This window comes from Eufriesea mexicana, unplaced genomic scaffold (assembly GCF_001483705.2).
Source record: "Eufriesea mexicana isolate 0111107269 unplaced genomic scaffold, ASM148370v2 scaffold2208, whole genome shotgun sequence".
In the NCBI taxonomy this organism is placed as follows: Eukaryota; Metazoa; Arthropoda; class Insecta; order Hymenoptera; family Apidae; genus Eufriesea; species Eufriesea mexicana.
This window is the reverse complement of record NW_016910292.1, coordinates 680,206-823,792: the sequence shown is the minus strand read 5'-3', so window position 1 is coordinate 823,792 and position 143,587 is coordinate 680,206. Positions and strand designations below refer to the sequence as shown.

Sequence of the window (143,587 nt, the reverse complement as noted above, 5' to 3'; positions counted from 1 at the left end):
CAACAGCCAAGGAATCTCCCAAAGGTCTACTCTTTGCTCCCTATCGACTGGTATTTTTCTTCTAGACCCACGCAGAATTACTCTAGCCCATTGAAAAGAAGTCATCGTTCAGTTTAATCACTTGCACTTCCGTTTTTCTATCCCAGTTCGATCGAAATTAGGACCAAAATTTGTTATCGGTTGAAACTTTCTTCATGAAGCAAGTCAAGTGCAAATTTCATGGCATAAACATCGTACATGTCCACAATTTGGGTTATATATGTAGGAGGTTACATCTTTTGTGTGGGTATAACTGTAGAGTGCACGTGGGCCGTTCTTCTAGACTTTCACTAAGTACCCTATTTGTGTCATCAAGGCTCCTGTTCTTATGCTTTTTGCGAAACTCGATGACGTGCCTTCTCCAATGATAAGATTCAGCCCATTAGCGATTTGCTCTTTGTGACGACGACCATTTTGTCAACCTACGTTTCACCTTCCTGTAGAGACCACGCAACTTAGCCTTGCTATCAAAAATAACTTTTCATATCGGTATCTTTTACCATTTGCTTCTAGGAAATGTGATGCTTTCCTGCATATATACAACTAATAAAAATCGAGAAAAAAGTCGAAAAATAACATTTCAAAAGCATCTGGATCAAAACTCGCGTCGTTTTCCCCTCGTTGGCCGAACGTTCTCGTGGAAAGTTTTCGTTGGCTCGCTTTAAATTTCATTCTTCTCGAATCTCGTTAAATCTCATAACCTGAGGAACGAAATTCCTCTGAAGTCCGAAAAGTAAATCTGCTACAATTCGTGCAAAAAGGTAGAACCTCGTTTTCATCGCGGAGAAACATTTCTCCACGTTATCCTTTTAGGTAGAATTTTCATCAGATACATTGAGGAGTTTAGATAATAGTAGGAAGATAAGTAAATAAATAGGAAGAGCTTCGTCTTGGCACGCATGAATAAGAGATAAATTATTCCCGATGACGCAACTCAGACATGGCGGAGGATGCCGAAGGTGAAAGTACGGTTTGTTTCGATCATTTTACCTCCATGGCAGGATAATCCTATTGAAAAGTTCGCGTGGTCGAGAAACTCTGAATATCCAGTAAACACCCGCCAACGCGAATCATCTTCCCTTTTTGTTCTCACATACGACGGTTCTAAATGCGCGGGAAACGTATTTGGATTTGGATAGGAAAGAATGACGTAAAACGAACGCGACTTCGTCCACCTACGGTATTTTATTATGATTACACGAATCCATTAATAACTATCGTAAATAATCCTCGGATATTTATCACGATTCAATACTTCGGTTTCCATTGTTGTCCGCCAGGCGGAGTCGTGGAAGCCGCCATTTTTCTTTGACTTTTAGAGAAAATATTCCCTAACCTAAACTTTGTTATCCTCGTTTGCTTCCTTATTCAGGCATGTCTTTATCTGGAACACGTATACCAACCATGGAGTTGCGTCATAATGTCTCATGGTGCAGTGAACCAAAGTACAAGAAATATTTTCCTCAAAACGCGTTTCCATAGAAGGTCCACGATGCATCGAGAATACGTAGACAATGCGTGGAAGAAACGCCGACAAAGTATCGGGAAAGTATCGGGAAAGCATCAAGAAAGCGACATTGTCTTGGAATCTATCGAAATCGCGAGGTGGAGGTTAGACTTCGTCAAAGCGGAAACGAGCAGGGAACGCGAAATGCAACGACACGTTACCATCGTTGAGAAACCTCGACACGTTTATCGATCCATCGTGGAAAACTGCGAACGAAGCTAGTTTCTATCGCTCCGCCGGGTAAAACCAGCGTACCATTCACGTTCCATGGTAATTTCTTCGTCGTTCTTTGGATTCCTCGCTGTTGATTCGCTGTCCGCCATGTTTTTATGCGAATGCTTCCAGCGAGTACGAAAGTACTTGAGGTCGACGTGTCTGCAGAGAAGTGCGAGGAGGCGATATCTCGGAGCTCGACGTGTCTGAATCGATTCGCATTCGTCGATACAAGGCTGATGAGTTCCTTTCATTATTTCCATTGCAGATTCCAAGATACGACGACTTCCGTCGATGCACTTCAAATGCGTAATAGGATTATTGATCGAAGAAGATACGTGTTTATTAAAAGTTCTATCCGAAATTTCTCGTTAAAGGTGTTGGTTTAATGATGATCACGAGTTACAAGCAGGCTGTGGATGCTTATGCAAATACATAATTTTAAGGGAAATAGGGGAATTTATGCGACTTAATTATAACTATAGAGCAACTTAATTTAACTATATAGCAAGAATTCTAGTTATATTTCTAGTTATATTTCTAGCTATATTTTTAGTTATAGTTATATCTCTAGTTATATTTCATTACTCTTCAGGTCATGCATAAAATTCAAGCTGCGTTGCAAAAAGATCGATTTTTATTTGTCCTCGTATTATTTAAAGGTATTGACATTTTGAAACATGCAAATGTCGAGTGATCACTAGAAATTCTGACATTTGCAGATAAAATTGTTACAGTATACTGTGGTTTAAATAGCAACAAATCAATTGTCCTGCATATATCTTGATATGGATATATTGTGAGAGGAATCTTTATTTAGATGGCGTCACCCTGTATGGAGATCCATCTTTCTTTCGAGGAACCATCCTCATTATCAATTATCGAAGCAGGGTTGAGTGACGCAATGGCTTGTCATAGAGCTTACAGAAACCTTGCTGAAGGGTTCGACGGGACACACTATTTGACAGTCCACCGTCTGCGTCATGCATCATAGAAGACTTCAAGCCTCCATTTATCTTATACCGCCAAGAAATATAAAATATAATCAGAATCAAAAGTCCCTTTTGATTTATCAATCAATATCTTGCATATCTCGGCATACACTCGCGTGAAAATTCGTCATCCGGTTAAGAGTTTCACAAAAGAGAGGAATTGTTCTCTAACGATTACGTAACTTTCATGATTACCATTGATATCGCGCAAACAGGGGCTTACTCAGCAGCGTTGAAACTTCCGGGTAGCGAGATGAACAGCGAAGCTATTTTCTTCTTTCGCGACAGATCTTAAACTGTAAAGGAGAAATCGTTACGATGGAAATATTCCCGCAATACTTTTCGCGAAAGCAAGACAAACTGCGAACACCGTGTAAATGGAAGTTAGGTCGAACTTGGCATGAAATTTCTGAGCTTTCGAGAACTTTGTGCCCAGGATATTACATACGGAATTTATCTACGCGAAGAAGACAACGTCCAGGATGACCAATGAAGCTACTTTCCTCGAACGAAAGACAAATCTTCCTAGTATTCCCATATTTCCATTTACGAGAGCAAGACAAATAGCGAACCTCGCGTAAATGGATCTTCATGAGAGCTCCCTAGAACACGTGAACTTCCTAGGCTTTTGAATATCGAATTTAGTCCCAAGGTGATACGTCTAAAATTTATTTACATCTATCGGGAAGAATTTATTCGCATCGATGATTAAAGTGATCGATAAAGGTACTTTCTTCAATCTTACTAGAGATCTAACGAGGAATCATTTTAGTAAAAATGTTTAGATAACAGTAGAGACAATGAGTATACTTCACGCGAGCTTCCTGGTATTTTGTGTATTAAATTTATTTCTAAAATGTGAGAAGACGACGTCGATGATTGAAGTAGCCAAAAAGGTTCTTTCTTCTTCAGCGACAGATCTCGGGCGAAGAGGAACTCGTTCTAATACTCTCGTAGTACTTCTTACGACAGCAGGACAAACAAAGAGCGTGTAAATGGAACTTCACGCGAACATCCTACCATTTTGAATACCGAATTCGAAGCTCATTCTCCTCGATGGTTCGGATTTCGAGGCATGGCAGACGAAGAACCATCTGTGAAAACACATCGGTCTGTTCAGGAGGTAACTGAATATCTGCAAATAGTACATTTTCCATTTCCTCCGAAAGCGGTATCAAATTTCCCGCGAAATATAAAATATATGATTCGAACTCGAGAGCGTACAGAGCCTATTTCATTCATTCAAGTATCAAATTAAATCGTGGATGTACCAAACTAGCTGCCCCTTTGATGTCTCGATTACTTTGTCCTTTGTCTTCGGACGATGTCTTCTTCGTGCTTTTCGACATAATTTTATTACATCGTAATTATGTACACGATACATATTGTTGCAAATCGTATTTAGAACTCCTCTTCTATGAGTTCGATCGCTGGATTGCTGAAAATTTCTAGATATTCACGACGAAGAATTAGGTTAACCCTATTGAACACGCTGTCAGCTCAACTCAGTGTCAACTCAACTAGTTAAACTTCGGTAGAAGGCACCTCTTTTTATAGTGAACAGCCTTTTTATAGTTCTTTGCCCGAACATTCTAGTAGGTCCTGGATAACTATTCCGAAAATAGGAAGTCCGAATATTCTAAAATATTCCAGAAGGTGCTGGATTATTCTTTTCCGGAAATTACGTTTCGCTCTTGTTACTAGGCCGATATGAGAAACTCGTAATAATATGTTTCCAAGAGAGATTTGGACGAGAATCCTCCATTTTGAATTTTCGATACGTCTTCGACGTCTTCTTCAATCTTTACGAAGGAAAGATAAATAAAATAGAATGAGATAAGATAATTTTATTTTATTTTATTTTATCTTATTTCATTTTATTTGATTTGACTTTATTTTATCTTATCGGAAGTGAAATCATGATTAAGTGAATCAGAAAATTGGTTACATGATGAGAACATGTAACAAAGAGAAAAATCGTAATGTTCCCAACTCCTTCAGTAATTAATATTGCACGTTAACTAAAGTGCAGCTATGATGGACATATCTATCCTTGGTAAAGGCTGATCGAAAGAATTCGTTGCATCGTGTTACGCCTACGAATGCTTTGCCAGCGTGGTATTTTGTTAAATAAAGATGGAATGAAGGCATTTGTTCTGCACGAGAATCCATTCTTGATGCTACTTCCGCTGTATTTCCGCCCATGAACCTTTCAACGAGATGAACAGGCCAGTCTGTCGCTTCAGTTCAGAAATCACGATTCCCTTCTGAATACCGGACAAAATAGAAATGGCAATTTGCTCGCTTATCATCGTTCGTAATATAGCGTGTATTATTAACTGAAATGCCATCGAGATAAATAAAACATTGTGTCCAGCATTGAAGGAATTTATTTGAAAGAAGAATATATAAAAATATACAAAGAAGGAATATTCGAGATCGAGTTGATGATACGAATCGATGGAAATAGCTATAATTTGTGTAATTTATGTAGGGACATGATTAATTAGCATACAAAGAATAATAGATGTTATTTTATTTTAAAATATATATATTTATTACGAAATGAGATTAAGAGTAATAAAGGGCAATAAATGAGACCAAGAGTAAAATACAGCTAGAAGATTAGGCTAACCGCTGTGCTATGATTACGAGACTGATCGACACTCTCACGTGTTTCCTTCGACTCTGCTAATAAAAATTGCCAAAAATCTCTGGAATCCTAAAAATATCCTAAATTTATCATAAGCATTTCCCGTTTGTCTTCTATTATTTTTCCCCGACGAATCGCGAAATTACATTGGCGTTTTATAGTAATCTATTTTATAAAAAGGTTGGCTGATGCACGTCGAAAAAATTTGATTTGACATTTCATTACCTGGCAACACAGAGATCAAACAGATGCTCGTAGATTACATTTTTATTCTGCAACGAAAAATACAGGGAAGTACCGTTATCGAGAATTTTTAAATATTCAAGTACACTCATTCAGAATATTCCTGTACTCGAAACTGTTTGAAGTTGTAACGTTCGATATAAACCAGACTGGAAGTACCTAGATGATCTACGATATTGTGTCCAATCTAATCGAATGATGTAGTTACAAATAACAGTCGACAAGATCGTATTGCAAATACACTTTTAACAAGTTGATAGCTTCTAATTACTTTTCCATAATGGTATACAGTTTGAATTAACCATCTACAGTCTACAATAATTTGCATCTAAATATACAAGCTGATCCACGTAACTTGCAGATCCTAGGAAAATTTTCAACGATTTTTAATTTCAAATCACACGAGTCAATTTTCAAAGAACGAAGTCAAAATTATTTATTAATTATTAGGTGTCGAGTCAAGAAAATTAGATACTCTTTTATGTGTGACACGAAAGAATAGGGTGTTTTGTTTAGAAAAATAAAATCGAATTAAGATCTTCGAAACACCTACACCTAAAAATAAATATATGCAATCCACCAAGAATGAAAATAACGTTACAACCATTGCTAAATAATTTCGGTTCTAATATAATTAAAAAAAAAATTAATACATGTAAATATTATTTATAAAATTGTATACACGTATTCTTCGTAGCTCTTACATATTTATTATAATAAATTCCTAAAAGTGCCTTGAGAAACTGATCCCATAACACTTTTCATCCGCTACTAAAGAAGAATCAATTTAGACGGTTATTAAAGCCTTAAACTTTCAGGCTCTTCTTCTAACCACCCCCCAACAATTTTAAGCGCTTCGATATAGATCGTTATCGATATATTTCATCGTTTCGAGATCCATAACATGGAAGAAAATATTTGTTGAAATTATCCTATTTCCTTGCCGATCAATCGTAATTTCCGGTTCACGAAAATAGTGAGAACACTTGAAGAAGATGAGATGAAGCAACATGGTGGAAAAAACAGGGTTCCCCACAGGCAGTGCGAAATTAAGCTCGCATCGTGGGTTGCCTTTAATGAATATCGATTGTCTTCGTTATTTCCGGTACCAAGGGTACCCAGAGATAGCCCTAATGGCTGAGATTTCATTCGGGAATTAAACCATCGTTTCGTAAAGACGATGCTATGGAAGAAAAAATTTTGTCACCAGGAAAATTAGGTTTCGTTGTGCAAACATCATCGCGATTCTCTTTGTCATTTTTTCACAGAGGAATTAGGTTTCCTTGACCAAGCATCATCGCGATTTGTCGTTGCAGACTGTGGAAAGGGATGCTGATGGATCGTCAATATTCTTTGTCAGATCATCATCGAAGATTATACGCACTCTATCGATTTCCATTTTCTTCGAGAAAACAGATTTAACGTACTCTGTCGCGTTGAAAGTTTGGTGGAACGTGATTCTCTGGAAACAGGAATCTCGAATGCGAGTTGTTCGTCTCATGAATTTTTTATGTCAGTTTGGTGCATACGAAGTGCCATTTCTTCGAGCAGACCTTGGATCACCGTGAATTATTTTGTATAAGTCCTGCGTTTATCCGAAATAATTTAGGTAAGCCGATGAAGTTGGGGCTTATGAAAGTTCTATTTTCGCGGGGTGCTTTTTATTTCGAATTTTAGCCGAAGTTTGGTATTAAAAAGTTGCGTCACCGTTCGAAATATTGGAAATCCGTGACAAGAGAGAAATAAAAAGGGTGCGAGGAAAATTCGTATTCTAATTTTTCCAGATTTCCTACTGTTATTTTCGCCGCAGTAGGTTCTGCATTGCCGTGCTGCTGGATTAATTTCCAGTTGTTTACCAACGTACATGGGTCGTCTCTTTATTAATTCTACATGCGTTTCATCCGTGTTTACGATGTCTCAGTTATGACTGTAATTCCAAGAAATGATAGTAAATTAGTTTTATAGATGAACGCCAAACTTATAATTACTTTATTTTTATCTTGTATCTCCTTGTAAATTTTTGAAATCATCTTTTCTCATAAGAATGGTATTAAAATGGTAATTTTGACTGGACATTTTACGAAATTTATACGTGTATTATAAGGAATGTGAAATCGTTTTTAGCGTTCGTTAAAAATAAACTCGTTTATTTACTCGAAGCAACAAGATGGTTACCTATATTCATCTGCGTGCATATCATTTAATTTACAGGAAACCCATTTGCACAGTTCTCTCACATTTCCCACATAAACCGAGTTACGACAAAATATCAACAGGAATAACGGTCGGTGACTTATTTTCATTTAAAACACCATTTCTCGTGTTATTACTCATTGATTATATTCAGCAATATCCCCCGAAGCATTATCGTATATGACAACTTACTCTGGAGCCATTTTCCAACGAAAAAGCAACAGTATCTAATTTCGTGTTCCAACATTTATATAATCTTCTCTAAATGCTACATTTTCATCTTGCCACCACCGTTGCGATACTATGTACAAGATTAAACCCACGCGAAAGATTCACTCGAATATTCTAATTACCCTAATTGTCCATTAACGAGGTTCTAATGCTTTTATTATTAATCTTGGCGTGATTGAACGCAAGCATATAGAACGATCGACGATACCAGGTAATTTGATTAACTCTATAGAAACGGCATTTCATAAGCGATAATTTAATAATCTCTCATCTCGAGTTCCGCGATGAAAACAGAACGAAATTAATAAAAGCCTCGAGCGCGTTGAAATTGAGGAACGATAATTCCTACTTACCGCGTATTTCTCCTCTTCGAAATGATGTTCGAATCACTTGAAACCCGATTAGTTAAATCGAGGCTCTACTTGCTGCTTCGTGTCACCTGTGTCGCCCACACGGTGTCAAACAGGAGGCGCGAAAATTCTCGCGGAAGATAGGGTGACTCGGAGTCACTCTGCCAAGTCTTGTTCTCGGAAGACTTCTCAGCACGCAACAGGTTACTCGAATGAAACTGAACTGGCGGAAAGGGCGAAAGTGAAACAAAGGGAGAATGAAATAATAAAGAGAAAGGGCCACTCTGCTGGGTCCAAGAAATTAATCGACGAATCAAGTCGCAACCGAGCACATCGTCTTCCACGTTCTTACACAAACTTTGCTTTTACCTGTTCTTATAACGCAAACTCAGTGAAGGATCTTTATCAGCGGATCTTCTTCAACAAACGAGTTTGAGGTAATGGAAAAAACAGGTGACTGTCGAAGTGTTCGCACTTGTTTAAATGAAAGTTAAATTGTTCCCATGGTGATTAGAGCTCGTTATAAGAGCCTGTCTAGAGTTAGTCCAACAAGTTAGTCCAATGTTCCCAGGTTAATGTCAGGGTTAAGCGACACTGGCAGAAATTGATGTCGAGTTGTTCCTCTATGGCAACAGGTTACCCGGTTAACGGAAACCACGAAGATGTGTCGGGTCGGGCAAATGGTACACGTTCGAAACGGTTTGGTGGTCACGGGGTTACTGGTGAAAACTCACGAGGACCCTTTGCACTCCCTCTCGATGCCTGTCTCGTTCCAAGAAGGAGTCTGCGCGATGCCATGGGGCTCCACAATGACACAGCATCCACGCTTTGCAATTAGAGACGAGGAGATCCTTTCACGGTGAGTCCTTTGTTTCGACAAGCCGAAATGCTGTTGATTGATGCATTTGCCTGGAAACATTTCGAGCTGTTAGTTCGATTGCAGGCGAAATGAGATGGAAAATAAAAGAGACGGGAAGAAGAGGGGATAGGAAAAAAGAACAGGCGATTTCAAATTGAAGGGAATTGAGCTCAGAGAAAGGAATAGCTTTCGAATGGGTTAGAGTTAAACAAATTTAAAAATTCGGAGCTTTCGACGGTGAACTAGGAGTTAAGAATTGTTTTCATATTTTTGAAATCGATATTGACGAGCACGTTGCAACATCCACGCACGACTTTCCTACGCATAAATGTCGGACTTGATATTTTCATTTTATTTTATACTTAATCTTGTTAAACATTATTGGAGGGAACAAAGGAATGGCTGGAAATAAATGGTAAATGGAGAAAAATTATGCGCGAAGTATGATGCAGACAGAAAGTAGAAATAAATATTAGAAAATATTCCGAAGCTGCACAAAAATTGAACAAAAAATATTTTGAGTGGAAAAAAGACAATAGGTAAGACATAACGGTGAAATAACTTTTAATATAACGGAAAGAGGATATATTGAGAAAATAAAAGAATATTTTTAAACGATTCTTCGTAGAGAAATTACAAATTAAGATAGGGGAAATCGTAAAAATAGTAATAATCCATGAAAGTCCCTAGTGGTGTGGTCGATAAGTCTCTGGCTCATAATTACAGAGATCCTAGGTTATAATTCTCCTCGAAGCCTATAATTTTATAAATTAATTAATTCACTGGAATTTAATAACTTTTCTTCGCCTTTTCTCCATCATTTCTCTTTCATAACTCCAGATAATTTCATTTATACTTTCGGATAATTTATCAACGCCTTAGGTGTCTTTAGTTACAAGCTTTCTTATATTTATCGAATTAGGGGTAATCCATTTTCATCGTAAAATTAAGTCGTAAATTATTCCTCGAATTTTCTAAAACTTCAGTATTTCTTTGGACTTCGTTAAAATCCCTAGGCTAGTTCCACATGGCAATTCATCACGATTTCGAATTGTCTCGATAATTCCTGGAGACCTGTTCGAACAAAACAGCAGTGAATATTTCCAGCTTACAGATATTCTAAGCTCATTCATATTTCAGTGGATTACCACCGAGTCCAGAGGATATATGTCTACATATCTCAAAGACGAATCATAACCTATATTTTTCGGTGTCTTGGAATTTTATGAAATTTATCCAAAGCAATCGACAATGTCCAAAGACGTTCAAGAATATTTATTAGAGTAGTCAAAAGTGTCTATCGATCTTATTATATTTAATTTAAAGTTAAAAATTCGCCAATGACCAATTTCTGGACGTCCATCATGGTTTCTCTAATGGCTGACTTGCAGCTACTAGAACTACTGGTCTCCTACATATTTAATTTTTCTACTGTTAAATACAATACCTTCTCTCTAAAATCGGAAACACGAAATTCCCTCTGCATTCACTAGTTCTTTTCTCCTCTCTTCTGCATACCTCAAAGACGAATCATAACCTATATTTTTCGGGGTCTTGGAACGTTACGAAATTTATCCAAAGCAATCGACAATGTCCAAAGACGTTCAAGAATATTTATTAGAGTAGTCAAAAGTGTCTATCGATCTTATTATATTTAATTTAAAGTTAAAAATTCGCCAATGACCAATTTCTGGACGTCCATCATGGTTTCTCTAATGGCTGACTTGCAGCTACTAGAACTACTGGTCTCCTACATATTTAATTTTTCTACTGTTAAATACAATACCTTCTCTCTAAAATCGGAAACGCGAAATTCCCTCTGCATTCACTAGTTCCTTTCTCCTCTCTTCTCTCCTTCCTTTCCTTGACATTTTCGTCTCGAATTCTTTTCGAGACGACGACGGAAATTCGTATCGGCACTCACAATGGTTTCGAATTTCCGCGCGAATTATTTCTACGATTTCTTGTCAATCGAGACTCGCTTTGTGCTCGCCGAGAAATCAGGAAGAATCTAAACGATCTTAAAGCTTGATAGCCTAACGCGCACACTCTGGAGGACGCGGTGATCTAATCAAAATTCAATCTTGAACGCGAAAGCGGGTCGATGGAAATGAACAATCTCCACAAAGAGACGTTATAACTCTAACTGTTATATCTTATAAATCGGCTGCTTTTAAAATTTCCTGGAGGAACGTGAAACAAAAAGTTCGGGTACTTTAGCAAACACGCGTTGTAATTGAACTTGTAAATTGAGCAACTCGACAAAGGGAACCGAAAATTGAATTATCTTTTCGCATTTGACGATCGAATTCCGATGGAGTTTTTCTACGAACTCAATAACGCAATAATAGGCATGCTCGAGTTAAACCGTGGCATTATACGATGTTGTTCGTTTATATTTTTCCGTGGCAGGTTCATCGGTTGTCTCTATATTGCGACCTATCCGCGTGATTAACCGAGTTCCTCGTGGTCGCGGAAAAACCTGCAACCACCGCGGTTTAACCTAACGATTTTGTTACATTCGTTAACGAACCATTATGGGCTGCCAATTATTCCACGTAAATTTCAATTTACCCCGAAAGGGGACGGAAATTTATAAAACCGTCGAGTTCGCAATTTTATTCGAAATTTCAGCTCGTTTACCAGCTTGAATGTTAATCACCAGCGTTGTTAACGAACGACTGCACGATCTGCGTCGTATACACCGATAGTTACTAATCCAAGGAATGTGATTGGCATTCTGCATCTAGGAGGAACGTTATTTCAGAGAATAAATACGAGGGATTTTATTTGCTGAAATTACGTTTATGACACTCGAAGTGGATTTCACGTGACGCGAATTAGCACCGACCGATGGCGAGGGTTTTGACAAAGGTACAAAGGATGGAGGGTAAACATTCTTTTTTGACACGGTGATATTTTGCGCGAAAGATGGCGGCGAGTCTCTTTTATTCTTGTTGTATGATTTATCGTGCGATATCGAGCGATGTATCGTGGGACACTATGTGTACAAAAACGAGGCTTTTCGCAGAGTCGATGGTGTGTCACGGCTTATTTGCGACGTAGGTGTAAGCTCACGTGTACGTCGAAAAATCTTATTTACAGAATTTTTCACTCGCGCTAATATCCAATATATTTTTGTCATTGTGGAGAGAAAGTAAATAGCAATTTTATTTCGTATGGAAATTGTTCTGCTAAAATAATTTGTTCTGCCACATAAATCTTTTCTCAACGTAGCAGTCTTTTTTCCCATGAAAAGATACAAGTGGTAGAGAAACGAAAAATATTTAGGAACTGCTGTTAGGTGGAAATCGAAACACGCACGTAACAAACACAAATACGCGATTGATATTGGCATATTTTTTACAGCCTTTCATTTGCGTTTTATTTTTTTTCAGTTGTTTATTGTTTTTTTCCTTTCCCTTCCTTTTTTCCGAAATATTCTCGATATAACAGGTGGGAAAAATAAACAAATAGCCTGGTAGAGGAATGGGCTCACGAAGGAACGAATCAAATGTCGCTGGAGTTAAATGAAAAAAGTTTTGTCCGTAGCTAAATGAAAGGGTTACTCTCTTTATTTCTTCGCCCTCGTTGAAGATAACTTTTGCAACAAAGTTCGACATGCTTCTCGTTCGTAAAGGGACATAACAGTAAGAGGGTCTACACGTTCGCCTAATTTTTCCCTTTATCCCGCTCGACCGAGCTTCTTCGAGTAAATGCTAAAATGTGCGAACGTAAATACCGCTTTTTGATAAACTTTTGATATCAAAGTACAAATGCTCCTTGCGAGGAAAAATTCAGTTTCTTCTGATGACGTTTCTTTCTGAATTCGAAAACATAGAAAAGATTTTTAGATTCGTAGTAGAGGAAGTCGTTGAGAAATAGACTTATATTAACAATTAAATAATTTTTTAACATTAGCCTCTGAAAATTTGGGTATAATAAGTATCATAGGATAATACGATTTTTAACTGAGAATTGATAGTAATAGGTAGTATACAGAGATACTGTAAGGATCCCCCCTCCTCATGGGGTACATATGATGATGAAAAGTCGTTGTTGTTTCGGTGGTTCCTACGGTGCTGCCTCTTGGTATTCCCTTGGTCGTTGTGCTATGATAGGGTTGTAAGTAGAAGGACGAAAGGGAAAGGGAAGGATGAGCATTTCGACAAGGATACTTAGGTAAGATAGGAACTTCTATTTAACACGTTAAGTGCCATGCCGGTCTTTAGGGACGACGCTAGACTTTCCGTTCGGGCCCGACCGATCCTCAGGGACTGGCCCAAACTAGGACCAAAAGGTGCTAATTTTTGGTATTAAATTCTTCGCCATCTTTGGACCCGACGTTTGGAAATTCCTGCTATAATAATTGGTACAGTATTTCCGAGCTTTATGAACACTTCGCCTGCCGTGGGCCCACTTCACAGCCAAGTTTGGGCCTGAACGGAACGGTAAGCAAAACGGACTGGACACTTAACGTGTTAAGTGAAGTGGAGGATCCATCGAGGACTTACGAGAAAGTCCTCGAACCTCCTTCAAGTAAAAATCCATCTATTAGCGAAGGTGAGAATGATGGTCGCTATAATACAATAAAAATTTATTATCGACAATTTTACTTTCCACTACAATCTTCTATTCGAAAATTTCCGTATTTCTATGAATTTCAAACTGAAAATGACTCTTGCCTATAAATTGCTAATAAATATATTTAACGAAGAATTTCTACGCGAAATCTTCACAAATAAATTTTCACGTCGCGAAAGGAAATTAATTATTTCCCATCGAAACAATCACCAGCTCTCGAAATTTTCAGTTAAACTCGGGCAAAAATTGTACCACTGTGTATTATTGCCCGCAAGCTAACGAATGAACTACTAACGAGATAGTACTAAATTAACTCATTGTTATTCCTTTCGCATGAAAGTTACGTTTCCCGTATAACTATCTCGCCGTCATCAAAATACGCAGAGATTCTAATCACGAACGTATTCGTGCCAGTTATGATCAGCGACCTTTCACCCTTAATATATTCCAAAGCAGACTCACGCAACAAATTTACACCCCTCTTCTAGAACCCTGTCGATTTCCATAGGATCGCGAATTAGCTTATCCTACGATTCCTTCTAAGGATACTCCTGTTGCATCCTCGAACTGACTTTCGTAAAGTTTAATGGACAATTTGTGTCTTGCAGGGCAACTTTAATTCTTTCATCGCGTTAAACTCGTGCTCGTGACACTGTCAGCTTCGACGAATCGTCAGCCAATTACAGACGAGCTTCCGGACTCGAGCACAAGACTCGTGTCTATCTTCCGGAAACGTGGCTAACTCGATTTTCCAACTTCGCCTTGTCGCGAAAGGAATCTCACGTGTCGCGTTTCCCAGGCTCAGGGTAGCTTGAGTTATGCCCAGGAAACGAAAGTGGCAGCTGGCGAACTCGTTAGGGCCGAAGATTAACGTCAGGGAACATTTGCACTTCCTCTGCGGAAGAGGGTGAAGGAAGAAGAACGTAAGGAGACTTTGATCGATGCTACCCAAGAGGGTTTAATCGTGATTAAATTTTGAGAAGGTACTCGAATGCTGCAGAGCCATCTGTAAACTGGCTGTAACGAGTGGTCTCATTACGTTAAGAGGTATTTGTATTCAGACATTAGAGGATGGTAACAGCTGCATCTTTTAGAACACCTTTCTATCGGTTTGTGGCGTCCATCGTTCTCAGTCTCGCCACTAGGTGGATCCCGACTTGAAGGAGGTCCGGGGACTTTCTCGCAAGTCCTCGGTAAACCTCCGCTTCGTATATATACAACTTCCCGACCTTCCAATAGTATCTGAGTGTCTAAAGCAGGGTCTGTTAGTCATCTAGAATTAAGATTTGCGAGCACTCGACTTCAGGAGTCATCGATTTCATTGTATACTGTCCGTGTCATTAAAATATCAATCGTTTATACTTTCGGTTTGTTGTTCCTATTGTATATATTGTTGCAATTGATTGGCGCATTAAACGTATATTAAAAAAAAAAAGAAAAAAAGGGGCTGTAGAAAGCTTTTACTGATGAGTCCACTAGAACCAGGCCCAGGACGAAAAAAACGCGCATCTCCTTCCATTTCTGTACGTCCCTTCTAGCATCGTCGCCACATCGAGGGGGGGACCACCCTGTAAAGTAGATTTTCCTGACACCCATTTCTCAGTCATTCCAAGGGCCCATTGAAGCATAGGAAAAAGCGCAAGATAAAATCAGTAATAAAGAAGATCATCTGCAAATGTGAGAGTAACAGTTTCGCAAGCTTGTAACTCGTTTTCGAACTTAGAGTGCTTTTAGAGTCCACTAGAAAACAGGCCCAGGACGGGAACGCATCCCTTCCTTTTCCGTACGTCCCTTCTAGCATCATCGCCACATCGAGGACCCCCTATAGATTTTCGTGACACCATTTCTCTCAGTCATTCCAGAGGCCCATCGAAGCATAGGAAAAAGCGCAAGATAAAATCAGTAATGAAAAGATCATCTGCAAATGAGAGTAGTAGTCTCGCAAGCTTGTAACTCGCTTTCGAGCTTAGAGAGAGCATTAGAGTCCACTAGAACAGGCCCAAGACGAAAAGCATCCCTTCCTTTTCCATACGTCCCTTCTAGCACCGCCTCTACAACGAGGATACCAGCTACCAGCCGACTGCAACAACCATGGGGGAGGATCCCCACCCCCTTATAGGTTATTTATCGCGATCATTAGGATACTTCGATGAAAATGCACTTTTCCTACAAGTTTCCTCCTGTAAAACTTTATCACGATTTGCAACGATGTTGTCGAAGACAATTATCGATCGAGATTCAAGGATGGATCATCCTGGTCGAGCTGCATCTCGAGATCAGGAGTCTCGTTTCAGTATGCAGTGTCTAACTCGATGAAGAGTGTTGCATCCTGTGGGATTCGAAGAGAAACTGGAGCCACTGAATCTGCTTTCATAAGGTACACACGGTAAACAGGAATATTGGAAATTTCAAAACGCGAAAATGAAAATTGAAAACAAATTTTTCATTTATAATTCATAAGATTCTATTAAAATAGCATGGTATCGTAATAAAAGTGATCATTTTTCGAGTAAGAAGAAATAGTTCGTGTCAAAGTTTCCCTCTCGATATGAAGAATTCTCTGTTATTTTCCGAATTCCTTCGCATTTTACCCCTTCGCAAGGGATGTGGGTTATTTACTTTTCAAACAAAAATTTATACCCCTGGGCTCCCAGTTTCTTCCCTACCACTAAAGATTCGAGTGAAAATTAACCTTGAACCTCTGTTTGGAGAGGATAACCGTGGTAACGGTTCGATTGCTTTATAGCTGGGGCAAAGAAATCGGCCTGTTTTCTCTTACCCATCACGATCGATCGATCTCGCTCTTCTTAGGCAGTACAAACACGAAAGTTGCCACCCGAGATATCGCGTTACCGCAAGTTTGCTTTTGCATGGCGTTCAACTAAAAGTTACACACAATCTAGGAAATTAATACACCGTCTGAACCCCTTTCTCTTTCCGGGCCCACGCTATTCTGCTTGCACAGGCGGTGACTCGTGTTCCAGCGGCAGTAGTATAGGGACATTATGATCAGCCGTGCGGTTGGCGCTAAACCGGCAAACCAATCGAAATGACTGGAACTGGATATTTTATTTTTGTGATTACTGAAATCGTGAAGCTACTCTCGGTGAGACTAATTTTTAATAATAATGTAATTAATTATACATTACAGTATACATTACAATATAGTATATATCGCACCAGTATTAGTATAGTATATCAAAATGCTAAGCGAGGTTCACTATCGTTTTGTAATTCAAGGTGTATCACCCAGTTGAATATTTTATATCCCAGGCAGACTGTAGGTGAGAGATAATGGTTGATTAATTACAGTGTTGATGAGTGTTAGCTAGTATACGGTGATTACTATAAATCAATTTTCGCAACTCAATATAAAAGTCGACAAAAGTGACTCTTTCTTTACGATTTTCAATTTCTCAACCAATTTCTTGAGTTAAAAAATTCTTTGCGGTCTTTATGAGATTCGTGGCTCGATTATGTTAATCCCACAGTGAGGTTTCTTCACGAGGAGTGAAATATCGCGAATCCAGCACTATTCTTTGCATCGTAAAAGGTTATCATACTTCACGACCTTCGTTTAACCTTTGAAGGCTACTATAAATATCACCCTAAGCTAACTTCTTCTTTTATGTTTATAACAAAGCACGCAGCAGCAAAGTACATTGATCTGTTCTGTGATAACGTTGACGAATACCCACTAGATTAGTATGTCCTCTGCTGGCATTTTTTAATAACACTCAGACAAAATGTCCATAAAATAAAATTTCGTTCCAAGATTAAAATTAAGATACATATACTACACGCAAAAGGAACATGTCTGAGAAACAAGTCAGAGTATAAAATTGCAGTTTTCAACAGAAAATTGTATCACTTGCCGAAAATAAATAGATATGAAAAATTCCGAAGAATATTCGTGTTTTTACAGGATTAATAATTTATTCCGTTGATGGATGTGTTTCATCTCAACCGTCTCGAACAAAACGATTCTTCATTCTCGTGTTTGCTTATATGATGTAAAGGTTCGCCCTAAATTACGCGATATCTACGATCGTGGTAATTGCGTCGAATTATACAGCTTTCTCCGACCGACGCGATACAGATATTTATCGCGAACCGCATGAAATAAATCTTGTAAATAGTATTTAAAATGTCTACAGCCTGCCACGAACGCAAACAGATCCCGACGATACCGACCCCCCTATAATATCCACTTATCAGATCATTTTCGACTCTAACGCGAGTCCCTGGAAGACTCGGTGAAAGTTTCAGTATCGCGAGGAAATTCGAAAGGCTTTCACCTATCCGTGACACTGCTACCTTTTCTCTATTTTCTCGCGGTTTTCTCTCGATTTTTTATAATCTTTTCCTTTCTTTCCATAATCATTTTCCCGAATTTCTCACGATTTTTTATAATCTTTTTTCCGATTTTTCCATAGTCTCTTTTCCGATTTTCTCTCAATTTTTTATAATCTTTTCCTTTCTTTCCATAATCATTTTCCCGAATTTCTCACGATTTTTTATAATCTTTTTTCCGATTTTTCCATAGTCTCTTTTCCGATTTTCTCTCAATTTTTTATAATCTTTTCCTTGATTTTTCCATAATCTTTTTCCCAATATTTCACGAACTTTTTCTCAATTTTTCATAATTTTTTTTCTGACTTGTCCTAATTTTTTCCGGAATTTTCATAATTTTTTCCCGATTTTTTTCTTTGTATATATTCCCACATTTATTTCTGGATTCGTCCCGCGTCCGGTCGACGAAACAGGGTTGAATAACAAGTGGTGTCTAAGGGCTCGTTTACAACGCGAGGGAAAACACGTGAGTTTCTCTTTCCTTTTTCTTTGTTTACCTATTTGTACCATCGTAAAAAAGCGACACGCGTCCTCTCGTGCAAACTGGTCGAGGATGGAGTGAAAGTGCTTGTATCTGATACAACAGCGCCGTCAATAAATGACAGTCAGTTCGTGCTTACCCGAGTTTTCCATCCCCGTTTCGTGCAACAGTTATCACGCGATCTGGTTCAAGGAAATTCGTGAAGTAATTACGGAACTTTATCCCTACTTTTCCCTACTTTCTCCATTGTTTTTTAAGACACAGTCGAGAGGAAGAGAAAGAATTTCAATTAACTTAGCAGCTTCGTTATCCCGTTGTAACAAATTTGAAACAGAGATCTCCGAGCAGCTCTGGGTCTCTCAATTTTCGGATATTATTCGATGCTACAGGCAACATTTCCCCTGACGCGATTAATCAAACAGTATATCACTTCCTACCACGGTATACCTTAAACTGACTTTCCTCGAGACTGAAAATTTCAATTTCGCCTTCGTTTATATCACACACATACATAAATCTCCATCTAAATCTCTATCATCCCTCTACGTACACGCTCGAGGACGATGCGTGTTCGTGGAATGGAGTAATTAATCATCGAAGTGAGACGTCAGCCCAACGACTTCGAATTATTTTGCAAAACTACACCGTGAGAAAATGACAGTGATGCTTTACGCTCTGGATAACCTCGGAAAATTTGATTAAATCCCGTGTCACCGTTAGCCCATTGAGAGAACGTTGCTTTGCATTCGAATCATCGCGGCCATTTTGTCTGAATTACCTGGTCCGTGGTTTCGCGGCGGAAACATCACCGATTCAGTGGCTTATGGTTTCTGTCCCGATGCGTACGAAGTTTAATCCAAATGTTATTGGAAACCGAAAACGCGTCTCTTGGCAGGAAATGGCCCCAGATTGGCTTGTATCCGGCGAACACGTCCGCCATTTTGTCGAGCGCGTTAAGTTTATGGAGACATCGTGTACAACGACGCGACAGAGGAAAAGAGTTTTCTTTCTCTGTTTCTCGGTGAGGGAATCTCTGGTATTCTACGTATAAATATCGCTGAAAGTCCACGCGGTGTTATTAATGGCTGCCGACGTCTCGCGATGCTAGCTGACGCGAACTCTTGGCTGCCATCTGTGTAGCCGTCCGTTGGAACTCTTTGAGGAATATGAAGTTTCCGTGTGCTAATTATCTCGTGTTAGGGGCAGATTATTCGTGGAGACTTTGATTAGGATCCTACAGGGATGTAAGCGGATGTAAGTTTGACGTTGGTTGACGAAGATATATACGCTGTAGGGTAAAAATTTAGGTTAGGTTCAATTTGACGATAGCGAGTCGTGACTGCGTCAGATCTCTAGGTAATACCAAAGTTAATTTTGAGTTACAGGTAGCAGTAATAATTCTCGTCGCTTCGCCTGAGTTTCGACCTAGTATTCTCTTGGGTAATAGAATCGTTTGATGATATTTTTAGACACTTTTAGACATTTTTAGACATTTTTTGGTTTTGCGGAACACCTGACGATTAGGAATTTTTGAAGGTGATAAATATGGAAATTTTAATAGGTATTTTGGACTTTGATGTACATACTTATGCAAGTATTTTTACTCGATGTATAGGTACATACTGTAGGAATGTTAGGTAGGCAACAGAATAAGCAGTAATGTAAATATAAAAATGATTTATTCTAAAGTAAAACTTATTCTAAGCGTTAATAACCCTAGGCTAACTCTCACTCGCTATCTCTCAAAAGCTCTAAAGATTCTAAAGCACATACTGATTTTTCCACGTCCTTACACTCTCTCTTCTTTCATATTCATGTTCTCTTTCTCAATCGGTGGATCACGTATCCTAAACACTCAGACGCATTCCTAGGTTTTCACTTTCCACTTGCATTCGGCTCTGTCATAAACATCCCTTACATTCGATCCACTTACACGTGGTCACTTTCGTTCTAACAAGGAGAGTGAAAGTCCGTCGGGTATGACCCATCTATGGATTTAATCGAAACTTTGCAGGTTTGTAGATTTAGTCATCCAATTCAAGGAAATGTAGCATTATAAGGGCAACTACTCGATAGTTTTTGAGACACTTATGATTAAAGCTTTATTATTCTTAATTAGAGATTTCTTCCGAATAGTTATCGATAGTTATCAAGTGGCATTGTAACCTAACGGCAACATCCGAAAACTCTTGACATTCTTTCAGGGCCGTACTTATTCCTTTCCTACAATACGGATCTATTCGCTTTAAATATTCGCTGCCCTGTGAAGACAGATATCCATACGAGTCTAAGCAAGGAATAATGATGGAGAGTGCTCAACACAATTAATTACGGAATGAAATTCAAATTATGAAAATACATTCTGCCGATGATCGTATCTATCGCGTTTAATTTGCCAATTTCGTTCGTCGACTAGGGAGATTGATAACGATTTCGGTATTGATTTAAACATAATTATATTTAAATTGATAGAATAACAATTAACGAAATGTCTTTGTTCATTTATAATCATTTATCCCGTTATTGTGTGTGTGCATTGATAATTATCAAGATTCCAACCTGAACTCGTATTCTATATAATATTCGAGCTATTTTGCTTTCCAATATCTCCTATCAAAATAATTCAAACGAAAATTCATCGTATTAATCTCGGATCGCGTTTGATCGATTATTCCACTGCAATCCCATTGAATCGTACAGGAAGTACCCGTTTCTTTGCTAAAAATTCTCATAAAGGGGAAGTCAGGAAAAATATCAAACAGCAACGTGAATTTTCCTTAATATATTTCTTTCTAGTCGCGGTAAAATGTCACGACGTGGTAGCCAGGTGTTTCATAAATTCTGATCTTAACAAAGTGCTGAAACGTGTCCCGTTTTGACTCGCCTGCAAGGAGAACCCGCCGTTCAGCGAGGATGATGAAGTTCTGTGACGAAGTCGGACGATGGTACCGTGGAAAAAGGAAGAGACCCGTAAAGAAGCATTTGAACAAATAATAAAGTTCAGACTTCCCTCATTTTCAAGATTTCATATTACCTTTCCTGCAGACTACCTCGCTTTAATGCACAACGTAATACCTTGACACTCACGTGAACTACAGTCTATGATGGATCACCTTTCATTTCTCCGTTGCTCAAAAGGATCAGGACCGAATTTGTATTTCTAAAGGCCCCAGACAAAATGTCATTAGCCTATTTTAGTATGTCAAATCCATATACATTTTATTTAAATTTATAACAAAATTTTGTAAATATTAGAATTATAATTAGGATATTTTTTATATCATTGTTTGCGAGAAATAAGCTTCCAAAATAAGGATTCCATTTGTTCCCGATGTTTCATGGAAAACACAGTTCCGAGAAGAATAAAATTGTACAGCAAGAAGCAGTAACTGTAAACCAGTTTTCTAACTGGAGTTTGCATTACAGAAGGACATCGACGGTCCCTTGTGGGTTATTCAGATTTACGAGGCCCATAAATATACGATTCACTGATCATTTTTGGGGAACCAATGGTCAGTTGTGCATCCGTATATAGGACTATTAAATGTCCCCAGTCTGTCTAGGCAGAAGCAAACAGTTTCGTCGCTTCAGGCTACCCCTTTTCGATGGCAAACAATACATACCACTGGACATCTCCCTAACTTTTATTATACCATTGCAATCCCCCCGTAACTCCGCTTCTGTATTCCCTTTTATGCTTCCCGTTTTACTATCCTCCCTGTTTTATCTCTAAAATTTAGTCAGTTATTTTCTTCTGCTACTACAAATTGCTCCTGTTTAACATTTTCTACGTCACGAGAGTAATACCATGAATATCGAGTGAGTGTTTCGCGGCCTAAGCGAAATAGGTCTCTCAAAGCGATCTAGGTTCATGGTGACACCACTTAACGTTAAAACTTTGCGAAGACCTGGAAGACATGTTCAAATATGTCGACCTCCCAAGCAATTTTAAGAACGAAATTACTATATCACTTAGGGCTTGCAAGCACCTCCGATACCTTATATAGCGGGGGTCCTCCACCGTCGTTGTATGTTAGCTGGTTACAGGTACATCCTCGATGTGACGGTGATACAAGAAGGATTCATTTTCGTCCCGAGCCTGCTTTAAAGTCTAAGTGGACTCATTGGTATCACTTCTAGCAGGTCCTGTCTTAGACTGGGATACTATTGAAAGATCGGGAAGTTATACATATAGGAAGCAGAGATTTTCAGAGTACTTGCGACAAAATCCTTCAAGTTGGACTCCATCTAGCAGCGAGAGTGAGAACGATGGTCGCTACACCTGAGCAATAAAGACTTATTTTCCCCTGTATAAGGACAGTTCAACGGATCAGTCGAATTTCTTGGTGGATCGAGAATTAGGATTTCGAGATTCGACGATTAGGATTGTAGCGACCATCACTCTCACCCTCGCTACTAGATGGATTCCAACTTCCTATCTATATAACTTCCCTCAGCTTTATTGATGAGACCACTAGCAGGCCCAAGATAAAATGCATCCCTTCTAACACCACTGTCACATCGAGGATACCTGCGACTAGCCCACATTCAACGAACGTGAGGAAGAACCCCCTCGCTCCCCTACTGGATCTTAAACCTGAAATAGAAGCGATTAGCGAGGCGTCACCTTAACAGCGCTATCTCAGATACTATACTACATCTGTCGTTAGTAGTACAAGCGAGAGGCAAATCCGTAGAACAAGATAATAGCAGTGGATCACCTCGCAAATAAGTTCTCCGTCCCAAGCTGATGTAATAGTATTTGCGATGGCGTCCTTCGCGCTTCTCGACGGATTTCGCAGCAATCCACGTTCACGTAAGTTCTCAACTAGCAACTAATATCTTCCGTAAGACCTTCGAAGTAATATCAAATACCTGGAAGACTCGAATCTCTTATCGATCACCTCTCTTATCCGTATCAAAGCAGCGATTAACAAACTTTTGCCCCTCGCTTCCGGTTACCATCTTGGTCTCTATCTTCGTTCTCCAATACGATGTAAAACCGATCCCTACTTCAACTACGAGTAATTACAACGGAAATCAAGAAGGTACTAAATCAGGTAATAAAAGAGATATGTCATCCTCGTAACAAAAATAGATATGTAGAAAATTTTATTTTATTGGCTCGTTTCTCCTATTAAATTAAATTAGCCCTATTTCTTGGCACATTGACCTGACGACTAGTCAGATCAACTATTCAATGACCAGCTTCCATTTTTCGTTCAATATTCCTGTTCCAGTGTTTCTACGTGTTTGCAAAATCCTTCCCAATCATTTGGTGTCGTTTCGTTTACTGCCTGGTGTAGCAGTGCTTCCAATTCATTGTAAGTTAAATCTGAGGTAATTTCTTTACGCTTATGTTAACGTATCGCGTTACCGAACTTGGAGGTAGTAGTTTTGAGAGTGTCATAGAAGAGTGGGTATTACTAGCGAGAGTGTAGGCGGAACAAGTGGAATACCCCTTTTACCCTGCAACCGAATGAGATGACTTCTTTTCAGCCACTTAGGATAGTAACTGCTCTGTAACTGGTTGTTTAATAATCTATTGAATATATCTGATCATTGGTTGTAGTACTGAATAGATGGCTGTATACATTACTTGTGTCTTGCAGAATGGGCCGTTTTAAAGCCCGTGCAGAAGACAAGCGCCTCTCCAAAGGAGGAGAAACTCCCTCTACCCCAAGATCAAGGGTGGAGGAGACTCCTCCCTCCAAGTTAGCCCCTTCGAAGGGTCATCCTCGCGAGGATCATTCCTGAGAGGTGACCGCGGCCACGTTACCCTTGATTTATACCTGGAAAAGCCGGGGTTGCGCGAGACCACCTCACGTGAGCTGACCCCGACTTCCTATGGTCCATCTAGCAGCCAGATACTAACGGATCCTCTAGATCTGAGTTCCAGGCGAGGACAGTCTAATAAACGAGATTTTTCGTTTACCATTCCTACAGATATTTCTATTAATATCAAAGATATTAAGAATATTCTTAATAGAAAAGATCTATTAAATCTCTTTATCTAGCCGTTATTCACAGCCTTTCAGAAATACGATTCACGACCTCTAATCCGCGGAAGTCTTTTTTAATCCCCATTCCTACTCGTTAATTCCCAACGAATTGGCTATTCGTCAGGGAGCAGGGAAAAATACCTGGCCTTCCCAAGGGAAGAACAGTGGCAATTATCTGCCCCACTAACGATGCGACCATTTCCGTTGTCGACGAGATAACAGCAAGAAGCTTCATCCTGAGCCTCGCTAGAGAGTTATCCTCCGAATTCGAAACGTCGGAGCAATTATAAACGTCGTGAATAATTGAACTCGTTAAATCGAGCGAATCGCGTCGCACTTCTGCGAAACACGGACAAAGATCTAGCTGGAATCGGTTCACTCGTCGGTTGTGTGTCGTCCAATCGAATTGATTCGCGTGTGTCGCGACCGATCGAACCGTGTGCTCTCGAAGAAATCGAGGGACGAAGAAGAGAGGAAATTTAAAGTCAAAGCGAGATGTTCGAAACTGTGCTCGTGTGCAGACTCGTCGGGCGATTTCGAGGGAAGAGATGCTTACCGGTGTCCGATGAAGTTGCGAACTCGACGCCAAGCTGATTTGCGATCCGCAGCCTCGTAGAAGTTTATTGGATCGGGAGAATTAACTGGCTCCCGGTTGAAGCGGTGTTCGCTGAATTTCGCACCGTTGGTCCTATTACACCCTGGTCTTCGATTCGATGCCTCAACGGGTCAACGGATTTTTTCACGCGGCCCTGTCGATCCCTTGTTACCTTGGGAATCAATCGAGCGTACAGGCTGATTCAATTTTCGTGCAGAAAAATTCCTGAGTTTGACAGGCTACTGGTCGGACAACACTGAAATAGATATTGGTGAAATATTGGGTTATATTGACGCTTATCTAGAAAAATTCCTAGTTATTTTAGATTATATTTAATAATAAAATGATAAAATTAGAACGTACTGTGGAGGGATTGGTTGATGGTATATGTTTATTTGATAATAAATTAACAATGATGAAGTATGTGAGTAACGATAAAGATACGAATTATTACTATTTATCGCAACGCTATCTACACTTCTTCAGCAACTCTCCTACTGCAACTCACAATTGTTAGCAAGTCACAATTATTAACAATAACTCTGGCAACTAACTTCGACAACTCTCAACTCGACAACAACGCTATTGACAACTCTGCTAATCGACAACTCTGCTCTCCTCGACAACTATCCTCTGACAGAACGTCCTTGACCTTTTATGTTCTTTTTTCCACCATGCACACTATGCACGCGTTTTCCAATGCCTCCCCAACATGACCAAATATGTTATCAGTCGTGCTAAGGGCCTGACGCATTGCCCTCGGTGACTTTCGTAAAGCTACGTCGTTTTGCTGCCATCCAACGATCCTACATATATATCAGAATAAACAACATCTTTCATCCTTGTATTTGCCAATCAAAAGTATGCCCACATTCATCGAAATAAGAAACTTGCTATTTCAAAATCAAGTCCAAAGACGCGATAAAGAGTTTTCAAACGTCAGAACTGAGTCGTGCAATATACGTGTAGAATCGGGGTGTGTGGATTGGCTAAAGTAACGTTGCTTTACTGCTTCTTAAAATACAATAAACTTATGCTTATATTATCGGCTACGAAACTAAAGACTCGCTACGGGTACGCTCGACTTTTACTTGTTAGACGCTATCTTGAAGACCGTGAAGGACTGTCCTCGCCCGCGCCCTTGCACCCTTATTTAAACCGTTCATCCTCCTCATTCATACCCTGACTTTCTTCTCCAGTCATGCTCCTTTCTCACGCAACCTCGGTGGGCCAGGCACTTCAACCACTCTGCACGCATCCTTAAACTTTCGCTCGACTCTACCATAAATAATCCTTGCAGTCGATCCTTGCGCACATGGTCACTTTCATTCTAAGTCCAGACACACTCGACATTTCCCAGAGCCACACTTATTCCGTTCCCACATACGTAAACAATAGTTGTAATGGAAGTATCGAAAGCTCTCTAGATTGAAGCTTGCCAGACGTGTTGCCACCGTAAAATTCTATTCTGTTCACAGATCGTAACGTGGAAATCACTTTCAAACCTGTGTCAAAGGATGACCAGGATATTCCTCTCTGTGCTACTCTCTTGGACCATCCTGTTCCGTGCCTCTGCTGAAATATTCGAGTCGAGTGTCGGCGACAGCTATTCCAGTGTATACCCGTTCCTGGAGAAATGGGCCAGGTCCAGTCACACGAAGATGCTGACCGTGGTGTTGGACGACTACGGGTACCAGCAAGCTTTCGATGTTCCTCATAGCATCGTTGTCAGCTTGAACGTCTCCATCAGGGTGGTCAGCCTGAAACACCTGATAGCCTTGAGGTACAAGAACATGAGACGCGACTATCAGACAATAGAAACCGGGAGCTGCGTATTGCTGCTGTTCACGAACGTGGACCACCTCAGAGACATACTCAGTTCGCCGCATTTAGTCTCGTTCTGGCACCCAGGGAACACGTACATTCTCCAAGAAAGGAGACGAAGCTTCACCGACTTGTTCGAATACGAGAAATTCTGCAAGTGGGCGTTCGAGAGACTCTGGAGGTTCAGAAGGGTTTACAGATTGCTGCTGTTTGTCCATGATAAGGTAATTCGTTACGACCCTTTCGATTATGCAGGTCGTCAGTCGAGGTATCGCGCTAACAGCAGCTGCGATTGGTACTGTACCAAGTCGAACGAAGATCATTTTTTGATGATCAACGAACCCAACTCCACGGACATCTCCGACTTCTTTGATAGGGATAGAAGGGACTTCAAACTTTATCCATTAAGAATATCCATCTTCGAGTCGAGCACTATGTCCTTTCAAGGTGGACAATTCTCTGGGCTAGACTATAAGTATCTCGAAGAGGTTTGTCGAGCGATGAACGTGACACAGGTCTTCGTGAAGTCCAAAGAAAAATACGGATGGGAAGAGAACGGAGTCTTCTATGGATCCATCGGGCACTTGGTCTACAAATTCGCCGATGTGTCGTTTAATCAGTTCTTCCTCAAGGACTATCTTACCAGACAGATAGATTTCACCACGTCAATTACCAATGACAAACTGTGCGTCCTTGTTCCCAAAGCTGCACCCATACCCGATTGCCTCGTGATCGTCAAGATCTTCACGGGTGAAGCTTGGATAGTAGTGTTAACCGCCCACTTCGTCATCTCGATGATCTACACGATTCTGAAGAACAAGAGGAATCGTCAGATCGTAGAAGCTGTCCGAATGAGCGGAAGAGCATTTTTCTGCTGCGAGTATGCGGTTGATACGTGTTGCATTAAAGATCAAAACGCGAGGAAGATGGTGCCGGAAACCGTCGAAGAGAAACAAAATGGCGGCATGTATAAGTAAGTAGGTTTTGATCCCTTCATTTATGTAAATTTTTCAACTCTTAGTCGAAAATATCAATACAATCAAAAATTTTAACCAAGAACCTATACCAATTGAAATAGCTATAGCAATTTAATAGGTTTTGATCCCTTCATTTATGTACATTTTTTAGGTCATCACGATATTAATCGAAAATGTCAATACAATTAAAAATTTTAATCAAAGACCTATAAAAATTAAAATGGACATAACAATTTAATAGGTTTTTATTCCTTCATTTATATAAAATTATTAGCTCACCACGATATTAGTCGAAAATGTCAATACAATTAAAAATTTTAATCAAAGACCTATAAAAATTAAAATGGACATAACAATTTAATAGGTTTTTATTCCTTCATTTATATAAAATTATTAGCTCACCACGATATTAGTCGAAAATGTCAATACAATTAAAAATTTTAATCAAAGACCTATAAAAATTAAAATGGACATAACAATTTAATAGGTTTTTATTCCTTCATTTATATAAAATTATTAGCTCACCACGATATTAGTCGAAAATGTCAATACAATTAAAAATTTTAATCAAAGACCTATAAAAATTAAAATGGACATAACAATTCAATTGGTATTGATTCCTTCATTTAAATAAAATTATTAGTTTACCACGATATTAGTCGAAAATGTCAATACAATTAAAAATTTTAATCAAAAACCATACAAATTGAAATGGCCATAATAATTCAATAGGTTTTGATTCCTTCATTTATATAAAATTATTAGCTCACCACGATATTAGTCGAAAATGTCAATACAATTAAAAATTTTAATCAAAAACCATACAAATTGAAATGGCCATAATAATTCAATAGGTTTTGATTCCTTCATTTATATAAAATTATTAGCTCACCACGATATTAGTCGAAAATGTCAATACAATTAAAAATTTTAATCAAAAACCATACAAATTGAAATGGCCATAATAATTCAATAGGTTTTGATTCCTTCATTTATATAAAATTATTAGCTCACCACGATATTAGTCGAAAATGTCAATACAATTAAAAATTTTAATCAAAAACCTATGCAAATTGAAATGGCCATAACAATTCAATAAGTTTTGATTCCTTCATTTATATAAAATTATTAGCTCACCACGATATTAATCGAAAATGTCGATACAATCGAATAATCCAATCAAAAACCTATAGAAAATTAAAATGGCGGTGTGTATAAGTAAATATAATCAATCGAATCTAAAATTACGTGTGTTTCGATTTCCAAAATAGTATTTAGAGAAAAGATGTTCAGATTTTTCTCTATTTAATGTCAATGTTAACTTGATACAATTCTAAGCAAACTTGCAAGGAACTATTAGATTTAGAATTATTAATAGCAATTCGTTGTTTTTGCATAAACCATTTTGTATAGGCTTCGATTCTCGAAAGATTTCGTGAAAACCCACTTTGGGTTTGAGCGATATTTTGCCTGCGCATCGACGAGCCATTGTTTGAATAAAATATGAGTTTATACGAAGTACGTGGGGAAGAGATATACGATGGAATTAATACGTATGAAATTGGATCGAGCTCTTATCATTGAAAGAACCATATAAAGTGGTCACAAAAATTTCGCGTTTGCATTGGGTTTTCTGCTTATGTAACTTATATTATGTCATAACAAATATCCAAAATTGACAAGTTCTTTGAACAGAAAATAATTTTCCAAAATTATGTCTCCCTATATCCAGAGTTACAAATTTTCTTAGAAAATAATAAATAAATCTATACAGTCGATATTGTACGATTTCCACCATTAACACAGATCAATGCTACAATAAAAAAATAAAAAGATAGCAAAAGCTTTGAGCTAGAGGTATAGCATATTGGTCATTAATATATTAACATATTAAGTATAGCATCTCTGAATTTAGCATAGATGACATCAGCAAAGCAGGTTCATTAAAATTCACTAGCTTCTGGGCTCGCGTTTAATAAAATCCCCTATGGCCAAGCAGGGAACGGTAGAAAGACGTGAAAGGTGGTTGATGAATGCGGAACCCTTCAACGTGGTCAGGCAAATTGAGGAGCAAATTAATCTTGCACGTGGTCTCGCTAATTAAACATAATCGCTGTTTGTTTTCGGGTTTCCACGAACCTCGTTACTTAGAACCCTGAGACACCAAATAGGAAAGAACGTGAGAAAACATGTTCTAAAATATCAAAACTCATGAAACAGCATCAAAGAGTATCAAAGAACATCATATAAGCCATTCACTGCACAAATCGATTAACTCCACTTTTTGAAAAATCTTAAATTTAAAGCGTCAAAGCACTCGGTATAATCATAACTTTTTATATTTATAATAACTTTCCCCGATAATTAAGATTAACACCGTTAAACGGCAAAAATTTGTTGGCCACTGAATAATAAATAATTTACTTCAGAGGTCGCTTTGATTAACTCCGTACTCTAATGCAAATCGTTGCAATAATGCAACTCAAATGCACTAGCAAGCCGTGAATGATAACGGTGAATTTTTTAGCGCCGTCTTCTCAGAATTTAAGTAAAATTTAGTGAAATTTAAATTTATTACTTTTTTCACTTGCCGAATCGATTAACTCTTCCAGTAACGTAAAAATGGTAACATTACTAACGATTCCCTTTGGCTATTTTTTCTTATAAATTTTATATAACGTTAGACGAAAGTTACATTTGTATTTATGCATTCTACGATATTTATTTCGATTTAAATTATAAAGGGAATTTTAAAAAACAATATACATTATTTCATTGCATTTCTCCACTTTTCGTTCTATGGAGTTAATCAATTTAAGCAGTGAACGGCTCATATGCGAGAACCATTCATCCGAGTTGGTGCATTTTCATTTTTCTGACAGAGTGTACCTGTTAGAAGAAACACAAGGCACTGAATCCACGACGAAATCGGAGATGGGCCATTCGAAGAGGATCTACCACGTCTTCTTGACCCATCTCGCGTCATTCGGGAAATACTTATCGAAGGTGGTATTCCAACTCATGCAACCTTTTCAGTTGAGCCAGCCCTGGTTCCCAGAGAGGTTGTTAATGATGTGCAGCTTGCTACTCAGTCTGATCCTCAATGGGATAATCACGTCTCAGCTTGCGTCCAGCTTCAGCAAGAGGATGCACTACGAGGATATCGACACTCTGGAGAAGTTGGAGGAAAGTGGTAATTTTTCGCTCTTGTACCATTTACTGCGCTTTATTTACGTGACTTTTGCAGTTGGATGTAGAGGGAGCTTCTTGAGTCTGCAGGTCTCGCGATTTTGACAGACGCAAGAGATGTCATAGACGATGCATTATCTGACACCACGAGTCCACTGATCAAACGTCTTGGGATGAGGCTGGAATTCGCGAACAGTTCAGAAATCGACAGAAGATTATTCGTAGCGAAGGATGCTGGCTACCTTCACCGATTCACGACTCTGCCATTGGAGTACAACGAGTATCAAAAAGAAAGACTGCACGTGGTCAAAGAATGCCCGAAGAATTATATCATAACTAACGTAATAACGAAAGGTTCGTATAGCAAGCTGTTCTAAATTATCGATTATTTCTCTTATCACGTGTTAACACTATCAGTCTTTGAAACATTGACAGAAGTTAGCTATTTCCACTACGGAGGTGTTGATAGACGCAAACGTTTGAAGACGCGCATATATCGTACATATAGCCAAAGGGTGAACTCATTAATCACCGAGTGCCTAATCAACTAATTCCTACTCTGTACTATTCCTTCATCTTTGCTCCCTCCACCGAACTTACTCGTAATCTTCTCCTAGCATCACTATCTCCTCTAACTCGCTTCACAGATCAAACCGTACGCCTCCAAATCGAAAACCAGGCTCCGTCTGTTATCTCAAGGTTTCTAACTGCAAACGCTGTTCCAGGATCCCCGTTTGGTGGCCGTATAAACAGCATCCTTCACAGGCTGAACAACGGTGGTTTCTACAAGAAATGGTACCAGAACACGTACCAGTCTCAGGAGCGCCGGATGCAGGCCCATCAGGAGTCCACGATGCACCGGAAGGTCACGATCCGCCATTTATTTATCCCCTTCGGGATACTGTACATAGGTCTGACGACCAGTGCAATTGTATTTATCCACGAGTACCGGCGAAAGAAGGTGCGGTAACTTGGTCGATTCCAAGTGTGGAAGCGAAATGATGGCAACCAACATGGAAATTGCTCCGTTTTTCTCTGGTCTCGTATCACTGTTTTTCTCGATGACCAGGATGAAACAAATGGGACAAATAGCAGGTGAAAAGTGCAGGGTGAAGAAGAACGGGTCGATTCGTTTCTTGTTCTTTTTGCTGAGCGAAATTGGTCTTGCTAGCTTCGTCTTTGGGCCCTTTTTGAACCCTTTGTTGATGACGAAATAAGAAAAATTTGGTGAATGTTGCATGTATTATACAGAAATTTTTGGATAATAAAATATACAGAGGTATACGAGTGTGTACATATATGTACATACACTAGGACTACCGAACTTGTCGAAATAATTTTTGTTTTTGAAGAACTATGTTGCATAGAATTGATTTTGATTTTTATTCGTGTGGTGGTCCCCTCCACGGGGTATTAAATGTTTTCATGTTGAGGACTCCGTTGTCTTCGGTCTAGTCTGTTGCGGTTCCTATGGTGCTAGCCTAGTGGTATCCCCGTGGTCGTCGTTGCTATTGATAGGGTAGCAGGTAGAAGGACGACAGAAGAAGGAAGGGATGTGTTCCGTCCTGGGCCTGCTAGTGGACTTATCAGTAAGGCTTTCTTCTGGCAGGACCTGGCTTATACCGGGGATACTTAGGTGGCATAAGAACCTCCCTCATCGAGGACTTGCGAGAAAGTCCTCGAACCTCCTTCAAATAGGAAGCCATCTATTGGCAAGGATGAGAACTTGGTCGCTACATTTGCATTAGAGCATTATATTATTATTGCCATTACTATTAACGCTTTAGCCTACAACCACGTGTGAGATTCGTGGTCAGATTTTCGAGCCAAAACTGATTATCACGAGCCTGGCTCGTGATACGTCGAAGGCTCGGTTTACGTTCTGTTTATGTTTTGGGACCACACTGTTGAATCTTAAATCGTAGGGTAAGGTTGTATTAAATGACACAGTATATATAATGCTACTTTAATACTTATATTATTTAATTTTTAATAATAAATATTTTATGTCATTTTTAAGAACACATTTAAGCTCGGTAGTTCCAGTGTTAATAATACTTGTTATTTATGTAATTATATTTATATTATAATTTTTGTATAACTATATCACTTATACTTGTATCGAAGAGGATCAAGGATTATTCCACGAATTACTTCAGAGCCTTTGAAGGCATAATCGATACTTCTTTTCCTTAACACCTGGGCTCAGCCAATCGTTGAAATTTCTATGAGAAGGAGTCTATCGTGGAATTTGTCAGACGCAGGAAATTCCCTCGTATTTATTCTTTATGAACAGGAGTCCTAACTGGGATTACATGGAGCATCGAACGGACTGTCTGACTCTAGTATTCCTATTCTACTTCGATCTCCACGATACAGACGTATCGAGGGACATTTACCCATCACTGAGGACCTCTTTTTTCTTTTTCAAATAAAATGAACCGACTCGTTCCATCTCTGATTCGATAAATTCCTTAATTTATCGAACCTTTTATCGAGATTTTTGTAATAAATCTGTTTAATATTTTCTTTCGTAGGAGCCACCTTTGCCCTGTAAACTTCGCCAGTAAATTAAACCCGAAGTATTATTCAGCCTCGATGTCAAACTAATTAATCTTGGAAGTAATTTGCAAGAAAGAAGAAAATTGCAGGTTTAATAATAAAGTTGAGTTTGAGATAAGGCGAGTCACGCGCCAAGTAATTACACAAAGGAATTCACGGAGCAATAAGTCTTTCGAGGGTCATTCTTAACATTTATTCGCGAGTGATATCTGCTCGAAGTTAATAATTATTTGATCTGAAAGCTAAACTGATGAGTCCTCGAAATCAATTTCACGCGGGGCAGGAACGAGAAAATTAAAGATAAGCTTGAGTGGAAGATAACGATAATTGGGCTTGGAGTAATTACACGAAGGGATTCATGGAAAAATAATCCCTCTGCGTGCTGGAGACACTCATCCACGTTAATCATTCCAAGAGTAACTTTGTCAGTCCTTGGTATTCAAATCAAGAGCCTGGTGGATTACACTTTTGATGCTCGAGCTCGCTGAAAGACACTTTGGTTATTCTGCACTTTGGATCCTCGCTTCTTAATATTCTCTCTGTGTACCTAGGATATTACTCGTGTATCTCTCGATCGCCAAAAGTGTACTAAATACCATCAATTATTTCCATCCGTGACCCGTTTTAGCCCTCGAGCAATTTCGGGAATGAAATTTCTCAGGTGTATATAGGAGTAACGCGGAAGACACGACCGGAATATCAAGCTGCTTGCCTGCAGAATATTTTCGACGTCGATGGAAATACACCTAAGTTTATCGGGTGTCAGATCTTGCTCCCCGTGTGTTATATATCGATTGATTCCAATGTACGATCCTCCCTTCTACATTCTGGAGAATCACTTGTTGGACGAGGTGGAAATTTGGATCTTTCAACCCTTTGCACTCGGCGATTTTTTCGTTACAGAAAAATAATAATTCGAAGACTTCGAACAATAAAAATCGCGACTTTGAGGAAAAGAATTGATTAACATTCATAGATTAACATTCGAGCTACCGTACAAATTTAACAGCTCTAGACCGCAAAATTTTTAGAGCACTCCACATGTTTCTAAGAAGGAAATAACTTCTACTCGCGACACGTGGTAGCAACGATATTTTTAAAACGGTAGATAAGAAATCGAATGCAAGTTAATACGTAGAATTATTTTATTTCGACATTCCACGCATCGTTGACTAATTTTAAATTTGATATGTTAATTAACACCGATTTTTGGAAAAAAAAAGAAAAGGAAAACTGACCATCGCAATAGTGCTTGCAATTCTTTGCGAAGAGAGCTGAGAGGAACACTTTAAGGCACTTGTCTTAACTTTTTACTCGATTTTTGTGGCCCATGGCTATAGTCATCCGTGGTGTGTAGTCACCCTCGTGGCCGATGACTATAGTCACCCAGAATATTATTGTAATCGTGATCAGCAGGAGATATGGGTTGTCCAAATTTGAAAGCTATATGACGCAGCAAAACATGTTGGATCTTTTCCACTGCATATTTCCATTTAGAGGCACGAGGTGACCAAATAACTGAAGCGTATTCGTTATGAGTAAAGGCAAACAAGCTGTCAAAGATTAGATAACAGTCGTAAATGATAGACCTAGAGATACGAATTAGTGACAATTGGAACACGAAGAACTACTTTGTAGCTCTATTATACTAAGGCTTCGCTGAAATTTTCGACTAATTAACAAAATTAAATTTTTCCTACTTATCGGAAACAGTGGAAACTCTGAAAGACAGAGAGGAAGATATTTATCGACTAAGAGCTTGTTATATACAGTAGTTAATCGCCGTCGAGCAATTAACACGCGGCAAGATTATAGAGTGGAGGTCCATTGTAAGTGAAGACGACCATAATTTCCGTCGCAGCACGAGACCATCATTGACATAATGCCTAAGTTTCTACGTGAAAGCTAATTCCAACAGCTGCTGTGTCCGATCGATCGCGATCATAAATCCCGCGAAACTGAAACGATTACGTGAAAATTCCCGGAACGTCGCAACAACGTGACGAACATTCGTTTGACATCGTTGTGAGCTTAATTTCCATTTCTCCATAGCAGATCCGTCTGTTTCGTTATTCCATTGAAACTGGTTGCACAAAAGTATCGCCCTCTGGGGTTCCTCGCTTTACAATCCCGGAATAATTAACGATTCTGATGAAATATTCAATTGAAATGCGTTTAAAGTGTGGCCTTGTATCGGTTTGACCAATTAGTGGCAGCTGTATAATGAAATTATCGGCTACTAAAATCATCGGTGATTGCGTGACATTAATTTATTCGTTTATCTGTGTTATTAGTCGAATATTACAAGATTGATAAATCTACGCAGGTCGAATGTAGGATGTTCGAGAACCAGACATGTAAAAATTCAGAATATATAGTTCAAAATATTTGAGACGGTTCAAAGATCAGAGTTACGTGTCAAAGTTCTCAGGAGACTCTTCGAAAGAGAGAAAAGCTTTATTTTCGAATATGTAGAGACAGATTGGTGTTGGTATATATATATATGTGCCCCCCCCCCCAAGAGGGGATTTTATATATAATTGAAAATCTTCTGGTCACAAGTATCTTTAACCACTCGCGCTACAAAGACGTGCCACGCACGTCGAGATACATTTGTTCCAAAGCCGCCAACGACGTGTATACCACGTCAATGTGACGCCCTACTGCATGTTATATTGTAGAACACGGAATGGCAACCAAAAATCGTTGCGCAAGTGGTTAAATGCGTTCCAATGGAGCTCTCGTTGCGAACTGACTTCTTTGCGAACTGTGTTGTCTTCTGTGATTCCCGATGATGGGATTGTGTCCTATGGTGCTGACCTATTGGTGTCCCCATGGTCGTCGTTGCTGTTGCTAGGGTAGCAGGTAGAAGGACGACAAGAAAAGGAAAAGATGCGTTTCCTCATGGGCCTGCTGGCGGACTCATCGGTAAAGCTACCCTAGCAGGCCCTGCCTTAGACCAGGGATACTTCTTAGGTGCTATAGGAAAGAGAAAGTCCTCGAACCTCCTTCAAGTAGGAATCCATCTATTGGCAAGGGTGAGAACTTGGTCGCCACATATATTTATTCAATAATAAATTAACAGTGGTAGAGTATGCGAGTAACGATAAAGATACGAATTATTGCAGCTTATCACAATGCACAATTCTCCTATTACACTTCGACAACAACAACTTTAATGACAACTCTCTTCCTCTCTTAGCAACTCTCTAATCGACAATAACTAAACTGTTTAACACCAAACTGTCTACAAAGAACTGCACCCCGACCACTCTTAACCTTCTTTATATATCTGTAGGAATAGTAGTTTAAGAGTCAATGCGAAGAAACACTTGGACCTGTCTAGTTGGCAACGGGCAATAGACAGTCCTGTTGGTGAGATTAGAGACGAAGTTTGAAAGAGAGTCGGTGCGAGTGTGAACAGCGTAATTAGTTTGTAACCTTTTTAGCTTGTAACTCACTCTTAGGTCTCTTAGCTCGTGAATGAAATATATATTGGAATTAATAACATCCTTTTTATTCAATATATCGCCAATCGGAAACATATCTCTATATATCTTTCCCAACGTGCACGCGTTTTTTAATACCTCCCCCAACATGAGCAAACATGGTCGTGCTAAGGGCCTAACGCATCGCCCGGGGTTTCCCCGAGCGCCCTGGCCTTCGAACCCTCGGTGACTTTCGTAAAGCTACGTGTACCTCGGGTGGAAAACCTGCGATACTACAAATATAAATAAATATTATCATTCCAGGCGGAATTACACGCGTTAAAAATCTATTTGTACTTCCACTTTCCAGCAGTGGCTATCGAAAAAGGTGGAAAGAATTTTGCACCGAAGTGCTTCGCAATGGTGTGCAGTTTCAACAGTTTATAGGTGTATTTTTACACGAGGTACACAAGCCAGAGTACTGGAAAGAGAGGAAAAACGCAAACTGTGTACAAAACAGGAAAACGTGGAAAATACACGGTGTACGAAACGAAACGAGATTTACGTATGTTCTACAGCGCCATTTGTAATTCAGTTGCGGTTTTCGCAAATTTATTTACAACGCTGTAAAGCACCGCTCTCATACACGTGACAACAAAACAGGGATTCCTACGAAGAGGCAGAAAAGGTGTAATTGTCTAGGGAATTTGATGGGAGAAATATTCCCCAAAGACAAGAGGGTTCCTCTCCGTGATCCAATTGCGCTGATTTATTCGACAAGATTCAAGTCCGACCGTTTCCAGGAACAATGAGAGGAAAAGTGACAGAGGAGTACTTTCGTAACACGGACAGGTACAGCTTAATCGCATTTAGCGGAGCATCTACCTCGAAGGAATGAAGTACGTGCAATGAATATATTAAATCCTCCGAGGCGAGACCATCGCTCGGTTGATCTCGAAAATCCGAAACGTACGAATTTATAATTATTCCGGGAAATTTCACGGTACCGAATTCGTTCCAGATCTATCCTCCATGTACGTACATACACTTTTAATTATCTCTCGTTAATAACGTGTCCGATGTACAGAGAATAATGGCTTCATTAACGATCAAGCGTCACGATGACACGTTAATAATTAATGATCCTGCTGATCAAGTCAGCCGATTAAAAATCAGCAAAGTGTAAATGGATTATAAAGTCATGACTATCGATACTGCGACTTTGACCATCGTTGATACAATAATTATGTACGAACTATAGCGACTTATGATTATTTATGTGTGCCTGTATTTACTTGCTTCCTTTTATTTATTTAATACTTATGACTTATTATTATTATTATTGTTATTCCATAGAATGAGTCGTAAATACATGTCCATATACTCTTGCAGGTGAATCAGTATACCAAAAGAAGTGAAAAATGTCATATAAATATATCTGACCTTTATATACCTTTATATACCATTATGTATTTCTTAGTTTTCGAATTATGAATAATCAATTTGGCCTGATCGTTTCTAAACTCTTCATTAAAAATTCTGCACTCAACATTGTCGCTTTGGTCACTGAGTTTCGAAATTTTTCTTTTAATACAAGTTATGATTACGATGCAACGATATATAGCGATCAAAATTATGAAATCGTTGATATTCGAATAAGGGTTTAATTCTTGATAATTTCTCTAATATGCGAAAGTCATTCTCGAAATTATCCGGTCGTTATTAAAATGACTGCTCGCCAAATTTATAATTAAGAAAAATATCGTCTATTTTTCCTATTCGAAATAGAATAAGCAAAAATATTTTACGACAACATCGAACGAACGAGGCGAGTTAAATAATAAATAAGGCCGCGCGTGTTTCACTGACAAGGAATAGGATTGGTTCAAGCGAAAATAACGAATCGTCGTCGATTCGACTGATAAACAGCTGTTCCGTTCTCAAATCCACCGATATCCTGACTAAAAACCAAAACTAACAGAGGACAACTAGAGGAAAACGTAGAAACGAATAAAACCAGTGTCGCGAATTGTCTGTCCAGCGAAAAAATTTCTTTCTCCGATCAATAAATTCGGGAAACCTCTAAATCGGGAACCTGGGGAATAAATCTGCACAGAAAAATTCTCCAACCAATTTTACCGCACTCGTAATCCCGAACAAAATTCTTTGTATTCTTTAATTGACCGATTTGAATTTCCCGCTAAAAAAGAAATTACAAAATAAACTACCCCTACTTGCGCTTTCGTTTCAACGCTTTCTCAAATTTCTTTTCGCCATGTACACCTCGCCAAAGAACATTAAAACGGATCCAAAGAGGCCAATGAACAGGAATAAAAATGTCAAGGTATAGTTATCCAGAGATAACTTGGTGTTTCTGCTATCTTCACTGTCCAACTTTTTCTTCATTTTGCCAACCCTGTTCAGGTATAACATACTCTCGAACCAGAAGTTTAATAACCCAGCTTCCCTCAGTCTCAATAAAATGAAATCCATTCTTTCGGCGTAAGGAGAATGCAGTCTGGACACATAGGACACCCTATAGTTCATTGGACACTCGTCAACCAAGTATAACAAAGGATTCCCCTCTTTGTCGTAATAGTCGAAGTCCTCCAGCTCCATCGTATAGTACCTAGTAATCGCGATCTTATCTTCATAAGCCACAATGTCCTTTGTAGATCGTCTAGTGCTGATCACGTGGATCCTCTGGATCAGTTTCATGTCTAACTGAGACTCGTCCAAGAAAACGTTCTTGAGATTCGCGTACTTGGTGATCACGAGCTTCCCGGACTCCACCACGTCCTCCAGGGTATGCAGTTGAGGATAATGAATAGGTTTGCTGAGGCTGGACACCAGGAAGCTTTGGTACAGCCCGTTAACTATCAGAGCGAAGAACAGGGTACCGAAAAGCAGAGACCTCTGAGCCGGAGTTTCGCTACTCTGAAAAGGATAGCAAAGGTACTCGACAAAGGTAAAGAATTTGCTGAGGTAGCGAGGAATTTCTGGTGGACCCTTGCGAATCCCTTGTTCGGAACAGCGCGGTTTTACAGTTGGAAGATAGTCTCTGGTTCTGCTACTGAGGAGATCCTTGGTCCGTGGTTCTCTCTTCGAAGGATTAATTTTTAATCGATGATCGATCGAGTCTGGACGACGAAAGGATTCGCTGGCATACTTCACGAGACACCATAGCAACGTGATTAGTACATTGTACACCATCAGCATAGCCCATAAGCTTTTTTGAAATGGTAGGAAAGGCATGTAAGCCTTGGGTACCAGGCCTGAGTCTGGAGTCACGAAGCATAGTCTGTCTTCGTACATGGCACAGGTGAACTGGAACTTCTGGAACCTGTTGTATACCTTGACAAAGAAACCGGTGATGACCATGTCCACTTCTCCGTTCTCGATCCTCTTCAGAGAGGAGGCAAATGGATCTTCCGTGAAGTCAACCTTCCTCATAGCTTTTATAAGAAACTTGGCTTTCATCGCCTTCTCCAGGGCAAACATCACATTGGCGTCAGGCTTGTCTAATCTCAGTCTGTCCTGATCGTCGTACGAAACGTTCATCAGCAGAGACTCGAACACGATCACGTTTAAGGGATAATGATTCAAATTCTGAAAGTTCTCGAACAATCTCAAACCTCTGTTTAATTGGAGTATTTTGGATACCTGGTACTTTGGATGCTCATCTACCGATTTCCAATTCTGAATAGAATTGTACTCGTTGGAAGGTTTAACATGATTATCCTCCATACACAATTTGTGCACAGTACCGTAGCTACTCTTAAATTTCTCAAAGGGCATGTAGCTCATCAGACAACGAAAATCATCGTCGATAGAGATGACGACGGCTCTGTACACGTTGTACTTGGTCCACAGGTTCGTGAAGATCTCTCTCCATAACACGGCCACTCCTTTGCCCGTGAAGACAATCAAATACTGATTGTTGGCCTTCCACAGGTTCCACTGCCAATAAATGAAAATATTCAAGGTAGACAAATCGTGAACGACGAAGATCCAAGTTAGTCGTAGCTGATCCATCCAAGTAGCCTTTAGGGACAGGTCTTTCGCTCTCACTTTATAAACCTCAATTGAATTCTCTGTAACGTGCCTCAGGAAAAGGTCGATGAAGCTTGATTGAAACTCTGGCAATATGACGGAGAACGTGAGCGGATGAAACTCGGGAGATTGACGGATGAAATTCAACACCAGCCGCAGGTTATCAGTTTCTTGCTTAGACAAGGACTTGGCCTCGATGGTCGAGTAGAGTTTCGTCGACGTGGAGAATTTTATTGGGAGGAGAACGCAGAGAGAGATCAGGTACGTCGAGAGCAACATTTCTGCTCATCTGTTCGGGAAACCTGTTGTTCCAATGTGATTACTTCGTTTTGTAACTACACGACTTACTGTCTTATCTGACAGAACATAGTTCGTATTTCCTACCTTCTTTAAAGATGAAAACTCGACTGTTTATTAGACTTAGTCAGCTACTTAGCTCTTCATCGTTAAGTGATATAGTTCTTCGGTATTCATCTTCAGTTCCTTTTCAAGTCCACTTCAAGTTCTATTCTCAGAAGTCTCCCAGCTGTTGGAGAAGCTGTCATTTGTCATCTATGGATTCATAGATCAGAAAGGTTGATAATGACAGACGGAGAGGGATCACTTTCATCAGTAACCGTGCACGCCAACGTTGAATACGTGAAGATGCTATCGACTCGCAAACGTGAGCTTTTGAAGGCAGAACGAAGCTGTTACGAGTTCGTGACAGGACACGCGAGTATTCGTGCACTAGTTCGATGAGGAACCTGTGGAAATGAGAGGCTAGTAAGATTAGGATCGAAAATATGGCACAGTTACGAGCGCGTGGTTAACAATCCAGTCTGGCGACTAATTGTTCAGGTCGATACACATCGGGAGGCAATTCTCTGACTAGCGAACTTGTCGTAAATCATCCCTGTCCCACTTGAAAGTAAATCGATAATGCTGCTAGTCTGGCAGACCAAATTACCGTGGTTTCCCATTTTTCCGCGAAGTCCACGAGTTGACAAACAAGATGTGATCTAGCCTTGATCTTCTCGATCACGCGAATTCTTGTACAAGAACATAGTCCTCGGAAGAATATAGTGTTTAGGCGAAAATTGACGAGGAAAATGACAAGAAAGTATGGTTTGTAGAAGAAATAAAATGGTCAGCAAAAAGCAAACTAGTGGAAGAACATAGTGCTTGGAAGAAATAATAGGTTAGAAAATGGAGAGAGGTACAAGTTCCTTGGGCTTCTTCGAAAATTGCTGAGAAAATTACTTTGAGTAGGTTAAGATGAATTAAGCTCGAAGACAATGAGTGATCGAAGCGATTATCAAACTTAAAGGTATATTCTTTGGGTGATTGAATAATATAGTATGGCGGCATTGTTCTCATCCTCGCCAATAGATGGACTCCTACTTGAAGGAGGCCCGAGGACTTTCTCGCAAGTACTCGCTAAACCCTCTGTTTCCTATATATACAATTTCCAAGCTTTCTAATAGTATCCTCGTCTAAGGCAGGGCCTAATAATTGGAATTGGATTGGCCCTGATAAGCATAGAATTAGATAATAGAATTACATAGAATTTAGAATAGTATCTAAGACAGGGTCTAATTAAATAGCCTTATATTCATAAGTCCACTAGGCCCGTGACAGAAACGCATCCTTTCCTTTACCCTTTCGTCCCTTCTAGCACCACCGCCATATTGAAAATACCTGCGACAAGCTGACATCAACAATAGTGGGAAAAAAGACCCCCAACAATAGTTAATAATAGCAGTATAAAATTGGACAATGTAGTATATAGTATCGTGAATTTTGCACCATGTTACACGTAGCTTTACAAAAGAGCCGCAAAAGCCCAGGGAAAATTGCATTAGGAAAGTGAAGCCAAAGTCTGAAAATGGGCGGATGCATCGGGCCCTTAACTAACATTGACAATTTGGCCTTCATATTAAGGGAAGCATTGGAAAATGTGTGCATGATGGAAAAAATATATAAAGAAGGTTTAAGAGTGTGATTAAAGAATAGTTTTGGTAGACAATTTGGAATGGACAGTATTATTTGTTACAAATTGAGTTATTATTGAACGTTGTATTAAGTTGAGGAAATCAATCTATCTTCTTGTAGAGAGATAATTTGTATGTTTAATCGTCACTCGTGCACAGTCATAATTTATTAATAAATTACCACCACCGTCAATCCCTACAGTAGTACAAAAATTGTTTCAAAACGCTATAATTGATCAATCTAAAATGTCTGACAATAACAGATAAATATAGAATGATTCTAAAAATGCAGATGTATAATTCCAAGTATAAAACAGGCGAGTACTCCAAGGATAATATTCCGATATTATCGCGAGTTCAATATTACGATTAAAAACAGAACGATAATTTTCATTCTTCTCTACCCTCTCGATTTATGAAGACCGTTAATTTCGCTGAAAGTGGAGAGAAACACGAGAATACATAATCGACGTCGTAAATACAAAGTGAAAAAATCATGGACAAAGAAGCCGCTCGATAACTCAAGCCTAGACACATACACAGATACACTGCCTCTGTATTCGCTTATTAAGCATCGAACGCGCATGAACAGCGCATTCATCTTGCCGTCAGATGAAAAAAATGACAGGGAATATGAGAAACGAAGCTACTGTACCCCAAGGAACTGACGAAGGAACAAAAGTATCGCGAGAAAATTTATCCAGAGTAACAAAAATTTTACCCGATGGAAGAAACTCGCTGAACTTCCTCGAGGATCTAACAAAAATGGTACATCATCCGGGCACGAGGAAAGTTTCTCGAAAAATTTGTATCGTTTCCCTCGCAGAACTTTCAACTTCTTTAACGTTCCGAACTGAAACTCCTAACGAACACGGACTCGTTACTGAATTTCAGTCAACAACCACGGGGAAAGGGATTTTATGCGATTTTCCGCCATCTTTCTCTTCCTTGCTGTGTTTACACCAGGCAAATCGAGTGAACGTCTCCATCACAATTGTGTCTCCCCCATGTCAAATGTCTGACAGGTCATTAAGCTGAACATTGCTTCAAATGTTTCCAACCAATCGGTTACGAACGATTCGCTCTATGTTCCTTCTTCATCCCCTAATTCCTCGTAGCATATTATCGTTGACTTACAAATTTGCGTAATCGCAAACTTGCTCGACGGTACATTTTCCCAATCGTTACAGGTTGTTCCCTGCCAATTTATTTCCTTATTATTTTCTACGTTGGCTTTCCAAGATAGTTATAGTTAATCGTGAAGAAACGTTCGTTCTTTTTCGAGGTCTCTATTAGTAAAAATTAATTAACGTTCCATCAAGGACCAGCACGCCCGATTTTTATAAAAATGTGAGAATGTAATTAAGTTTAACGAATCGCTACATGTCTAATACATTTTTCGATCACGTTTTAATGGAATTTAATATAGAAGAAATTATCGAATGGCTTGGCGCACTTTGCAATTAAATATCGTGTCAACGTGATTGCACAGGGGTCTAAAATGTTGGATCGCGTAAAAAGTAAATGTAGAAAATTATTGGATTAATCGACTGACTATAAATCATAATATGTTAAAAAAGAATTTTATTTGCAAATTGTCATAAAATACTTTTTAATTTGTAATTTTCTACTCGCACTTTTCTCGAAATTCCCTTATTTAATGCACGAAATTTCTTTCACCATACAGGCTATTGACCTTTTGCACTCGAAAGGCACCCTTCAGTCGCCATTTGATAAAATTTCGAAGATCGATATTCATTAATATATCAACTTTAAAGCAATGTAAGAGGTGTGAGAGGTATCGAAATCAAATAATTCTACGTGTCAATTATTATATAATTTCTTCTTCACTGCTCAAGAAAATATCGTCAGTTTTATAGCAGAAAATCTTTGATCTCCTATTTTTCTTTAACCAAAAAATCATCGAGTGCAAAGGGTTAACACTAGAATTACCAATCTACAATTTTTACCAAAAATAAATAGCCATATGTAATTACTTTTTGAATTTCTACTTCAATAAAAGTCAACACTTTATCAAGACTCAGTACTCGGTAACTAGGGAAACAAGAAGTCTGAAGCCAGTTACCCTAACTGATTGATCAGGTTAGTGTTAATAAATTAACCGCGTAATCCCTTTCCAGATAGATCCTGTATCCGGACTATAATAAAATTTTAAACTTCCCTATTCTAATTATGCTCTTCCAAGAAAACTGATCCTCAAGCTTCATTCTTTAATCCATAAATACTAAATACTAAATAATAAATACTAAATACTAAATACTAAATATTAAATAATAAATATTAAATACTATACACCAGTCTACAATATACTATTACCAACTGTGATATGTACTTAAATATAATATTCCTATAATTATAGTGGTATAACAAAAATCAATCGATAAGTATAATTACATTTCTACCTCGGTAAATGTTTAAAAATCGGTTTCACGAAAAACAGCTTATTTTCAATAACTGCAAAAATAAACAATCTAAAACCAATCACGTTGATTGGTCCGATAGCTCTGGCGTTAGTATATTAACCACCTGATCCCCTTTGCAGAAAATCCTGTGGTCATAGCCACCCTCGAAACACGTTTGCAATTTTCCAAACGAAGGATATAGTCCACCATCCACCCACGGTTGAGCGTGTTCCGGTCTAATCTGGACCATCACTGACCATGTCATCGTTAAATGGTTTCATCAAATTTTCACCGACCACTAAGCTTACCGATAGCCCTCGAGATAAGGGCGCGAGTTTCACCACCCGCTATGCTTTCCCAGCCCCTCAACGTGATTCGAATCGCGAGCTACGATCATGAGATAATCGCTCGAAACCAACAAGGGATGGTCGAGAACGAAGAATCGACAAGCCAGAGAAGAGGGTAATCAGCCAGAAAGTTTTGATCGAACACGACGAGGCTGAATTGTCCCCAAAGACACCGGATAAATAAGGATCCGGGTAAACAAAGCGTGATTGCCTATTTCCGTGACGTTGACGCTTTTTCCTCAAGCTTTCGGTTATTTACATTCCACGTGAAAACGCTCGAAGATATTTGGAGATTGACGTGCGACATCGCCGAAATGGACGTTAACAAGCTGTTGTCGGAAAAAAATTGGAAACGCGAATTTGCTTGCAAACCGACGAAGACTTAGACCTCCTATCAGCCATTTGGATCTGCAAAAATTATTGAAAGAGAACATTAGTACCACGAAAATCCCCATTTCTCTTTAAATTTTGTGGATCTGTTGGGGACCTAATTGAAGTGCCAATTATTTCTAGAATAATTGAGTTATGGAAAGTAATTTTTAAAAATTCTACAGAGGATCGAAGACTGTGATTTATGTCCGATCTTAGGGATGGTTATGACACAGTGACAGTGATGTAACTTAAGTGACAGAAATTTTCGAATTGTGATGTATCGAACAATTAGAATGAATTAATCTTATTGGTGAGATTCTATATAGAATTTCACACAGGATTTTGAATACAACTGTGATTCGCATTTTAAGCAATTGTAAGAATAATAATGTTGAGTGGTTCCTCTGCTACAAATACCAATATACAACTGTTAGGTACAGAACCGAGAAAAACAATTTTGTAAGGTAGTTGGGTACCAACCGAAAACTCTGCACTGTACAGGAAACGAAAACTTTCGTGTTTCACGAAATTTTCGTATAACGTACGAAAACTTTACGAGATTTATTCGACGTCCTCCTTGGCATGATTGCGGAATACTCCAGTGTGGTTGTTCCACTGAAGATATACACCGTGTCGAACTTTCACCAGGAATATGATACAAACACAATGAACTCAAATATGGGACAGGGTAATGTGGAGGAAAAAGAACACCCAAGGATGGAAGACTGTAATGCACGTAAGAGGAAAGAGACGAAGAGATTGGTATCCATGGTGAATCTATTTCACCATAAATGGAGCATAAGGAGATATTGGTGCAAGAAAGACGAGAATCGACGTATGGGTGGTGCACGTTATCTTCCTAGAAGGCAGTGACTCCTTCGAGGAGCTATTGAATTCTAACACACTGTTTCCGTGGAACAGTAGAGAGTATTTTATCGTATTAGCTGTATGGAACGATCGGTTGACGATGTCGGGCAACCGGAGACCACTGATCGATAGAACATAGGGGAAGCTGTGACTGGAGTATCGTATATGGAATGTGCTTTTCGAACAATCGCTTTTAAGTCACCAGGCTTTTAATTTATATTCGTAAAATCCTTTTTCATTGTGTAACTGAAGTATTCTAATATCAAACATTGCAATATCATTGTGAAAAACATTAATCTCCAAAAAAGTGAAACAAGAATACAAGCTATCAATGGTATTTACGCTCTGAAACTAAAAGATATGAAATCTAGATTTTTTAATGTATAAAATACGATATTCAATTTGAAACCGAGTTATAAAATAACATTATGCAAAAATGCATAGCGCGTATTTTTAATTCTTCATCGTTCGAGTGCGACATGCAGCACGATGCGTATATATTTTGCCACATAATCGTTTGGCATTTTAACGGTCACGTCGATTTTAGTATGGAACAATTGGACAACGTGGATGGGCGACGGAAGAGGCGCATACTACGTTAGCTATCAACGCTGACATATCGACGCTCCGTCAATTTCAACGAGCACCGATTCAATACTAGCATTTTCGATCAGCAGCAGAAGAGAGCGAGAATTCGGAAATCCAAGGTGATAAAAATTGGGAACAAAATAAATCCAAAATCGACCTATGTTTCCTCCAGGGGATACGAAGCCTCGAGCAAAATCCTCTTGGACAGGTTAGCGAGGAAGCTGAACTTCACGGTGAATATAATTGTGCCGAAGGTGAACGAGAAATGTAGCCATGAAACGACGAGAACAGCACCTTCAATTGGACTATTGGTAATAGTCGCAAATATTTTTATAATAACAATTATTTCGAGTAAATAATTGGAGAGATATAACATTTCGTGAAAAATTTCTTGAAAATAAATACCTCAAATATAAAATTCTTCCTTTTGAAATTAAAGCAGAGACTTCAAGTTTTCTTCATCTAAAAGAATAAATATTCAAAATTGTGTTAAGAAACGGTATTATTGCATTATGATTTTAAAGTATCCAATACTAATTGGAGGTTAAAAAAATTACCTTAATACATGGTTAACTAATTGGGTTCCGCAACGATCGATTATATTCATTATGAGGAATTTCTCCCGTATTTCATGGCGTTTAGGTGACGTGGCGTACCACAGGATGGTTGCCTCGTTTGTCGCGTTCTTCGTCAAGAAATAAGTAGACGACATAAGCAGCATAAAGTTTACCACGACAGCGGGTTTCGACCAGGTTTGCGTGATCGCCCCCAAAGCAACCAAGATACCAAAGGGTCTGAGAATATTCTACGACCTGAAGTTGCTGTGTAGCTAGGCACGATGCTGTCGTACATCCTGGTGTATCTGACGTGGCAATACGTGTAAATTTCACCGCGATGACGTTATGCTGTCCTAAATCCTACTTTCCTGAGATCTTCGAGTCGATGATAAAGCGTTTCTAAATACATTTCTATTCCTCCGCTTCATATTCTTCGATACGATCTTTCTGTCTATGAATTTGTTACGTTATCCCTTGGTATGAGAAAACTTGTCCTCAAGACTGCCATCTATTCTAAATATGATCTTACTAAACAACTTTGACAAATTACCTTGATAAATCTTTGTATCATCGGAATCTTAGAAGTGAAAAAAAAATATCGATTAAAAGTTTCGAGGACTTGTGAAGTTACTTTATGTAATTTATCAATGTTCTTGTCAAGTTTGTTAAGCTTCATATCTAAAGATGGATATGATATCTTGGGAAATATACTTTTACTTTTAAAAGGGTTGACGATTAAACGACACACATCGTGTACTTTACGTCGGTACAGGCAACTCAGTTGCTCTACTTTCTGCGATTGCCGAAAGATGTCTTCTATTGGGCGCGTTTTTCTGGTACGTCAACATTAATAGGGATATTCAACGATATCCAGTACAGCCTAGTGACGGATGTGTTACAGAATGTCATCGATAATTTGTCTGAATTAGATGCTTGTGAATTATCAATAAGCACCCTTCTTATTATACAATAGACTTATTCGGTTCCAAAGATGATGCTAATTTAAATAGAGTGTTAAAAAGGTTATGAAAGAAGATGATACACGTGCCAAACGTTATTGAAATAGTGGCGTTTGATTGCAACATCAACGGCCCCTTGAGAAATCAATATTTATCTTCGATAAGCGAATCGTTGGTAGATAAGACAGGAATCCATATGCTTTACAGTGTAACAAAATATACTTACAGGTAGCACTGTTTATGTATTCACTTTACATTCACTGTGGTATACTGAAAATGAATTTATGATTATATAAATTATTAAGAGATAAACTAATGTAATTCAATTTTAAACATATACATGTATCATTGTTTTTTTCATTTCGGTGATTCACGTTACAAAAAGATATTAAATCACTGTCAGCATTTGCAAAATTGTGTTACAGCCAAGTTTCATCTAGCTTGTATCCTATCAAGTAATTTGTTTCCTTGCAAATCAACATCATGATCAATGGATTGAATCACGCAGATATTTCATAACCTTCATTATGGAATATGAGTACTATATTAGAAAAATCTTGAAAATGAAAATGAACGTTTAAAAGAATGGGCAGAAAAAGCAAAGTTTTTGTGATATTACAATTAAACGATTCACAAAGGAATTTTCTCTAAATTGGAATATGATTATTATTATCCGCTATTATATTTCTTAACGAAAAAGTATGGTTAAGTTAGAATGGCACTTCAATTAAATAATTTTCCTATTGTTCGCGAAAGTAAAAAAATAAAAAAATTAAGAGAAGGTGACGTATCTTATTTAATGCTACAAATTGTACATTTTGCATTTTATTTCACTAGCAAATAACATTATTTCAAAATGTTTTACAGCTTATATAATCGAACAAAAGGAATAATAAGATAATGGAAATGCAGTATCGCCCAATAATTCATGTAATGTTAATTAAAATAGTAATTCACGTGAAAATTGCCAAGTATATTTCTGTTGAAAATTTTCCGCCAGTGAAACTCGTTTTTCCGTTACAAAGCTGAACGATCAATCTGGAAAATGTAAAACTGGCCATTACGAGGTATAGCACTTTTTGTACAAGTTAGAAGTTACGCTCAATTTAGCAAATATCATGCAACTGCGCTGAACAATAAATTTAAACAATTTTCTGTGTCACAGTCGCACTACTTATTATACGTATTCTATTTTCCGGCCAAGAGTTAAATTTCGTTCCTGCTTTGCAGATAATAAAGGAGATATCACAAAAAATTGACAAAGTATGAAGTTTTATGGCGAAAAGTAATAAAACGAAATAAAAGTGATAAAATGGTAAAAAATTTCAACGAAATTTTTACTGCACATTATACACTTTACCGTCCTTTTTATTCTCCATAGTGATTACAAAAAATTGGACGCTGCGATATATGAAACAAAATCCTAGTTCGTTTGACGAAAATTCCATCCAACTTGCTACCGAGATCCTCTGGTCCATGCTGCCACTGTTGCTCGAGACACGAACCGTGTAATATTAACCACGACAAAAAGAAATCGTCTTATATTTCTGCTCGACATCCTACTCCGCTCAAGAAAAACTAAAGTTCCAGAATCAACAAATTATCCGAGTTACGATACTCCTCGTCGTCGATGAAGCTCGAATGGCTTAAGGAGCGCGGAATCATCGAAAAAGTCGAGTCAAGAGGTTAATATTTCAACATTATCAAGAGATACGAATAGTAGTTTGCAGTCTTTCAAGCTTTCCAGCTCGTCTCTCTTTCTCTATACGCGAGAATTAGTCAGCTAGGCCTGAAGGAAATGGTGGTTTATTTTAGGGATCTCTGAAAATACACGCACACGTCCCGTCGTAGAAGCTCAGTTGCTTGTCGTTGCCCCGCGATAGGATCATGGCTCTTAAACAGTGTCTACTTTCATCAATAATGATAACGATTTCGATCGGTACGTACCTTCATCGTCCTTTTTCTTTTACCCTTTCTTGTTTTACATCTTTGTGATAAACAAGAATGAACGTGTAAGCTGCTGGCGTTATAACTAACGGAAATAGGATATTTAGAATAGAATGCAAGGGTTGAAATGAATACTCAGAATAATTTAACACCAAAAGAGAGATGAAAAATACTAGGTGATATCTATGGTGAATCTAACTATGGTTAGATGGTATCTAACTTGAATTGCTTCGTAACAATGATAGAAAATTGTGCATGAATAAAATTTTGCTAAAAAGAATCATTACGAAACAACGAAAGTACTGTTTGCATCCTTTAATTTTGCCAGTCTTCAGTGGGATTTTGCTTTAATAAATTAATATAAATCGATTAATGGGAACGAATTAGTTTATATAAAATCATTTGAACGATTTATCTAGCCAACAACGGTGGTTAAATTGACTAACTTGATCAATTTTTTTCGTGTTAAAAAATCATTTTAATCGTTTCGAAATTTCCCGAAATAATTGCTCTTTTCGCTCTTCCAGGTATATCGCCGATCTTTGCATGGAATCCCGATATTCATCGGTATGTAGATGAACTTATATTTCAACTTCCGAATTATTAAAAAAATCACTTATAATTAAAGAATAAATTTATTTTTCTTTTGAAACTTAAATATGAAAGAGAAAACATTTTCTAACGAATTAATCAATATGTTTTACTCCCCAAGTTACGAGAGCTACGACCTCGAAAAAGGGCCGGTCTTCTACGAGGCTTATTATCCCGACACCAACGAGGAACCTCGCAGCAACTATCAAGAAAAACGTTACTTCGATCAGGGGGCTGTGCTAGAAAAAACCTACCAAGTACCCTCTGAACATATCACGTATCCAGAAAGCAATATTCAGTTGGACAACTATCAGAATAGAGCGGATACCTTTCTGCAAAATGACGATCGTTTCTCCCTCGACACAAATACCCAACCATTGGATGTAAAGGAAATTTCGAAGCTAGCCAGACGGGCAATTTCTCGAGATTTGGAAAATTGGAACACTCTTGAAAGTTATTTAGATCGTGCCAAATACCAGGATCCCATATATCGTCGTCGAATCATCGTTCCTGAACCGGGATACAGGATCGAGCAACAAATTCGTGGAATTGAGCCGAATTTGCCGGAGTATTTGAAACAACGCGATTTAAGGAGAAATGTGTATGAAGAGGTTCGAGAAGAACCTTTGGCTTTGTCCAGTCGTATTCAACCGAATGGAGATCAAAGGGATTCGATCAGAAGATTGACTGCGCGTGATCTTGGTAACAAAGATTCTGTGGGATCGTTCAGGTCAATTCGATACGACAATCAACAGCCACAGGAACAGGGAGTGATACAAGCTGTAAGAACAAGTCAGATAAATATGCCATCGTTAAAAGATGCAAGTCCATCGGATTCGAGATCGATTATAGATCCTTATCCAACAGAAAATATTTTTGCACCACGACCTCAGGTGATTAATTACATTTTCTCGAGGAAACCGGAAGTGACCATGGAAAATAAAGTTCCGAGTTTACCCGAAACAAAGGAAACCAGTGAATTTATGCCTAGAAGTTATGGAGATAATTTGATTCAAGATGAAATAAAAAAAGAAGAAGAAGACAAGGATGTGAAAGTGACGTCCATTGAAGTTAGCGAAGTACCTAGACATAAAACACGACATCATCATGGGGACTGGCCGAAACGCGATTACTCTCATCGTCATCAATCTTGAAGTTTGTGGTTTTTACAGGGGGGAAAGTGAACATGCTTCAAAAGGAGATGTAATAGATTGATTATTGCTTTCGAGTGAAAATATAAAGAAGATGTAAAAGGTACAATAGTTGGTTTTCAATATCGTATAGTTGAAATATTTATTCAATAGCTTATGATACGACAATGATACAATTTTCTATAACAATGTGTACATATTTCGCTACTCCTTGTTCATTCAAATATCACTTTATCGACATATTTATGTAACCATATACGTACTAACATGTAATAACATGACGTATATAGGAAAATATGTAATTCTTTTTCCGCGATCGTGGAAGCAACAACATGCTGATAGTCGATAAATGAAATGATCGAGATAATGATACAACATAAAGGTAATATACAAATGTCATGTTTATAACAATTAAATTGATAATGATAGTAACAATTTTAAAAACATTGATTTTCGTGTAATATGAATTTATTTTAAATTTCGAATATAATTTTTTGAGGATATTTGCAAATATATAGAACGTGTGAAATATGTCTAATTGATGACAAATACTCTTAAAGGAATGTTTACGTAATGCCCTTTTCTGATAAAATGGCAATATGATACATTCAAATGTGCTTGAATTTATGAATGAATCTTGGATGATATAATAATTATACAATGTTTTACAAGGACAAAACCACAAGTACTTTATAAGTAATCTACACTATTGGAACACAACTTCGTCTGGTGAATAGTCTCAGTTTGCTACATCCAAAACATTATATTTAATTTTCCAATTGTTCTTTTAGATATCTAGCCCATGCTAAAGTTCTGTCTTCACACAAATTGACTATCCTTTGCATACATTCGACAAGATATCATTAATCTAAAATTATTTCACACGTTTCTATACATACTAGAGTACTAGAGTAACAAAAGTTCTGCACTGAACTGATGTAATATTATAACTTACTGTTATGTAAATATTGTACTACGCATTTACTATTCACATAAAACAAGTAAAAATATGTACAGATCTGCGAAGAATAACTTAATAACAAAAATAACTTCGTAAATTACTGTTACTTTCCATACAATATTCTTTTCTTTCTACTCTCTTTGAATATTGAATCAAAACAAAGTATATGAACATTCTGCATATCCTTGTTTCCTTATTTACAATTTTGCTCAATATAATCTTTGCTTTACATTTCTTTAAAACTAAATGACATTAATTTGAATTTTTATATTAGTACTATGCATGTAACAAACTTGAAGCATTCTGCATATATTTACTCTTTTAATATTAAAGTCAACTTACCGACTTTACTAACGTTTATTTTTTGATCTAGTAATATAAACTTTAGACATGAGTTTATAGTGCACTTCATCATGTAACAGTAACCTATTACTCTAATTTACATGATGATATATAAAAATAATTATAATTTGAAGAAGTATATATCCTTAGGAAGTATAGATTTAACACCCTGTAAGATATTAGAAACACACATAAATACTGCTAGTTAACACATATAACACAAAAATATTATTCATCATACCCTCTTCATTTTGTTTCACTTTTGACATAACAAATTTTCTTAACTTCTCATATGCCTCAAAAAAATTATCATTTTCAATCACTATATCAAAATTTCCAGGCTTTTCTCCTGAAATAAGTCTAGAGTATAGATATTTCATTGATAAATATAAAAATATACAAAAAATGTATTTAAATTTTTAAGAAAATAATAAGTTAATCAATAGTATTTACCATATTCCATCTCTGCTTTAGCAATAGATAATCTTTGTTGCAAAGCATCTTCTGTTTCTGTTTTTCTAGCTCTTAACCTCTTCTCTAATTCTTCAAGAGATGGTGGTTTAATAAATACGTATAGGGGATCGAAGGAACTTTGTTTTATTTGTTTTACACCTTGCATATCAATATCTAATATACAAACTTTTCCTGTATTTTGTACTTCTTCTATTGCATATTTGCTAAAGCAATTGAAAAAATGTATCTATAATATAATAGTTATAATTATTTTTATTCTTTAGTGGCATTAAATTCTTACCTAGTGCCATACATGTTTCCACTAAATGTAGCAGTTTCAAGAAATTCATTTTGTTCTATCTGCTTTTGCATTTTTTCTTTAGTTATAAAATAATAATGTTTTCCATCTTCTTCACCTGGTCTAGGGGCTCTGGTAGTATGTGATATAGAATAACCAAATGTATCTGGAAATTCTTCAAAAAGGTTTTTTATTAATGTACTCTTTCCACTTCCTGAAGGACCACACAAAACTAATGGACGTGGACCTTTATGAAGCATATTACAAGCACCTAAAAGAATAAATATAATTTTTTTACAAAACAAATTTATTTCCAAATACATAATAAAGCGCAAAACATAAATTTCAGATCGAATAAATTCAATCACTTCATACCTAATATCAGTGTTCTAAAACATGAAAGTGATGTCATACTGTCACATGCTGTTAATTCAATTATTAACTTTCACATAATTGAAAAATATGTGTAAGTGCATGTATGTATTCATGTATTCACATATTCACAACGAATTTAATAAAATTCGATGAAAAAATAGTACACCAAATTCATTGAAAACGTTATAATTGTAGCACAATTAGAACAAAAGTAAACGCGTAATAAAAAAAGTTACAAATCATTATATATATCTTGCTTTTATATCTTCGTTTCTACAATACATTGACATTTGTACAGAGCATTGAATGAAATTAAAATGTGGAATCTTCGGAATATTGATTTCTTGAAAGAAAATATGTCATAAATTGTACAGTTACTTAATAGGAAATGTGATCAGACATACTGACAAAAGTTCTATAATATTCAATTATTTTAATTCAAAAATAATTATAGAATATAATTTAATATAATCAATGTATGCAAATTTTTAATCTTAGCATAACACAGTAAAGGAGAAGTTAGATCAGTACGTAAAAACGACGACTTTGCTAACGGTATCACAGTTACTCTCTTATGTTCTTTACTTCGATAAACAAACAGAAAATTTGATGAATATTGAATATTATCTCACCTTTATAAGTAACTGAATTTAAAAAACTGAGAATATAATAATAAATACCACTAAAAGATGTGGTACAAGTTTTTTACAAAGCAAAGTACGCAGATCCGCGGTCGGAACAAACATCTACCACATTTTCCTTTAATAATAGGCGCATGCGCGTATGTTACCGCAATGAATTACGAACTTATATACATGACGCGATTGACATAAACTATATCAATTCTAAAAATAGATATGAATTTAAAATAAGGAATTTTCAATATTATTTTTATTCTTTAGTTCATATTTTTGCAATTGCTATTCAAAAATATATTTTAATCTTTTATGTCATCCGAATAATTTGTAATGTGATTTAATATACTTATAGTATTTTATTCCTATTTATCATCGAACAAGATACGCAATTAATATTACTAACAAAATAATATCAGTAATTCAAAAAACAGTTTACTAATAGTTTATTAAATATATTTTACTATCAAATAGCCTGCAATTTATTGTTTCTACAGACGTTTTTTACAAGAATTGAAGAATTTTTGAAAAATACTCATTATTTTGATAACAAATATAAATCATTTTTATATTTGTATATTTAATACTATATTAATACTATGTATAGGGTGTCCTAGATATTAATGTTCAAACTTTGTTGGTATATACTATGGAACTAAATAAGAAAAAAATGTTATATAAACATAGATCTAACGCTTTATTAAAAAGTTATAACAAAAGTACGGAATACAAGTGAAATAGTAACTGGCTCGAGGTTACTGCGATACAATACTCGAATAGATCAGTCATTCTTACTACTCCTATTTGTGAGGAAGTTTGAAAAAAAAATGCATCAAATTCGAATAAATTCGCGTAAGAATTAATACAAAAAATGAATAATGCAATCAATGAAGTAAAGCAAAAATAAAATTCATAGTTATAAATTCGATCTACGATCGCTGTCAATCATGTATTGTCAAAAATAGTGTACATTTTGAAATGGAGTATTAACTCTAGAAGTGACGACGTCAAATAATAAACGTAGCTTACATAAAGAAACTAAATATAAATATTGTTGATCACAGTCATCACAAGTCGGTTACTATTTTATTTGTACTCTGTATTTTTACTATAATTTTTTAGGTTTTTATTTTTTAAATTTAACAAAATTTGAACATCAAAATCTGGGACACTCTGTATATTATATTATATACTTATTCATATATTTACTACAGTTGTCAAAAATATGTCGTTTATTACACTCTTTAAATAAAAACAATTATATATAGATTATGTAATGTAATTTTAACTGCAATTAAGTAAAATTGTTTTATTATATACAATTAATAATTTATTTAACAAAGTATTGATCAAAAATCGAAGTAAATATACTTCATTTTTACATTTTATTAAATATATATTTATATATATTTATTTTTTTTCACAGATTTTATATTATTTTTTAATATTTAAATGGTAATCATGTACAATACAGATTATAAGATTTAAAATGTCTCTGATATTTCATATTTATATTAAAATTGAAAATATGAATTTAAATACACATTTCCTATTCTATACACATACACAAAATTTTAACCAGAATAGAGATGATTTTGGTGAATGAAGTTATATGGTATATCAATAACGGAACACTTTTATAAAATTAGTACATACTAGCTACATTTGAACATTGCACAAATAATACTAGATTTATATCGACAAAATATAGTCTTTTCAAGTACGTAATCACATACGTAATCTGTAATTGCATATCTTTTCCTTATTTCTTAACAACATGGAATAAAAGTAGATTTATTTTAAACTTCGGTAGGACCAGTAGGCTTAGCTTGTGTTCTTCGTCGTGCCAATTCAGACATGACAACGGGACCGATATGAGGTGATCTTGGACTGCTAGACATCGCTCTATATGTTGCTGCTACTGCTCTCTAAAAATATGTTCAATTTACATTATTAATCTCGACATAAATATATTTCAAATATATATTGAATCAATGCAGTATACCTTTAGGCTATGTGGGTCCCTAGTACTATCAGGTAACGCTTTTTGAGGAAGACGATGGCGATTGGCAATCCATGGATATTTTAATATGGCAGCTGCGGTAGGCCTTCGATTAGGATCAACGTGTAACATTCTTTTAACAAGCTCTTTAGCTTCATTCGAAATTTGACACCATATACCGCTTTCAACGTCAATATAACCAGGTCCAATACGATCTAATATATCTGTGGCACTATCACCAGGACTATTACGAAATGGAGTGTATCTAAAATATAAAAATATAATCACTAGCACTAAAGAACATTTTCAAATTTGAGTACTCAATAATCGTCCAATTACCCGGCTAACATAATGTATAACAAAACACCAAGTGACCATATATCACATGCCGCATCATATCCTTGCCGTTTTAACACTTCTGGTGCTACAAAATTTGCTGTATAACAAGGAGTCATTAATAAACCATTTTCCGCTCGTAACTGTTTTGCGAAACCAAGATCACATAAACAGAGTGTCGTTGGATCAGCTCCCATTTTTGAATACAATATATTGGATGGTTTTAAATCTCTATGAACAACCTATTATTTACATACTTCGGATTAGTCAATAAACACAACATAATATAATATAAAGTCTTAAGAAATAATGAACAGATAATTACTCCATTTTCATGAAGATAATTAACTACATTAGCTATTGTATACATCACTTCAGCTGCTTCTTTTTCTGTAAGATTACGTCTTTGTAGTAATCGATCAAGAAGTTCCCCACCACGTAATAATTCTAATACAAGATAAGCTCGTTTATCATCTTCATGAACAGCTCTCAAAGTTACAATGTGCGGATGTCTTCCATATCGTAGCAAAATTTCTATTTCTTCCGTTGGATCTCTTTTTGATTTCTCAATTACCTTCACAGCATACTCTGCCTTAGAAACTTTATGAACAGCTAAATAAACAGTACTGTAGCTTCCTTTACCAATTTCTTGTTTAAACTCATATTCATCAGTTACAGAAATGGGGCTCACGTATGTCGGAAAGGTTGCACTAAGACTATCACAGTTTTTATATTCAGGAGCTTTTACGTGATCCTCAAGAAGGCACGGTGCGACAAAGCTAAACCCTCGGAACAATTCGTGGGCATTAGCACTTGGTGGTACTCCAGGAGAATCTAAAATATATTTTATGTCTAATTTTGCTCATTTTTAGCATAAGTTATATTAAGTTAAATAATTTACACTACCTTTAGGCGTTTTACATGTAAATTCACTATCAAAATAAAATGCATCATCTTCTTGACTAACAGCTGGTTTAAAAGGTGGTTTTATTTCTTTTTTGTAAAGTGCGTCCCAATCAATCGTAGTAAAGAACACGTGATTTTTTATTTCTTGTATTCCACCTGAAACAATCCAAAACATTGAATAAACACAATATAACAACTAGTTTTGTGCCTTAAATATAAATGAGTACCAGAGCCCAATCTGTTTGCAGGATTTCTTTTAAATAATACTCTAAGAAGTGCTTGGGCTTCGGGTGAAATATTAAGCGGCATTCCGAGTTTTGCTTTTAATATCTGTGTCATTGTTTCTTTACGATTTGCTCCTTGGAATGGAAGAGCTCCCGTCAACATTTCAAACTGAAAATTGAGAATTTATTAAAAATTAATAGAAACTAAAGTTACCATACCATTTATATCGGCATAACTAACCATAAGAACACCAAAACTCCACCAATCTGCAGCAAATGAGTGGCCCTTCCTAGTTACAATTTCAGGTGCCATATACTCTACAGTACCACAAAATGAATATGCTGTACAATCATTTAAAGGTTGTTTACTTAAACCAAAATCGGTTAAAGAAATGTGACCTTCAGTATCAAGCAAAATACTGTTATAAACAAAATAAGTATCAAAATTTGTATAACTTTACAATAGTTCAATTATTGACAAATAATATAATACAAACTTCTCTGGTTTGAGATCTCTATAAATAATTCCAAGTTTATGTACATGACCCAATGCAAGAGCAAGTTCTGCTAAATAAAATTTTACATCATCCTCAGTAAACATTACCTAGAACAATCAATATAAAAGCAAATCCAATGTCATAAAAACATAATACTATGAATTGTATATTACATGAATTTAAATAGTAAAAAAATACCTCTTGAGCCAATCTTGAAAATAGATCACCACCTCTTAAAAAATCTAAAATTAAGTAGAGATTACCCTCTGTTTGGAATGCATAATGTAGTCGAACAATAAAAGGATGCTCAACATCCACTAATATATTCCTCTCCATTTTTGTCCTAACTCTGTCCCGAACTGAGATAATATTGCAATATTAAACCACTTCAAAAAAAAAAAAAAAGACACGTAATTTTTATAGTGAGAATTGCTCTGAAAATTCTTTCTATAAATTTGAGCAAAAAATTAAATATAATGAAGGATAATCTCTATATACTTAAACTTAAAATCAATGTTCCATTACAGTAGTCTTCATGTTTTAAAACCTTCAGAGCTATCCTCATACATTTAATTTATTATGCACCTTTCAAAGTTGCCTTTTTTAACACTTTCATAGCATAAAGTGTGCCGCTATCTTTTCCAATAACTTTCCTGACCAAGAAAACCTAAATAATATAAAAACTTTTACTTCTAGAATATATTACTCAATTATATCTTATTTACTATTAATTCATCATAATATTTAATACCTTGCCAAAGGATCCTTGACCTAGAACTTTAAGCAATTCAAATTGAGATGGATCTGCTTTTTCATGACCATCTCTTACTACTTCGCGTACTTCTATTTCATGTGATTCTGAACATCCATTTGAAGGTTCAACTACATTTTCTTGAGTTATCATTATTTCCTCTTGAGACTCTGATTGGAGGATGTCTACATCGTGCTGAAGAATTAATTTAATTGTAACAAATAAACTGTTAATTACAAAATTAAAATTAATATATCAACAGAATTAACAAATTATCGGAATACTTTCAATACTACTAGATTATTTTAATAAATACGAAAATTCTACCTTCTCAGTTATATGTTGCTCAGACCAAGGAACTGTCAAATTTGCCAACGGCATTATATTCGACGTCGTATTATTATCTGTGAAATTGTAGATATTTTCGTAAAATATTCTTGCGTGCGCGGTCGTCATAAATTAACATTTAGTTATGTTACAGAGGTGTAACGCAAATCACCTTCAAAATGCAAAATGTTACAAGAATTCGCGGTAAATTGATAGACGCATGTATGACATATACCCTAGTACGTATTGACCACAGATAACGCGTTAAACCGAAGGCATTCAAACCAGAACTTTGACGCGAACCGGAAGCACCTGCTTTGTAGCTTTAAATAAAGTTAAACAAAATGGCTACTTTTCATCAAACTTTATCATATATACATAAAAATATTTTAAAAGTATACGCAACAATATAATACATACAGTATTTTAAACGAAATATAAATAAACATTAAATTTGATCAAACTTACAATACCAAGTAACTAATTTAAAGCTGAGAACACAGGTATATAAGTGTAACGAATAGTATAATAAAAACTGTAAAAGAAATGACAATAATTTTTTTGGTCATGTTTATTTCAGTACAATATTACAGATTGACATTTTAACGGCTTTTTGTAGACCATCTTTTTTACATTTCTTTGTTGCTGACTTAATGAGTCACCTTCACAAGTATGTTATCGATTTATCATCAAACAAAACAAAATAAACTGAAAAATGTATTAACAAGTCACAGACAGATATATATTGTCGTAATAATAAATTAAAAGTAGTATAAAAAGAAATACAATAACTTTACAATTTTAATTGATCTTACTTGTCTACAGTTAACCAAATGTTTAAATTAAATCACTTAACATACAAAATATTTTCACAATTTTTTTGTACAAATTGTGTTTAATTTTTCAATAAAATATGTTACGACAAGCATTGTTTAAAAAAAGTGGAATATAACATATTTATTCTATTTATTACAAGACACGTTTACATGAAATATACCCTTGACATCCAACAAGTGGTACAACTTCACATAAAATAGTAATGTGTTTTTAGTTCTGCGCACAGATGTCGATTTGCAGATAAATTCATGTAGTATATATGTTCACAGTATTTGTGGATATTGAGATTCTTGTTTGTAACAAATAGTTCGATAGTACCAGTATAATAAGCAATTGAGTTCTTCTTTAATTAAAAGAATTGTATTTATTTTATGAAAAACATTTAAACAAGTGAAAAAGAAGAACGTTTTAAGCTTTGGTACTTATTCTAACCTGCTTCAAAATTTGTGTTGTTTGTGGAAAGTACTATCCCTCCTACTATAAATTTGTTTATATAGAAGTTTCTCATATTTTTTATTTTTCAAGCACTACAAAAATGCCATGCTGGTATTATGAGAAGAAAGAACTACGAAATACACCATCCATTCAAGATGGAATTGATTATGAAACAGAATGTAGATATAGAAAAGAAGGTGCAAGGTTTATTATTGATACAGGCACAAAAATGGACTTAGGATACAATACAATGGCAACTGGAGTAGTCTATTTTCATAGATTTTATATGTTTCATTCATTTAAAAATTTTCCAAGATATGTAAGTATTTATTGATAAATATTAAGTATCTTAATTTGAGAAATAAACATTTTATATTCTAAACTACATAGGTGACTGCATGCTGTTGTTTATTCCTGGCGGGTAAAGTAGAAGAAACTCCAAAAAAATGTAAAGATATAATTAAGACTGCAAAATCTTTGTTAACTGAGCAGAAATTTATGACATTTGGAGAAGATCCAAAGGTATATCTATAAAGACTTACATTATAAAACAACTATTGTTTATTTAAAACAATCTTTTTATAAATTTTTTAGGAAGAGGTTATGACATTAGAAAGAATTTTATTACAAACTATCAAATTCGATTTGCAAGTGGAACATCCATATAGTTACTTGCTAAAATATGCAAAATGCCTTAAAGGTATTGAAGTAAATTCTATGATTTTAATAAATAATAATATATTTACTAACACAATAAAAAGATCAATGATATATTACAGGTGATAAGAATAAATTACAAAAAATGGTTCAAATGGCTTGGACATTTGTTAATGACAGGTATGAATGTCTTATTATTTTTTAAAATTAATTTAAATGGTAAATTTAATCTTTATCCTATTTTCCTTAAAGTTTATGCACAACATTATCACTCCAGTGGGAACCAGAAATTATAGCTGTTGCACTCATGTACCTAGCAGGAAAACTTAGCAAATTTGAAGTAGTAGATTGGAATGGAAGGCTACCAAAACATTTACGTTGGTGGGATATGTTTGTTGAGGATGTTACTATGGATCTTTTAGAAGGTTTTATAAAAAAATTCATTTCTTTTAAATTCATCAATATAAGTATGTGTAATTTTTATATATACTTTTAATTTGTTTAGATATATGTCATCAAGTATTGGATTTATATTCACAAGCTAATAATACAAAACCACCAGATTCACCACCATTAACACCATCTAATGAGCCTTGTAGAGATAGAACTATAACAGCACCCCCTGCAGAAGCTACAGCATCTACTACACCAAATGGTATGATAAAAATAATTATATTTTATCACTATGGTAAATAAAAGATAAAAAAGTGTCTTATCAACGTCACATTATAGTTACACCAGGAAAAGCTACTAAAGTGGAGACAGCTGCGGTCTCTGCAAATGGATGTCTAACTACAGATACTACAGATTCAATTAAACCAATGGATGTGCCAACACACTTTCCGACATATCCAACCAATTTTGCACCTAGTAATATCAATTATCCACCAGCATTTCCTCCAGCAAATGTTTCTGTACCTCCCCCTCCTGTAAATACAATGAATCACATTGTTCCACCAATGCATCATATTGGTTCTTCTGGTACCATCAGACCTGCACCACCAGCTCCTACTACAACACCAGCACCATTTCAACCATATCCCTATCCTACAAACGCGTCATATTTCCCTCCAAATAATCCAGTGCCTCCAGCACCTACACCACGTACGTATTATCCACCTCAACCTTAACACATACAAATCTGTAATACCAAAAATGCAATGTTTGTTTGTGTAAATGTTATTATCATAACTAACGTTTATTAAATTATATATTACTTAAGTATTATTAAAAAATAATAATTAAATTCTTATAAATATTGTAAATATGTAAGGTTTACAATTGACAATAGCATTTAATTATAAAACTTTTATATTATCAATATTTACGTGCTTCAATTTTTAACTAGAATAAGGAAATGCAAATATAAAACTTCTAAGAAAGAAGTTACCCAAAATTTTACATGTATAGGTTGCCTTTATTAAAAAAATCTTTTCCAGAAAATGTAACATCATGTAATGTATAATTCATTGCTGCAAATAATTTTAAAAGAGGTTCTGCAGATAATGAATCCAGTACAAAACTGTCTGCATATAAAACATACAAAACTGAAGGTAGTTCCATAATTTGGGCATATGACAATACTGAAATATATATATATAAGTTTAGGAATAAATTTTTATCTTAAAATATGTTTTATATTATGTTTAAATATTAACCTCCTGCTGTTACTCCATATATAATATTTGGTTGCTCTAAAAGTGGTTCTTTCCATTTACAAATATTCTCTCCATTTTTTGTAGTTAACATTCTTAAGAAGGATGGTACTGCTGGTATATTCTTGCTTTTAAATTGTGATATATGACGACATGTTATACAAATTGTATTTTTTGCACTCAATATAATATCACCTATCTAATTAATTTAATAAAATTAATACAAGTAGTACATTTAATTCTATGTAATTGATGTTTCCTTACTTTTTCTACTAGTTTACCAGATAGTTTTACGTCAAAACTTGAAGTCACAATACATAAATAAACCTCACCACTGACTTCATAAATTGTAAACATTTTCTTTTGCTTGTCATCTTCCACGAAACATACTTCCTTTAAATCTGGGCATAAACATCCTCTTGAAAAATCTATAATTTTGTGATAAACATTTGTATCGTGGTCAAAATACTGATATCAGTGAAGATAAATATATATTACCGATTAACATTTCGCCTTCAATTACAATTAAAGTCTCAATTTTTGATGGTTTTTCTTCTAACCATCGGACAAAAAATTCACTGAAATGTATTTCAAAAAAATAATATCTAAAACTTTTGTATATGTTTATTAAGAATAGGTTATGTTTAGTAGAAATATAACTTACGGTTGATTAACTGCACATCCACTTGTACTGCTTTCATCTTCATCATCCCAAAATGCTCGTGAAACTGGAAATACTACTTCACCAAAAAAAGTTGCCATTTTGTCAATGAAATTAATAGAACTCACTACAAACTCCTACACCTTAAAAACTGCAGTTACTGTTACTGCAATGTCATGCTACCATATTATTATGACAAGCATTACGAAAAATTTCTTTGCAAAACAGTTCGTATGACGTAGATAATAAAAGACAATACAAAAACTATAGATTTGTTTATTAATCCTTATGAGTATTATATATTTTTTAAATTACACGACTACTAAAAAATTATTTATTTGTTAATTGTACAATTTGTATAAAAAGTATAAAAATTCTTATTTTAATGTCTTTATCATAGAAATATGCTCTACATTACATATAATTGTGTCAACAATATCTTTTTCTATGTGTTCTTCTAAAAACTACTTCTTTTATAACCACATATTATTCATTACTTTAAAGACTTAAAGAAACAATACGCTTGGACTTAATATTAAATGTTACAATCATTATTTTGGTTTTGTATTGCGCTAATTTGGACCCTACATATTGTTCCTTTATGTGTATATATGTATATACACTATATATACTTCTGACATGGTTAAAATATTCTATAAAATAATGAGCATTGCAGTTTTAAAGGTACAACTTTGTGGCATATTTTGGTATCTAAAAATACCTTACTAATATTTTATACACATTATATTTCCCTAAAATATACGATATAAAATCATATACTTAACACGTGATATATACTGTTCCCAAGCTAAACCATAGCGCATTTTGCAACGTTCATTGTCTCTTATCGCCCTATATATTAACAACATTGTACATATAATTGCATAATAATAAGGCAAAATATCAATTACTAAACTTATACACGATATTGACCACCATATTATCATATCACCTAAATAATTTGGATGCCTTACATAACCCCATAATCCAGACACTATAAGCTTCTTACCACGGACAGTTGGTATAGTTTCTAAGTCTACAAAACAAATATATAAATAATATAAAAATTTATTTTGTAGTATTGAAATTATTGTACACCTGAAAAATCTGTATACTTACGCATTAATGATGGAGACAAAGGATTCCTTCTAAATTCATTTTTTTGTAAATTGCTAATTCTATATAGCAAATAACCAAGTACAAACATGAATACAGGAAAGATAAATACGTAAGTAGGTTCTATTCTGAAATTAAAGAAATGTCTGGTGATAATTTCAGTTGAATGGTGCAATATTATCTTTCATATTTAATACATACTTATGATACAACATATACTTCGTTGTAAGAGTCGGTAAAAATGGATATATCATATATGCAGTACAAAGCATATACCCAGTTCCTTCATACATTATCTCGAAAGTTGTTAGCATTGCGGATTCAAATAACAGTGCGTCCATTGCATAAATTATTTGTAATGAAGTACCTAATAAAATACCTATATTAAGGCGCTGTAAACTGTAAATTTCCGTTTCTTCAATTGCTTTGATCACAATGGATAAGTTTATAAGAATCTAGAATTTTAATAAAATAATATGTTTTACATTATGCACATTTAAATATACAAAATATCTTAAGAAATAATTACAATCGTTATCATAGAAGTCCGGAAAAGATTTATTTTAAAATCTACTGGCCCAATTCGTGGATTTATTTCTCTTCCTTGCCAAAAATTATATATCACACTATTGGTAGATCCATGTATATTTAGATTAGCTATAGGAGCTCTGCCTCCCTTTATAAATAGCAACAGTGATAAGATTATTCCAATAATCCAACCACTTATTGCAAATTGTATGTGATTTTGCAGAATGAGATCAATAATATCAAATTCTGTATACATACACGCAAAAAATATAATTATTGATAAAAGGCCACACAAGAAACCTAAAAAATATAGTATGTTAATAATTCCATTTGAACAATTTCTCTTTAAAGTAAGTAATCTAAATATTAAATAAAATTACCATTTATACGATACTGTAATCTCTCTATCCTACTTTGTAGTCCATCAATTTTTCGTCCAATCGGTGTAATTGAAAAAATTATAACAAATAAAAACAGACCCAAATATGCAGTAAAAACTTTTAAATTTATATAAGAATTTAGGTCTCTAGATATGTTAGGGTATTCAAATGTACATTTATTTTTTGTACACATTAATTGTGGTAAAATCATAATCACAGGAGATAAAAATATAAGAATGAGAGTTCCAAACCATCCTCCCCATTCTTGTGGCTCACTGACCATTTTGATTTCTCTTTTTCGTTTTTCTATCACTTGTGCATTTGTATTTGCATCTTCTTCAGAACTCAAAGTTTTTAGTAAATCCTGAAATTAAATATTAATAAATATAACTAAAATATAATAAATTAATATGTAATAAATAACATATAAAAATCTTACTTGATCTCTTTGTACTGAATAACCTCTTTCCTTTCCTTCAATATTAAAATCGTGCAGCTGCTGATTTTTCCTTTCTAAAGGAAGTGAAACAGCTCGATCAATGTTTCTTGTTAACAAAATCATTTTATGCTCTGATTCAGGTTTTAGCGTACTATTTAACAATCTTGTTGATCTACGTGTAACCATTCTCATTTCTGTCAAACGTGATTGAAGAGGCATTGATTCAATAGAATTTTCATCATCATTTATACTTTTTGTATCGATGATTTTATCATTTATATATCCAGCTATACATTTTACATGAAAAAGAATCAAATTATTTAATAATATTATTAGGAGAATAACATATCATTTATAGCTATATATTTACCACTTGGTGCATCTATTCGTGACAAAGAAATTTTTGCAGATTTTGTATTTCTTTTAATCTGTTTATTTACAGATGTAGATCGTGCAGGTGAATGTTTACGTGGAGACTTTCTAGCTGATGAACTTCTAGTTGGACTTTTTTTACCTCTACTGGTACTTCTTGTTGTACTTCTTGATGGCCTATTTATCTAAAATTTTAATAGAACCATATATAAAAAATATTAAATTATGAAGTTTAAGTATACATATTTATTTTCAATTTAATAAAAAAAATGTACCTTAACATCGGTTGAATGAACATATTGTTCAATGCCTGTTTCAAGTCGTACTTTATAATGTTCACCTCTTGTACGTAATATTTTACCTTTGCAATATTTGCCAGTACTTGAATGTTTCACAAGTACCTCATCACCTTCTGAAAACTTCATAATGGTATCTAAAAATTAATAATGATCTTTAAAGTACTGTTGTTACATAACATTTAAATGTATTAGATAAGTTGGACAATCTTTAGTTGTATAAAGTGGTTATAAATACTTCTATAAAAGAAAAAATTCAAACATTTTAATATTGTTCACATTTCAGAACAAATGGAATATTGTTCGTGGTTATTATGATTAAAAATTATCGTGTATACAATGATTCATGAATTAAATTTTAACATATCAAAATATAATTCAATATATTTTCACAACTTACATGTAGTTTTACGTAGACAACAGCAATACGTTATACTGAGATTCCGGGTAGTTTAAAAATAAGAGAGCTTCTAATCGTAAGGTTATAATTAACGCATTTTTTTGTATCATAACACGAAGACGCATAAACGTATAGTGTTCCGAGATGCATAAAATGCAGGCCACGCTAAATACATGCGTTACTTGTATTATGATAGATTCACAAAGAAACCATCTCAAATTTAAGCATGTTTCACATAGTACCAAATTCATAATAAAACTTACATTAAATTAAAAATATTAAAGAAATACACAACAATGCACAAAAGCTTCATTTTAAGAGAAAATCGAGTTTACTTACCGATATAACTTCTCATCAAATAAATGTTTCTTTTGGGTGTGTCTATACATAAAGCTCATTTCCATTACATGATTATAAATAAACAGTAATGTCATATTTTTGGTCTGTTTTTGTTAATTATAATTAAAAAAGTACGATATATATTTTTTTATAATCTGTACGAAAAGGAGCAAAATAATTAGTTAAAAATAATTTTTTAAATAAGCAATGAATTATTTGTTAGGAAATACAAATCAATTAGTTACGATTATTGTATGTTTCAAATTGTATCGCGATAATATATGAATTTTTACACCTTTATAAAAACTTGTATTTCACGTAAATTACGATAATTGTCAACATGTTGAAAGTGTTTCCAGTGATATCAATTCGTTAAACACATAAGAAAATTATTTGTATTAACCCAAAATTTAATTGAATAAACATGGACAAGGATGCTCAAGAGGAACAAACAAATCTAGAAGACGAAACACAATTTTTGGTATGTTCATATTCCTTATATACTTCTTTGACATTTAAAATACGATTAACATTATTCGTTTTATATCATGTGGTTTTTAGAATATAAAAAGCAGCCGGAAATGACGTTAAAGGAAACCTATATCCGTATTATAAATATACTACAATTTTTCAGATTTCAGTGGGGGAGACCTTAAACACTGCTGAGAAGAGCATCCATAGATTTATAAAAGACATTCCTCAAGCACTGATTGATTCTGGATTAGACATAGATTTAGAAAAATTAAATATAGAAGATGGTCAAAAGATACAGGATTTCACTTGTTCATATCAGAAATCGTTTACTGATCAAATAAATAAAGGTATACGAATTATTTGTCGCTTATTTACGGAAATTGTTATTTTCACTATTATTAGAAGATACGGTTACTTAATATTTTCGATATTTTTAGAGGAAAACGAAAAAATTTCAGCCCTCGAAGTCGAGTGTGAAAATTTGCGTAGAGAGTTACAACAGAAAGAGGACAAAAATAAAAAGGCACAAGAAGAAATAGAATCCTTGAAAGAACAAGTGATTCATCAATTATTTAATATAAAAATGAATGAAGTATTTATCCATATTCGTTGTATTAATACGTTTATTATTTCTATAGATAGTGAATCAAAGTACATACTGTGCAACTTTGGGGGCAGTTTTGGGTAATTTAACTTGGCGTGCGTCTCGACTTCCGGAAATAGTCGATGTCTGGCTATCCGGGGTGAATACTTTTACTTTCACAATTTAACGAATAATGTACTTTAACGAATAATGCCCATTACAGTTTCAGCATATGATAGGCGAATTTTTATCAATAACGGACGGAAGTTTTGTCGCATTTATAAACACTTATCGAAGTGCTTTACCCCCCACTTGTAACATCGAGTATCAGTTCATAATTGGCTTGTTAGGCATTGTAACAAATATATCTGCGACACCCGAGGGACGTGAATTTTTAATTACCGATACGAACGGTAAAGCTTTCGTGCAGAAAATGGTGAAACTCATGCCTACCTTACCATTTTCGCAAGGTTCCCTATCTCTAAAGAGGTAATCTTACTAATACCTGGTAATTTGCCTGGTAATTTGTTAATGATCCTATTTGTACCGTGTGTTTCACAGATTGATGCTCATGATATTTTATAATGTCAGTATGAATAAAACTGGCTTGCAGCATCTTTTCGAATCACGTGTAGGCGACGTGTTAAATTATTATTTGAAGAACAATTCGCTTCCGGATGAAACACAATTTCTCTGTTTACGCGTGCTGCAATCGCTGACATACGATTTAACCAATCCCAAATATATCCAGGACTTAATTACCACCCTGCCGATCAGCAAAATAGAAGATATCGCGACTTCGAGTGAAAACGAAATGGGTACGGTCGCGAAACAAGTGATAAAACAATTACGAGAATCGCAGAAGTTTATCCGTTTAAACTGAACGCGTGATTATTCTGATTTTTTTTCCATTGGATAAGCTGAAATCGAAATTTGTTAATGCCAAAGGAATTTTGTAGCTAATCTTCTGGATTAACGAGAATTGAAAGATTCGAATAAAGTAATCGCAGCATTTTGATATTTACGGAAGTTTAATTTACGTCTTCGCTGGAATGTTCGAACGTCTATTTTGCAATTGCAGCGCTATCAAACATCAGGATATCCTTGGAACGTGTTCGTGACTAGTCTGAGAACTGTCGAATATCGATCTGTCTTATGCAGCTACAAAATAAAAGCAATTGTGCGGAATAACTTACAGAATAATACGAAATCGATTATGCGTACTGTTGGACACTGAAACGTAATTGAGCGCACAAACATTTTCTAAGTAATTAAATCAATTATGCAAGTATCTTTTAGTAGAATAGACACAACGATTGTTTCCTTTGTGAATTTATATTTTAATTAAGAGACGAACAAATGGAAAATAATTCTTGCTACATTAACGATTTCATCGAAGGCATTAAAGTATGGTTTATTTAACGCGAGCACCGAGTATACCTGATACAGCGACATAAAGATACGTTGCAAATGGTCAACAAACATGCTAGTCTAAATTTCATTGAGCAGCAGTGGCCTTCAACTCCGAAGGTTGCGACAACGAACACTGCAGTATCTTATTTCCGAGTCGCAAGCCCAGCGAAAACATTCACACGTGTATATGAGTACGTTTTGCAGTTGAAAATGGGCCTTTTGTTACAATAAGCAAGGCAATTCCATCAGCGCTCTAAATTGTAATCGCAAAATAGTTAAAAAGTAGATATTTGCAATCTTCCATGGGTCAAGTAGGATTGACATACGACACGATTATATACATACAACAAGAAATGCATCGTGCTTTATGCTGCAAATGGATGATACTATACGTCAACAGCAAAATTCGATTTTACCAGAAACAACTAAGAACAAAAAGATTCAAATGCCCAACCCTTTTCTGTTGCTCCTTTAAGCATAACACAAAGAGAGGTCTATTTGACTCACGATGTGCGAAAAGCATGTCCATTGATTTTCCCTATGAATGAAAAATCGCGGCATTTGCAGAAATAGTAACCCCGTACTGGAGAAATCTGTACGTTTCGTTGTCCCGCATAAAGAGATAGATGAAATCCGAAAGGAACGGGAGGAAAGGAAATGGCTAGGTATAGATGCATGCAATACCGACTAACTATCGCGTCGATAATCGTGCTGCGCAAGCTCGTGGAGAGAGACCGCGTGGGGGCGTGCGCGACAGGAGATCGCGCTTGCGTCCTATGGATGCGTTCGGCGCGTTCAGCGGCCGCGGTGCAAAGAGAAGGGAAGGGGGAGGGGGAAACGCGTCGCGACGTCCAGCGTCGCGTAAACGGGAGATCACGGCAGGCAGGCAGGCAGGACCTAGGAAAGGCGACGGCCGGGCGGTCGTTTTATTGATCCCGGGGCGCCGCGGCGCTACCCACCCGCGGCGGGATCGTCTGCGAGAAAATTCTCTCCAACAGGATTTTCACGTTCTCTTTCACCCGGTTATATCGTGAATATACTCACGCAAACGGTTGCGATAACGGTGACAACGTGGTTATTACATTTTTCTTGCCGTTTCATACTGGAACGCGAACGATTAAAGAAAACAGATCGGGGAGGCAGCACGTAGTAGGTTCCTGACAAGGTGGATCGAAATTCCGTGGACTAGGTCGTGCGCGGGGTGTAAGCAACGTCCTCGTCGTCGTTGAGGGTTCGAACGATCTGAAATTGGTGCCGGTGGTGGCGGTCGTGTCGCGGCTTCGCCGAATTGGTCGTAACGAGGAACACCGGGAAAGAAACGGCCGGTGACGCACAATCGACGTATAACTGCATCGAGGGGGTAACTATTGTCCTGCAACGACTGTTTCTCTGAAGAAAATTTGCTTCTTTCGTCTTCAAGTACAATAGTGCACTGGAACACACATCAATGGACTGAGAGAAGGAGGAACGGAGAGAGGAGCAAAGAAAGAGGACGACGCGGTGAATCGCCCGGAAGAAGCTGTCATTGAGCAGCTACGACTTCCAGGATTGTTCATGCAACGCCAATGGAAGGCTTATAAATCGAAAGGGGGCGCACCGGACCGCCCGAAGGAGGTGTCATCCGGCTGGTGATCGCTCTGATCTCGCATCGTCCCTCGTCTACGGGGACGCGGGATCACGAAGCCGTGGGTGTTTCAATTCGTTGAAGATAGTGACAACCGATTCTAGGGTAGGCGCCGCGGCGCCGAGATGGGCCCCACCAGCAGCCGCGAACAGATTGGGGAGCCGATCGGTGACGATGATGGCCTGCAGATCAAGCCGAAACCTACGGCCAATAACATCGTGAGTTTCTTTCATTTCTTTGCTTATCGTCTTCCTTCTCTTACTCAGTACAACATATGTATATGAATCATAACCATTTCCCCTTTTCATTTTTAGTTCCTGATTTTTCTAGTCTTTATTTCATGATTCAGCTCGTATTTGCGTTGTAAGGGAATGGATGAATCGTAGAAAAAGCTCAAGTAAATTCAAGCGGTGTCTGAAACACGTGAAATGGGTGAGCCGAAAGCCACGATTTGCTACTCTATTTTCGTCATAAAACAGAGACGTATTCGCGCATCTGCGCTAGAACTCCTTTCATGACGAAACACTCGGAACTGTTTAATTTAGAAAATAACCTCTGCTCGATCGTATCGAATTCCATGTAAATTCTATCGTAAACGAGACATCGAATTTTCTTAACACTCCTCCGACTCGACTTCCTGTCATATCGTTCTTTTTTCTCATCGTTCTAGCGTTGTTTAACTCGTTAAATCGTATAGATGTTCGTCGTTATCACTGAGTGTCCCATATTCAGTGTACAAAAGATCTTCATTCAACTGTGATATCTGGTGCATATTTTGAATAACAGGGCACACGCTAGAACTTTGTACCTATCGATAGATCGGTAGCCATGCATTCTATGTCCGCGAGCACGACATCGCATCGCATGAATGATGCTTGCGTGGAAATCTGTAGCGGAAGGAAGACGGTCAGTCTTGTGTGGAACAAAGAGAAGGAGAAAAGTTAAGTATATATAGAGGAAAATCATAGAACAAAGAAGGAGGCATTGAGCAAATCGAGACGATAGAATACACGGAGAAGAGTTGGCAAGGGAAATGGAGTGAGATAGATATTTCATAGAGTGGGGAATCGGATGGACTCAACGACTGCGATGCGATAAGTCAGCCGGTGGTTGAGCAGCGCGTATTTTCATATCGCTTGTTTCTCGTACCGCAGCTGGACGCTGTCCACTCAGGTGGCGCAAGGCTCGCCATCTCTTTTTCTCCCTCTCATTCGCTATCTCATTCATCGCGAGGGTGTATTCATCTTCATTTTTGACAGAACGTTGCTGTCAGAACCTCGCAATGTCGCCGAAGAATAAGGTATGTAAAATTGATTCACCTTCTAATCGGGTAAACATGTCCAAAAATTGTCATCTTCTCGTGTTCGTATTCTTTTCTTGTTATTGACTGTAGACGTCGCTTCGTTCTTAAAATCGTATATCGAGACGAGTAAATCGATATAATTGAAGTTCGATTACGTTTGCAGAGAGTCGATTATATCCGATATAGACGATAGATCGAAAGTTCGTGCAAAAATGTGTAGTATCTAATTTTGACGTAACTAACAAATCACCACGTGGTCTGATTTAAGATAGAGCAACGCCAAACCGTCGGCACGATGAGAATTCGATTCGAATCGATATCGAAACGACCGCTTTTCACTCAAGTGTCCATAGAATTTTAACTGAAAATTCCCGCGGTACATTACACCTTCCACACGTATTATTGATCACGGTTACTATAGAGATCACACAATTACGGAGAATTTTAAACTAAAGATGACAAAATACACGATACGATCGGATTAATCACGAAACGTACAAGTGAAAGTGGCCAGTGTTGCCTAGCTGGGACAGCGATAATGCACGCTTGCAAACGGCCCATCGATATATCACTGGTTACGTTACAGGGAACAGATTTCGTATACGAAATTCTGGGTTTGGGTGGAGCCGCGAATGTTGTTATTTTTTTGCATCGTGTAGCTTTGACGTAGAATATATCACGTGTCATTTTACAATGGATTGGTGTCGAGTCATGGATTAAGATGTATTTTACTACGTGCGAACATCTTATCTTTTGAGTGTTTGTTGAATTCGTTATCGTTCTGTATCGATGTCTCTTATCCTCGAGCGATTGGGCCGATGAATGTTAGGTTGTAAGTCGGAATACGTGCCTATGAATTCGATTGCTTCTATCGAAGGACCTCTCGTTTAGATATAGTAAACGCGAACAAATTGTTCTCGATAATTGATAAACGAATTTCGGACACCTAACCTCCATTACTAACGAGGTAATTAACGAGATTGATGAACCTGATCGCGACAGCGAATCTTAACAATCATAGGTGGTTCAAATAGGCGATTAATCATGGCGATTATGAGCGATAGTAAATTTTCGTAATTTCGTTAAATTGATTACGCTTGTGTAGCTGAGATCGCGTTGTTTCTAATATCGGATGGTTATCGGTAGCTCGTCGAATTCTTCGCAACTGCAATTCTACCACACTTTATAATCTTTTCAATACACTTTCCTCGCTATTTATCGCGATGTAACAAATATGCGCGGTCGGAAGGAGGAAAATATCGTGTCAGCAATTCGGTAAGGTTATGATAATTTAAAACGCACACTCAGACAACGTGATTCATCGAAGCAAGGGAACGTTGCTCTTCCTTTCCCGATTAATGTTCACGCGCAGTTTATCGCGACTTCTGGTATCTCGCGGTCCTAAGCAAACTGGGACAACGAAGAAGAGGCTAACGTTGTCGTAAACAAAGGCCTGTTGCAAATCAAGAAAACATCACGATGTAGCTCTCGTTTATGGTTCCTAAGTCATTCCAAGGCACTACTACCGCTGACGTTTCCAAGAAGACAAGAAACAGATGGTCTTGCGATTATTGCAAATTATTGATTTTGTTTAAGCTTTTGCATGTTCTGTATCGCTTTTGTCGAAAATGTTACAATCGGGAATAGATAGGAAAGAAAACACACGGTTTGGCATGATATTTGTTGTTCAAATTATTTAGTAGATAGTTATTTCAAATTCAGTAATCGAGTTCCAAATCAAGCAAAGAAATTACTCGTGTCTTATCGGTTATCACGAATTTTTCTTCGTACAGCAGTATCATCCTGTAACTTCTGTTTGCTAATTTTTCCGCGGAGATCAGAAGCAGATGGTGTTTTCATGTGTCGTGCCTTCAGCACTAATTGTCGCTGGTTATTATCTAATTAATTCATAAACGTGCTTGGGCAGAGACGAGCAGAGCACCAGTGGAATGCAGCATGTTGCAGCAGTAACTCTCGCGTGATCGACGTTACATACCAGTGGTACCATTCTCCTCCCGTCTACCTATCCCTTTTATCGGTGCTGATTCTTCGAGTGTTTCCACCACTGTTACACATCGACTCGAGATCATCTTCAGAATGTTTACTTAGTGCCCTCCTGCCTCATCGCCCCGCCCCCTTTCGCCAGCTCTCGTCCGTGTCGCTGTAATTCGATCGTTTGGTGATTTTCGTTAAAACGGCCATCATTAGATGGCAATCGATTAACCGCGATTCCATGTATAGTCGGTAATTTCGATAATACGATATATTTCGGTAACCTCCGTTCGCGTGCAAGATTAATTTCATAGCAGTGTAAGCATCGACTTAAATTATTAGTGCGCACGTCACGCTACGATATGATGGTCACTTTGCGACACACAATGTTTTCCGTACGACTATCCGGCCAGTCTACTATGAATATGATTTCTCGAAACCACCTGATAGCAACACACCACCGGGAACTGTCACTTTCTTCCTGAAGTACGAGAGCGTTGCCAACAAATATTTGCTTAGTGAGGTAACGTTTCGAAACGGCTAATTCTAAAAATTGCATAAACCTCGGATGTCGAGGTGGGCTCGTCTCTACCCCGTGACATTAAAAAAAAAAAAACTACTGCAGCGCGCGTACATCGGACTAATGGCTAACGCGGAACGATATATCGAAACATTAAACGTAAGTTGAAGCTGCTGCTATAGTTGCACGTTAAAGTAAATAACTTGTCGATCTCTGCATTATTATGCCAGTCAATGTGAATCATCTACGCTAAGTAGAGCCGAGTGACATTGAGTTACAACGTGTTGGTCAATCAGTGCAATACCTCCCGTAATGCATAAAGTAACCCTTGATACAACCATTCGTTGGATGGCTACAAACAACGAATAGATTTTTGGCCTTGCGTGGAGCACAATGTCACGGAGCTGCTTATTTTCGTGCTCCTTTGTCCACTATGCCTCGACTTTTCAAATTTTGTGCAACATTGGCCGGGCTTCTTTCAGTCACATCCTTTAATTTTTGACTTTGTTTTCGGTTTTATACATTGTCGTTTAATATGTAGGTGTATAGGTAAAGTAATCTTTTTATTGAAAACAAAATTTAACACTTGAGTTTGTTGAACATTTATTTTAGATAAGCGAATTCAAAAATATGTTTAATCTGTAATAATTTTTAATTAAAATTTTTTATTTTTTACACTTTTCTAAATTTTTAATATCTTTTTTTGCGATATTTATACGAAAAGAAAAAAAAAAAGTTAAAAGTGTGAAAAAAGATAAAAGATTCAAACTGTTTACATCATGATTCAAGCTTCTTAATACTTTATAGCTTTCGTTTATGTAACACTTTCGTAAGGTCACAAATCATTTTAAGCAAATAATTCAGTACGAAAACCCCTGAGTATGTTAAATATACATGTATAGAAACGACCGTTGAAAATTTTAAATCGATTCCTTTGTTTTCATTATTTTTTGTCTCTTTTTTTTCTGTTCATAACATAAATATGTCGTTATTACCTTAATTTAACTGAATTAAATTTAAAAACAGAAGACTACATTTATGAAACAAGTCAAGGCGTCTTTTAGAATCATGGTCGATGCAAATTCGCGTATCGTCTGGTTGTCGCGCCACGTAATTGTGACAGGGTGGGGACGCGTGTGAGACGTCTCGCATTTATAGGTTAACTTTTCGCGCACAAGCGATCAGTGCCGCTTCAACGAGAGCTCCGTACTCTCTCGTTGTTGTAAGCAATTCTTTTGTCCGGCAGATACTTAAATTCTCAACGAGGGCTTGTGCAGTTTAATTGTTCGTACACCTCGGATTCACCTAGAACAGAACGTGGTAAACACAGTGCATTTGCACACACGTTCGCAATCGCCAAAATGCAGTGATCGTATTATTAACACATCGTTGCATGTTTCGTTCATCGAGCATTATCTTCGCACTGCACAAAGATCATTTAGACACGATGACAGAAGAAAGAACGTCATACACGTAAAAAACAAAGTTACTTTGTTCGTGAAAATTCGAGGAAGGAGGCTATACTACGGTGTTTGTATATAAATAGAATTTGCGTGGCGCGTAGTGATACGCAGCAGTTATACGTCCGCCAGCAGTCACTCGTTCCTACCGGCAAAGTTGTCATGACAATTTGCGCGTGTTGTATCATTTTACGAAGTGTACAGTGTCGCTTCGTTCGCGTACATCCGATGTCTCGTGCCTGGACCTCGTCGATGACCTGAGCTTGCTAAAACGCGTCACTTTGCGCGTACGTGAATCGTAGACGTGTGTTGCAACGAGAGACAAGATAGCGTTTACTCTCAATTTCTTCACAAAGGTGCATTTTCGCGGTGGGGTCGTTGTTCACTGCATTTGCTAACTGTTGATCCTTCAATTCGTGTAAGGCGGTGGGTGTGCGATGACAATACGATAGAAGTTGACACGAAACGCACGAGTGTGAAAGACATGGCAGCGGATTTTGACGAGTGATACTACTACTCCTGTTATTCGCTAACAGGGGGAGTGTTAAATCGCGCGGAAGTGGCGTAGCGTGGCAAACCTTGCGGGATAAAGTCACGGAAAGAAAGAACATACAGCGCGCGCAGCTGCGCGCACTTCTACGAAAATAGAACTCTGCACAGTGTGTGGAGGCCAACGGCGAAACGAGCGGAGTGTGACATTAAGGCGATCGTAGAATGTCGCGCGTGTCGCTCAACAAGTCGCAGTACAGCCAATACGGCTCGCGTCGCGTGCGGAAGATCAGCACGGTACGTTTCGAAGACACGTCTTTATTTGGTAAAATACGTGCGTTTACGCGCCTCTTGCCTTCATTCTTGGGTGATTTGATTCGCCTACAGTTTCGAGTCACTCTCTTGTTTCGTTTCTCGTCATAGTTGCTTCGTTTGTTCATTCGGTTCGGTTCGGGGACGACACGTGACTTAGCCTTGACAATCAACGTAATTTACACTTTCGCAGAAGTTTCTGACGAACGCGAAACGAGTATGGTTACACACCATATACGCATATGTATATATCGTCAGCACAGCCGTGTACCACTGCATGCCTGTGTGCACAGTTTGCACTCGTTGCGAATGTGACACCGACCGCCACGGAAACAAGGTCGAAAACAATACTCTCGACGAGCTTCCTTCGCCTTGACGTTAGGTGGCGTACGCTTTGCCAATTCTAATGACAGTGGATCAGCTGATTGGGCTGACCTTCCATTCGGCTAAGTCACTATCGAGTTTATCCATGCGTTTGTATGCGTTAGCGCTATATTTAAATTCGTTTAATACGTTAGCACTCGAGGTCATTGTACGGAACTCCTTCATTCCTCCGAAATATCTGCAAAACAAGTCCCTTACGGATCTATCCTTTTAAGTAAATGCAAGAAATGGTTGAATCGGGGAACTCATGAAATTATACCTGTATGATTTTTCTTATTTACTAGTATTCTTCAAATCTGATTATTTTTAAAAATTATAGATGAGTACGGGACAAATTTTCGTTAAGTACGGTCACTTTATCGCGTGATCAATATCGCTTCACCTTTATTAGATTCAGTGGAAACGCTATTCTGCCTTGGATAAACGTAGCCTTAGGGAATGGTTAAGTCATAGTAGCCATATAATATCTATGCTTGCGTTTGCGTTATGAGATCATCTTATAATATGATACAGCCGTTCGTTCTCACGTTACGCTCCAAAAGATATCTTCCGCAATAGCGTTCTTGTCAGTTTATTTCATTTCATCGTTATAATTTCATCAAATTTTTGGTTTCATTGAGAAAAATTAAGTTACATATAGAAACGATTGCATAGGATGTTACTTAAATATGCATGATTTCCTGAAACTTTTAAGAGTTCTTAAGAGATCTATTTATGCATTGGCATGAAAGGAAGCTTTTTCTTGTAGTATTCAAGGTGAACTGCCACTACTTTACTCAAGGCAAACATAATTATCATTGTCACAATGTAACCAGATCTTAAAAAAATATTCATTCAATTTTCTAATATAGATAAATTACTTTGTATTTAATTTTTATCATTGTCTATACATGACAATATAAAGGAAGAACAAAGAATGATATCATTCTTTATGTATCCATATAACGTCTGGATTTATAAAAATACTCACCTTTTTTACAGACGGAAAGTGAATATTCTGTAGAAGAGCATGCAAGATTAACTACCACTGATGGAGCGAGTGATGAAGCATCTCCAGAAGATGAAGGTGGATCGCTATGTGAATACCATAACATACCACCTCCACCTGATGGTGGGTATGGGTGGGTGGTGGTATTTGCATCATTCATGTGTAACATGATAGTAGATGGTATTGCTTATACATTCGGCGTTTTTCTGGGAGAATTTGTTACTTATTTTGGAGAAGGAAAAGGCAAAACTGCATGGGTTGGCTCATTGTTATCTGGCATGTACCTCAGTGCTGGTAATTTCTTTTATTATTGCTATCACATTTTCAAATTATAATAATACCTTAGTTTAAGAAGTTTCAATCACTTTTTCAGGACCTGTTATCAGTGCTTTAACAAATAAGTATGGATGTAGAGCAGTATGTATGGCAGGAAGTTTTTTAGGTGCAGCAGCATTTGTACTTTCAACATTTTCAACCAGTGTAAATATGCTTATGATGACTTACGGTGTTATGGGGGGTGCGTATAATATTTTAAACTAAAATCTAATCTATTTACATATCCTTTGGATACATCATAATAATTACATTTTTTCAGGAATTGGATTTGGTCTAATATATTTGCCAGCTGTAGTTTGTGTAGGTTATTATTTTGAAACCAAAAGATCTCTAGCTACAGGTATTGCTGTATGTGGTTCAGGATTTGGCACATTTGCATTTGCACCTCTTGCAACCATGTTACTAGAAGCATACAGTTGGAAAGGAGCAAATTTAATCCTTGCCGGCCTTATTTTAAATTGTGCTGTAAGTGTAACTATGAATTTTATGAAATATTGTGGAGTATATATTGCATATTTGGTAATAACAACAGGAAAATTATAGGTATTTGGTGCAATGATGAGGCCACTAGAATATCCAAAAGCTTCTTCTGTTAAACCATTATTACAAAGAATGGCAGAGGAAAAACGGTTTCAAATGGAACGTGGGAGTATTGGAGGTTCTTTCTTCATGGTGCAACTGCCTGATGGATCTATGGAGAAGAGAATGAAAATGCCTATTAATATTGATCCTGGTGTCCATTCCAGTTTCAATTTAGACCAATTAGTGCCTGGTAAGAAAATCGGGGTTACAATTAATAATATGAATGTTAAGCATGACGTTTTATGATGTACTTTATTTAATTATAATATTAAAGGAACTCCTTTAACACCAGTACCAACGGTGCCAACTCTCCCCACTATATCGGAAGTGAAGGTACAAGAACACTCTTCCAGTGGAGCAACTAGCAATAGTGGCAGTATGGACTTAAAGACTATATCCACCAAATCAAGGAGCAGAAGAAATATGGATGAAACCAAAGATACGTCGGAAAAGTCTGACAGTGAATTCAAACCAATAATTCCTAGAAATGCTTCACAACCTGCTTTTACAACTCATGTGCAAGGTTTACCTAAAAATGGCTCTGTACCATTCTTCGATAGAATTCGTAAAACCAGCACTGGTGAAAGATATAAGCCAAGCCTTAGTGCGATTAAAAACTCTAGAACAACATTAAATTCTAATGGAGATATTAGAAAGAGTTTGCATTTAAGACTTTCGACGAGCAGTGTTATGGGCTCTCGAAACAATAATGCGGAAGTAGATGTACGCGTTTTATCTTGTTTTTATACATGTACTTATTTGAAAAATGTTATTATACTACATAAATAATACGTTTTACAGGATGGGGAAAGTATTACCTTTACTACCAGCAAATCTAGTATTCCAAAGGAGAAACCACAGATAATTCGACCCCTATCGAGAAAGGATATTTTTTACAGTGGCAGTGTTGTTAACTTGCCAGAATATCAAAGTCAAAAGTCACTTGCAAATTACCGTCAAAGTGTTATTTCATTACCAAAATCTGTGCGTGGAGACGTTAAGGATACTGACATTGAAAAAGCTCCCCAACGTAAGTAATTCTTTTAATATAAAAATATATTGATTTAAAAATCTTTGTTAAATAAAATAATAAATGTTATAGAACCCCTGTGTCCTTGTTTGGTGTTACCTGATTCATTTAAAGAAGCTTTGGCAACTATGATGGATGTATCTTTGCTAAAGAATCCAGTATTTTTGTTAATTGGTATTAGTAACTTATTTGGAATGGCTGGATTATACGTCCCTTTTGTATATTTATTGGATGCTGCAGTCTTAGATGTAAGTAAAGGATTAAAATATTCTTTTTACGACAAATTATTTTGTATGTCAGCTTTTCATTTTTTACCATTTTCAGAATATTGACAAGACTCTTGCATCATATTTAGTATCTATTATTGGTATTACTAATACTCTGGGTCGTGTAGCTTGTGGATATATCGCTGATTTTCCACAAGTAGACTCTCTACTGTTGAATAATATCTGCTTAATTATATCGACAGTTGCTGTAGCTGCAATTCCATTTTGTCATTCTTATCCTGCTTACATCATTATGAGCATTCTTTTTGGCATAGCTATATGTAAGTACTGAAATTGATAAATTTCACTGTAGATTTTATTTGGTTATTTTGTTGAGATATATATGTGTACATGTATGGTTTTCTAACATTTCAGCTGGTTATATTTCATTGACGTCAATAATTTTGGTAGACCTTTTGGGATTAGAGAAATTAACCAATGCATTTGGCCTTCTGATCTTATTCAGAGGAGCAGCGGCTATCATTGGTTCTCCTTTAGCAGGTGCTGTTTATGATGCAACACAAAGCTACAGCATCCCATTTTTTATGGCAGGATTTTTCTTCCTTATGAGCACAGTTACTAGTTTCATGGCCCCAGCGATGAAACGGTGCACAACGCCGCAGGTAAATTCATCATGGTACGATATAAACATTGTTTAGAATACCTTAAATTAACGAAAAAGAATAATATCTATTACAGACACAGCCTGTGATATTAGATACATTGACTCCAATTGATGAAGATATCGAAGAGGAGAATGAAGAAGATATTCCTGAAATTGTAGAAACTGCGCCATCTCCACAAGAACTACCCGAGAAAGAAATTAAGCAAATAGAGTCTGTTTTATAAAGTCTGGTCCGCATAAGGAGAGCGAAATAGCCTTCATCTCCGAGCCACACTGTGATAGGGCTGCTGCTTCGAAAAGGTCTGAAAAAGGTACTTCTTCGTTATACATTTTAATCGATAAAGCACAAATTAATGAGTACGACCTGATGGTATTTTTGACGTACTTAGAATTTTTGCAATTGTATCTAATTTTTTTTATGAAACTAATATATAAATATAAATATATACATACACACACATAACAATATAAAAAATGCCATCAGGTAGAGAAATTCATTTGCCTATGTCAATAGTAGATGATAGATAGAAGAATTTATTAACTTAATCAGTATAGAATGATCAGTATAAAAAATATCGAAAAAGTGAAAAAAATGCTTTTGCACTTGCATATCGAGTAATCTTGAAAGAATATTAATCTTTATCGTAAGTGATAAATATTATGATTTAGAATAAGGATGGTCAGTCTTAATTTTTTGCAACTGGCTCTCTTCTTTACACTCATTTATTGCCATTATGGTACTTTTTATGAGTACTTATTCGCATTATATTTTTTGAACTACGACTTACGTGTCAGAAACAACGAAAAAGGCGTTTGCTATACTAGAATTTTTCATATTATTTATGTTAGTGTGTATTGCATTTGACATTTGAAGTTGCATACATGGATAATCCACGCAATGATTGACCATCCTTAATCGAGAATACCCCACCTACAACTTGTTACTTAAATCTATTTTTGGTCGCAATCCAAAGATATAATTCCAATTAAATTACATTCAGAGAGATATTTTTCTTGCATACACGACAAATGTATATACATATTATAGACGAAAGAATGTGGATTAGACGACATACAGATAGATTCGCTATTGCGGAAAGAATTGTAAATAATTATATAGGCAATTGTAAAATAGTGTATAACGAATTTCGAAACTAGGCAAATAGAAAATGATTTCTGTTTCGGGACTTCGTTAACATAAAGTCCTTGAATTAATATATTGATAATATGAACAATTAACACGCTGTTAGGTAGAGATTAATTAATATATTAATGATTCAGCTAGAATGTTTATTTCACTGAATGTGTAAAAGAAACATCTCGTCTGATACATCTAGTTTGTGTAAATTAATCCTTTAGTTAACAGAATTGACTGTCGGGAAGAAATGTGAAATGATCAAAGCATATTAATTAACACAAACTAATTCTCGACTAATACACGTGTTGTTCAACGCGAGTCCTGGCGGATATAGTTTATCGTGTCACTTACACCGTGTAAGTAACTAATTAAATATTAATTATCGCGAGTAGAGAAAACGTTATTCAATTATATATACAGTACTTTTTATTTACAAATACATACATGCCTATTATCCATATAAATATATAAATCTATGTACCGTTATATACATTTATATATTTATATATACATAATGAACGGAAAAAAGATAATTGTAAATCTTGTTAAACGGCATACAACAAATGTTATACTTGTACGTACATTGTATATACGACGATTATTGGTAAAATGGCTACGGTGATTAATTACCGATACGTACACGTAAAGCTCGAAAGGTAAAAAGAGATAGGAGGAAGGAATCGTTGCTATCGATAGAAAAGTGTACCAACAGTGCTACTATCATCACTGCTACTGCTATCACTATTACCATTACTATTACTACTACACTATATTAATTAGTACAACTATTACGACACTTATTTTTATTCTCATGATTGTCGTGCAGGAGATCGTGTTTTTGTGGTTTGAATTGGAATATAATGTATACATGTTACTCAGTCTGAAGTGTGCACGTGTGCACGCGCGTCGTTGCAGCAAATGTTCTGCAGTAACACTTACTACATACATATAGAGTATATATTATCGACGCGCGTGTTCATGTGCTATTTCGCATGCGCATGTTCGTATGTATGTATGTAGGAGGAACAGGCGGGATTCTAGTAGAGATATACAAAGCATGTGTTGTGTCGCGTGTCATAATAGAAGTATATATATGTGTATACACATATATATGTGTGCGAGTGTTTATATAATGCATATATACGCACACGCACACACACACACACGACCGTTTCGACACACATGCGCACGTCTTAATCCTGTGCATATGGTAAAAGGAAAACAATAAAAGAAAAAAGCGAAGTATATATGCTATGGTACAAAGAAGGACAAATGTATTAGGTGACGTTTATTGAAATTGAAGAGGAATTATGAATTTTTATTACTGAAATATTGCGTTGACTTGTTTATTTATTAAAAATACGTATCTCCCCATATTTCCCACAGCGATACTCATGTTCAAACGAGTGTCCGTACGCGCCCTCTCGCTTTTTTTAAATCGTATGTCGTTTTGGTTCTCAAAATATTCTCCATGCGTTTTCACATTATTTTCCTTGCCGCATGTAAATCACGAGTACGCAGTAAATTATTAGCAATAAAACATTGTAATACGTCGACAAGTTTGCATTATTGCCATATCGGCTAATTGCCAGCGATTTCAACGATGGTTTGTCGGTATCGAACCTTAATAACTGAATTTTTTCCCGATCTACTACGTACCATAAATGTACTTTATACTGTAATATATATTCTACACGTTTAACCTATATTTTTATCGTGAAAGTTCTAATGACGTATTTACGACAAAATGTTGCCATTGGAACCTTGAATGCAATTATCGTCTATATGAAAAAAAAAAAAAAAATAGCAATAAACATGCCTACATCGTAAACATTAAATAAGCGTACACCTGTAGTTCTTATTTAATGTATATACCATAATTTTTCTAATGGCGACACGTTTTTAGTATCAAGGATAATATCATGGTGGAGTGAAAGGCCAAGCGTGCCGAAAAATTCGAAGGCTTGTGTGTCGCAAGCATGAAACTAAAAACGTTTCCCATCTAGTTAATGTACTTTTATGCTTTCCTATACGATAGAATAGGCGCACACAAGCTTTCGTGAACCACTCAACGTCGTCTCTGCGGGTTGATCTCGTCACGTTTTCCACCTCCCTCTGTTTCAAACGAACGGAACAAGAGTTTGTAGCGCGATAGGCGTGTATTCTTGGCGCGACCTACCTTAAGTAAACTTACACTTTCGTTTAAGCGCCACCGTGCAACAGGAGGGGCAAAACGCGCAAGAAACCGAGCGGAGGTTTGGCGAAACGTCTCCTCCATTCTGTCGCGCGAGAATTGCAAGTGTTAAGAATCGTCGTTTACCGCGATCTCCCCGTGCTTTTTCCAGCAGTTCACCGCGTGCCTTTCACCTCTTCCCCCGTCTTTCTTTTTCTTTCTGTTCTGCTCTTCTCTTCTATTTTTTCTGCACTCGATCCTCGAACTTCAACGCTGTTGTCGATTTTTATGGCACTCGCCCCCTCGGTTTCTACTTCAAGCGAAACAGATGACATCAGGCTGCTAACCGCGCGAGTGTGATATCGAAGTTCGTGCTTCGTTGGCGACGATCATGACGCATACGTGAGTGCATTTCGGTATAGGCTCGATATTACCTGGGATTCATGGAGCTCGATACATGTGGATTATCGTTGTTTCTGTGAAGTTTATCTCGGTGATGAAGATATCGTGGAGGAACGATGAATCGTGGTCAATCGTAAAATAACCAATCATCGGTAAAAAGAAATGTCTCGGAGAGTAAATAGATTCCTGTAAAAGAAACTTACCTCGCGGGCTGTTTGGCTCTACGGTAATTAAAGTCGCGTTTGCATTTGTGTAAAAGCAGTTGCAGGAGAGGTCTTACCATCGTCGAAAGGACTAAATACGTATTCTTAGCCGAGATGAACACGAATCAAGCAAAAAGAGAGCTAGTGTGTATTTCTGCGTCGTAGAAGTTCGCGCCACATTACGGTTGGTGGCACGTGTAGTCGTACATTGACACTGCACGCCGCCCTTTTTCACGCGGGAACGAGCGAAACTTGTATACGGTTTTCGAGTGGTTTGTGCGAACCAGTTTAATTACTTTGCTTATTAATCAATGAATTATCGTTAATTTTGGTAAATTGAAATATGCAACACGGTGATACAAATACGCCAAGATATACTCAAATAAACGATGACACGTCACAGTTTAACTATGCTTAATTAACATTTTCTCGACGTTACATTATCGCCATCTATTAAATATATTGTTATATATCGCCGTTACCATAGGAAAGAGAAGGGGCAAGGACGCGTGTAACTAGTAGCTAGATCGACGAAGTTCTATCGATATCCACCTGCGCATAACTTAATGATAAACCTTTTCTCCACTAATTACGTCACCGAGTTCACTATCACCGTATCTCGTGGTTGGAAACGCCGAAACGGGTTGTCGAGTGGTTCGGTGATCGCACAATCTCCGCTGAAACGGGTTATCGGACAGTCGCCTCCGGAGTCCTTATCGGTGATCGACGGAACTCATGGCGCGCGTGTCGGGCGCACAAACTACGACTTGTTTCTACGCACAACCGTTCGCTCTTGCGGTAGACGAGGGTAGTATATCGATTTTAATCGTCGATCGAACGGAGCACGAATCCGGCTGTCTCAACTCGTCTCGCACCGATGACCATTGATCGTGATACTCGATTCGATCTAATTGTAAAACGTCACCACATATTGCAGTTGGCGGTTTACTGGCGATCGCAAAAATTTCAATTTACCCTTCGCCAACAATCTTTCATCTTCTCGATCGAGTGAGATAACCTCAAATCTCAGTGCCCTCGGTGAAAAACTCGTAGAGGAACACGAAAAGGATTAAAATCGACGAGGATCGTCGCGGTCACTGTCAAACTTCTAAGAAATCTTTGAATTCCACAATAATCGTAACTTTCTACGGTTGTTACGTCACGCTTCGTGCCGCCGCCAGATCATCTGGCGTCGCGAGTCGAAGCGTGTGTCCAACGAGACGATCCTGTGAACTCGAAGCGGACCAATCTGGCATTCGGTCGTTATCGGTGACCGATGGAAGCCGTGCATACCCGACGGGATACGCTGATCGCGCTTACTCTCAGGCACATCGCGCGTACCGTCTTAGTACACGCGCACGACGCGGTCACGAATACGCGCGCGTTCCGCTCCGGCCTCTTTCCTTCGCACCCACTCCCTGGAATTTCGGCAGTCGGTGACAGTGGCTTCACGAGGAAAGGTAATCAACCGGCCTTAACGCATCTTAACCAGATGTATTTCTTGCCATGGTGTACATATTTGTGTGTGTATATGTACGTGTATACGAATACGTTCTCATTCATACCCCTGTTTCTTTATGTTTACCATAGTGTGCGCGTGTGTAGTGCACGTGTAGGAGCACCCGCGTGGCATATCGTGTACATATACGTGTTCTATCGTGTTTCGTATTACGTGCACACTCACGCGCACTTCGCGCCTTGAGGTGCGCGCATGCGTGCTCCGCCGCGTCCCTTTGCACGTGGTCGCCCATACACGCGCGCTTGTTTTACGTATTTCTTTTTGCTAGTGATCGTAGAGAGTGGAAAAATGCGTCTAAAACGTGTTTTCATGTATTTTTATCTCCATTCTATGTACACCTCGCTTTGTGCGTGTGTGCATAAATTTTCTGTCTTATCGTAAACCCATTTCTCAAGCATATCGACAGAAGACTTGAGCAAGACATTCGTGTTTTTTTTTTTTTCGTCCGGTTCATTTAACAAAAAAACTTATCCGCGATACCGATGATGTTTGATCATGAAACAATACTGCATCCGAAATTTCCATACGGTGAGATACGCGAGCACGCATGCGCATGCGCAGGACTCGACCAACCCAATCAGAATATTAATTTCGAATCTGTAATGGGGACTGTTCAGTGAATCGACCTTGCTGGTTCTGTGCACACGCTCGCGTGTGGAAACCACTTGCGTTAATTTCTTCTTCCATTCGCTTTGAAAGCGGAAAACCGATGACCGTTCCTTCCTCCCGGACCTTTCTATTTCGTCGTCCGAAATTTAAAAGTCAATCGAGCTGTTGTCTACCGTGGCCTTTTCCTTCCCACGATCGCGTTGAAAAATCCGTGCAGTAATTACCGTTCACGGCCTCGTCCGCGAATAACGAGCAACTAACCTAACAAAATTGCTACGATATCACGGAAACGAGCTCGTAACGATCGTTGGGACTACATATTAATCGTCAGTATTTCTTTCTTCCTAAACATTCCGAATGTCGCTCCATAACCATTCTAGTCGACGTTTCTTTTCTATTTCCTTCAAAAGGAAACGCGAGAACGGTAAAACGTCGAGAATGAAACGTATGTTAGTCACGTGCTAATACCTAACGGCATGCAACACAACTGTTTCATCTTCTTGCTTTTTTCTGACCTGGGGAAACTGTTGAAATCGAACAAAAGGGAGGGAACTGGAAGGGGAGTAGGGCGGGTTGGGTCGAGTGGCCTGCAACAGGGACGTTGGGTTTATTGGCCGTTTTATGTCTATTCTTGAAATTCTCTTCGCTGCAGATTCAATGTCGGGACGCGAATGTTGGTAAATAAACATGTACGCCGAGTCTAAAGATAAGTTCCGTTGAACTTTGGCCCCCGCACGTGGCCTCTAGGAGATCGCCAGCTACGTCCACTCGATCCATAGGTACTACGTGTAGGATTCGTTTATTGTACCGGTGTCTTTTCAACGTCCGAGCCATTCACATTCGTCGTTCGAGTGAATGGACGCTTGCCCACGAGTTCGCCCTAATCAATTTCTCGAGAGGGGCAACGAGACCTGCGGCGAAACTCAATAAGGGCTTCGCCGTGATAGTGTTCAATGGAACTCGCGGTTTTTCGATCGAACTCTCTCGATCTGGGTTGCCTTTCAAGCGGCACTTGGAGGCGCTGTGGTTGGTGAAAAATTCAAAATCCGCCAATGAGTTGATGTACGGGTCTCGAGAAGTCATTACAGTCTTATACTTTTTCAACTTTATTTACGAAGAAAATCGAACTTTAATACGTTTAAATTTTTTGAAAATTATTCGATTGTTATTTGCATTAGCTTTGAAAGATCGATAAATCGAGAATACTTACCTGTACCTTCAGCTTGAATTAAGCCAATAAGCTTTTTACATGCCTACGTGGAACGTTTTTCGATTGGTCCATGAAACGCTTGATAGAGGTTAGGTAGATATCCGCCTCTCGACATTGTATCGATTATGACAAACAATAATTTACAAGAGACCTTCGATATCGACATGGTTCGAATGACCATGCCATCGAGGAAAACAGATAGTAATCACGCTAATTACATTGTCGTTCGGTTTGTCTAAACGTAATCAACCAGATTCCTTCACATTTCTCGAAAAGTGGAGCGAGTGAGATAAATGACACTTTCGTAGAGTATTATACTGGTTGGTTATTGATTATTGTGCTCGATGATCTGTATCGATTTATCTAATCGATGATCCATCTTGAAACAATAAGATTGAAAAGTTTCCTACACACATAGATCTTGAATAATTCAGTGATTCGATTTATTTGTTCCTTCTGATACCTTAGAAAAATAGCTGATTCAACAATCATCGAGTTTCAAGTGTTTAAAGTCGAAAGTTTGCTATAGATACCAATCTCTGAATAGTTCGAGGCGCTTGCTTTTATTTTTCATTTCGATACTTGAGTGACATAGATAATTCAGTGGTCATCGAGTATCAAGTATTTACGAAATTTCTGGCCGCAGATAAAGTCGTTTTCACTGTGATCGTTATAGTTTGTTCGTTACGATAATGTTCGAAGGTAGATGTACAGTTACATGGAAACGTGCAAATATTGGCGTTTTGTCACATTTATCGATCCAGAAACCGATTCGCGAGCGTCTACTAGTCTCGTTTCAATATTTACACACGATATCGACGTGCAATACATAATTTTCCATTCGACTATTATTACAAGTGTCGAAGTTATGCGAGATAAGGGCGCGAAACGGTTTCTTCATGGCACGATTATTAATTAAATCCTCGAATCCGACAGACCTGAGCAAATATTCGCTTGAAATGGTAATAAAAAAGTATTTTTGCTACAATGTGACAAAATCGATCAAATAAAATTTCTAAATTTAAATAAAACAATTTTTAATGTAGTTTCAAATTGCTTTTCCGAATATCGACGTCGTGTGGATGCGTCATGTATCAAAGTCTGTTCTGTTTGTCGAGATTGCAGATATCGTATAAAATAACCTTTATGATTTCGATTCTACAAATTTCTGTCGGTCGATCGACTTTGCCTTCGTTGGAAAGAGCGTTCTATTACTGCTCGGTAATAATTAAAGCGAGCGTTGCATGAAAATTCAATTGAAAACCTGACAATTTTCCAATTAGGCACAATATGCCGCTTAAATCGAATTGAACGAATCATCCCTAACGAGGGCTTCTTTCCCGACATCAAAACGAATGGTTTGTTTCCGCGGCGTTTCCAGGAAGACGCGCTGAATACCAGGCGCAGCTGCTACGAAGTCGACTTCGAGGGGTCTAGTTCGTTTGCGAATCAAAAAGTAGATCGTTCCTTTGGTTTTCGTGGAAAATTTGCAATTCTTAATTTCGTCAGTGACGTAATGGCAATATTTACAAAGCTCTGACTTTTAATCCCTGTAGAGTGCTGGACGAAATCGTGTCTGAAACAAAACAGTTGCTGTCAGATAACTGCTTCATTGTTAGCATAGTTAATAGATACGCGCTAATTTGGACGGGTAATTATCTCAATGAAAATTAAAATAATCGTTTTACTTCTCAACAAAACCTCTGAAATGCTGATTGGAAAAGTTTCACGCTAGAATAGACACTTGCCAAGAAACATAGCCTCCGCAGAATTCTTACAATCGATCGGTCTGTCTGAATTTATCGCTGAAAGTGACAAAGCAAAAATGAACTTTCTCAACTCTCAATGTTTTCCTCTTGACTTGAGAGAACGATCTTAAAACTCGTAATCGATGATTATACACGAGTCTATGTATACTCGTCAATGGCGCTTGCTATTGTTACACGTATCGTTATTATTGCTAGCGTTATAACTCCCCATGAAGCGTAACGATTGAACGCTGCTCCATAGATCGTTGTTTGGCGGCTGCTCGTGTACTTCTGATTTTCGTTATCGCGTACGTTATCTCTGACTACGAGGAATGAACAACGAGGAGAGAAAGAAAGATAGAACCGACACGTTTGGTATCGAGCCAGAAATGAATTCTCGAATAAACGGGCCACTGCATTGTGTCCAGCGCAACACGATAATGGTTATCTGCCCGTTTTCCACAGATAATTGTTTCTTCTTCTGCTTTCTAGAGCACCGATCCCTCGCCGATCAGCGTTCTTTCGATTTCCTTTTCGTACTCTCCTTTTCTCCCTCTTTCCACTTCTTCCATGGACCTCCTTTTTATATCGCTATTATTAGGCGAGGCTCTATTCTCAGACCATGCGCCATGGAACCGGGGATTATTTCGAGAAAATATCTTTGCCGGTGTCGGTTCGATATACTGTTACTTGCTCCCGTGTTTCCGGGTATTTTCTCAAGACACCACGATGTTGGTAGTCTCAGAGAGTACCAAGGAAAAACTGGATGTTCCTTTCCCATCTGCAGTTTCTGGAATTGCAGTTGTTTATTATATGACTCTTATCCAGAGTTAGCAACAATCTTTGTATATTTTCGTCGAATAATCTTACCAAAATGGCCAATGGCCATTTCCATCTCCGTTTCATTTTGGTAATCTTCAGCTTTCCTATTGGTCGGGTTATCTCGCATAGTGAACCGTTTCGTATTTTTCAGCATACTGTCGAGGGATGAGCAAACCTTTCCTCTTTCACGCGTAGCGTTCACAGTGCACGGATGTACTTTGAAAGCTTGCGACATCATAGTGGTCCGATTATTCTGGATTCCATTCATAGCACAGTGTCGAAACGGGACCTGTAACAAATGTTCTTTTACATGTCGAAACCTTTGGCCAAGAATTCGAGTTACATTCCATCGTTATTAAGGGTTGATTATCGCCAAGTGAAAGCCTATGTCGAAAGTCAAAATCTAAACGATTTTCTAATTATCCCAAAGGTCTTATCAGACTCTCTAAACGATACATAGCATCTGCATTCGCTATTACCAAGGGTGTGTCGCAATGCAGACAAGCAACAAAGTAAACTTGCCTTTAAATTAAACCTAAACTATCCCTAGACCTGCTACACCAACATAAACACGAGGTAGTGAGCATAACATCAGTAGTTTACAAAGTTAAATATCCTCGACATAGCTTACATGTCTTCGATAAATCCAAATTTTTTACAATACGGTTCTCCAGGCAGCAAAAGCATGCTGTCATTATTCAGAAAGAAACTTGCGTCTCGAGCTGCAATGTTGCAAGTTCTGGGTGTTGTAATAGAAAAGTCTCCGTTCACCATTTCTTGCCTTAACTTTCATAATACTGCCTTGGAATATAGGAAGTATCAATTTCCAATTTACTCTGGATCCTAAGTATTAATTAGAGTATCGATTATCTGTGAAGTAAAGAAAGTCACTATGTTACAAATTGTAGGTAGCACAGTACAAAAGAGTTACCCTTCATTGTAAGCTACTTCATTTCTGCAACACTCTCTTGGAACATATGAAAAATGTTCATTCTCAATTTCTTCACCGCAGTAGGCAATTAACGTTACCCTAAGCGCCACTCTAACTCACAGTTATCAATTACATCATCAATTATCACCGTTCTAGCAGTCCAACAGTCCTAAGCAACTGTGCTTCGGTTGCTGAAGAAAGGGAGATCGATAAATGCGTTCCATAAATTCGTTGTTCTTATGCCAGAATCGTACTCACAGTTATCAATTACATCATCAATTATCACCGTTCTAGCAGTCCAACGGTCCTAAGCAACTGTGCTTCGGTTGCTGAAGAAAGGGGGATCGATAAATGCGTTCCATAAATTCGTTGTTCTTATGCCAGAATCAGAGGACTAGTTGTTTGTGGATGACATGCAATATCTCGCTTGTTCGTGAATGATTTAAAGGTTCGTAGGAAGTTGTGAAGCGAGAATTAGCCATGGCTTATTAAAAATAAGAGCGCTCCTTATCAGCCAGTCGAAATTTACACAACCCTATTTGCACAATACTCGTGAAACAATATATAACTCGTGGAACAATACGGCTTCGTCAAGGAGCGCCGTCGCTACACGTGTACCAACCATGTGGGCTCTGGACCATTTATCTGGCGTTAACCAGTGTGTCGAAATCTCCTCTTCATCCTTTCCTTCTTTTTCCCTCCCGTCTTCTTGGCTAGATCGTAACCGATTATCCGTGGTCATTTGTATTTATATCTGACGCGACCTTGTGCCAAATGGTGATTATAAGGGACGATGATAGACAGTGATATGTAAGGGACGTTGTCCCGAGCCATCTTCATGGATTTTTTGATAGACAGTTTGAACGTTCGAACAGACGGTGTAGGATGTTGGTAACATGATCATGTGTGAAAAATTAGCAGATCCAGAGACCAAAAACTGTTTCTTCTTCTTTGTTTCCGATTTAGTTTAGAAGATTATGAGCAATTGTCTGCGAGAATAATTAGATTTGTAGATTTCTCGAGACTTTGTAAGAATAATTAGATTTGTAGATTTCTTGAGACTTTGTCACACTTCAGGACGTTGATCCCGGAAGAAAGGTCTCTCTGTAATTCCAGGGGTTCACTCGTGTAATTTATTTCGATCCTTTATTGAATTGAATGCTATTTACCTGGTATCTGTATTTTTATCACCGTTGTTATGGTATCTGAACTAATTCTAAATGTAATTTCGTCCATAAGCGAGTAAACACGATTGATCGGATCGAAAGATTATCTCAAGTATCTAATTATCGCTGGTTGGATCTTTTAATCAAGCGTCTACTGCGAGAGATGATCTTCGGTTTATCAAAATTTCAGTGAGCTTATTGACCCAGTTCCGCCGATAGTTTCGTCTCTAAGGGACACAGGAGCATTCGTAATAATTATTTCTCTCTAGATGAGACTAGAATACATGTCGTTTACGATAATTAAACTTTTGTGTGTTTAGGAAGAGGCAGTTGTCGGAGATAATTGCATTGTAAGTAAATTTAGAAAACAGTTGCATTCGAGATAATCCCAAGGAAAATATTATTCATTTGGATTTGCTTTTCTCCTCTTCATCTATCAGCAGTATCACAATGCACTGAAAGATTTGTGGGTGCCTTGAGTGTGAGAGTGTGCATAGTAAACACAGAAACGATTTACTGTGTTTTCAAAGGAGATGCGTTTCGTTTGATATGCAAACTCTGTCGTGAAATTGGTTAACATAGGTCGTATCTTATCGTTGATTTACAAAATGCGAGATACAAGATCGTTCGCTTATTAGAACAGCCCGTCCTCGATTGTTCAATTCTCTACAATCGTACGCCGAACAGGCCATTTTCTGTTGCTCCGTTAAGAACAGACGAGCTCTAAATCGACCAGAATTTGATTATTAAGCCAAGTGAAAACGTTACAGGTGATAAAGTCATTCGTTGTCTCTTGAATATTTCTGGATTAATAATTTCGGGGTTAATTTGTGGATTTACGGTATGTGAAGTTTTATACGCCATTTCTTCAATTTCCAGTTGTGTCTTATACCTGCTAATTCACACCTAATCTTTTGTAAATGCCAGCGCATCCTCGAAAGTGGGTATACAGTCATCCCTTAGTCACCCTATACCCTTGCCCTTTGTACAATATTCCTTCTCCAGTCCTTTCCACGTCATTCCTAAATTATCCATATATATGTAGCGACTTGTAAAAAGACAGACACAGATTCTTGTACAACCTCACGACGTGCACTTCGTAATAGAAACCTCGTAAGTAGATTTTCAATTGGGTACTTAATTCCGTTCCCCGGAATCCATCAATTGCACTCTTTATGCTAGTCTTGAATTTTATTCTATCGAATTCTTGTATCGATTCGTTTTTATCGTATCTTGTTAAATATTCAGAAAGGTCATCAGTGCATCGATAAAATTTCGTTTTAAGAATATTATCTTAATATTTGCAATTATGCATCGGTTAATCCTGCGATAACATTTCAAGAGTTACTATTTGAATCGATTTAAAAGCTTGAAGTAACTCGAAAAGTCTACATACCCCTAGGGTGGAAGTTAATTCTCGGTTGAAGGTCGGATAAAAGCATTGAGAAAGGTCAAGGGCGGCCGAACATACAGAACAATCGGCACGTGATGTGAACTATCAGCTCGTTTGGGATCGGGATGGTCGTTGTTCGTGTAGCAATTTAACGAGCTGATTGCTCTTTTGCCCGTGGGACTATACTTCATGCATGTGACCTAATCAGCTGTGAGAAATTTTCTCAGGACAAACTTCATCCTTAATCGAGTTCTTCGTTGTGCGTCGAACATCACGGTCAACACTAGCGGTATTCGGTGTTCAGTCGGTAAAACGAAATTAAAATGATCCACGCTGTTCCTACGAAGTTCTGCGTTTGACTTCGCCTCTCAATCTCAATTTTGTGCAGTGTCTCTTCGATCCTCTTCTCGTGCTATAAATGAAATGAAAGAAGCAGAGTAAGTCGAAATTACGCTCTTTATAAGAACTCTTGGTGTTTGTTTCGCGATTGTAAGTCGTTATCTCACATCGCCCTCGACCTACCTCATACCAGCCCTAATCGCATCAGCCTGAACCGGCTAACTGAACGTTGATGAAACGATCAGAGACAGAGGTCTGGAATCGCGCGAGGTCCGATTAGAACGTTGTTTTCTCCAATGATATTCGTCCGAGATTCTGGTCATTCGTCGGACGTTTATCAGGACGCCACTTTCTTCTTGATATCGTCCAGTGTTGACTTCCATCGCGACGTTTACGACATTCTATGCTACATGAAACAGTGTATAATATCTATGATTCATACGGACTGTTCCACAGTAGCACACTTCCAGTTGAAGATTCCAGTTGTTCGTGAGTGAAACAGAAACGCTGCTGAAAAACAACCGTGCCTAGACGTTAAATCGATCTACCGTGTACCGATCGATATCGAAGCGTGATCCATCAGGATTGATATCCGTACTCGTTACACAGCTTCGATTTTCGACATAGCACCCTCCACCCCAAAGGGTTCCGGCATCGTTTATCATAAACGAAAGAAAGGTCGCGGGAGGAGCGAAAACCTTGTCGCCAGTTCCGTTCCCGCCTCTTTATTCCGCGTATACGTGGATAATTTATAGGTATGATAATACACACGTATTTACGTTGTGCACTAATGTGCACGGCGGGTATGACGTGTCGGTATACGGATTGAGCAGAGTGTAAACAAATACCTAATTAAATCACTCGCAGATAGACATACAACTCGTAATGCGTACGAAACGCAACATTTTTCGTCGCCTCCGCCTTATCTTCATCGTGTTTTCTTCCGTTTCGTTTCCATTCGTTCCTTTCATCTCTCTTGTTCATACGATCTACATTGCTGCATCGTTTCATCCTTTTTCAGCCGACCGTGGACGACGATGGCGTCGCTGGGGAATAAAGTGGATGAGCATGTCATCAAGGTACCGCATCAGAATGGAGGCGGCTACAGGAACGAGGAGCTGCAACTGGAAGACATGCAGGATAACAACAATGAGGTAAGAAGACCGATGGTCTGTGTGGAGTATCTCGAATCGCGCTTCGATAATATCACATGGATCATGCAAATGAAAACGAGGGATCGGTTCGTTAGGAACGATCGATGTTACTTGGACGAGTTCGCTATTCTTTTCATAATCCGTGTAATTTGCACGCAGTTGCCGTAACACTACTCGTGACACAATGCCTGGATGATCGTGGATCACGCGTCGCAGTCACCTAACTCTGACATTTTTCTTTGCCGATGGATTTTCTTTTCTGCAAGCAGTGACTTCGTTCTTTTCATTCATCCTTCAGTGGAGATCGTTCGAAGGGAAAGACCTGCAAAGTACAAGCTTTAGAAGGGGAATTACGTGGCTCGAGGAAAGTGTGGCAATACCTTTGAATACCCCACGAAAGAAGGCTCCCCGATTCGTGAGAGAAAAGTTCCAACGATCATGGTGGTGAAACTTGCGAAACGCCAGGCTCTCCAATGTTCTGTGAAGAGATTAGCGACAACCGTCGGCGGTATCGTTGCACGAGACTAAAAATACTTGTAGTAATTCATACAACGTTTCTCAGCCGGAGTAAATCGGTATCAGCGTCACATGTCTCTGGCTGTCCGATAACTCGCCAGAGTTTTGGGTCACGAGCGATCCAGCGAGAATGCGAAAGTCGCCGGCTTGGCCGGTTTTGGCGTTTTTAGCCTTGATCTCGAGCACCTTGTGAATTTCCACGGGTGACGATGCTGAAATGTCATTCATTGCCCATCGCGTTTACCAGCGAAACGAAACGTTTGCCTCTTTCCGTCAACTATGCTACACCTTCACGACATGCTAGTTATTCGAGCTCCAAACTTCTTCAAAACTTCCTCGTTAAATCTCGTTAAATCGGTTCCTACAGTGAAAGCAGGTAAGAATCGTGCCAGGCCGGAAAAAGTCGAGTAGACGAGAATCGTGAAACCGATCTGACATCGTGTCTATCCTCGGTATTGCCTATTAGTATGGTAATCAAAAGGAAGTTTCGAGAGAAGCGCGAAACTTCTCGTCGAGATAAGTTTTCCTGGGAGATTCACGCGGGAACTTGTGATTGTTGGTGTTAACAGAGCATCGAGGTCGAGATGGTGGTGCCGCCGGATGGTGGATGGGGTTGGGTGATCGTCGCAGCCTCCTTCATGTGCAACCTCTTCGTGGACGGCATCATCTTTAGCTTTGGGGTCTTCCTGAACGACATATCCGCGGCATTCGCGGTGTCCAAAGCGAGGGTGGCGCTAGTTGGCTCGTTGCAGTCTGGATTTTATCTTATGGCTGGTCAGTGACAAAAGAAGGATGTAAATTCATTGATACGTGATAGTTGAAAAAATACGTTTATACCTCGATCCAATGTTGAATGACATTTTCTTCTTATCCTCGTCGTTCGTTATCTGTGTTATTTTTAACGTGCAATTTAATTAGCTCTTTATCGTACTTGTCAATGACTTTTTCCTTCTGAGCCAAGTGATTGACTCTAATAATAAATCAACGTTCCTCTAGTTTCACTTCAAACTTATATGCAATCACGGTTGCCATGTTCGCAGGTCCATTTGTGTCAGCGTTGGCCAACAGGTACGGCTTCCGGCTGGTCGCGATCCTTGGAAGCGTGATAAGTTGCAGCGCTTTCGTTCTCTCGTACTTCAGCACTTCCATCGAGTTCCTCTATATCTCTTACGGCGTGCTCGGTAAGTTCTTGCCCTATATACAGGGTGGAGCGCCTAAGAGGGTGCTTAAATATTCCCGTAGCTCCCGGAAGCTTTGCTGTTAAGGACAAATTTGCTCGATTCAGAAGCATTTGCATATTCTTCGACGCATCTTTGTCTTTGGTAACACCTACGTACCTCCACACACTTGGCAAACATTTAGGCACGCTCTTTCGGGCCGTAACCACCCTGTATACGCTTCTTTTGGGCCAAGTTTCTGCTGCCTCGACGGAAAAGTTTCCCTCTATCCTGTAGTTCCATTTCGCATGTAAAGAACGTTCCCCTTTTCGAAGCACGTGAACGACATCTCTTTTCATCCCCTGTTCGTTCGATCGAAATTCCTTTAACAAGAGCAGAAAGAAAAAAGAAAATAACGAGAAAGACGAACGAAGGAAAAGAGAATGAAACCAACTAACGTTAACTCCGATATCCAAACTATTACGATCGGGGAGTTTAATAAAATCCCTGTCGAGTAATCGTCGATGAAACGAGTCCCAAGTAGAACGATGGCGATTGAAAAAATTCCATTCCGCGCTCTATCGTTTTTACTTCCCCCGTTTCACGTGGTCTTTGTGTCTTGCATTGTCAGGAGGTATCGGGGCAGGCCTGATTTACGTGCCGGCTGTGATAACTACCGGATTTTATTTTGAAAGATGGCGAGCACTGGCCACCGGGATCGCGGTCTGCGGATCCGGAATCGGCGCTTTCTTGCTCGCGCCCATCTCAGACTTACTGGTCAAGCAATTCGGTTGGAGGGGCGCGTTGCTCTTCCAAGCAGGTAACCAATAAATCATCGGATTAACCCATCATCGATCAGTCTTCGATTGCGACGCCGAGATTTTGTCAGTAAATTCTTTGCCGACAATGTTATTGATTGGATGATTTACAATTTGCTAATAAGATGGTATCTTCACTGTTTGGTCTTGTAAAATGTTTTCGCTCTGTCGTACGGGATGTTTCATGCCGAGAAGCGTTCTGTTGTTTTGCCATTCGAGGCTCTGCTTTCGAGCAAACAATGGAAACTTTAGAATTTAATTTCCACAGAGTGCTGTCCAAACACTAACAATTCTCCAATGTTTTTGATGGAATTTTACACTTGTTTTATTTGCTCCTTTATTTATCAGGCGTTGAAACATTCTTCCAATTTAGGACTGATCAGACTTGTATTTCCTGATATGAAAGAAAAGAAAGAAAAGAAAAGAAACAATTTAACAAAGAAATCCCTTGAAGTACATCATTATAAATGTTGTTATAAATATTATAAATACTCTAGGGATGCTGTTGAATTGCTCCATTTTCGGTGCCATGTTCCGTCCACTAAAGCCAACGAGGATTAAGGTAAAATCCACCCCGGAAAACGCGGGTTTAGAAGTGAAAAACAGTCTGATGGCGAGAGGAGTGTCCACTGCGTCGTTGCACTGTGTGCAACCAGAAAGAAGCGGTTTCTTCGGGACCAACAACAATACCGATTATCCCACGGCTGCTGAACTTCTTGGAAGCAACCCCAACATAGTAAAGTAATAATTACATCTCCATTAGTCTTCATTTCAATCGGTGGTTTCTTCGATCCACAGCCTTATCATTTGAACAATCGATTTCCGAATTGACTGTAAATTTCAAAGAGTTGTACAAGAAAGTTTAAAATTTAGTAAAAGATCAAAATTGATATACGTGTATTACATTTAATTACAAATTACCGATCAAATTCTAGCGTTTATAACGACAAGAGAGATTTGGACAAAAGATTTTGAGAAATAGAAATTGGTAACACTGAGTTACACAGAGGTTTTGCTTGTAGAGATTACAGTCTCTTATTTAAGACACAAAGCGTGGCGCGAGTTGGACAGGTAAAGGCAGTAGTTAAACAAGCTCTCGACGAACGAATTAAAACCGAGACTAAAAACGAGTTGTAAGTCGGTAAACTCGTAAAGATACAAGAAGCGTTAAACTGTGAAACAGAACGAAGAGAAGGGTGGTGTTTCGAGTCTGATGCTGATTTGAGAAACTTCTTATTACAGTGCGTCCAAGTCCCTGCATTCGCTTCATAAGGTCCACGTGGAACTGCGAACTCTGGAGAGGAAGTTGAGCAGCTCTGAGAAGCGGCTGTCCGTCCCGATCTATCCCGAGTTAGACGTGAACATGGATGAGAAGATGGTCGAGGAGGAGAACAATCTCCTCGGTGGAGATGTGGAAAGACTGAATGGCAAAGTGCCCACGGTGAGTGTAGAACACTTATCACACATTATCCTAACTTTCAAAGAGGTCAGAAAGCGCACAATGTTTCTACTAATTCACGTTGTTATCACTTGCAACGAGTAAGTAGTCAGAGGAAATATATAATTATCAACCGTGGTGTAAAGCTGGACAGTCACTGTACGAGTTGCTCAGCGAGAATTCTGAAAGATGGAAGATGGTAATATGACTCCAGGAAGAAAATGCACATGAATATTAGGAAGATCAACAATTGGTTATGAGGATATTTACGGTAACAAATGTATTTTGTAGATACGGTGGAACATTTATGGCGGATTCTGTGCCAGCAGGATTCATTTAGTCATAATAACAGTTCGTCCTGTTTAAGTAAGTAGAGGAAATTGTTGGCAGATTCGCAGGCACACGATCAGCGGCAGACGTCTGCGCGCGGACTCGGACTGCAGCCAGAAGTCGCTGAAGGTGGGCAACAGGCGGAACCCATTCAACAAAGATCCACAGAGACCGTTCTACAGAGACGACATCTTTTATGGCGGGTCCCTGAACAGACTGCCGCATTACAAGTCGCAGGTAAGGAACGGAAGGCCTAAAAATAGGATAAATAATTTAAATTTTGGAAAGGAGCTTTGTTCGATCCAAGAATTTCTACTGATTATGCGTGCGAAATTACGGAATTGATTTAAATTAAACAATTTGATACCAAACTTAGATTAAATAAATTATGATTATAAAGAATTAATAAGTTTAGTCTAAAGACGATCTTCAAGTCGAACGATTTGGTAAATACAGATAATTTTCATAGACAAATTTCAATGCTATTTCAATTCAAAGCTGAAGGACTTAGAAATTACCGATCACAATTTACACAGCAATCATCCGTTGGTTATCACATGTCTGTCACACGTCTGCCTACCGCGACGGATATAGCTGAACAAGAAAGCGGAAGCTGCTACATCTGTCCAGAGAGTGTTCGTCGAATCCTGACAACGATGCTCGATCTAAGTCTTCTGAAGAGTCCATCTTTCTTGATCCTGGCTATCTCTGGTGGCCTTACGATGATGGGTTTCTATACACCCTTCATGTACGTCCCAGGTATCGTATCACTTTTCGTTAAATCACCTTCCTTATCTCTTACAATGTTCAACGTAACTTCTAACGAACGCCTCTTCAACTTTCTTGAAAGCGTATCCATATCGCTTGCCGTATCTGGAAAAAGTTGGATTCAGAAAAAATTCAAGGATCTGTTAGATGGTATCTAAAGGGTTGTCCCATTTTTGAAGTCGACCAAGTGCCAAACAGAGAAAACAGAGAAACCAAGTAACAATAGCTGATTCTATCCTGCAGATCGAGCCCAATTGGCAGGCATCGAGGCCTCCACCGCTATGTTCCTCGTTTCTGTGATCGGTATCGGTAATACCATTGGTCGTGTCGTTTGTGGAGTGGCCAGCAGCTTGCCAGGAGTTAACGCGTTGGTCGTCAACAATATATTCATCAGCGCTGGTGGGCTTCTCACCATTTTCTCCGGACTATCTCTCAGCCAGAGCTATCAATTCTTCTACGCTGCTGGTTTTGGTATCAGTATATGTGAGTAGACACGATTATCCTGTAACATATTAAAATTGCGATCATTCAATTGATAATTTGGTAACTCGTTTCTTACAGCTGTCTTTGCCTCGCTGAGATCGATAATCGTGGTAGATCTTATGGGACTAGAGAAACTGACCAACGCTTTCGGCTTGCTTCTTCTGTTTCAAGGCGTGGCAGCTGCCATAGGCGCGCCTCTTGCAGGTGATTAGAAAATATCGATTCCTTCAACAGCGGGGATGTTATGCGACAATGTATTGCAACGTTGCAACGTGACATCAATCATAAACGTTTGGTATTACAGTACTCCGCCTCAGCAGCATATTGTAATACGTTTGAGCGTAGAATTAAAAGTCGTACATGACTAATGCCACCGCGATAATGCAATTAATTATCATCGAACTGGCGCATTACAAGATACTGGTCAGTGAATAGATTTCGTGAGACACTTTCATAAATCGAGAATGCAATTATGCAAGCGTTTCTGAGCATTATAAGAAGATAATATCGCTCATAGATGCAGAGAGTGAACCTTGAGGCCTATTCGAGATAAGTGTATCGAAGCGAGTGTAGATTCGTAATTAGATTTTAAGCGTATTTGTACAGCAAAGGGAACCGAGCGATGCATAACATCGTGATTGACCAAGCGTCTGATTTATTACCAAAAGATAGGATCATGAATTATTACGTAGGTGGCTGTCAAAACCAATAGATAAGTAGACACTTGGGCGTTATCTAATCTATTTTTAGAAGCGTAAGCAATTTCGCGATATTCGCTGCGAGAAAGTAACGTGGAATAATAATATATCAGCTGCGGAACAAGTACAAAAAGAAAGAACAAAATACCAGCGATAAACTATGCGCCTCTGAAGGAGAGATTACAATATTATCTGTCGCTTTCAGGTGCCTTCATGGACGCAACCGGAAGCTACGACGCCTCATTCTACGTGTCAGGTAGCCTCATCTTCCTCTCGGCTGTGATCTGTTATCCCCTGAAGAGGATCAACGTGTGGGAAACGCAGAAGAATAGCGATAAATGCAGCGACGATCCGTCCAAGTCCTGATCGACATCGAACGCCAGACAGAACGCCGTAGACTGAAGTCTATCATGTATTCTCGTTGTCGGCCGACGTGTGTGTTTGTACATACTAACGCGTAAATAATTTATAACACCACTGCCCGAATCGATAATTAATCAGTGGCGACACCAGCACCGGCGTGATCATCGCGACCACGCAACGGGCAGAGGGGCTCGTTCGTGTTCCAACTTCGAAATTCGATCGATCTATGCGGTCTAGACGGTCTACCAGGACATTCAGGCGAGTGCAATAGGGGATTTCGTGGATCCACGAGCAGAGAGGAATACCGTCCACACGAACTTTCGATCTTTACGAGCGTAAAGCATCGAAATTTCATTCGACTCGAGACAGTTTTATAAGAACGCGGACCCGACAGACATAACCTCGAGCTTTGCATTCCCATGGAACTTGGCTCGCGCTCCTTTCGTATTCCGAGCAGCGTGTACGCCTCTCGCGACGCGAAGTCACCGTCGTTTTACGCTCTTTTTAATCACCGACGTGCCTCTCCGTGAAACCTCGCGACGAGTAGTTGGAAGTCGCGCAGGTTTCTAGATCGTCCGATGACGATGATGTTCGTTGTTACGTGCCTTGTACCTCGTAGTGGCGTAGAAATTTTATTCGAACGTTCCCACGTTGCTCGTTGGGACGCTTCATCGTTGTTTGTCACTCATCGATCTCGTGTCTGCTCCGCACGGGACTATTCTAGATAAGGAAGGCGTTTGTCGATGAAGAGATTAGCGGCGAACGATTACTTGTATCCAACGAGCAGATCACTAATTTCATCCGGATCTGAACCGCGTCGATCTATTTTTCCTATGATTCCACACCGCCGAAAATTTCCAGTCGCCATGAATGCGATCGCTACTCTAGTTTCCTCGAAGCAACGCTGTAAAGGCGAGTCATTACGCTCCTTTATCTTTCGTACATCTTGCATTGTTTCTATTGGAGCACATGCGAAATGTGTCTCGGGAGGTAGGCGCGAAGGCGGAGTGAATATTCTCGTTGAATCGATCGATCACGACTCGCGCTTCCGGAATATCTTATGAACCGCGTTTCTATAATAAATAAGCAACACACGACTACACGTGTACGGCGAAGGCGTATGTACTTGCATAAATGAGTACACGTAATCTCGATAGACCGTGCATCCGTTCTGGTGCAGTGCTATTTCTAGCGTTAATTAACCGCTAACCGACATCCGGCTGCGTGGTCCGGATGTGTGGCTTACCCTTAGGCGTTAAGGACTTGCTCAAAAAATGAAATCCGTTCCTACTGTTCCTAATTAATTATCTACTCTAGTATTTTTCTTTTTGTTTTCTCTTTCTTTTCTCTTTCCTTTTCTGTTTCCTTAGAATTGTCTGTGCATCGATTGGCACACGTTGAAACGATAATTCGTTGCCTAGATTTTTCGTTCGTAGTCGCTGCTTTACGACAACGTAATGTTAAGCCCCCTCGTAGAATATTTCGCCATGCCTCGAAATTAATTTTCATCAGAAGCGCATGTGTCGATAATTATAAAAGTGATAGTTTTACATTACGATAATGTGAAATCATTCTTGCAAAACATCAGAGAACTGAACGGTTAAATCGAGTTATTTTGTAATTAATTTTTTAATCTATTCGAGTGCAAGATTATTAATCCTTTGCTGTCGAAGACTTCTCGCTATAAGGAAGTAACTACTCGAAACTTATCTGTTGAAAAGATAAAGCTATAAAACACTTTTTCCTCGATATTTTATGTATCGTTATACTATTATAAATTCTATATTGATCATTGATCTTTATAAAGTTTGGTATCTGGCGATCAAGTCTCGTGACTGCGAAGAATTAACATCTTGGAACTAGATATACAACTTAGGCCACTTTCGTAATCGTCAAAATACTAGTTATATTCTAGTTATATTCTCTAACAAGTGTATCTTAACTGGTGGAGAGTACCGGTTATATAATATCCCAATACAGAAATCATATAATACAAATACGCATAAAATATCAGTCTGTATTTCATATACAATATCCCAGATATAAGAGTTCAGCTGTAACGAGAACTGCGCAAAGTACAATCGAACATTATCCATTTTTAACCCCAAAGTCCATCCCAGAGGAGGTATCCACCTGTTACGATACACACCCCAGTTTCGAGTTCACGAAGCACGAACGAAAAGTCGATACTGGTCAAAGTGCGTACGACACGCGTAACATCAGTGATCTGAACCGGACACGTGATAGAAACAACGGTACAAAAAAAATTGAAAAACTAAAAAAAACGTCGAAAAAGGAGAAAAATATTCACGGGTGTATTTCGCGGACCTCGTTTATACCCTTATCATCCCCCGAAATCATCCGGGATCGTGGAACATTATGTACACGAGCTTCGATATACGATATTAAAGGCGACACGTGCCAAATGCGATACTCTATAAGGTATGGCGTCAGTTTCGAGCTAATCGAGCCTCGTCGAAGCGGAATATACGAGCTCGTTTTCAGCCGGATCCTTGGTCGCGTGTCACCAGGCAGCTCGCCACGTGGCACGCGGTTCGTTCGTTCTGAATGGCGGCGAAACGACGTTGTTACACAAATATGTAAATGCATAGTTAAATATTAAGGATATGAAGAAAAAACACGAAGGAATAAGAAACAAAAAAGAAAAAAAAAAAAGGAAAGAAACGGTACTCGTTAAACTTGAATTTCCCATGCACCGCCCCTCGCCTTCCGTGTTTCTTCTATCCAGCCACTCCTACTATCCACTAGGACGAGAATACGACGCAACGTAGCTTATAAATGTTATAAATTATTTATCAGCCTATTCACACATACTCGCTGAAACGTTTGTCACATGTGATTGCACGCGTTGCTTTCCTGTCGGTTATTGCCAATTACGAGCCGCGAGTCCGGGATAAAATTTATCACTTTTCACGTCGCTTTTATTGCGCTCCACGATCGATGCGTTTTGTGAGACCATTCAATGCACCGCCTCCTCCTTCGGCTACTGTGCGTATTATTTGATCTTAACGACTCCGAGAGTGAGGATTCACAGCGACGATTTTCGTTCCCTGCTCCGTGTGTTCTCCGCTTTTACGAGCTGAATTAAGAGACGATGAACCGCACTGAGGGGTTGTCGGATTTTTTCCCGCCGTCTCAAGGGGCATTAAAGATCGTCGAAGATGGCAAAGATGAAGATTCTCTTCTTTCTTAACGGCTTCTTTTCATTCTCCACTTTCTCGTAAGCTTCATTTTATTGTAGCGAAGAGTCTAACAAGAGCGTTGTAAAAGGTCCTAAAAGGTGCAAAAAGCGTAAGTTGGATTGCCATTATACGCCAACATAGAACATATAAACTCTGGGTACAAACCTTGACAGTTAACAGCCGAGATTAGACCGCGTGAAATCGATATCACTCGCATCGATGCGTGTTAGGATGCATAATGTAGCCGCTGCGATACCAGTTAGAGAAACGTCGAAACCACTTTCCAGTGGAACAGGATAATTCACGGTTGCCAAACCAATCATGGTTCCTGTAATGATCTCACGGTGAACTGGTGAAATCGAAAATCATACCTATTCACAAAAGATAGTTGAAATATAATTTGCATCTGAATATAGCGCACGTTAATTTTATTCTGATCACGTTGATTCTGCTGCAAGAAACCTGAAACCAGTCATTTCGACCAGTTTGGTAACTACAGCGTTAAATTATCATTACACCTTAAGACAGAAAATTTCGTTCTTAGGTATAATTCACGGCTCTTAATAAGTGAGATTAGACTACACGAGTTGACATCAACTGATTCAGAGTATACTGAGATCCATAACGAAGCTACCGTGATCTCGTTCAGGGAAACATCAAAACCGTTTTCGAGTGAGCAAGATAATTCACCCCTCGCTAGCTAACCAGAATTCTCAGGGTGCTCTCCCGCAAAGCAGTGAAATTGAAAATCACACCCCCATTCCTACCAGAACTATCGAATCTCCTCTCCTCCGCGTATCTCCAACCTCTCCCCCCATTTTTCTAAATCGCAGCTCCAAGATTCTCGTCCTACAATTTGGTCACGGTGTCGCAGTAGCCGTGGTCAGAGGTTCGTGAAGGAAAGTTCAAAGAAGAAGGTCGCGCGACAAGGGGTGGAGCGCGTGTTTAACGAACGGCAATAATTTATGCCCGGGCACGGTCGCGCGAGGAAAAAACCCCGTTGTACACCTCTTGCCGCGACGGCTTCGACCTGAGTCCAGGCAATGAGCGAAGTCATAAATACAGAACAGTCTGGCAATTCGCTTTTACGGCCGAGGGCCCGCTCGCGTACGTCTGGATTGTTCTTTTTCGAATGCGATTGCCGCCTTCCACTCCGACTGGATGATTGAGAAAAATGAAGCGTAGCTATTGAGCAATGAGATCCGCATAGACTTCCAGATCGTGGCAACTTCATCGCTTGGACGGTTCCTGGTTTGGGCCCGGTTAGGCTGCTTCCGTTCGCAGGATCTCTCGCGTTGCACCTGAAAGAAAGGAAACCGGTTAGACTCCTGACGCGTGAATCTTTTAAGAGTTCTGCGATTGGTTACACGGATAAGCTCGGTACAATTGATCTTGCTGATCTTTTCTGCTCGTTGAACTCGAAAAGAGGAGCAAAACGGGAGCAGCTCGTAGAGTCGATTAAAAATTCGCCAACCCTCAGACTGACCCTCTTTCTCGAGTGGCTCGAGTGGTTTAATAATCGGTTTCCGCTGTAGATAGAATGTTTTGTCTCGATATCCGTCTGTGAATACCTCTCGTGAGCGATAAGGCTGACGAAGATCGTCGATAGAGAGTGAAGTACCGTCTGTTTTTCATGTAGGACGGAAACACGTGGTTCATTATCTGAAGGCGGTATCGATCGATCCGGTATCTCTCGTCGATAATATTCTTTTACCGTGGACATCGATTTTGGAGGTAATTCGTGGTGCTCGAAACTTATATAAGGAGCTGGGTTCTCGAACGAACGACGGAACTATTAACGAAACACTCGAAGATCCTCGTGAATCCTCCCGATAATCCAGTCTCTACCGAGGATGATCGATATCTCCGATTTCTTTCTCGAGTACCTTGCGTCATCGAATCCCTCGTTCGGTGGATTTCTCTACAAAACAGCTCCTTCGTAGACGTGGAGCAATTACCTACCCCCTAGAGCTGACAGCGTAAACCGCGCTTTAAACCGCCCCCGAAGTGCCTTTTCCGTCCATTCAAGCGGTCCCGTTTCTCCCATGGAATTGTTCTCTGCGCTATCCTCGTCCTAAGAGGAATCAGTGAAACAACTCGGGGGTGGCTAGTGGTTCAGGATAGCGAAAAGACAGAGAGAGCCGGTCCTCGTCTGGTGCAAGGATAAAATGTGGACAGCGCGAGGACACGAGAGAGAGAGAGGGAGAGAGAGAAAGGGTGAGAGAGAGAAATGGAGAGAGGAGCGTGGCGAACGAACGCTAGAAAGGCAGGGTATAAACGGTGAAGAAACGAGGGCCGGCTTTCACGGCGGTGTCTCGAAGGCAGAGCGGGGTCTCTGCTTCCGACTGCAGATACATTGCGACATGGAACCGGGGGTTAGTGTAGGGGGTTTCGTGGTGGCGCGAGAGGGGCGAAGGGACCGGCGACGAGGGTGGTGGGTCGCTCGGGGCTCGAAAGGGGGATGAAATGCGCCGCGACGCGCTGCGGCGAAGCCAGACGGAGACGGACTGAGTTTCTGCTCCGCATCCGCAGCATCATCCCTCTCTGTGTTCTCTCTCTCTGACTTGCTTTCTTCGCATCCCCTTCCTGCTCCTTCGTCGCGCCGTTTCCCTTCCTCCTTCTTGCCTTCTGACACCCCTTCGCCCTTCCAACTTTCACTCCGTCCTTCCTTTTCTCTTCTACCCTCCTCTTCATCAGGCTAGCGTGTCTCCCTTTTCCACGCGCCCGGCGTTTCGCTCCATCCTTCACCCCGTTGATCCTTCTCTCTTTCTGTCGCGCTGTTTCTGGCTTTCTCCATTTCACCCCCCGACTCAAACCACCGCGGTCCAGTCGAGTGTCGGCCCGTGTACCGAGCAGTTCGCCTCGTGGCTCGTTCGCACGACGGCTGCGTGACGATCAAATCGTCCATTCGGCTGGTAGGGACGCGCGCGATCTGACAGCCGGCTTCCTCGCTGGACCACGTCCGACATATATTGCTTGGGGCGAGGATCGAGCTGGATCGGGGGTGAGAGGAGATCCTATCGGCCGGCTGGAAGCAGGCAGCGACCGGTGTAGAAGCCTGCGACTGGAATCCACGTGGTGTTGACGTGAAAGGTAGAAGGGATGGTTTTAGCGGGGTGGGTGGGTAGGTTCGGAGATGCACTCTTATTGGACGTTTATCTAGTACAGGCACACGTCTCCGTTCGCAACATGAGAGTAATGGGATCATTGGAGCATAAGTTTGTGTGAAGTGATCACACAGGGTTGCGATAGTGATTCCTCTAGGACGAGAATGAAGGCTGTAGATCTTCGCTGGTGTTTGGTCCGGCTTGGTCATGCTTCGCGTTGATGGATGGTTCTTTGAATTTTACTCGTTGGTTCGTTGAAAGCGATGATTTTCAAGTTTCTACGAGCTTCTGTGAGATATATGGTTCCGTGTGATTGGAGAATAAAATGTCGGGTTTTCAGTTTTTTATAGGATGTGTTCCAAACGATGAAATATGGTCGAAAATCTCTGTATCTGATTTTTTCTAGTTTTTATATAGTTTTTCTTTTGAGATACTGATCTTCCGATTCAAATAAACTATTCTTCTAATTATCTCAAGCAGAGAAATAAGCAGACCTAGTTTATACGCTATTCTCGGCAAGACGAGAGGAGAAGCTTCTCAGCTTATTAAGCTCTAGTCTCTTCAACTTTTGCACCGCAATCTCCAAAACAGGAGAATAAAAAAAGAAAAGAAAATCTCTACCACGTGAAAAGAGAACATCCATCGCGAAATTTCTGCCATTCCAATGAAATTCGTTCTCCAATTTCTTTTACTCCTTTTCAGATGTTACCATCTACCGCCTAATGCGATCCATAGAGGAAACTTCGGAGAAGATCGGAAGTAGATCATTCCATAGGCCTCTGATATGCTATAAACGTCTGTACGTTTAGTATTCTCCGTATTCCGGTCAGATTAGATCAAAATTCACCTGCGTTTGGTCTGATTGAAAATAAGCTAGCCGCTTCCACGTGCCGCGAATTTTAAATCGTAACGAGTACTTGACCAGTCTCTGCTCCCGCTTCGTACCCTGAATGTGTACATTTCGCATGATACTAGCTTCAAATTGTATTTACCAGTGTTGAAGAATCTTCTTTATGAAACTTCTCAGTCATGAATCAAGGATTGAAAATCACCAACTCTTGGGCTGCGGACCACGCGAACCATCATTGTGAATGAAATGCTTTTTCATCGAATATTCCATCCTTTTATATCTATTAAACAGATGATATATAAATACATATTATTTCTATGGTATAGCCTTTCATATAAGGCTTAAGTGACTTAAATAGAATAGTTTTAAATTACCATCGGATGTAATACAAACCGTGGACATAAGAATTCCATTTCCGGTGCAAGAATTGCAAGTTTATCACGTTTCACGGCCAGCAAAGCGAGAAACGTTTTCTCGTGTTCAGTTTTCCGGCAACTGGAGCAAAATTGCGCCACAGGGCGTTCATGCTTGTTTTCGCAGCAATGATAAATATCGAAGTTAATGGCTAACGCCATCTAGGAGGTGCGCACGATTCAGTGGAGGTTAATCGACCGACATCGGATCTGAATGAAACTAAATCGCGTCAGGCTCGATTCCCTCCTCACAAAAGAATTCAATTATAGGCCTTTCAGCGACCATTCGACAATAACCGGCCTGTTCTCGGCCCCGTGTTCCTAACCTCTTTTCTTCGCCAGCATTAATCAAATTAATATTCCCGCCCGCGATCGGTGAATGGTCTTTAAGCCGTGTAAAGCCTCGTACTTTAACGTTCCTTTCTTTGGTCTTCGTTATTTTTCTTCTTTCCAATTTAATGTAAAGGATTACCATTTACCGTTTCATCCTGTAAAATATGACACGAATGTACAAGTTATGTCACAACGAACCACATGCATTTTGTAAAATTGTTGAATTAATCGAGCTTCTATATTTTATAATCTTATGTCTTATTAAATATAAGAAACACTAGAACGTTTTTTGTTGAAACAGTTTGCTATACTTGACGCGGGTAACTAGTATCATAAATTACGTGTTCACTCATTGTCGTAGCCGCGTAACGCGCGCACGCTGCAACCTTATTTACGTTGCGATAAACGCCCCTAAATTAGAAAATAATTAACTTTATGCCAAAAGCCAGGATTTCCGCCGAAATTCATATCCGTTCTCTAACGTTCGCATCGTATGCGTTAATTTTTTACTTGGGCATTCCATTGCGGTATAATGGCTAACGGAAAAATATCGGAGAGGGAGGAGGCTTGAAACAAAGAACGCGGCATCGTTTGTCACTTAAAACTCATCATTCATACCTGGTGTGTTAACCGACGAGACCATTGTGCATTTAGCGGCTCGTACAAAGTAGAATGCGGCATTAATGTGCAGTCGAGCGTATCCCAAAGGAGTGCTCGGGTAATGGGTTAATTCTTCCAAATCTGTGGGGGGCTGGTATTTGTAGAGGTAACAGCATAATTAATACACACCTCGATTTTATTAACATCATTAATTCCATTGTCGCCTCGCGATATTCCACGCGTTCATTATGGCTGCGAAACGAGATCATGAGCAAGAAACGCGCGGTAAAGTTATCGCGATCTTGGCAGCTAACCCCTCGCGTGGTATTCACGAATATCAATGTCGATAAAGTCGCAAAATCGGCTCGAGGGCACTGCTACGAAGAGCCACTCGATTCAAGCACCGGTCACATATATCGTGCCAGCGTAAAAACCACACCGGCAATTTAGCACGACAGCTTATTGCTTCCGTTTACGATAACCGCGTCGATACGGTGATTTTCTTGATGATCGTGCGACTTTTATTACTGGCAAGTTACTCGATAATTATCGCGGGTTATTTACATAAATAAGATATACAGCCGTAGATGCGGCAGTAAAACTGGGTGGTAATTGGTGTACTTTCGTATCTATCACGAAAAATCTAACACGAAAACGTGATCGCCTGTTACACGCAAGACGTGCACCTTATTTCCCGCAAAATATGCGATGCACTTGATCGACGATCGTTACCTATTTATGTCAATGTCTGCTAACCGGTGGCGCCTTCTTTGAGTGCACTGGAAGAAGTTCAGAATGCTCGAAAACCGGGAAGGGGGCGTGTGGTGTGAGAAACTTTGGAACTGCTAATAGGTTTGTAATCTATTAACAAGTTCGATGGTTTGAGGCTGTCACTGATCTCGGCGTCTTCGTGCTTAACGCGAGCAAGGAACACGAACGTGACTCGCATAAGAATTTAGTCGATTCGTCGCGACGAATGTCGTACCCGAACGACCCACGTGCTTCCGTCGTTCTAACCATAAAACGTGTTACATTTACGTTGATGCAATAGTCACTGCGACACGCCGTTTTTCCCGCGCTTTCGAAGTGAACAAAATCGCGACATTTGCGTGACTAAAAATAAATGCCCGGGAAACGTGAAGTGCCATTTCTTACCTGTATCTGTATATCTCTTGCAAAAGGTGAAGACGCGGTGCTACCGGTAGAAGAAAAGCTACGTCCACAAAGGAAAGAAGTCAGTTATTTCGGTGCTAATTAAGTGACGACGTCACACGTACACACGTACACAGTCATCAGGAGCGGTGCCTAATTGGCACGGAAACAACACGGCCATCCTTAATTGGTTAATTTGTAAAGAGGCTCGACAACCGATGCGTCGCGACGCGCTCGACCATTGCAGGATGCAGTTGGACCTGGTCGTTTCGGGATAATCGTCCTGCCATTTGGTGAATCCGTTCCGCTCAATCGGGACGAATCCGGTGATCGAAGGACTACCATACCGCCTTAACGATAATCCGAACAACCTTCCTTCTCTTCTATGACAAGTTCCTGCAGTACGTGACCAAATTCGCGATCATGACAAGCGGACAGAGAAACAAGTCCGTAGTACATCCAGAACAGCGGTACGCGTACATGCCCTGTCCGCTTTACGACACCGGTGAGTAAATCTTTAGTCCTGTTTCGAATGCTTGCATTGTCTACTGCGTTCATTGGCCGCGCGGGGAGCCACATGCTTTTTTCTCCTGTAGCCCCATCGTTACATTGTTCGCATTTCCGTGATTTTCAAATCGATTGCAACGCATGTCTCGTGTGTATTTATAATTCTTTTTTTATTAAATTTACAAACGTGTTTATACATCACAAAGCATGCGATCATACGTATCGTTACAAATAATTTTGATCAGTCGATAAATTCGGAAACTTCGCAGTTTGAATCCGTCCCTTTCCCAGAATAGTTCAAATAACGTGCAGTGCATTCATCCGTACTTTCCCTTGTTCGAACGAGAAAAGAATCGTGTGATGAATCCGCGTAATATGATACAAAGCCGTGGCACGCGAAAAGAGTATCGTTTGTCTCTCTGCGACCACCGTTCCTCTAGCTTTCTTATGATTGCCGTTCCACTTATTCGTTATTTGCCATTGGAATGCAAACACAGTGAGAGACCGCGTATTCTATAAGATTTCCCCGTCGATCCCTGAAAGTTGCCGGCCGGAGTTCGTAATAAAGGAAATTGGGTTCCTATAGCGGGCGAATAAAGTTTCAGATGGTCGAATCGAAACGAGCACTTCGACCCGATGCCCTCAGCGTAGGATCCTCCGGTTACTTTGTATCTAAATGTCGTTCGACTTAACAAAGGCCGCCTAATAAATAAGCTTCTTCTCGAACTTTTAAATGGAGCGCCATTTCTTTCGCGTTTGTTGCGGCAAAGATAATCATTGGACCGTTCGGCCGCGGGGTGGGGGGTAAATAAAGCGAACGGGAAAGATGGCGACGGAGTGGGGGTAGCGAGGTACAGCGAAGAGGTACGAAAACGGAGAAAAATTGGGAACGAAGTTGGGAAAGAATAAATGAATTTCCCGGTTCGTCGTCTTAGAATTATCTTGTACACCGCTTTCGTGGGAATTATTCGTTCGAGTATAACGTTTTATTCGACGCTAAGCCGCATCGGTAGCGCAATTTACGATCTCTCATAAATTAAACGATTAGGTCGCGGATTAAGCATCGTTATCGATATTTATTGTATCCTTTCATTAAGTATTAAGGCGCGCTTATGCAACGGTTCTTCTGTACGCGCGGCTCATTTGAATCACAAAACTGCGAGGTTTTCTAATTAACGATCCAGGGTCGGCGGGACCGTTTGCGTGCATCGTCCAGTTTTTCTTTCATCTTTCGGCTGCACGGCATGAGCACTTGTTACGTAACTGTCAGCGTGGGGTTAATTTCGACCGAAGGAGACTGAGATGCCCGCGGTATTTATGCGAATACTAAAATAGCCGATGCAATTTATCAGCGATCCGGAGGCAGTCGATTGCCAATAAACAATCAATTGCATTTTCTCGTTTCGCTGCGGGCAGATTTATACGCTTTAGACCGGATAGAATAATTCCTAACCTCTTCGTACTGCTATAGACTTACGTAACAAGTACCCCTAAATTATAATTATATTACGATTACATTAAAATTTTACATTTTATCTGCGAGCTCGCGTAGATCTCGCAAAGTCGATCGCTGCACGCAGCGCATCAACTTGCATGCGGCCAATTATGGTCTGGAAATTAATTATAGCGGTGAACAATAACCCCGGGTGCTCGTGATCCATCAGCGTGACCCCTGCGAGAACGAACGCGTCGCCCGATTACAAATCCGCCCGAAACTTCGGACTCGGGTGCGACACTACGCGACCATGGTACATAACCATGTTCAACATCGAAACACCCGCGTTGAAGTTCACCACGAATGATGAACGAGCCTCTGGTGTCGAAGCCGAATTTATGACGTCCCCTAAGAGGCCCGGAAGTGGAGGCGAGGTCTGCGTATCATCCCCGTTTGTCCTCCTCCAGTCAGGTGTCCCCTTATCGCGGTATTATTAAAAAGACTGTCAGTTTGGGTCGATAAGGGTTAATCGAAAGTGTTTGCTTCGCTGACATCCCGTTGGTACGTTTTGCTCTTGCTCGCTGGTTCATAAATCGCGCCATTTGCATTGGGGAACGTCTGAAAGAGTGAAGGTACCAATGACATAACTGGGTACCTAAAAATAGCAATTGGTAATTAATTATTTCCTTCTGACGTCAAATTCAGTCAGATAGACCCTATTTCACCGATTAATTTATTAATATTTTCAATAAAAATTATATCGTCGATATTACCTTCTTTATAAATTAACCTTATACGCTCCAATGGCGGCACAATGGAGATATTAATAATTTTTAGCATATTTATTATACTTTTATTACCTTCGATAAAGATGAGAAGATGAAACTATTGCTTTCAAGAAGTCTCTCATTGCAAGAATATATTGGATCTGTTAATTAATGAAATTAAAAAATTCTCTGTGGTCAGAGGGTCAATATATCTGTATCGTTCGGATATTAATGGCTTGCATAGTCGTGTTGGTGGTCCTGACGATTAATTTCTTCGCCCCCTAACGTCGACATTAGTTTTCATCCGCAAAATGATTTGTGGCTGTGGGTTTCAACGGAGACTTTATTCGTGACTCGATAATGGTCTTTAGCTATTAGTTTTGAACATTGTCATTGCCTGGATCGGGTTATTAATCTCCTGTAAAGGTTATTTCATCGATGCACGTTGCGTTAATTTCTTCTTTGTGTATTATCTCAACTTATCCATTGGCTAATTGCATATTCGCATATAATCTTCACTTCAGATCGCATTTGGCAGTCGAAGATGATTAGTCACGGTCGTCGAATGGATTACGCATGTGAAACAATGATCTAATCGTTGAGTCAACTTACTATTCATACAAGGTTCAGTAGCCTAGACTCCAGCTAGACCCAAAGATAGTCTGATCGATGCTCGGTCAGCCGCACAAAGGGATAGTCTCGTTTCAATCGAATAGATTTCTTCGCTCCATGGAGCACCCTGCTTTCCACCCTGTGGCTCCATTCATCGTCCATCAACTTGATATCCAACGTGCCACAGGACCTCGTCATCAGGCACACGATACTCCGTAACACCTATCAAACACCGTGGCAATTAAATAGGAAATAATTATCTATCAAAATTTAATTCTCAGCTGTCTCTCACGAAGGTGCAAACATTTTTCAAGACCAAGCCACCTCGAAAAGGGAACTAAAAACACGTGATCCAATATCGGTCTTGGCTCGCGAACAACAGTTTACGAGGGACCAGGTGATATTAGAAAATATTAGCACGACATGAAGTTTCCACGAGCTGCTTCAGGGATAAAGTTGAATAATGTCGAAGATTAGGGAAGAGGTCGCGCGGTTCCGGGCAGTAACACAGCAGCGCCATCTACGCAGCACGGGGATCTCGCGGCGTTGGGCGTTTTAGAACGATTCGCGTCGCTTCATGTTTCATTCACCGTACGTTTCATTATGCATCGCGGCGGTTAGCACACGGGGCCACGTGTTCCCGGATTAATTGCAATTTCCAGCACCTCGCGACACATCCGTAACCAACACCGTGACGAATGAAAGCGTCCCGGCACCGGCGAATATCGGTTTTTTCGGGGTTACTTAAAACGATCGGCTAGAGTCACGTTTATCCGCTTTGTCTCTCGATTCGTATAGAGCGACATGCAAATAGCGTCTGCACGAGCTGGAAAGCCGTTCCAGGGATTGGAAAGTTGTCGGTTCAGGTAGGTTCAGGTTTATAGGAATAAGAGCCTCGGTGGTTGACGATCTTTACGAGACTTTGCGAACGTGGTTATCCTGTTTTCCAAGTACTCGAAGGGAAGTTCATGCGAATGGGATCTCTTTAATAGCGTCTGCAGATAGCGAGTTTGATGAATGGGGAATAAATCGTGGTCTCTTGATATCGTAAACCGATTATTATTTTAATGATTTTCGATTTTCAGTTATTTATCAGTCAGTTACTCGAGAGATGTTTTATTAAAATTATAGAACTCTGTGAATTATCGCAGCAAGTTTTATCTGCTTTTATACCTCTTTTTATTTTATGCGTGTACTATGTATTCATTTTGGAAAGCTATATTCTTCCAATTGAAATTCTTCTTCCAACTATTTTCTAACTTCAGTTACTGCAGTTTGGGATACAACTTTGTCAAAATGCAAAAACTTAGCTAACTTGCCGAAGTAAGATTTATCCACTTTTTATCTTGAAGTTATTCTAAAGTTATTTCTATTTATTTTAAGAAATTATATTTTCAAAACAGAAGTTCTATTGGAGCGAGAAAACTCAGGAAACTTACAGTAATAAATTTGATCTAATGTCTAAAATTTATTTCCCAAAATTAAGTATATTTTATTTCTTTCAGGTCAATTCTAAATTACATTTTTTTGCTAAAAATTCTTCGCTGAACAATTACGTGTATTGTATATATGAAATGAGGGAGATATGAAAAATAAATTTATAATAAATTCTTGTTTTAGTAAAATTGGTTACTAAGTCACAGGTAACTAAAGCTGTAAAATATAATTATTATATCAATTTGAATTATATTAAAATCACGAATCTACTATAAATTTATTTTTCATATCTCCCTCATTTTATATCTATAATACTCATACCTGAATTAAAAGAAAAAATGTATATTTTCCAAATTGAAATTTTTCTTCGAATTACTATATCTATTTGGAACTTTCGTTCATATTTTCCAAATTCCAAAATTATCTTATCTTCATTTCCTATATACATATGTATATAACACATATCTCGATTTAAACAATTCATATATTCCAAGCGAAAAATAATTTCAAGTATCAAGAAATGCTATTTGATATTTTTCAAATTGAAATTCTTCCTTGAATTACTATACCAATTTGAAATTTTAGTCTTCTCCAATTTAATGACCACTATCTTCCCAATTTCAAAATTATCTTTTCATTTCCTATATACATATGTATATAACACATATCTCGATTTAAACAATTCATATATTCCAAAAGAAAGATAATTTCAAGTATCAAGAAATGCTATTTGATATTTTTCAAATTGAAATTCTTCTTCGGATTATTATATCTATTTGGAATATTAGTCGTCTCCAATTTAAAAACCACTATCTTCCAAATTCCAAAATTATCTTATCTTCATTTCCTATATACATATGTATATAACACATATCTCGATTTAAACAATTCATATATTCCAAGCGAAAAATAATTTCAAGTATCAAGAAATGCTATTTGATATTTTTCAAATTGAAATTCTTCCTTGAATTACTATACCAATTTGAAATTTTAGTCTTCTCCAATTTAATGACCACTATCTTCCAAATTCCAAAATTATCTTATCTTCATTTCCTATATACATATGTATATAACACATATCTCGATTTAAACAATTCATATATTCCAAAAGAAAGATAATTTCAAGTACCAAGAAATGCTATTTGATATTTTTCAAATTGAAATTCTTCTTCGGATTATTATATCTATTTGGAATATTAGTCGTCTCCAATTTAAAAACCACTATCTTCTAAATTCCAAAATTATCTTTTCATTTCCTATATACATATGTACATAACATTTACCTCGATTTAAACAATTCATATATTCCAAAAACAAGATAATTTCGAATATCAAGAAATTTCATTCGACACTTTCACCATACTGCTCAATCACGACTGCTTTTCCTTCTCGATAACGATCCCGCCGAAATCGAAGTCTCGAACGTCCATCACCTCTCAATGGCGAGGAACGCTAATTGTCAGGCAGCTTACCTGAACGATAGTCGCGACGAGATTGCGATTGCGTTCGTTTGGCAGGCATAAAAGGCCGTCGTGTTTCGTTGGCTCGATAAACATCGGTGAAACGCGCGAACCGTCTAATTAAGGAAACTATCTGTTCAGCGAGGGGACCATCCGATATTGCGTTCGCCAAGTAAGCGAACTATTTGTCGCGTCGGCTTCACCGAACTATCGAACGCAGATAAAACTATTTAAACGAGGACAGAGGTGCCGATAGAAACTCGTCGTCGTGTCCAATGATTCGTCGTCGTGTAAACGCGGATTGGAAACGTAACCGAAAGAGCGAGTGTTATCGAACGTTCGAAAACCCGTGAAACGGAGTGGAAGGATCGTTCGAACGTAACTTTTCTGTCAATGGAGGACACGTGGAGGGTTGGGAGAAATTGGGAAAAAATGATTTTTGCCGGGAGGATCTGTTTGAGGAATTATTTGGGAACGAAAGTAATCATTTGGCGAGTTTTCCATTGAATTGAATTATTTGACAAATAATTGTTTTTTATTGACTATAATTATTTGTCAAATAATTATCTTTTATCGACCCTAATTATTTGGCAAATAATTATCTTCTATTGATACTAATTATTTGGCAAATAATTATCAGCTATTGACCCTTTGGAGATTTGGTCCTTTAGTTACTAGATAGAGGCAATTATGGTCTTCGTGTTCCGAAACGTAATTATTTGGGAACGAAAGTATAATCATTTGACAAGTTTTTCATTGATCCGAATTATTTGGTAAATAATTATCTTCTATTGACAATAATTATTTGGCAAATAATTATCAGCTATTGACCCTTTGGACATTTGGTTCTTTAGTTACTAGATAGAGGCAATTATGGTCTTCGTGTTGCGAGGATTACTGTGGTAAGGATCTTCGATTTAACCGATTAATTTAATAATTTTATTAGATCAACCTTAATTGTTTGTCAAATAATTATCTTTGATTGGGGCTTTAGGTGTTTCTTTGGTCCCTTGGCTATTAGAGGCGATTGTGGTCTTAGGGTAACAAAGATGGCTGTGATCAGTAATTTTATTAAATCGATAATAATTATTTGTCAAGTAATTAGCTTTGTTTGATTCTAATTATTTGCCAAATAATTATCTTCGATTGGCCTTTCTGGAGTTTGTTTCATCCCTTGGCTATTAGAGGCGACAGTAGGCTTGGTGTACCAAAGATATGGCTGTGATTGGTCGCCATGAAAGGATCTTCGACTTAATCAATTTGATAATTTTATTATATCGATTCTATTTATTTTCCAAGTAATTGTCGTTGTTTAATCCTAATTATTTGATAAATAATTATCTTCGATTGGCCCTTTAGGGGTTTGTTTGATCTTTTAGTGTATCAAAGATGGCTGTGATCAATCGGCATTAGAGGATCATCGATATAACCTACTCAATAATTTTATTAAATCGACCTTAATTATTTGCCAAGTAATTATCTTTGTTTAATCCTAATTATTTGCCAAATAATTATTTTCGATTGGCCCTTTGGATGTTTGTTTGATCCCTTAGTGTGATCTTCGTGTATCAAAGATGGCTGTGATCAATCGGCATTAGAGGATCTTCGATATAACCTACTCAATAATTTTATTAAATCGACCTTAATTATTTGCCAAGTAATTATCTTTGTTTAATCCTAATTATTTGGCAAATAATTATTTTCAATTGGACCTTTGGGGGTTTGTTTGATCCCTTAGTTATTAGAGGCGAGTATGATCATCGTGTATCAAAGATGGCTGTGATCTGTCGCCATGAAAGGATATTCGATTTAACCAATTCGATAATTTTATTAAATCAACCTTAATTATTTATCAAGTAATTATCTTTGTTTAATCTTAATTATTTGTCAAATAATCATTTTCGGCTAGCCCTCCATACATTACCCATCATCCTTCATACCATACCAATGTCATACCTACATTGAAAATCTAACAGCTACGCATGTACGAACGTTGTTTCCAATCATCATCGATTTGTCAAAATGACAGGGCCGTATCGTTTGAACCGGGTGCTATGTGTGTATAAATACCATTCACGTGCATATGCAGATGATTGAATAAACGTGATACATGGTATGTTGCATTTAAAACACGGTATATCGGATATGTCGCAATTAAAATGCGACGTATCACATTTTCTGCGTTTTATAGTCGAACTGTTTCGAAATCCAGTGCCGACAATCAATTTTATGTTATCAGTCAATGCCGATTTTGCGTTCGGCTTTGAAATACAGTAATTATTTTTATCATCGTTTTGGATGCTTCAGAAAATTTCGCCATTTTAATATTAATTACACAGTCATAGATTTATCATCTATTTTTGAAAAAATTTCTAACTTCGAATCTAACGAGTTGCCCTGCTTCTCAAATCCGTCGCATTAAAATATTTTCCTGCGGCTAAAAGTGGCATAGGAATCAGGGAATCGATGAGACTAGTTTTACTCTTTGCACTCGGCAAACGACTCCCAGTTAGCGAAATTATAAAAATTAATAATCGATACCGAATGGAAATGAAATATGAAACTTTTACATATTAATTTCTCCACGATTTCTCTTCATTTCATCAACTTGAAAAAATATAGTCAGCTTTATGACAGAAAATTTCCCTTCAGCAAAGAAACCTTCGCGTGCAAAGGGTTAATTATATTATCCCCATATAATTTTCTTTTAAAAATAAAACTAAAATAAGAACGATTAATTTGAAACAAGAATAAAATAAAAATATTTTATTTTAACAAAAGGGGAAAAATTATTAACCCTCTGCACTCGACGATTTTTTGGGCTAAAGAACGAGTCGAAAATCGAGTTGCAAAATTTTCTGCTATAAGGCTAATGATATTTTTTGAGCAATAAATAAGAAATTGTATAATAATTAACACGTGGAATTATTTAATTTTAATTTTAATGTTACATTATTTGAAATTTGATATATTAATTAATATCGAGCTTCGAAATTTTATCAAATGACGACTGAAGGGTGCTTCTCGAGTGCAAAGGGTTAGCAAGAAGATTACAGGAAAGATTAGAGTTAAATCCACCATAGAGGGGTTGAAGACACGTGGAATTATTTAATTTCAATTTTAATGTTACATTATTTGAAATTTGATATATTAATTAATATCGAGCTTCGAAATTTTATCAAATGACGACTGAAGGGTGCTTCTCGAGTGCAAAGGGTTAGCAAGAAGATTACAGGAAAGAGGATTAGAGTTAAATCCACAATAGAGGGGTTGAAGACAATAGAGAGTAACCGAGTAATGGGGACGATTTTTGGGTGCAAGGCAAACAAATTTGCGTTGAATCTTGTACAAACATCAGACTCGAACGAGAATAAGTAAATTTGTTCTCCTCACCTCGACCCAGCTGCTTGTTCAACCCCTATTCATATCCTCGAATCGCATCCCCAATCATTTAAATGACTCTTCTCCCACTTCCGGCTCCTCGATCCATCCTCAGACTAGAGGGTCGCGAAATGAAAATCGAGTTATCGATAATCGATCCTGGCTAATTGTGCATGTATACTATAACACGGGTCGGATTAAAGAATTCGCCGAATCGCGTGTCACGTGTTTGCCAGCTGTAAACCAGATTAACGCGAATGGTGCCGCGATGCGTGGCGGGTAACCGGACCGGGAAATTCGATTCGCCATGATCACCGTGCGTTTTCGGAATCGATCTTCCGTGCAACACGCGAGGATAAACTCGTGGTTGAGGTAGAGAATTTATCATCCGGTTATCAGTCGAGCATACGCGGAGTACACCGCGAGATCTGGGGATTTCCGTGGGAAATCGTGTTTACTCGCTTTTGGAAAGAAGCTTGGGAGGGTTTTCGTTAACGAGCCAGCCTTCAAGACCGGATGGTTTAAGCCGATATTTCAACCTCTTCGCGTTTCATAAACAACGAGCGTCGGTATTAGAGTTCCGGTGGAAATTGGATTTCGCAGATTCGAAATGACCTCGTTAGAAAGGGGTGACTGGTTTCGTGTTAATGCGAGGATTTGTATCCTCGAGATCGCATTCCGGAGATTCGGTTCCTCCTCGATTGGCAGGTTCGATAGATGTTTTAACTGATTTTGAATCTTCTTTGTTAAATCGAAGATTAGAGACACATTTGTAGAACTGGAAAAGAAATTTAATAGGGGTAGGAAAGGATACTTATATATTATATATATTTTTGTAAGAGTTAAAATGGATTCAGTCTAAAAATATTTCTTTAATTCCACTTTTTCTTCATTGCTAGTTTCAATAGATTTAGGATCTTTGTCAAATCGAAGGTTAGAGACTCCTTTGAAGGATTGGAGAAGAAATTTAATAGGGGTAGGAAAGAATATTATATATATATATCATTTCTGTAAGAATGGATTGAGTTAAAAAATGATTTTTAATTCGATTTTTCCTGGGTTGGTAGTTTTGATAGATTTTGTAACAGATTTGGGATCTTCTTTATTAAATCGAAGGTTAAAGGCCACTTTGAAGGGTTGGAAAAAAAATTTAATAGGGGTGGAAAAAGATACTTATATATATATTTTCTTTTTGTAAGAATGGATTGAATTAAAAAATAAAATTTTAATTCAATTTTTTATAGATTGGTAGTTTCAATAGATTATGTAATAGATTTGGGATTTTCTTTGTCAAATCGAAGGTTAAAGGCCTCTTTGAAGGGTTGGAGAAAAAATTTAATAGGGGTGGAAAAGGATACTTATATATATATTTTCTTTTTGTAAGAATGGATTGAGTTAAAAAATAAAATTTTAATTCAATTTTTTATAGATTGGTAGTTTCAATAGATTATGTAATAGATTTGGGATTTTCTTTGTCAAATCGAAGGTTAAAGGCCTCTTTGAAGGGTTGGAGAAAAAATTTAATAGGGGTGGAAAAGGATACTTATATATATATTTTCTTTTTGTAAGAATGGATTGAGTTAAAAAATAATTTTTTAATTCGATTTTTTCTCGATTGATAATTTCAGTAGATTCTCTAACAGATTTTGCATTTTCTTTGTTAATTCGAAGGATGGAGACTCATTTGTAGGGTTAGAAAAGTCATTTAATTGCGAAAAAGAAGGATACTTATATATATATATATATATATATATATTAATTTTTTCGAATTAATTGAGTTAAAAAATATTTTTGATGGCAGAGTACGAAGATTTAATTGTGAAAGAAGAAGAGTACCATTTTATATTAAAAATTGATCAGTTGATATTTTATAGCGTTATATTCTTTCTTTAGACAAGTCGACTTTGCCGAAGAAACATTCTTCGCGTTTAAAAATGGATATATAAGACGAAGATTTAATCTAATATGAACGATGGGATCTCCCGCAAAGAAGAAAACTACCGTTTCATATTGAAAGTTAGATAACGTCCATGTTATATTTACATTACGAAAATCCACTTTATTGAAAAATTACATACCATTACAGATTCGAAGATTTATCGCCAAAGAAGAAAACCGATCACTTCTAACATAACAGATGAGATGAGAGAAGATGAGAGAAGAAAAGTACCATTTTATATCGAAAATCAATTAATCAACACCCATACTATAATACCTATTGTCCCAAAAATTAGCCCAAGCAAAGAACCAAGAATCTATCACCCAACCCATGTTATTTCCTTTTAAAAAATCAACTCTATTCTAAAACACACTTAACCCTCTGCACTCGGCGATCTTTTCGTTGCAGAAGCATAGTAATTCAAAGACTTCTTGTCATAAGGTCGATATTTTCAAAACGGTAAATAAGAAGTGCAAATTAATTGTGAGACGTAAATTATTTTACCTCGATATTCCACTCGTCGTTGGGCAATTTTAACTTCCAGATATTAATTAATAACGATCTTTAGAATCTGATTAAATGGCGACTGAGCGTCACCTCTCTCGAGTTCAAAGAGTTAAGGCTGAAAGAGTCGAAGATTTTTCTCAAAAAATTACCATTTAATATAAAAAGCGTTATTGCGTTCTTTCTAAAATAAAAACTTCCGCTGCGGAAACATGCTGAACATTAAAAGAATGCAAGATCTGATCGCGATAAGAAGAAGAATTACCATTTTCTCGTCGACGATCATTCCACACTCGTGCAATTAACGCTAACGATGCATGGAGTAATCCTCGATAGAAAAATCTGCCCACGTCCTTCGATCTTTTTCTCGCTGAAAGAGGCAAGAAGGTAGGAAGGTAAATAATTGCAGTTGTAAGAACGCGAGGCCAGGCCCCCGGAGGAGCAGCGAATTAGCTCGCAATCTAAGCGCGAGCTTGGAACGTAAGGAAGTCAAGGTTATCGCGACGAGGATTACACGCGGCTCGAACAGGGAGAGAAAAAGAAATTTGCACGGTGCATCAAGGTGTGCAATCGATTCCGGTGCAGTCGACTAGGTGTCTAGCTAGTGCCCTAGCGCCCCGACGCTGTCAGTCGGCCACGTTTTCGTGACATGCCTCGATAGACGCGTTATTTCCACAAGCAGATTGCCTCTGCGCGAATCCCCGAGCCTTGCATGCGATTTTATACGATTCTGATTAAATCTGCGAAGTGGAACCTCGATCTCGAACAGAGGAACCGCTGGTAGTCGAAGATTACGCGAGGAGGCGGCCATTTTTCTCTAATTTCTGAGTTCCCGTTGATTTACAGGGGATACAAAGGTGTCGTCACGTCTCTGTTACTATTATTATAGTGATAATGATTTTTGGTAGCGAGAGGAACGATAAATAGGAAGATAGCTTAATGACAGGTCCTAACCTCTGTCAACTTTTATCGTTGATTATTAGTCTCTAGATTAGAAGTGTTTCGTAATACTAATCTTTGTCGAGTGTATACGTAAAGATATTGCAAGGAAAAATGGAGTCCAAGTATGCTAGATTATGATTCGGTGAGTCAGTTTTAGCCAATCTTCTGATTGTTGGATTCTGCTTGACAGTTTATAGGAGTTACAATAAAATATCTTGGAAATAAAGACAGTGTTTTCACTATTCTTATTACTATTTTCTATCATGATGACAATTCATATTATTAATGCTAATACCAAATGGGAAGCTATGGAAATAAATAAAAGCTAGTTGTCAACCCTTCACTATGAAGAACATAGTGACTTTATATTTTCATCCCTGATCTTCGATAAAGGGACTATTACTTTTCAAATGATGTCTGTATCCACCAACTGTGTACCAACCTTCGGTTCACAATCTTCAAAATCCCAGTCCGAATCTGTCAGTCTATCATCAACAGCTATAAGTCGCAGACGCTGTCAATAAAATGAAATATTTCGTATCAAACTTGCTTATCAGTCCTCCTCTCTAAAACAAGACTTTACATTTACACATCCATATCCACCAACGATGTTAAATATACTTTGGAACCAAATTCGGTTCCACCGATCTTCATCCTCAGACCAAATCCGTTAGTCTGTCATCACCTACAGCTACGCGTAATAGATTCTGTCAACGAGACGAAATATTCGACACCGTCACAAAGGATCTATAAATTGGGATTAAAAGCCGAGGTCTCCGAAATAGGGTGCCTTACCTAGGATCTCTCTCCTACCAGCTGTCATCGAAATTCCTCTTCGAGTTTGCATCCTGACGGTTGCAGCTACCTTTTTAAATTCGGGGTCTGAGCAGGAATTTCTGCTCCCTCTGTCTCGCAAGCATCGATAAACCTGGCCATTTTCCTAGCAGGTGCCATTTGTCCAGCGAGGCCACGAGGCTGGTATCCTGCTCTCGAGTGGGTTCTTTTCCTGGTGAAAGGCATAGAAAATGGCACTGGATATCACGCAACATCGGTGCTGGATTTGCTGGTTAAATAAATAACCGTGTAAAAAAGAAATGGTCACGGTGCTGGCCACGGGTACCGGCACGTGACGGCGGCCTATTCTAATTAATCCTTTCCATCACGTCTGTCCAATGAGTCGGATAATAGGTAGATCGAGGCTGATAAATGGAAGCAGGGTGGAAAAATCGACGGGAGTCGCCGGTTTAACGACCGATGCAAGTTTCGTGCGTGAATCCTCCGCGATGAACGATCGCGCGAAAATAGATCGAAATTATAGGCACCGGGTAGCCTCGACGTGAAATACGATTGCGGATGGGTGGTCCGATACGGGAAGTTGATTGATATTGAGGTTAACGGCTCTGGCCACGTATACCTTGTTGTCGCACGCGTACAATGCACCGGTGTTATGCGTTAAGCTGCCAAAAATAATATTCCTCACCTACCGTGCTGTGAAACAGAGTTCTTTACGATCCTCGAAGAGCGAAATAAATGGCGATTTTTGGGGGCAAGTATTTTGACACATTATTGGATAATTTCGGAGTATACGATGCCATTATTTTACCAAAATTGACATTCTTGGGAGTCTTTATGATCTTTGAAGATTTTTGTGAGGTATGAACTTTTTTGAGGCTTTTTTAAGAGATTGTAGGTGGTTTAGATGATTAACTGTCAATAGTTCTATGGAAATAAGGTTAGGTACGAAGACTAATCAATTTTTGGCAATTGTAAATTATTAAAATCAGAAATCCAGTTCTCAGTTCTACGTCTGCTATCATCAACTTGTTAAATACAGGAACACATGAACACAGTCTCTGTTTATTTCTAAATCGATTAAAAATCGCCACATTTGACCTGGCTATTAAAGAAGAGAATAAAAAGGAATTTTTAAAATAAAATTTCTTTTTTCCCAAATATTAAATGCTTCTTAAACGTCGTATGCAAAAGTAGTTCAATTTTCAAAGTTTAGAATCTCGACCTCTTCAACATGTTCAAAAATCATAGGCAGTTTTTAACAATTTTATGTTTTCTGTCAAAAGACTAGCAACTTTTTCAAGCTCCCTTGATCTATATTTCTCATTGAGGCACAAATAAAATTTGTGAAAAAACAGGAAAAAAAGACGCGTTTAGGGCAAATTCGTTAACCACTTGCAGTTGCAAGCAATTCACAGACGCGTGTGTCAGAACGGTTTTTGTAACAATTGCCTAACAACGTGTGTACCACGTCGTTGGCGATTCTGTGACAAAAGCACTACGACGTGCGTGACACGTTTTTCCAGCGCAAATAGTTAAAATGCATATTTACCAGTTCTACGTATAAATTTAGGAGACTTTATTTCCACGATCCTCTTTCAATTCTATCGCGAAAATATCGAGCACTTTAATTAAAATGGCAATGGCGTATACCACGTCGTTGGCGATTCTGTGACAAAAGCACTACGACGTGCGTGACACGTCTTTCCAGCGCAAGTGGTTAAATGCATATTTACCAGTTCTACGTATAAATTTAGGAGACTTTATTTCCACGATCCTCTTTCCATTCTATCGCGAAAATATCGAGCACTTTAATTAAAATGGCAATGGCGTATACCACGTCGTTGGCGATTCTGTGACAAAAGCACTACGACGTGCGTGACACGTTTTTCCAGCGCAAATAGTTAAAATGCATATTTACCAGTTCTACGTATAAATTTAGGAGACTTTATTTCCACGATCCTCTTTCCATTCTATCGCGAAAATATCGAGCACTTTAATTAAAATGGCAATGGCGTATACCACGTCGTTGGCGATTCTGTGACAAAAGCACTACGACGTGCGTGACACGTTTTTCCAGCGCAAATAGTTAAAATGCATATTTACCAGTTCTACGTATAAATTTAGGAGACTTTATTTCCACGATCCTCTTTCAATTCTATCGCGAAAATATCGAGCACTTTAATTAAAATGGCAATGGCGTATACCACGTCGTTGGCGATTCTGTGACAAAAGCACTACGACGTGCGTGACACGTCTTTCCAGCGCAAGTGGTTAAATGCATATTTAACAGTTCTACGTATAAATTTAGGAGACTTTATTTCCACGATCCTCTTTCAATTCTATCGCGAGAATATCGGGCACTTTAATTAAAATGGCAGACGCAAGGAACGTTGCGGGTGGAGTGGTCTTCGCAACCGGAAGTCATCCGGTTGCCGAATTTCAGGCAGACGATAAATTTGGAATTCTAGCCCGAAGCACCAGTTCTGTCAAGCTATCTCCCGGTTTTATGACTACTTGTTGAACCCAGCAGAAAACCATAACGAGGTAGTCGAGGTCGGTTTCGCTCTCCCCACGAATTTTACACCCCCGCGTTGCATTCTTGGCCGGGTCTTCGTGGCTTCGAATTTATGCGTTGGGAACTTGGGATATTCGAAGATTGCGATATTATACGGAGCCTTCGTTCGCGAAATTCCCCAAAGCGGGAAATTCGTTCGCGATTTCGAGCCACGAATCCATACCGGTGTCCTCCCGACGTGCATCTTCGTTTCGCGTCGGAGGTAGTGACTCGCCGTTATAACTCACGATCTGGGATCGATGAGGAGGAACGGAGGAAAGGCCTGCCTGCACGACACACGTCCGCCGTTTCATCGTGGAAAAGTCGTGGTACAGTTGGTACGAAAGATATAGCGAGGTCGTAAAATCAGTCGAGTGCAAAAGTACAAATGTTCCGACTTCCGGAACAGCGACTTAACACTTTGTAGGCGGGAGACTGTGATCACTGTTCTGCATAGGTCTAGGGAGCGGTAGACTCCAGTCTCGGTTGGGTTCGACAGCCTTGGAAGATTAAATTCTACCACGTTTTAGAAAGTTACGTTTTAGTATTTTTTTCGTGTCATTTTAGCCATTTTGAAAACGGGTTTGCGGGTTTGGGTAGCGATGGAAGTAACACAATCGCTGGGAAGTTGCTTTCACGAATATTTTTCAAATGATTTTCCGAATATCGACTAAAATTATTGGAAAAATATGTACGTGTTTGGAAATGCGTGATCGTACTTGCATCTATTATTCGTTTAGAAATTATTCTACCAATTTCCTATTTATGGAATTGAATTTTTGCAAATTATTCTTGCAAACTGTCATGGTCGTGACTTTTCAGATGGTTTTTCAAATATTGACCACAATTATTTGAAAAATAAGGACATTTTTGGGATCAAAAATCGTACTAGTATCTATTATTCGTTTAGCAATTATTCTACCAATTTCCTATTTATGGAATTGAATTTTTGCAAATTATTCTTGCAAACTGTCATGGTCGTGATTTTTCAGATAGTTTTTCAAATATCGACCAATATTATTTAAAAAATAAGGATGTTTTGGGATGAAAAATCGTACTAGTATCTATTACTTGTTTAGCAATTATTCTACCAATTTCCTATTTATGGAATTGAATTTTTGCAAATTATTCTTGCAAACTGTCATGGTCGTGATTTTTCAGATGATCTCTCAAATATCGATTAAAATTATTAGAGCAATAATTATAAGAGCAAATAATTTTTTAAAACGACAAAACGTACTCGCATCAATTATTCGTTTAGCAGCAACTATGGCAATCTGGAATTTAAAAAATTAAATTTTTAAATTAATAATATCCTTGAAATATTCAACTGATTCATATTCCACTGGCGCAAAAGGTGAGATTTATCCACCACATGGGCAAAATTACTGGGAGTGGCTGCTGCATACAAAGCGTTAAGATATTTTCGAGAGATAAAGAAAAGATTCTTCCTTCGGTCAGGGTTCACTAGAAATGAATATTATTCCAAACGCCCAAATTGCGAAACTCGATTTAACTATAATAAATTGCTACTAAACGGTAGTTAATGAACTAAATCGAGATTGGAAATCAGTCAACAATTTTTTCTATTTCGCTACTCGAAGTTAAACACCTGACGTTAGTTATAAATGACATCCGATCGTGTTCGACGTCGCTGGTGCCATTTTGGCATCAGTCAGTGCCATTGCTAGACACAGCAACACCCGGCCTCGCTGTATCGTTCGAATCGCACGTATACGTTATTTGCCACGTGTAATCTTTGAACAATGACCGTGATTTTTATCGAGCCTCTCAGACAATGGTCCATCCGTGTCTCATTGTCAACGTGTGCGAATCGAGAGTGTTTCTCGCCACGATGCAAGTTTATCTAGTGGAGCTGCATTGTATTTACGGAGTTCAGGGGACGTGCAATTATTCCGTCCTACGAGGCTCTGCTTTCTCTCCTAGGTTAAACAACAGCAGACTCCTAATAATTTCCAGGGTACACCTTATCCCTAATCTTCCCTTGCAAAACCAGCAATCTTGCTTGTAATTAAAAAATTTTTTGATAAACGACTCGAAAGCAGTTGAATTGCTCGCTCTTGGTTCAAATTGCATGAGTTGTTTGCAAATTTAGGATTTAATTATTGAAACGAGCTCAAAGAAACAGACTAGGATGCATTCTCTTACTTGGTGATCCTAGACAATTGAAAATTTCGTTGAAGAAATGGTTTTAGATTAGGATTTCACGATCTTCGGTTACTGACTGTTTGTTCAAATTGGATGAGACATCTGGAGACCTGGGATTTAGTGATTGAAACGAGTCCAAAGGGACTTTTCACGATGTCTTGTCATAGTTGACAATTTTCAGTAATCAAAGTCGATAATTAAACATGTTGTTTGAGAAAACACATCGGATGATGAGTCGACAATCTCGTGTCAGTGACTATCCTTCGAAATCAAACGGAACGTTGGCAAACCTAGGCTCCAAACATCGAAATTAGCACGAAAGAACCTAGCACGACAGATTCTCAGTCATAATTAAAAATTTCATTAAACACACAACTTAGTCAGACCCAGAATTAGGATCTCACGAATTCTCGCAACCTCCTGCTACAGTCCATTCATAGAAATCGGACGAAATATCGGTAAACCTAGGCTCCAATGATCCAAACTAGCTCGAAGGGACCTAGCTCGACAGATTTTCAACCATAATTAAAAATTTTATTAAACACACGACTTGGTCAGACCCAGAATCAGGATTTCACGAAATCTCGCGACCTCCAGCTATACCCCATTCATCAAAATGAAACGAAACACAGGGAACCCCAGGATCCAACTACTATCCGGACAAAAAGGAACGAAAACAAGATCAGTGACGGACGAAAGGGTCGACAAACAGAAACATTTGGGAAACTTTACGTGTTTCGACAAACAACCGATTGTTTTCCTCCCATGCGACCCTCTGTGAGAGAAAGAACAATCCCTCTGGTGGAGAAAGGATGAAAAGAAATTGCGAAAGCGGACACGAGTGCGTTGGGGTCTGGGTCAGACGTAGTCAGGCCTGAAAATAGCTCACGAAGGTCATACGTGCCAGTGGAATGCGGATAAAGTACGCAGGTGGAGGCATTCTCGTTGCATTTTCCCTCATTTTTCCTCGCCGAGTGTTTCGGGAATCGATCGAGGCTTGTTTCGCGGTTCGCCATGATATCGATTCGCTGTTACCTATGTACTGGCTCTAGTCTCGAGAAAACAAATCGAATTTTCCGTTCGGGTTAGCTCGGCTATCTTTTGTGCCACCCTCGTTTGATGCTGACGCTCGCTGTTTCTGGAGGACGCGTTTCCGGTTGCAGGTTAGGCGAGTTCTCGGATGCTGGACGCTTTATCATGGCGTATCGGTGAACCTGGTGCATGTGATAGTTAGCTGGATCTAATTTGACGTTTAGGAGTCTAGAATGGCGGAAGCGTTGCGGAATATGGTGGCTGAATTATTTATAAGCTGCGAAATGGTTAATCGATAGTGGAGAAAGAATATTCGATAGGTTCCGAAGAATCCGCTTTCTATTTAGGGCTAAAAAATTTAAAGCTCGAACTATCGAATAGGTAAGAAGAATAACCGATGCTAAATTTTTTATTCTCCCAGTGGCTGGAAATATACTGCTTTGGAAATTTGAGGATGTTCGTTTGAAAGAAAGAACTATTGGAAAATTAAGGATATTCGGTTGAGAGGAATAAATATTTTGGGAAATTAAGGATATTTGTTTAAGAGGAATAAGTTTTTTGGGGGAAATTAAAGATGTTCTTTTGAGAAGAATAAATATTTATATTTTGGGAAATTAAGGATATTTTTCTGAGAGGAATAGATATTGGGAAATTAAGGACATTCGTTTGAGAGGAATAAATATTGGGAAATTAAGTATATTCTTTTGAGAGGAATAAGTATTTTTTGAAATTAAGGATATTCGTTTGAGAGGAATAAATATTTTGAGAAATTATGGATATTTGTTTAAGAGGAATAAGTTTTTTGGGGGAAATTAAGGATGTTCTTTTGAGAAGAATAAATATTTGTATTTTGGGAAATTAAGGATATTTTTCTGAGAGGAATAGATATTGGGAAATTAAAGATATTCGTTTGAGAGGAATAAATATTGGGAAATTAAGTATATTCTTTTGAGAGGAATAAGTATTTTTTGAAATTAAGGATATTCGTTTGAGAGGAATAAATATTTTGAGAAATTAAGGATATTCTTTTGAGAGGAATAAATAATGGGAAATTGAGAATAGTTCGTTTGAGAAGAGTAAATATTGGTAAATTAAGGATAGTTCGTTTGAGAAGAATAAATAATGGGAAATTAAGGATATTCTTTTGAATGCAATAAATATTGGGAAATTAAGCGTATTTATTTGAGAAGAATAAATATTGGGAAATTAAGGATATTCGTTTGAGGGGAATAAATATTTATATTTCGGAAAATTAAGGATATTCTTTTGAGAGGAATAAATATTTTGGGAAATTAAGGATATTCTCTCGAAAGGAATAAATATTGAAAAATTAAAGATATTCGTTTGAAATAAATAAATATTGGGAAATTAAGGATATTCATTTGAAATAAATAAATATTGGGAAATTAAGGATATTCGTTAGCGAGTAATAAATATTTTGGGAAATTAAGGATATTCGTTTGAAAACAACAAATATTGGTAAATGGGAAATGGCGTTTAACAAAATAAACGAGTCACTCGTGATGTTGGCCTCATCGTCGGCTACTTAGAGACATAATTAATCCTCTTGGTCACGATATAAAATATACTTCCTGCATTCTTATCTCCGATATTTTAATTTTTACCTCTTCAACTCCTTCATCACGACAAAGGCACTTTTTCACGCTCCTTATGGGAGGTAGATTTTTCTACCGAAGAATAATGTTCGTTTTTCTACAAGAACTGCACGGACTAAAGATGATTAATAGCCAAAGATGGCGCGAAGTATTCTCAGAACTTGCGATATCCAAGTTGCGCAAATTTTGCGATATAAAACCATACTTCTTTGAAATTTCTCATTATGGACTTCGCGATACAGGGCTTCGTGAGAAGAATTCTAAGTGCATTGCCTTGTAAATCTACGCGGTATAGTTCACAGACTGAACTCCAAATTGAATTGAAACCTCTTTATACAAGTTATTCAACTTCAGCATCAAATCTTCGAATGGAAGGTAAAGAATATACAGAAATTTCCAAATGACTACGTCATTCCTTAACTCTTTGGGGCACGCTGGGAATAAAAGTTGTTAAAAGTTGATGGATGAAATTTTAATAATAATAAAAACAACTCTTTATTTAATTACCGAGATTATCAAATACAAATATTAAGTTTAAATATAATTAATATTCTTCATATAATATTCTTAAATATAATCATATTCTTCTCACTATTAAAACTCAATTGGAACTGACCTATGCCAAATCACTCCCTTTTTTTTCTTTTTTCTTTCATGCATTACATTAACATGTACAATTCACACAACACCTCAATCATTACACGCATACTCGTTTATCACAATAACCTGAATTCATTAGATATTGCCATCCCATGCATACTTGCTCCATTCATCCCTTTCTTACATACATGGCTCTTTTATTATATCAACATATTTAAAAATCTATGTAACCATTACCACAAAAGTGTCCCACCTTTTTGATGCACCGTAATAATGCATGCTGGGACATTTTTAGTCCCACCCCAAAATATCGCAAGAGCTGCACTTTATTATCAAAAATCCTGTGCCGTGAAGAGTTAACTCTAGTATTCCCCTGATTTCTATTAGCATAAAATTACGTTTCGTATGTCTTTAATATAGCATATTCCGAGTTAATCAGGTTATGGATGGGTTGACTGTACAATTTGAAAAAATTTTCCTGACAAAAGCCTTCCGAGGTACCTTTCCCAGGTGCTTTTATAGCACCAAATCGAAATATTCCTTCCTATGAGCTTCTTAGACCCCCGCCGACGTAGCATTGATCGCTTGACAGGGGTTTGCAAATACCTGTCGTTATCCAATATCTCCGGGATACTGTAAAATAATTCGAGCATCTCCATCGAATCCTCTTCTATATCATTTTCCACCAGAAGACTAGTGGCTCTGCGCTGACGTAAAAACCTAATGCCAGCCTGCTCGTCTTTCTCTGACAGAGGGAGCATTACCCGATTCTTCTTCCACGGTATTATCACTTTCAGCCTCTCTATTTTCCCCCAGTTAGTACGCCACGACTCGTTTTTCCAACTCTGCTAAAAATCCACCCGAAAGTCGCTTTAACGATCATCCTTCGCGCCAGATGGCGACACTCGTGACGCGTATTCGTCCGGGACATGTCCGTGAACTGGTTCAGACCAACTGTCGAAGAACTTTGGTCGATGCCACGTCGGTGTAACACCTGTTTGTATTGCGTGAACGGGAATGCGAAGCGTTCGAATGTTGCGTGTATCGAGGGAAGCCAATGAATACTTGAACTTGATGGCACATTCGTGACAGTGGACTCTATCGGCGATCACGTATGGCCTGGCCTTCGCTCGTGCAGAGAGAGCTTCGCGTTGGTGGTTAAATAATTCATGGAGAGATAAGTCGACCGGCTTATGTGCTTATGTACATCTTAGCTGACGAAAGAGTGGAAAGATAGGGAACCTGTTTGGGAAAATTGCGAAAGAAATTCGCATCTTGGATTATTGTGACATTGCGTAGCTTGACCAGCGGAAGATCACTCGGGAAGATTACGAAAGAGCAGAGGGTGATAACGAGAGTTAAAATAGCGCTGATACAGGGGTATCGCGGGGTATGAGTAACGATTAGAGGAGAAAGGAGGGGCAAAAGGGGGGAAAAGGAAACACGAGATCGGATCGAACGTACCTCGGTAAAAAGAGCTTACGTGACGAAATCAGCGAAACGATAAACTTCGTACTTGAACCTCGGGGTTCAAGTTTAATGCCCCCTGTTCTATTTTCGCGTGAATGCCTTGGTAGAATGTCGACCGCCACCAGATTACGGGAACTTGTGTACGGTACGCTACGTAGTCGCCATTGTAGAGCTATTCAACCCTTCTTGTGCGAGATATTTCGGGCACACCAAGCTACAGTGTATAAAGTATTCTTTTATTTATGATACACCGAGTTGTTGGATATTTTTAGTTCGACGTGCAACTAGCTTAATACATTGATTGTCATGCACTTTTTGTATAGTGAATAATGTAGAGTCAAACATAATTCGGCTCTAAATTTTCACAGACTAGGGACTGGATCTGACTTAACCTCGACTCTAACTAACTCTTAGAGACTGCAACTAACAACTCTTAACAACTCTAAAGACTCGTAGCGATTCTCATTCTCATCCTCGCCACTACAGAGATTCTGAGTTCGAGGACTTTCTCGCAAGTTCCTGGAAAATCCTCCAATTCCTGTATATATATATAGCTTCCTGACCTTCCAATAGTATCCCAGTAAGGGATGCTAGAGTAGCCTTATTGATGAGACCACTAGCAGGCCCAGAACGAAACACGTTCCTTCCTTTTTTAGTCCCTTCTAGCACCGCCGCCATATTGAGGACACCTACGACCAGCTGATTAAAACAATAGTGGGGGAGGACCCCCATAATTTTTATACAATTTTTATAATATTTTTATAATTTTTTATATCATTCTAATTGTAGGATTTTTTGGTGACCTGGCTTAGATGGGACACTCCTGTATAATTACGTTGCTTTTTGAACGAAAATTAGCATTAGTTTTACCAAAACAAGCTGAATATCCTCGATAATTCCAGAAATAAAAGATCTCACAGGGAAACAAATTTTGAACTCGCTAATTCGCCTAAACTCGCGTTTCTGGTTAAAATATTTGTTGTGTCGTTATAATTGCAGGATTTTTTGGTGATCTGGTTCAGGTGGGACACCTTTGTACAATTACTTTTTGAACAAATAAATAATAAAATAAAATAATAAAATAAATAATAAATAACAAATGGATAAATAAAAATAATTCCTTTTTGAACAAAAATCAGCATTAGCTTTACTAAATAAATAATATAATAAAATAATAAAATAAATAATGAATAAAAATAATTCTTTTTTAAACAAAAATCAGCATTAGCTTTATTAAATAAATAATAAAATAAAATAATAAAATAGTAAAATAAATAATAAATAAATAAGAATAATTCCTTCTTAAATAAAAATCAGCATTAGCTTTACTAAATAAATGATAAAATAATAAAATAGTGAAATCAATAATAAATAAATAAATCAGAATAATTCCTTTTTGAACAAAAATTAACATTAGCTTTACCAAAACAAGCTGAATATCCTCGATAATTCCAGAAATAAAAGATCTCACAGGGAAACAAATTTTGAACTCGCTAATTCGCCTAAACTCGCGTTTCTGGTTAAAATATTTGTTGTGTCGTTATAATTGCAGGATTTTTTGGTGATCTGGTTCAGGTGGGACACCTTTGTACAATTACTTTTTGAACAAATAAATAATAAAATAAAATAATAAAATAAATAATAAATAACAAATGGATAAATAAAAATAATTCCTTTTTGAACAAAAATCAGCATTAGCTTTACTAAATAAATAATATAATAAAATAATAAAATAGTAAAATAAATAATAAATAAATAAGAATAATTCATTCTTGAACAAAAATTAACATCATCTTTACCAAAAGAAGCTGAATATCCTCGATAATTCAAGATCCCACAGAGAAACAAATTTCGAACTCGCTAATTCGCTAAACATGAGTTTCCAGTTCAAATATTTTTTATGTCGTTATAATCATAGGACTTTTTGGTGGCCTAGTTTAGATGGAACACCCCTGTATAATTACTTTTTGAGCAACTAAATAATAAATAAATAAATAAAAATAATTCCTTTTTAAATAAAAATCAGCATTATCTTTACTGAATAAATAATAAAATAAAATAATAAAATAGTGAAATCAATAATAAATAAATAAATAAAAATAATTCCTTTTTGAACAAAAATTAACATTAGCCTTACCAAAAGAAGCTGAATATCCTCGATAATTCCAGAAATAAAAGATCCCATAGAGAAACAAATTTTGAACTCGCTAATTCGCCTAAATTCGCGTTTCCGGTTCGGTTAGCATCCTCATGCACCTCGTGATGATGATAGCTCTTAATGGAGATGGACGATGAAGCTTGCGACCAAGAAGATCCCTCCCTTAATGGCTACTTGAGCGATGGAAATATTATTGGTTGCAAATCCACTCGCTGCCTAACAATGGCAGAAGTCGCGGAGGGTGGCCGTAAGGAGGGTAACTTTATATCCGAGATATACGTCTGGAGCAGAGGCGCAGGGCTGGTCAAGAAGACCCACCTCCTCATTTCAATTGCTGAAAACGAAATGGTCGAGAAGAATCGTTCCGTTGGAAAATGTGGAGCAGCCGCCATTAAGAAGATTAACGAAGTCGTTTCGTTTCGATAAGCCTGTGGATCAAGGTTGGCCATCGATCGCCGTGACATTGCGGGATCGACGGCTGATTCCACCGATTTTCTGCCGCGAGGCGGTCTCCTCGTCACGGCCACCTTGAAGTATTCATAGTTTTTGTCGTACAGCCAGCACGTCGTTAAGACGTACGTTAACTTTAGGACCGCGACGATTGCCAAGAATAAGTTTCGCCGGCGTATCGACCATGTAAATAATACCCGGTTACTCATTTGTTTTCCGTTCCCTGGCTCGAGATTCCTCTTCGTCTTCAGAGTTTTGCGATAGCGTTCACGCTGACAGAACCGGACCAGTGACAGATTTATAGATCTTTAGGTTTGTCGATGCACAGTTGCACGTGTGCTGCTGCTTTTGTTGAATTCTATTCACCGTATTAAAATTGGCAGTAATTCTGTCACGATGAAATAAATGGTCAGTAGACGAGAAGATGAAAGAAGAAAGGGATTTTGAGAAGCGATATAAGAGGTGTTGGAATCTTCTATCAGGAGGTTAATGATTTTGCCATTTAGGCATATTTTAATTCTAACCTATGTTGGAATTAATTTAACATATGTGAGTGTTGGTTTTATACGTGTGAATGCGAATGAGGTTGAATAAGTGAAACTTATCTGCGATGATATATATATATATATATATATGATAGTGTGAATGATGTTTAAAAAAATGTTTAGAAGAATGTGCCATAATAAAACAGTTATGTGGGAATCGTCAAAGATGAAACATGGGTATTATGGGTTAATAAAAGTGAGAGAGAGAGAAATGAATTTTCTAGAAAGTGTCAATCAATTTTTTATTCTAATATATTAATGTATTAACTGTTAAAAAACGTAGAAGATATTGGTGTCCATTTTTATCCACAACCTAAGTTATTGATTTGTTGTTTTATTGTAATATTCATTCCACTCGGTGTTTCTTCATTGTTTTTGTTTTTATAGTTGCATAACAAAGGTGTGCAGCTGCATTTGGTAGAACCAATGTTGACACTGACTCGGCCAAAAATGTGATTATGTAATATATTTATTTATTTTCACTGTGTCACTTTAATCACGATTATATTTGCTTTGGCAGAATATTAATTAATTTATTAATTTATTAATTTTTATTCCTTATATTTTTCAATATTAACGCATCGATTGCCACAAAATGAATTGTCACAAGATATCGGTACACAAACGTTGCATGAATTATTAATGTTTCCTATTCACTTACGTCTGTCAAATTTTCAAAAAATGATTGAACCGAAACGGACACGATAAATTAAAGAAATTAGTATCACCGTGACAGTCAACATGTTAAAACGTACAAATGTATTTCTATGTATCTTACAATCATACCTATTGATCAGTATGAAAATATAATTTTCTCCTATAAATATAAATGTAGCTACGAAATACCTGTCAACCAGCTGTCAATTAATATCGAATATATTACCGCAAACTATAATTAGCGCTGAAACGTTTAATTATACAAGTGACATAAATTTCAGCTATCCACGAATCGCAAATATCCGGAGTCTTGCTCAGAAAACACTCGGTTTCCGCGGATTGTCTGGCCGGAATTGTCATTGAAAGCGAAACAAATGATCGCGAGAGGAAAATGTGACAGGAGAACGGGAGAACTGGAAGGAAGGCGAATACGAAACGCGTCCAAGGCTGTCCTGTTAATTACAAATAAGGGCGTTGCTCGTTAGAGGCTCGCAGTAGAGTACGCGAGTAGTCAGACCAGTAGCGCGAGCCGACATTTCTCCGCCGAAGAGGATGATACTCCGTCGTCCGTGAATGGAACTAATCAAACAGTAACGACTACGAAATTTCGCGTTTTTCCCTCGGATATTCCCTTTTTCACCCCACCTACATTTCCCCTGTCATTCATTCGAACGGAAACAGGCGAAAAGCGATACCCATCTGGCCGAGTCAATTTGAGGCTCGCCCAAAAATTCTTAAAATACTTGGCAGAATTTTACATAAACGTACAACCGTTCCTTTAACGTTAAAACTACCAGAATAAAATTTACTGGTATTAGTTTGTTCGGTTTTGGAGTTATTAGAAATATAGGATCAATCTTTGTTAAAATTATTGTCGACTTTCATCGAGATTTATTATATCAGTTTTGTTAAGCCTTGGAATGTCGTCCCGGTATTTCATTCGGCCCTTTGTTTATAATAGGCCCAGAAGATCGTTAGGGTCTTCTGGCAGCCAGATTCTAATTGCTGTTTTAGTTCAAGTTCCGTGTCCTTTCTATCTTCATTTTCAATGCATTTTCAAACAATTCTTTATTTCCCTCGGGTCACCGGACACGAGGCATTCTTTAGCCATTAATGTTAGAAAGCAGGCAACAGCACTTAGGATTTGGCTGACAATAGGCCTGCAAAGAAAGGGACCAGGCCATGTGCGATGTCGCGACTTTCGGAGCCATAAAGTAACGGGTCCTTCAGGAAGGATCACGAATGTGCGGGTGGCCCACCAGCAACCCCCTTTGAGGGAGAGGCTTCCTCCACCGGCAGACCTGGTCGCGGAAGACGGTCCTCCCTTCTTTGGGGGCATCTGATTCGCGGACCGAGGGCCCACCCTCGGTCCTGTCAACCACCAATGGGAAAACCGATTTCCCTTTGGAAACCACGGGCTCCGAAAGATCGTGCATCGCACAAGTTAGTTAGGAGTATCAGTGAGTCAGCAAATAACATTCGAAGAGTTCAGAAGAGTTAACTGGAACAATTACAAAATATACAGTCCACTAAAAACACAAGTTCCTCAAGAGATTTGGTTCGTCATTAACCGTCGCCAATTGCGGACGACCTATTGACGATATACAAGTTTGCTGTCAATATCGAGTTTTACTCTGTGGTTTTCTTGGAATTGGAAGTGGCATTTTCAATAGCCAAATAAGAAAGAATTTTGGCAAGAATTTTGTACGAGAGTATGTAGATATTACTAGAAAATAAAAAATTTTTCTAATTTTCATTTTTGTTAGATACGTGTGACAGTATAATTTTCACTCTCGTCACCAGATGGATTCTAGG

The 143,587-nt window shown here is 38.1% G+C and overlaps 11 protein-coding genes across 16 annotated transcripts; 6 read left to right on the top strand and 5 right to left on the bottom strand.

Moving 5' to 3' along the window:
* Positions 1–26,812: 26,812 nt before the first annotated feature.
* On the top strand, positions 26,813–32,255 carry LOC108549732 (uncharacterized). Its single transcript, XM_017903220.1, has 4 exons — positions 26,813–28,092; positions 30,919–31,289; positions 31,376–31,639; positions 32,011–32,255. The coding sequence occupies exons 1-4, from the start codon at positions 26,813–26,815 to the stop codon at positions 32,253–32,255; spliced, it is 2,160 nt and encodes a 719-aa protein (XP_017758709.1).
* A 7,267-nt stretch (positions 32,256–39,522) lies between these two features.
* LOC108549731 (uncharacterized) lies at positions 39,523–41,607 on the bottom strand. The gene has a single exon (XM_017903219.1). It carries the CDS (start codon positions 41,605–41,607, stop codon positions 39,523–39,525), a length of 2,085 nt encoding a protein of 694 aa, XP_017758708.1.
* A 9,337-nt stretch (positions 41,608–50,944) lies between these two features.
* On the top strand, positions 50,945–53,123 carry LOC108549747 (uncharacterized). Of its 2 annotated transcripts, XM_017903243.1 has the most exons (4): positions 50,945–51,099; positions 51,230–51,353; positions 51,889–51,928; positions 52,074–53,123. In XM_017903243.1, exons 2-4 carry the CDS (start codon positions 51,302–51,304, stop codon positions 53,104–53,106), a joined length of 1,125 nt encoding a protein of 374 aa, XP_017758732.1. In that variant the 5' UTR covers positions 50,945–51,099; positions 51,230–51,301; the 3' UTR covers positions 53,107–53,123. The 2 variants fall into 2 exon arrangements, with proteins under 2 accessions (XP_017758732.1, XP_017758733.1); XM_017903244.1 differs by lacking the exon at positions 50,945–51,099 and having other exon boundaries at positions 51,207–51,353.
* Positions 53,124–54,567: 1,444 nt separating this feature from the next.
* On the bottom strand, positions 54,568–55,622 carry LOC108549730 (guanylate kinase). The gene is made up of 5 exons (XM_017903218.1): positions 55,533–55,622; positions 55,161–55,428; positions 54,860–55,083; positions 54,648–54,755; positions 54,568–54,575 (listed from the first exon to the last, which is right to left on the bottom strand). The coding sequence occupies exons 1-5, from the start codon at positions 55,567–55,569 to the stop codon at positions 54,568–54,570; spliced, it is 645 nt and encodes a 214-aa protein (XP_017758707.1). The 5' UTR covers positions 55,570–55,622.
* A 2,344-nt stretch (positions 55,623–57,966) lies between these two features.
* Positions 57,967–61,522, bottom strand: LOC108549737 (ribosomal protein S6 kinase 2 beta). Its single transcript, XM_017903225.1, has 12 exons — positions 61,211–61,522; positions 60,884–61,078; positions 60,718–60,799; positions 60,331–60,491; positions 60,133–60,239; positions 59,877–60,054; positions 59,639–59,804; positions 59,412–59,567; positions 58,831–59,339; positions 58,509–58,747; positions 58,173–58,434; positions 57,967–58,095 (listed from the first exon to the last, which is right to left on the bottom strand). The coding sequence occupies exons 1-12, from the start codon at positions 61,337–61,339 to the stop codon at positions 57,967–57,969; spliced, it is 2,313 nt and encodes a 770-aa protein (XP_017758714.1). The 5' UTR covers positions 61,340–61,522.
* A 175-nt stretch (positions 61,523–61,697) lies between these two features.
* Positions 61,698–64,269, top strand: CycK (cyclin K). 2 transcript variants are annotated; one of them, XM_017903229.1, is made up of 8 exons: positions 61,698–61,713; positions 62,573–62,801; positions 62,873–63,004; positions 63,077–63,182; positions 63,262–63,319; positions 63,392–63,564; positions 63,645–63,794; positions 63,872–64,269. In XM_017903229.1, exons 2-8 carry the CDS (start codon positions 62,583–62,585, stop codon positions 64,267–64,269), a joined length of 1,236 nt encoding a protein of 411 aa, XP_017758718.1. In that variant the 5' UTR covers positions 61,698–61,713; positions 62,573–62,582. The 2 variants fall into 2 exon arrangements, with proteins under 2 accessions (XP_017758718.1, XP_017758717.1); XM_017903228.1 differs by lacking the exon at positions 61,698–61,713 and adding an exon at positions 62,314–62,465.
* A 268-nt stretch (positions 64,270–64,537) lies between these two features.
* On the bottom strand, positions 64,538–65,626 carry PSMG1 (Proteasome assembly chaperone 1). The gene is made up of 5 exons (XM_017903248.1): positions 65,459–65,626; positions 65,293–65,372; positions 65,059–65,222; positions 64,798–64,993; positions 64,538–64,722 (listed from the first exon to the last, which is right to left on the bottom strand). The coding sequence occupies exons 1-5, from the start codon at positions 65,554–65,556 to the stop codon at positions 64,538–64,540; spliced, it is 723 nt and encodes a 240-aa protein (XP_017758737.1). The 5' UTR covers positions 65,557–65,626.
* Positions 65,627–66,157: 531 nt separating this feature from the next.
* Positions 66,158–69,389, bottom strand: LBR (lamin B receptor). The gene is made up of 10 exons (XM_017903241.1): positions 69,326–69,389; positions 68,987–69,151; positions 68,566–68,723; positions 68,289–68,475; positions 67,919–68,205; positions 67,480–67,843; positions 67,101–67,399; positions 66,773–67,026; positions 66,575–66,699; positions 66,158–66,491 (listed from the first exon to the last, which is right to left on the bottom strand). The coding sequence occupies exons 3-10, from the start codon at positions 68,713–68,715 to the stop codon at positions 66,208–66,210; spliced, it is 1,950 nt and encodes a 649-aa protein (XP_017758730.1). The 5' UTR covers positions 68,716–68,723; positions 68,987–69,151; positions 69,326–69,389; the 3' UTR covers positions 66,158–66,207.
* A 339-nt stretch (positions 69,390–69,728) lies between these two features.
* Positions 69,729–71,265, top strand: LOC108549754 (heat shock factor 2-binding protein). The gene is made up of 6 exons (XM_017903250.1): positions 69,729–69,806; positions 69,960–70,146; positions 70,237–70,355; positions 70,438–70,542; positions 70,606–70,871; positions 70,944–71,265. Exons 1-6 carry the CDS (start codon positions 69,750–69,752, stop codon positions 71,263–71,265), a joined length of 1,056 nt encoding a protein of 351 aa, XP_017758739.1. The 5' UTR covers positions 69,729–69,749.
* Positions 71,266–72,666: 1,401 nt separating this feature from the next.
* LOC108549765 (monocarboxylate transporter 3) lies at positions 72,667–84,126 on the top strand. Of its 4 annotated transcripts, none has more exons than XM_017903272.1 (11): positions 72,667–73,637; positions 80,861–81,161; positions 81,241–81,384; positions 81,463–81,668; positions 81,747–81,975; positions 82,060–82,508; positions 82,587–82,815; positions 82,888–83,063; positions 83,140–83,362; positions 83,457–83,704; positions 83,781–83,930. In XM_017903272.1, the coding sequence occupies exons 1-11, from the start codon at positions 73,545–73,547 to the stop codon at positions 83,928–83,930; spliced, it is 2,448 nt and encodes an 815-aa protein (XP_017758761.1). In that variant the 5' UTR covers positions 72,667–73,544. The 4 variants fall into 4 exon arrangements, with proteins under 4 accessions (XP_017758761.1, XP_017758764.1, XP_017758760.1 ...); XM_017903275.1 differs by lacking the exon at positions 72,667–73,637 and adding an exon at positions 74,547–74,719; XM_017903271.1 differs by lacking the exon at positions 72,667–73,637 and adding an exon at positions 76,626–77,393 and having other exon boundaries at positions 83,781–84,126.
* Positions 84,127–98,165: 14,039 nt separating this feature from the next.
* On the top strand, positions 98,166–106,284 carry LOC108549770 (monocarboxylate transporter 14). Its single transcript, XM_017903285.1, has 11 exons — positions 98,166–98,513; positions 99,599–99,803; positions 100,070–100,210; positions 100,818–101,006; positions 101,502–101,745; positions 102,247–102,445; positions 102,833–103,009; positions 103,309–103,531; positions 103,784–104,023; positions 104,102–104,227; positions 104,927–106,284. Exons 1-11 carry the CDS (start codon positions 98,397–98,399, stop codon positions 105,085–105,087), a joined length of 2,022 nt encoding a protein of 673 aa, XP_017758774.1. The 5' UTR covers positions 98,166–98,396; the 3' UTR covers positions 105,088–106,284.
* Positions 106,285–143,587: the final 37,303 nt, after the last annotated feature.

What these genes read in the sequence shown, in the direction of transcription:
- LOC108549732 (XM_017903220.1), top strand. Translation starts at nt 26,813, where the DNA reads ATGACCAGGATATTCCTCTCTGTGCTACTCTCTTGGACCATCCTGTTC. An exon ending in CAAAATGGCGGCATGTATAA is followed by an intron (nt 28,093 to 30,918) that starts GTAAGTAGGTTT and finishes CAATTTAAGCAG; the next exon opens with TGAACGGCTCATATGCGAGA. An exon ending in AACTAACGTAATAACGAAAG is followed by an intron (nt 31,640 to 32,010) that starts GTTCGTATAGCA and finishes ACGCTGTTCCAG; the next exon opens with GATCCCCGTTTGGTGGCCGT.
- LOC108549731 (XM_017903219.1), bottom strand. Translation starts at nt 41,607, where the DNA reads ATGTTGCTCTCGACGTACCTGATCTCTCTCTGCGTTCTCCTCCCAATA.
- LOC108549747 (XM_017903243.1), top strand. Translation starts at nt 51,302, where the DNA reads ATGGCTCTTAAACAGTGTCTACTTTCATCAATAATGATAACGATTTCG. An exon ending in AATGATAACGATTTCGATCG is followed by an intron (nt 51,354 to 51,888) that starts GTACGTACCTTC and finishes TCGCTCTTCCAG; the next exon opens with GTATATCGCCGATCTTTGCA. An exon ending in TGGAATCCCGATATTCATCG is followed by an intron (nt 51,929 to 52,073) that starts GTATGTAGATGA and finishes TTACTCCCCAAG; the next exon opens with TTACGAGAGCTACGACCTCG.
- LOC108549730 (XM_017903218.1), bottom strand. Translation starts at nt 55,569, where the DNA reads ATGACATCACTTTCATGTTTTAGAACACTGATATTAG. An exon ending in GGAAACATGTATGGCACTAG is followed by an intron (nt 55,084 to 55,160) that starts GTAAGAATTTAA and finishes CAATTGCTTTAG; the next exon opens with CAAATATGCAATAGAAGAAG. An exon ending in TAAAGCAGAGATGGAATATG is followed by an intron (nt 54,756 to 54,859) that starts GTAAATACTATT and finishes GACTTATTTCAG; the next exon opens with GAGAAAAGCCTGGAAATTTT.
- LOC108549737 (XM_017903225.1), bottom strand. Translation starts at nt 61,339, where the DNA reads ATGACGACCGCGCACGCAAGAATATTTTACGAAAATATCTACAATTTC. An exon ending in ATTATCTTCATGAAAATGGA is followed by an intron (nt 58,748 to 58,830) that starts GTAATTATCTGT and finishes TGTAAATAATAG; the next exon opens with GTTGTTCATAGAGATTTAAA. An exon ending in GGGACCCACATAGCCTAAAG is followed by an intron (nt 58,096 to 58,172) that starts GTATACTGCATT and finishes ACATATTTTTAG; the next exon opens with AGAGCAGTAGCAGCAACATA.
- CycK (XM_017903229.1), top strand. Translation starts at nt 62,583, where the DNA reads ATGCCATGCTGGTATTATGAGAAGAAAGAACTACGAAATACACCATCC. An exon ending in ATATGCAAAATGCCTTAAAG is followed by an intron (nt 63,183 to 63,261) that starts GTATTGAAGTAA and finishes GATATATTACAG; the next exon opens with GTGATAAGAATAAATTACAA. An exon ending in TACTATGGATCTTTTAGAAG is followed by an intron (nt 63,565 to 63,644) that starts GTTTTATAAAAA and finishes TAATTTGTTTAG; the next exon opens with ATATATGTCATCAAGTATTG.
- PSMG1 (XM_017903248.1), bottom strand. Translation starts at nt 65,556, where the DNA reads ATGGCAACTTTTTTTGGTGAAGTAGTATTTCCAGTTTCACGAGCATTT. An exon ending in TGAAGGCGAAATGTTAATCG is followed by an intron (nt 65,223 to 65,292) that starts GTAATATATATT and finishes ACAAAATTATAG; the next exon opens with ATTTTTCAAGAGGATGTTTA. An exon ending in CTGGTAAACTAGTAGAAAAA is followed by an intron (nt 64,994 to 65,058) that starts GTAAGGAAACAT and finishes TAAATTAATTAG; the next exon opens with ATAGGTGATATTATATTGAG.
- LBR (XM_017903241.1), bottom strand. Translation starts at nt 68,715, where the DNA reads ATGAAGTTTTCAGAAGGTGATGAGGTACTTGTGAAACATTCAAGTACT. An exon ending in ACGAATAGATGCACCAAGTG is followed by an intron (nt 68,206 to 68,288) that starts GTAAATATATAG and finishes TAAAATGTATAG; the next exon opens with CTGGATATATAAATGATAAA. An exon ending in ATTCAGTACAAAGAGATCAA is followed by an intron (nt 67,844 to 67,918) that starts GTAAGATTTTTA and finishes ATTTAATTTCAG; the next exon opens with GATTTACTAAAAACTTTGAG.
- LOC108549754 (XM_017903250.1), top strand. Translation starts at nt 69,750, where the DNA reads ATGGACAAGGATGCTCAAGAGGAACAAACAAATCTAGAAGACGAAACA. An exon ending in AAGACGAAACACAATTTTTG is followed by an intron (nt 69,807 to 69,959) that starts GTATGTTCATAT and finishes ACAATTTTTCAG; the next exon opens with ATTTCAGTGGGGGAGACCTT. An exon ending in GGTTCCCTATCTCTAAAGAG is followed by an intron (nt 70,872 to 70,943) that starts GTAATCTTACTA and finishes TGTGTTTCACAG; the next exon opens with ATTGATGCTCATGATATTTT.
- LOC108549765 (XM_017903271.1), top strand. Translation starts at nt 77,283, where the DNA reads ATGTCGAGGTGGGCTCGTCTCTACCCCGTGACATTAAAAAAAAAAAAA. An exon ending in GACTTACGGTGTTATGGGGG is followed by an intron (nt 81,385 to 81,462) that starts GTGCGTATAATA and finishes ACATTTTTTCAG; the next exon opens with GAATTGGATTTGGTCTAATA. An exon ending in TGGATGCTGCAGTCTTAGAT is followed by an intron (nt 83,064 to 83,139) that starts GTAAGTAAAGGA and finishes TACCATTTTCAG; the next exon opens with AATATTGACAAGACTCTTGC.
- LOC108549770 (XM_017903285.1), top strand. Translation starts at nt 98,397, where the DNA reads ATGGCGTCGCTGGGGAATAAAGTGGATGAGCATGTCATCAAGGTACCG. An exon ending in TGCAGGATAACAACAATGAG is followed by an intron (nt 98,514 to 99,598) that starts GTAAGAAGACCG and finishes TGGTGTTAACAG; the next exon opens with AGCATCGAGGTCGAGATGGT. An exon ending in TGGATTTTATCTTATGGCTG is followed by an intron (nt 99,804 to 100,069) that starts GTCAGTGACAAA and finishes CCATGTTCGCAG; the next exon opens with GTCCATTTGTGTCAGCGTTG.